Source organism: Vigna angularis, chromosome 9, assembly GCF_016808095.1.
Source record: "Vigna angularis cultivar LongXiaoDou No.4 chromosome 9, ASM1680809v1, whole genome shotgun sequence".
Classification (NCBI taxonomy): Eukaryota; Viridiplantae; Streptophyta; class Magnoliopsida; order Fabales; family Fabaceae; genus Vigna; species Vigna angularis.
In genome coordinates, this window is record NC_068978.1 from 10,022,573 (window position 1) to 10,158,904 (window position 136,332).

Sequence of the window (136,332 nt, forward strand, 5' to 3'; positions counted from 1 at the left end):
AACCACCTACCTAATAACTATCATAACAGATTTCACATCTCCAACAAACTCAATTACAACAGTATGTCTCATCCAAATCAATTAACAAACACCAATTCACAGTTTCACAGTTACACATTCTCATACATACAATTCAATCCACTCCAAAAATCCAAATTGTGCTTCAAACAGCAGAATAACATAGAATTAAACATATACACATGTCATACAAATAATTTAAAGAAAGTATCTAACTCCCCTTACCTTAGAGATAAACTGCCCAGCTCACAAGATTACTTCAACAGTACCTTGCACCACAAGGAAACTCGACAGAAACCTACAAATCACCAACAGGTGATAGAGAACAGCTCTTAGAGCTTGAATTTAGCTAGGAATTGAAGATGAAAACTAGAAGACACGTGCAACAACAAAATTTTGCATGATCACGACTCACGAACATGCGGAGAAAGGGAAAAAACAGCTTACCAGCTAGAATCAAGAAATTGATCGGTTAGTTGTGTAACCCTCTACGTCGTGAATGTCTGGGCACCTCTTGATCGTCAATCAGACAACTCAGTTGAGAGAAATCTTAGAAAGAAGGCAAAGAAAGGAAATGAAACTGCGTTTTAGAGATAGAGGTGATTTAGATAATGAACCGAGCTTTAGAAATTTCTATTTATATTATAAGATTATTTTAAAAATAAAAAGGCTCGTCTCATTATTTTAATACACTTATCTACTCTAATATTCTATTTTCTAAGTCCTTACAATAGATATTCACAAATATTTTATATATTTTTTAAAATTTTAAATTAAATTATTTAAAAATAAATATTTAAAATATAAATTTAATAAAAAAATTACTTTTTAAATATAATTCTAATCAAATTACTGAAAAAAATTTAATGTAACTATATTTGTTTTTAAAAAAAATTAAATGAATTGCACTATTTTTTTTAATATCAATCTTTTATAAAATAACTTCGATTTCATAAATTTAAATAAAAAATTAAAAATATGTGAAGTCAAATTATTTCCTTATTAATATATTTTTAATAATTTTATTTTGGTTATTTAAATTTAAAAAAAATACTTAAATAAAAATCAATAACAACTATTAACAGTTAACAAACATATAAGAATCGATATCATAATATTTATATTTATTTTATCAAATGAGTAATTAAATATTATTTTTATAATTAAATACTTATTCTTATTACTTTTTGCATGTATCTATTAAAAATATTTATTTAATATTCTGTCACATAAATAAGAGCGAGTGCAGAATATTGTTTCATTCCTTATATATATATATATATATATATATATATATATATATATATATATATATATATATATATATGAGTACTTTATTATATGAATAAATGCAGTAAGATGACGTAAGATGACGCAATTAATAAAACGTGATGATAAGGCGGTTTTCCATCGCTTCTCAAAGTCGTTTTCTTGAAATTTTTCATCCAATTAATTTTTTTTAATAACAAACTTTAAACGTTGGCACAATTGTAATGATAATTTTAAAATACATAATTAAACATTCGTACTTAAGAAATCAGGTTCAGTAAAATTTGTATAATTTTGAATTAACTTTGCATACACTTATTTTTTATTTAAATTATTTGGAATTTTCAAAAATATTTATAAAACATTTAAATGAAACGGAATACCTTTTCTAAATATATTATATAATAATATTTCTCAATATAATATTTATAAAATTATGATTCATTTTAGGTGTGTAGTCTGACCAAAACAAACGTGACTGAAGAGATTTATTCTAGTAGAAAAGCTCAAGGTAAATAAGACACTATGGTTTTGATTTTAACTTAGAATTTAAAAATAAGCAGTTGTTGGTGTCTTTTTATGTATTATTTAACTTTGTCATTTATACAGAAGAAAACATTCAAATTATATATACATTCATAACCTCCATTATATTTTTGTCTGTGTCTGATGCTGGAAAACAAAGTTCACACATGCAAACCTTCTTTGGTTGAACATTGGCTTTGTGTTTGAGCGTTGTAGAAGAAGCATTGATGTCAAACGCAGAGAAAGCTCGAACTTTATTTGGAATTTCTCTCTCTGACAGACCCAAATGGCAACAATTTTTCATTTGCTCTTCTGGTTTCTTCTTTGGGTACCTTGTTAACGGCATATGTGAGGTACAATATATATGCATACAAACACTTAGCTGCTGTTTTCTGCAAAACCACAATATAAGCAATGGTCTTTCATATATTTTCTTGTTGTCTGCATATATTTCCTTTGTTTTTTCATAACAGGGTAACTGGCTAGGAGATTAGTTATGGTTTTGCTCCAAAAAAAATTTGTCTTTTGTTTCAATTGCTTCTGGAAATTTCATTGGAAATTTGGGCATTTTCTGTTGGTTACACCAGTCAATCATCCAGATAAATATGCAGTTTTTTTCCTTTTCTGTGTGATGCCTCTGAATAATTGCAATTTTTGGTATGTGCAAGTTATCCTTGAAATGACTTAGTATTTGGTATTGATTATTCTCCCTCTTATGTCTGACATTCAGGAATATGTGTATAACAGGCTTCATTTTAGGTAAATTTCGTTATCTTTATAGTTTTATTCTATTGAGTAGTATCTTTTCTTTATGATGAAATGATTGACAGTTGACTTGGTTTGTTTCAGCTATGGTTGGTATTTCACATTTATTCAAGGATTTGTATACTTGATTCTGATTTATCTCTATGGCTTCACAAGCAAGCAAATGGTGAATTCATGGAAAACTTATGTGAAGCTTTCTGCTGTGCTTATGGGGTCCCATGGCCTAACAAAGGGATCTTTGGCTTTTCTGAACTACCCTGCACAAATCATGTTCAAATCCACAAAGGCAAGTGACAAAAAGGCACAAAGGGGGAAAAATATCCAGAGTTTTGCTTTATGGCTTAGTCCTTTAAGCTGTGTTAATTTAGAATATTAATGAGAATCAACTTTGTTGCTTTAGGTTCTTCCAGTGATGTTGATGGGTTCCTTCATACCAGGTCTAAGAAGGAAATATCCAGTTCATGAATATGTATCTGCTGTTCTTCTAGTGATTGGCTTGATCTTGTTCACTCTAGCAGATGCACAGACATCACCCAATTTTAGTGTCATTGGTGTTCTCATGATATCTGGTGCTTTGATCATGGACTCCTTCTTGGGAAATCTGCAAGAAGCAATCTTTACAGTGAACCCTCAGACCACACAGGTGATTTAATTTATGAGATATTCCACATATTTATGCCATCCATTTTGTAAAATTTGTGACCTTTTGTTTAGTTGCATAACATTAGCATAATAGATGATTTTCTTGTTCTTTGTTAAAACAAACTCAGATGGAGATGCTTTTCTGCTCTACTCTGGTGGGTTTACCTATGTTAATCCCTCCCATGCTTTTTACAGGAGAGTTATTCCAAGCATGGACTTCATGTTCACAGGTGCATTTCAAAATTGGAATGAATTACTCCTTTCATACTTGACTTTTGTTCCTTTCCTCACAAAATTGGAAGACAATTTCAAACACCTTATCCTTTTCTTATTGCAGCATCTGTATGTGTATGGAGTGTTGGTGTTTGAAGCAATGGCAACATTTATTGGCCAAGTTTCTGTGTTGTCACTCATTGCCCTTTTTGGAGCTGCCACTACAGCCATGGTATATTAGTCTCACAAGTTTTCCTATACTTCCATGATGTTTATTTGGACTTGGGACCATTAACATTAATTACTCTTTTATGTCACCATAACCCCATCAAACTGATAAGAAAATGGTCAATGCTTAAAACGTCTTGTAACTAGAAATTCTGAATTGGAACAGTGAAATTTGATTTGGTGCAAGATAAGAAAAACACCAAAGTTTTTTAACTAAATATTAAATCATTTATGTGGTCCTAACAGAGTTTTTTTTTTCCATGAAATTTGTCACAGATAACGACAGCTAGAAAGGCTGTGACATTGCTCCTGTCATACCTCATATTTACCAAACCAATGACTGAACAACATGCAACTGGACTTCTACTGATAGCTATGGGGATTTCATTGAAGATATTTCTTGATGAAAAATCTAACAAAAAGACCTCAAATTCTTCTCCCATTGTCAATATTCCAAAACCTTCTGAGCACAAAGAACTTACGGCACAGTTAGATTATGCAGGAGAAGATGGAGAAAGAAGACCATTTGTCTAGCACTTTCAGTGCAAAAAAATATGATGTGAAGTTAGAATGTTTTATATATATTTGAACACTCTTTACCATAATAAGCTACTAGAATTCAACAAGGTATGGAGTCATTATATGCCTCATTGCTAATTATTGGAATAAAAAGTTACATTTTTTAATAATCATGATAAGTCTATCTATATATAGTTTGTTCTAAAATCATTCAAGAAGAATATGATTTAGTGACTTCAATTTATTCTTATAAGTTGAAATATGGTTATCTCTTTTAATTCTTAAGACTATGTCATAGATTTTTTTATTTTTGTGATATTAAAATATGTCAAAGTGAGTATATGTTGGTAAAATGATAACTATTCGTTCTAAGATGTGTATATATAAAGTTATATATTATATGTTAAATTAGTAATAATAATATATTGAAATTATATTATGGATATTAAAAATAATAGTTTCACATTATTGGAAACACATCCATCTGTGCATGTGTATTTTCTTATAATAAAAATTGTAACATCCTAAAATCTTACACTTGATAATTCATAATTGATATATTGTAGCATTACATTTAAGGTAACATCCCTTAATCTTTACGCTTGATAATTCATAGTTGATATATATATATATATATATATATATGTTTTAAACTCAGATTTCAACTATAAACTCATAAATATAACTCGAATTCTTCTAATTTATTCTTCTATCTCTTTCTTCATTGGCACCGAATCAGACGAATTCCTTCATCTGCTCCCGTATAACGAATTATACGATCATCGCACATACACAAAACACAAACACAAACAAGTAGGGTGAGCTAACATGTAACCAATCATTTATAAAACATGCATAATTACTTTGATACACTCAACAAACCTCATATAATAATTATGTCAGACACCCTTATACCATCATACAACAATCACATCATAGATATTCATCCATTACTTTGATACACTCAGCAAACCTCATATAATAATTATGTCAAACACCCTCATACCATCATACAACAATCGCATCATAGATACTCATACCATCATATAACAATCGCATCATAAATACTCATACCATCATACAACAATCGCATCATAGATACTCATACCATCATACAATAATCGCATCATAGATACTCATACCATCATACAACAATCGCATCATAGATACTCATACCATCATACAACAATCGCATCATAGATACTCATACCACAATACCACAATTACTAATAGACACTCATCCCAATATACCCAATAGACACTCATTTCCACAATACCCAATAGACACTTATTCCAATGATATGTTGATGAGCGGTCACGGGAGGTTATGCACTTGTGATGACTTCTACTTCTTCTTACAAATACACTTCCAAAATACTCCATACCATCCACAAGGTTAGTCCTCAACACTATGTCCAAAACCGGCACATAGACCAAGACCTCCTACCCCTCTCACCACATAATTCATCCTTCTCTACTTGTGACTGGATGATTATTAGAGTATCAGGATAACCTCCAACATCAGGACCCTCAACATCAACATATACACAAATACCATGTCATTACAGAATCTCTCCACGAGACTCATACCATGCTCACATTCCTCAACTCATATTATACCATTACGAAATCTTCCCATAATACTCATATCATGTTCAGATGCATAAATTCAAATCCAATATAATAAATTACAATCATCACAGAAATCATACAAAGTGAATATATCACAAAATAAATTAACAATACTAAAATATCACCATAAATGGTCACCGGAGAAGAATCAAATGTTTGACAAATCAAACTCACCATAAACGCCAGTACATATGACTAGTCACAACTTACTGGATTTGACCAGGGCTGCTCTATGATCAGGGATGTACCAACTCTGGTTTTTAAGATTCCTCTATCCTACCATCACAATTATAATTCATAATTCCATATCTACCACAATAACATGAATTCATCAGAAATTTTCATTCCAACAAGATATATTGCACAATAATTTAACAGTACATAATCTGTTCAACAAGATTTAAGTTAAAAACTCATCGAGCAGACTTCTAGGAAAGAGAGGTGCGTCACAATGGACAACTTAAGTACCAAGTCTTTCCTTAGCCAAAGTATTCCTCAACTGGTTTTAAACAATTTCTTATTTACAGATTCAAAACAACAACATATAATATTAGCACAGAAATTCACTATAGATAAATATACAATAAGCACCTATGTTTTTCATTAACAGTATTCACACAGAATTTCAAGACATGAATAGTAATAAAACAATACTAAATCATAATATAAAAGCTTAGAAAGGTTAGCTCCCCTACCTCTATTGCAGACTTAATCTCTTGTTCAGAATTTGTTTTTCCGAAAACCCTCCAGAACCCCTACTCTTCTTGCAACTAAAAATTTCTGCCTAACTCTTTCTTCTCTATTTCTCAAGCTTTCTTACTTGATTCTTCCTCTCTTTGTGCAGAATAGTCTCCCCTCTCATGGCTATTTATAATCCAAAAATTTTACTATTCACTAATTTTTTAATATTATTTATTATATTAATATTTTAATCAGCACTTGACATATTGGATCCCTCAATAATGCCTTAAAATCTGAGTGCTTTATCCACTATCAATATTTTAATTTTTTTTTGAATTTTTTTTTAAATTTTTTTTAAAGAAAAAGGTAGAAAAGAGTTTGAACTCATGTTCTTGAAATCACCACAATTTTCTACTAATTAAGCTACCAAAATTTCTTATTTAGCTTTCCACATTTTATTTTTACATAAACTTATCATATTTTCTATTCACAAAGAAATTTATTACTACTAATAATAAAATTGTTACTATTAAGGTAAATATTTTTCATGGGTCTTACAAATATACATATTTTTCTTAGAATTATTAAAAAAAATAACATATAAAATAAATAGGCTATATGATTTTACTATAATTAACTAATTAAATTTTAAAAAATAATTATAAATTTTAATAGATAAAATAATAAAATAACTTATATTAATGATTCGTGTATACTAAAAACCTTGTGAGAGAGTTATAAAATTATTTTTTTATTAATAGATATAGATTATTATTATTATTATTATTATTATTATTTCATAATTTAATTTAACAAACTTAATATATAATTTTTATATATACACATTTTAGAATTGATATTATTATTTTATTAACCGATAGTATACTACAATTGCTTACTTTTTTTTAATAAGATCATTAATATTTTTAACCTAAAATATTCTATAGTAAAATCATTAAGAGATTTATTGAGGAATAACATTAATCATATCAATCTTGACTATACATAACATTATATAAGTATATTTGCAAACTTACTTAAGATAAACTTTTCAAAAAATAAAATAAAAAACATCTTATTAAAAGGACTTAACTAAACATACAAATATTCATAGCAAATAGCTAGATGGATTTCACTCATTCTTAGCTCATTTAACCGTTGTGCACTACCACATTTTAACCTAACTGTATTAAACTATATCCATATTATAAAAACTAAAATATTTTTATTAAAAACTAAATTATATTGTGATTCAATTTAAAAAAAACTGAACTTTTCTATTAATAATTAACTGCTTCAAATTGTAAAACATATAATAATGACCAAAGCAAACTGCAATTCCACCTGGCATAGCAAACATACAACAAAACTGTGTGTTTTTGTTTGTTTTATAACACTCAAAACTTCAATAAAATTTAATTGCATAGGTTACATTAAAAAAAATTGACCTTAGTCAAAATCTATGCATGTATAAATTTCAATAATATAATAATTTTTAGTAAAAATAAATACTTAAATTAAAAAAATAGTAAATTAGTATGATATATAATTATGAAAAGTAGAATATACAAATATAAATTAATACTAATCACTAAGTTACATGTTTTATGAGAAAAATATAATTCATACCAATTTGTAAATTTTCGTTTTTGTCTTAAAACTATTTTGGAATAAGTTTTAAAAATTAATTTAAATTCTTAAAGTATTTTTTGTTAAACTAACACTTAAAATTTTTCTTTTGGAAATTTAATTTAGGATATTTATTTATTCAAAATCGTTTTTCAATAAGTGTTATTTAATAAGAAAACAAATGGTTCATTTATTTGAATTATGATAATAGTGCGTTTTTGTTATGTTTGCATGGAGTTGCAGTTTGCTTTGGTCCCTGTTATATGTTCTTACAGTTTAAAGCAATTAACTAAATTGTTAATAGAAAAATTCAAGTTTTTAAATTCAACCACAAAATAATATAATTTAGTTTTTAATAAAAATAATTTAGTTTTTACAGTGTAATATAATATAAATAATCTATAATTTAATACATTTAGGCTAATCATGCCCTGCTCCAACCACAAATATTATTCTTTATCTTCATGTAACACACAATAATAATAATATATGGAAAAAAATCCTATTCATATTTATATCAACAACATACATCACAATTGTCAAGCATCTAAGTTTATCAACATGCTTGACTCATTTTCATAATAAATATTCATCAACAATTTAAATAAAATAGACATTTGATTTTATTTTCAAAAGACTCGTATATCGAATTAAACTTAGAGGTTTTGTATTTGTCATATGATCTCTCACATAGTAGAGTCACATCTTATGAATTAAATCTTTCTCGTATAATAAGATAAATTCATATACCATCCACGAGACGCAACATTTTTTCATGTCGTTCTTCTAGAACATAGGAATCTCCATCAACTTTCACCACATAATATCTTTCTTTATGTGGGTCTAATATTAGTAGAGAGAATATAACATCATTTTTATTCGAAGCACGTCCTAAAATCACTTAATGTAGTATTTTCTCCTTAGAAATAACTACATCCATATCAATCACATATACATATCAAATAATATTTCACAATAAAGTTTTGCATAACCTCAAATTTTACTAAACCAAACACACACTTAGTAAATTTTTGATAAAATCTCAAACTCTACTACACCTCACATTCTTAGTATATTTACCTAAGACTCTACTAAACCAAACATCTCATGCATTTTCATCTCATAAAACCAATTATATTTCATCACTACTAGGATGTTCCTTTCTCTTACTTAATAAGCATGTACACTCATCAAGCAAGTGTATTATATGGTGAGCATATTGTCCAATGAGTTTATTTTTTCCCTTTGTGCTCTATATTTTTTCATAAGTTTATTTTCTTTTAGTGAGCGAACTAACTTGTCCAATGATCAAGTCCAATAACAAAAGTTCAACAAAATTCGTTTAGTGAACTTAGACCTTGTTCAATGACCCAACCACCTTAAACTCTTTAAAATTTTAATAAAATATTTTCAGTCAACGATAAACAACACTCGTCTAGTGACCAAAACCCTAGGAAGCCAAATCTACTAGGCTTTCTCAATGGGTGTATCTTTTGTAGCTCTCTTTAAAAATTATATTTTTCACTCTTGCTCAACAGGTGTTGGCTCATCCAACGAGTGCATCATTTGTCAAGTATTGTCTACTCGAGTTAGAGACTAATAGATACATTACAAGAAAGTCGCGTATTATTCACAAACATAATTTTTCGGTAAACACCAAATGCAAGAAGAATACTATATTAGTCTCAATATTTATGAAATTTCGACATCATCCTTTCAACCATATCTCTTATAACTACATCTTCATCTTTTGCACTTTCCATTAAAAGACATTTTATTTTACAAACTTGTAAAAAGTACAAGTTGGATGTAGGATAACTTGAGGCAGAAATGAGATTTGTAATATCATAAAATGACAACAAGAAATCACTAATTTTTTTTCTCCTTTCCATTTCTCCTCAAATGGACGATACTTGTAATTCTCATCAACTAAGTGTAAACTTTCAAAAAACTAGTTGGTATTTAAGGTCACTTTAAAGTGTCAAATTGAGTTTCACCTTATAGAAACATTTATACACAAAGCATTTGATGCATCAATGTCTCCTATTTTTTTAAAGAATTTTTAAATTTAATCATTTTACTCTCAGAACCCCTGACATACTTGATGTTCTCCCTAATTTTATCTAAAACATCACTAACTCCTAAGTTTTTTATACTCAACAAATTTGAAAGGTAAACCATGTCAAATAATTAAATTAGCACATAATTCATGGGATTCTATTTGATTTTTTTTTAACTTTGCTCGTATGTCCATAATCATTTGACTTATATTTTCCTATTTGCTTTTATTACATCTTCCAATGTAACATTTTAAATGGGAAGTCCTATATTTTTACTACCAATTATATATTTTTTGTTACACCCATTACACCTTGCCCTATCTTTTTCATCATCACAAACACCAATTTTAGTAAAGAATTTCAACAATTAGATGTTTCTAACTTATCCCTTTTATTATTAACTTCAACACTTTCATTCTCAAAAACATATTCAACCTTATTTCGGTTACATGATTGTTATCATGGACATGAACATTACCACCAAGTTTACTAATTGACTCATCCATTGTTTATATTGTTCAATCATGTTACAAATTAAAAAGTAATCTATCATATAAAAAATGTATTGATTCTCCTTACAATATCAGTGGCAGCAAAAAAAGGGTCAAAGCTACTAAAAGTAAACAAAAACTACTAAACCTATAAGTTTTCTCGTCTCATTTCATCTTTAAGCTAATTTTAATTTTAAGAATCTGTTGTGGTGTCGTCTCCCTGTTCTATGCTACTTTGATTGACTCTGCCCTCTGATTTGGTCTAAAAAGATGGGGTGAGAATCATCATCGTTGACTTAAGAAGATGGGTAGGTGGGATTTTTCGCTCTTACTTATTGTGTGGTGTGGGCGCTTTCTCTCGTGAGTCATGTGTATTGTTGTGTAGGCAAACAAAACTACAACGTTTAATTAGTCACTAGTTGAAGGGTTAGTCCGTCTCTCCCCGCCTGTAATCTAATGGGCTGGTGGGTTAGACTATTTTACGATTAATGGTTCAAAAAAACTAGTTCGGTTCCTCACCCAATTTATCACCCTTAATTATAACATACTAAGTACATCATCACTAGTAAAAAAACGTCATTTTAACGCGCTATATACGCCTCGGTTTTATTAGAATCGAAGCGTATAAAAGCATGGTGGTATTTTCGTAGTTTTATGGAAATTATATGCCTCAGTTTAAAAAAAACCGAAACGCAAGATGTCTACTACCTCGGTTAAGCCAGAAATCGAGGCATAAAGGTTCAATATATTTTCAAAATTGCCATTATACTTTTTATTTTTTATTATTTTCTGATATAATAGGCACTGGTTAAATTGAATAATCGAAACAATATGGTTATATTATCTCGGATATATTTTGAATCGAGGCAGTATAGGCGGCCCAGATCCTTCTTAGTGGCCTTGAACCCGTGACCTAATAAAGGGTTCAACTTTATTTTCGTTTCGGAGCAGTCCAAATCCTCCTCTTCCCTTTTCTCTTCTTCCCTTGAACGCAGACCAGGAGGCAGTACAGGAGAGTGTTGTGATGGAGGTGAGTGGCCAGCGAAGACGTGGAGAGACGCGGCGAGGACGCGTCTGATAGCGGCGAGGCAAGGCGCGGCGCGGCGAGGTCGCGTCTGATAGCGGCAAGGCGTGGCGCGGCAAGGTCGCGTCTGATAGTGGCGAGGCGAGGCGTGGCGCGGCGAGGTCGCGTCTGATAGCGGTAAGGCGCGACGCGGCGAGGTCGCGTCTGATAGCGGCGAGGTCTTCGATGAAGACGACTGCGCGAGGACGCTGGCCGTTTGCGGCACAAGTTTCCTTCTCCTCCTTCCTCTATTTTCGTGTGTTGGGTGCGAATAGGGATGCGATGACGGACAAAGGTGGCGGTGGCGCGTTGCGGGGAAGCCGACAATGAAGTGAATCGTTTTTCAATTTGACATTTTAGGGTTTCTGAAATTGAGAATTGGAGAAATAGGTTTTTCATTTTCAGATTTGGGATTTTTGTTTTTGTTTCTGCGACTTAGGGTTTCAGCCATTCATCTAATTTTGGGGTTCCAGTTTTGTTATCTGAGTTTGTGAAACAATTTATTATCTGAGTTTGTGAAACAGCGTGGTTATGTCTTCGGATTGCAGAGGATATTTTCTCCAAGCGCAGGTCTTGTTCATCCTTAAGGTTTTTCAGTTTTGGGGTATTTGAAATTAGAATCTGGAATTGAAATCAAAATCTAAGCCCGCTAAAGAAAAAAAAAGATCCTACTGCCTCGATTCAGGTTCTACCCGAGGTAGTAGAGGCAGACAAAATAACTTGGTTCGTAACCGAGACAAAGAGTCTACAATTTTTTGTCTCACTTGAATGTACTTCGGTTCAGGAACCGGTGCGAATGAGTAAAATTAACCGGTGCCAATTCCCTTCATTGCACTAGTGAATGTATAATTTATCAAATGATGCATTATTTTTATGTCCCTCTGTGAAACCCTGAATAATTAGTAGTAATAATTCTCTGACACATCACCACTAATACACACACCACGTCACTGCTACGGGTAATTAAAAACCCACTTCCAACTCTGATTTTCACCTCTGCCGTGAATGGAAAGCTGAGCCACAATCATTTCTCTGCAACATTAAAAACGCACCACTCTTTGCATGCAAGCACGCCACGTGTTGCGGTAGAGGCTTCTAAATCAGAGATGGGTGTGCAGGTGTCAGCCTGGGACACGTTCGTTCAAACGAACGGGAGTTTAACAAAACCAGATTTTTCTGAAAACTCTCTCACCTGCATCACTCATCTTCTTCCTCACGAAACACACCCATTCATCTTCTCCAACTTCTCTCTTAAACCAGTAAACTTCTCTCTACTGTAACCTCTCATTTTTCTTCTCCAAATCCCATTTCAGAACCATAGGAACGTTTCCAGAGACGCGGACGTTAGTTTGGACCGAACAGAATTTGATTCTAAGCTGGTAAGTTCCTTCCTCTAGTAGTTTGTCCATTAGGGTTTCATTCCAAACCATGTCTTCAGTTCATGCATGGACTGTTTCTGAGAAAACTCTGATTTTGGTGTTTAGATAAAGGGTTAGATTTAGTAGAAGGGACTTAAGTGGCTGTTGTGTATAGAAGAGCTGTGGTTGAACGTGTGGAAGTCATATTTTAGGGCGTACACTGCTATCCAGGTAAGGGAAGCTTATATGTTTAATTTATACTGTATGTTATATGATCTGATGTGCATGTATGAATTGTATGATGTTTGAGCGGTATGGACGACTACTGTTATGGAAAATGATTTCTGATCTTTGCTTGATCTGCATGTTGGTTTGATACGTATGAAAAATGGATATTATGGTGTATGAAGTAAATCTGTACGTTGATGTTGAATATGAAGTTACTGGAATGAATGTTATAAAGTTTATAAATTGAAAATCATATGAATTATACAGTATAAGTTTAAATGTTGAAATTTGGAAATCTGTTAAGGTTGAAAAACCTGAAACTTAAATCAATTCCGATGATCAATGACGCTCGTCACTGTACGGTCTTAAACCGTTCGGTTTCCTTACAATAACTTAGAATGGAATTCTTTCATTTGGAAAGGACTCTGCCCGAGAACGAGCGTCCCATTTGGATGTCTGAGCGTTCGGTTTTTGCTCAACAGTTTTTAAATATTTAAAACTTTATGAATACGTAACGTTCGGTCTTAAACCGAACGTTCGTCCTTAAACAGCGTTCGGCCTTATGTCGAACGTTCGTTCTAAATAGCGCTCGGTCTCATACCGAAGCGGTCGTCCTAATTAGCGCTCGGTCTTACACCGAAGCGTACGTTCTAAATAGCGCTCGGTCTCACACCGAAGCGTTCGTCCTAATTAGCGCTCGGTCTTATACCGAAGCGTTCGTTCTAAAAATCGTTCGGTCTCATACCGAAGCGTTCGTCCTAAAGAACGTTCAGTTTTGTATCGAACGTTCGTCACAAATTATCTTCGGTCATCTATTTAGCGTTCGCTTTAATGAAGTGTTCGTTCTTAAACCGAACGCTCGTCCTTATTCTTAATTCCTTAAAGAACGTAAATAGCGTTCGTCCAAATATTTCAATATTCATTCTCTTACGTTCGTTCAAATACTGGCATCAGTTCAGTATATACAAAATTTTACAAAGAAAAGTTCTAAGTGTTATTGACCATCCTTGATACATTGAATCTGGTCCAAGATCTATATTAAGAAATTTTCTGAGTATCATTATACCTTCAATATAGTCAGTTCATTTCACTGGTCAAACAGGGAGTCACGTCCGTCCATCCAGTACTATATTTGAACGTTCGTCCTATTTCTTCAAGGGACTGAACGTTCGTTCTTTTGTACTCTTAAAGTTAAAGATGAGATTGATTATGAATTATGATAAATTACAGTGCGAACGTTATATCAAGTGATTTTATGATTATGGAATTTGAACGAGCGTTCCAAGGAGGGACGTCTCAGATGTATTAAATACTAAATTTGGTAAAGTATGAACATGGATAAGTTAGGCCAGGCTTGGTCCATCCTGATATTCCGTGATACTCATCTTCACGTAGAAGGGGGTAGTCATGCGTGGGAATGGCAGGAGGTTCTTCGTTCATCGCTTAGATATGGGCGAGGGATTAACCTCGAGTGGTAGCTGATTAGGTATATCCCGGCTAGTACACCACTCGGGTGCAAGGACGCTTGTAACTACATGGTTCATACAGTCCGGACGGTCTGTCTTATATACGTATTTCTATGATTATTATTTGATAAGTTACATGTTGTATGTGTGAATTGAAATGTAAATGTATGTGTTAATTGTATAAATTAAATATTATAAGCTTACCCTTGCATTTCCATTGTGTTGTCCACTGTCCATGTACGTTCGTCTTGTCTTGCAATGATCATCCGTGTGGATGTGAGCAGATGGTGGTGCATCTCTTGAAGAAATGCTGGAAGAAGAAAATTTGGAAGATGCAAATCTGGTCGACGTTGAAGTGAAGGCCGAGCCTTAGAGCGCTCGTAGATGTTAGGCTGTAAATGATAGCTCGTTTTGGACGTTCGGTTAGTCCTTTTGTAAAACCGTTCGTTCCGCTTTACTTCCCTGTTACTTTGATACGCTCGTTATTTGGTAATGACGCCGTTCGGCTTCGAACCTTTGAGCGCTGTTAATATTAAAGACTGTTTATTTTACTGTTAAGTGTAATTAATCCTGATTCATGGTAATTACTGTATTTGGGATGTTACACCCTCCAACCCATTTTGTCATTCCTTATTGCAAGATACCAAATGCATAATATATATTTATAAAATGTTGCATTACTTTTATCCAAACAAAGAACCAACATTATTCACAACGAATACATACATATGCGAAACCTTCATAAAAAAAATTAAATATGAAAATTTTCATCAAACACAAGTTTCTAAGTGTAAATATATAATTAATGTCTAAATATTATGCAACCCATTGTTTTAATGATAAAGTACTACAAGCTATCATTCTCGTGCGGTCACAAGGTATGATTCCTACGTCATTTTATAGACATTTCCCTAGGTCTATAAATTCATCTTATCTTTAGTCGACGTGCAACTTTCAACCAAAAATAAAAATAAAAACTGATTCAAAAACCATATTAATTTTTTTATATAAAAATAAAAAATAATAATAATAGGATTATACACTTCTATTCTCATTTGACATACAGTTAAAATAGTAACAAAAAAATATTTTTTTGTATTTTCACAAAAAAAAATTATTAAACTAATGTAAAAAATTTGTATGTCAAGTATTATTTTTCAAATAAAAACGACCTATAGAAAGGTAGTTTGGCTCCCAAGAGAGGTTAATGAATCACGTAACACTTTCCTTATTTTCCTCAACCTCGTTCTTTATTCTAAATAACCGTTAATAACCCTATCTCATTCCTTCAGCCCCATTTTTTAGTTCACAGTTTTCAAACTCTCATCTCTCACACCCCATTTTTCTTTTTCTTTCTCTCTAAGTGATGGCTTCAGAGCCCAGCAGAAAGAGCCTGTTAAGCTCAAAGGCCATAGCTGATGCAGCTTCATGGTACTGTGCCTTTCTTCTTGTGGCCCTTTTGCTCCAAACCATGTTCAGATACAGCTCCATGCTTCCAAGCCATGTAGACAACAACCAACTCATTTCACAGCCATGCGAGGAAATCTATGTTGTTGGAGAAGGTGAGACACTTCACACAATAAGTGACAAGTGTGGTGACCCTTTCATAGTTGAGAACAACCCTCACATCCATGACCCTGATGATGTCTTCCCTGGCCTCGTTATCCATATCATGCCTACAAGTTAAGGTGTTTTATATAAGGAAGAATCGATTCTGTTAGAGGAATATAATAACCTTTCTTGTCATCATCTTTTTCTTTCTTTTTCACTTTATTCCTTTCTTGTATATAACTTCTCAGAATCAACATGAAGTTGAAAAGCTTTCTATGTTAACGTTTTGTTTTATCATCTGTATCAATAAGGAAAACTTCATAGTTTATAGTCTTATCTAGAATAGCCTTTCTTGGAGGGTGCTTATGGTCTTTAATAAAACAAATTAGTGTGTAAATTCAGTTTTTCTCTTAGGTATTAACCTATAAGTAAATGGAATATACTTAATATTGTGTTAATTATACTATTTTTAAGTGAAAGAGTGTTATATATCATGAAGTTTTCAATACATCGATTCTTTAATTGATGTTACAATTTCGTTAATGGAATTGTCGGTGGTATGAAAATTGTGAAGAACAAAAATCCATAGCTTTCATTGTCGTGGTTGAGAAATTATTCCAAATTCACCTATTAGTTAATAGAAACCACGAAAAGAGTATTCTATAAGTCTTTACGCAATTTCTTTCCATAAAAAAAATACATCTCTTAGTTTTATTATTTTTGGTCGAGATTCATTTTCACATGCTTGATTTTGTCTTACACAAAGATGAATTTGGGTTTCCTATGAAACGTCGCATACCTATCTTGTCATGTTATGACCCTCGCTTTCGTAGCTGGTTATGATCTTCTTCATTCTTTACATGTTGATAAAGTGCCTTATTTTTTAAGGTTATTTACGTTAATGAGGGAGTGTGTTTTAAGAACCATATTAAGTATCTTCTCTTCCTCCTCGTTCTTTGACTTCTATCATAGTTGGAATATTAAAACAAAAAGGAAATTTTTCGAAATTGATTAGTTAAGATGGAAACCCAGTGTATGTGTGTGTAATCGAGTTATTTTATTTATAGGAATTGAAACATAGCTTGCTCCTTTTTTTCTAGTAAAGCACTCCACCAATCTTTAGATGAAGATAAATGGTTTATATCTTCACGTTGTTTTTGGCCAATTTTATCTGTCATATCCAACTCACATCAAAGTTGTACAGGTACAATCTTTTAGGAATGTGTTTTGATAACCATAACCATTAGACATTGATACCACATTATACTCAATTTTGTCTTAAAAAAATATTTTAGTATGATAAAAAAATAATGTTAAAAATATTTTAGTTTCAACTATTAAAAATAGTTTCCATTCTTCTTCATCCATTTTTGTTCCATTTTTTAGTTTTAAATGTGTAGGAGTAATTAATTGGAGTTAGATGTAATGTATCTAAACTATACATAGATTCTTCTAAATCACTAACACAAAAAATGTTTTTAACGTTTATTATTTTAGATTTTTTGTGTTTGTTGAAGGTCTGACATCGGTAGTCTCTGAACAAACATTAATTAACGTTTGTTGCATGTTAATTAATGTTTGTTGCAAAAACAACATAAGTCAAATTGTGGGTTTATTTTTAAAATAAAAGTGGTTAATATTTTCCTTCAATGAAACCTTGGAAAATTAATGGACAATACAAAAATACATAATAAAAAATTTTAAAAATTTTGAAGAAGTATGAATATCTAAAATAAAAGTGTAAAGTATAGAAAAATAGGTAAAAAATACTAAGAAAATAAAAAGCATACCTTAAACTATGAATTTTTTAAAATTTCAGAACATTTCAGAAAAAAAAAATATCTTAAATGATGGTGAGCATGATCATCACCCCATTTCGAACAACTTTGATTTTTGGATTGTCTTCATCTGAGATCCATACCAAAAGTTATGACAATTTAAAGTTTAGGTAGAAATTAAAATCATAAAATCACAACCTTTAGGGCACACAACAATGGCTAGTGAATGAAAACATCAACCTTAATGTACTATGTAATCAAAGAGGATGAAAACTTCATAAATGAGCACCACAATGGCAAGATGAATGGAAATGAGTTGAAAAACTTGCTCATACGAGTTTGGCGTCATCGTTGCATTTCAGTAGAAGGTTTAACATAAATGTGAAAGATAGAGATGAGGGTGGTTACATTATTTCTGAAATTTTTAAAAGAAAAATTGACATCAGACACCCTCACAACAAACATCAATTTATAATTTAACGTCAATCGTAAGGCCAACAGATGTTAAATGACATCGGACCTAGGGTAGTTTAACGTGTGTTGGCCTTAGGGTCAATGTTAAATTTCAAATTGACATTTGTTGTGAATGGATTTGACATTAATTTGGATTCAATATTTACAAAAATGTCATTACATATTTCTAACGTCAAATTTTACTACTTACGACATGGACATGACTCTTATGTTCTTTCATTGTTCTTCATGTGCATGATTCGTTATTTATGCTTTTTTGTAGTATCTAAATATTGGAAAGTGACTTAGAACCTAGTTAAGGATTGAACAATACAGAGGTTTGGTTCTAAACATAGAATATAATCTCTTAATCATTCTAAGCATCTTCTCTTAATGCAAACTCTATGTTAAAATGATCAAGGGACTAGTATTTTCACCTAGAGGTTTATAACTTGTCTATAAGGAATTAAGAGTTGTGAACTGAGGGTGAATACTTGAGTTATGTTAGAAATATATGTGTAGACTTCTACATTAAGTTTAGTTCATGAAATCCAACCTAGTGAGTCTTTTCCTTGATCACTTCATATAACTTCAATTTAGTAGCTTTATATGCTTTTAATTTAATTTCATCTCATGCTTAATTTGAATCAATTGATGTTTACATTCACAGCTTGAATCATAAAATATACATCATTGACTAAACCAACGTAAATCTCTTGAGAAATGATAATTGGACATTTCTCTTTACTACTTGTATGACTTTGTACATTTGTCAAATAGTTAACAAATACCATGACAATTTGAGAAAAACAAAAGCATTGAGATTTATTCATCATTATCACATATAATTATAATTGAAATATGAAATATAAAATTTTATTAAATAGTAAGATCAAAATGGACTAAACTTTACATGAAAGGTGTTTAAAATGAAGCTCAATAGGTTATTAAACAATCTTAAAGAAAATGAGAGTATTTGGAAAACTGGTTGCAAATATATAGATCTAGATTTTCATGTATACATTTCATTTTCTTTAACTATAAAAGTGTATTATTCAATTTTTTTTTTTCAAAATATGTATAAAATTGAATTCTAAAATAGTTTGGTCACACACTCACATTTTGTTATGATTAAGAAAATATTACAAGTTGAAAACAATTCCAAACAAAAATTACTCATTTTTGTAAAGTTGACTCATCCCTCCTTATATTTAGTTAAGTAAATTAGTTTCTAAATTTATATTTCATAAACCACATAGGCCTCCAAATCCAAAATTTCTTTGAGTTAAAAATGTCAATGTAGTAAGAATTTTACTAAAAGTTTTCAAGATGCCAGTTTCATTCTTGAAAAGGATTCTTGAGGTTTAGGGATGAAGAAAGGGGAATTTGACCCACTCCTTAAGAAGTAACTTTGGAACCATTAGCTAAAGTAATAACATAAAGAGTTGTTGGATAAGAAATAGAGGAAAAAGTGAAGCATTACCAAAGATATGATCAGAGGTGCCTCAATCATTACTCATGAACTTTGACACTCCAATTTGAGATATGAAATTTTTTGACAAAATAGAATGGATGAAAGAAGGTGCTTGACTGCGAGATTTTAACTTGAGATGTTCTTGATATTCTTCACTGGAAAACTTGGGCTACAATACTTTAGATATGGAAATATTAGCTACCTTATGAGGAAAACCATGTAGAGAGTAACAATTTTTTTGGATGTTACCAATTCTCTTACAATGTGTAAATTAAAGACGTACTTCTGCATTGCCACAATCTTCTTTTTTACAAGTAGGCATGTTAAGTATAGATATAGTCAAAAAAGGCAATAGTTAAACTTAAGGTTTCAAGACAGAACCTAGGGTTTGAGGGAGAGAAACTGTTGATTAACACATGAAGACACACTAAATGCTCTCAGAATGAAGAACTGAATATGTCAACTGGCTGAGGAAGCTTTGATGAGTCTGATTGTCTTGTCCTGGGAAGGCTACAACTATTGAAAGGCGGTGCGTAAGGCACACACGCTTTACAACATCAAGAAGAAATGGCAGACATGACGATGCGTTGGGCAGAGGACAACTCTGGGACCAACGAGGTTGGCCATCGCTTAAGCAACGCTCCAGATTTGGTAGTTTCTAGTGAAGAACAATTAGGTTTGCTAGCGGCAGACCACGACAAACAACAATAATCAATGATAAGATGTGATAAACAACATTGGACAATGGTAGACATTTGGACAACTACAAACAATGGCGACCACTGCCATACAACAAGATAATTCTTTTATTGAACAAATGTTACGAGGCATAAAAACAAAACAAGATCGACCCGCTCTGATACCAACTTCATATTAGTAACAAAGAAAATATAAAATTGGAGTACTTGCAAGATCCAGCTTATAATCTTATATTTATAATGATAGAAAATTGATATAGGCTTAATACCAATTTTGGTCCCAATTTTTGTCAGCTTTATTCGAAATGGTCCTAATTTTTTTTTCTGTTCAATGTTGTCCTAAAGAATGTAATTTATGTTCAATTTAGTCCTTTTTGCAGACGGCGTTTAAATTGTTAATGACACATTGTCCAGTTGTGCAATAAGTGAATGTCATGTCATTTAACTACTGACCTGCCTTGCCACGTGGTAGCCCCTTCCCTACCCAAAAAATTAGGATTTTTGAATGCAAGGAAGAAAGGCTCCTTACGCCTGCGTTGCTAGAGGAAAACTGAAGCTTGCGATGGTCCAATTGACCATAGTGGGTCTGTCAGAGTTTCGTAGAAACGAGAGCGAACTCCTTTCTCACGGCGAGGTGAGGTTTGCAACGGTGACGCCTCCGCGAAGGTTCAATCTCTGACGTAGTCGCGATGCAAGAAGCCCATCGCTCTCAGGCGGTTTCACGACAATAGGACTCGCGATTCAGGGTTTCGATTTGGGGGTTTTTGTTATGTTATCTGGTTTTTGTAAATTAGAATATATGATTTTCGTTTCAAAATTGATTTGGGGAATTCTTGGCTCTTCTCTGTTTTGCAAGTGGTTAGGGATTTTGTTCTTCCCTACAGGTCTGGGTTTTGGGTTTTGAGAAGTGGGGGATGAGGGTTCAGATTGGGAATGTTAGGGTTTCTGAACTTGGAATGAGGGTTCTTCTCTGTTTTTTCATGAATTTGTTTTTTCGTTTTGGCTTCATTTGATTCGCGATAATGGGTTCCGTGGTGGTTGTTGTTGGATGCACGGGTTGCGCCAATGAAGGTGCTGGTAGGTGGCCATGGGTGGTGTTTTTGGGTGGTTGTTGGATGAAGAAGATGATGGAGGTGCGAAGATGGTGGTTGGTCGTGACCGTGGCGACGACGGTTAGGGTTAGGTGGTGGCTAGGGTTTCTGTGTAGGGGAAATTAGGGCTTCTGGAGGTAGGATATGATGATGACATGTCAAGGATGATGTGTCATTTATTACACAGCTAGATAGTGCGCTGTTAACGATTTAAACGCCATCTGCAAAAAGGAATAAATTGAACATAAATTATATTATTTAGGACAACATTGAACAGGAAAAAAAATCAGGACCATTTCGAATAAAGCTGACAAAAATTGGGACCAAAATTGGTATTAAGCCATTGATATAATAGAAAAATCAAAAGATTATTCTAGACTCCTTGGTACAACTCATAGAGTGTACTAGGCTCCTAGGTTAGGTAAATGATTCCAAATTCACTATTTATTACTTATTTGAACAAATATACTATAATGCTAAAATAGAATATTATAATAAATCCAACTTTACCAAATACTTATTTAAGTATATTAACAACAAGCTTGATGTATTTGTTGTTAAAATATGTAATGATGAACGAAATGAATTGATTGACAAGAGTAAATAATTTTATAATTGTAGGTATTTGTTTAGGTTGTTTGGAGAACTTTTCAGGCTATAATATTATTTATTAAATAATATTATTTTAATACCTAATGATTTTTTACAATCATTTTAGATTTGGTATTTTACTTTTCAATTTCTTCCTTTCTTTAAAAATACAAAAGTTAACACTACTTAGTGCAGAAATTATCTTTAACGTCACGCGTATAACAACGTTTGATCACCAAAAATCCAACGTAAAAAATGATCAGTGGCATTTTTGTAAATAAAACGTCATTATAAAAGTCGGTCCCCAGAGTTAGACGTCAAATCCTCCTTTAGACGTTGGCCCCCTTAGATCAGACGTCAAAAAGGTCCGAAAATATATCATTTTAAGCGGTAATATTTATTTTTTTACGACATAGATGTCAGCCCCCCCCCCCCCCCCCCCCCTCCCCCAAATTAGACATCAAATCCTTCTTTAGACGTCGGCCCCCCAAATCAGACGTCAAATCCTTCTTTGGAAGTCTCCCCCCTAGATCAGACGTTAAAAAGGTCTGAAAATATCTCATTTTAAGCGCAATATTAATTTTTTGTACGACATAGACATCGGGCCCCCAAATCAAACGTCAAATCCTTCTTTAGACTTCAGTCCCCCAGATCAGACGTTAAAAAGGTATGAAAATATTTCATTTTAAGTGACAATATTAATTTTTTGTACGACATAGACGTTGGTGCCCCCTATATCAGACGTCAAATCCTCTGCCAAAAGCTGCAAAATCATAATTGAAAGGTCACTTTTGGAAACATTAGACGTCGGATCCCCTTCCCTAGACGTCAATAAGCTGCAAAGATATCCCAAAAGTATAGCAAAAATGGATTTTTTTAGCAATTAGACGTCGGATCTAGAGAGGGGCCGGCGTCAAATGCCCTTTTAAACCCCAAAAACTTAGAATGTGGGCCTCACTTTCTTTCCCGTTTTTGCTTCGTTCGCGTTCGCCAGTTACGCGTTGTCTCTCTCGCTGCGTTCATCTTCTTCCTCTACTTTCTCTCGTTTTCCATTAACGTTCAGGTAAGTTTTCTTCCACTTTGCACCGTTTAAAATCATTTTACACCAATTATATTACGTTTGGAACCATTATCTTTCATTTGCACCGATTAAAATTCGTTTTCATTGGCTTTTTGTGCAGTTTTTGGACGCATTCTAGCACAACTGCGGTGGCGATTTTCGAATCGTTATTGTGCATGTTTTTCTCCTCACCCTTACAATGACACTTGTCTACTCGCTCACCTTCACCTCGACAAAATGTTTTAAAACACATGAATTGACGTCTGTTCAAACACATGAATTGACGTCTGTTCAAACACAACAGACGTCAAATTTAACGTCTCCTACTATGACGTCAAATATTTAACTAACGTGAAAAGTTTAAAATAAAATAACAAAGGTTAAAAGCTATTTTTTTGTTAGTGTAACTTTTTTATTGACCAAAATACATCTCAAATGGTTTGTCAAGTGATGCATCTAATGTTAAAATAACATTTCCTAATTATTATTAATCTTTATATATTCCAAAGATTAACATTTTCCCCTTCAAAAACATAATTAGGGTGTATTCTTTTGTGAGAAAGAATTTGAGAGAGTAATTAAATAAATTTAAAGGTAAAGTTTTTGTTATTCTTTTAAAAGATCTAGGAGTGAAAGTGAAGAAATTTGAAGTTTTTGAAAGAACTAATGGATGTGAGAGAATAAAAGAAATATTTTAATAGAATAAAATATAATATTACTATTTTGCCACTATAATTAAAATTAGTATTATATATATATATATATAATTAGAGACATTTTTGTAAAACATATTTGACACACGTAAATATTTTTCCTTAAGCGAGTTTGCATATTTTCATGATCTTGCAAATCCATGTTTTTTCTCACTTCTAATTATTTGAATAAGAACAAAAAATTTACTCACATATCCATGATGATTGCTAATAACTGGAAATCGATATAAGGAACATCGTGTTAAGAAAAAACTTACTTATAACATGTTACAAAAACATAAAAAGATACAAGGTTCACAAGGTTAAAGGTTTGAATGTAAGTAAAAAAAATATTATCTAGAAGAATTAATTATTTTAAATTCCCAAACAAAAATTATTTTAGAAAAACAAAGTCATATGTGCAATTCAAAAAAATTGGGTTATATTATGAATATACTTCATTATGTTCTCAAAATTGTTTTACATAAAAATTTTATTAATGGTTAAAAAGAGATTTACTATACAAACTTTAATTTCATTAAATATATTTTATTAATGATTGAAATAATTAAATAGATATTGTAACATCCAAAAAATATAATAGTGTACTATATAAAAGAGTCATCACAAATTCAATATTAACAAAAACAGTTAACAAATATAGGAAAATAAGGTAAGATTTACAGCCATCACAAAATAACTATAAAAGTCAACTTTATTTACAAACTGGTGATAACAAAACTATACTCAAGATAAGCATCCAAGGATGCTACACGTCAGTTGCTCCTCCATCTAATGCTTGCTCAATAGAGACTTTATAACCCTCTACTCATACCCATCATATGATCATTGCCAAGAAGAGAAACAAAGAACATACAACAAGATCACAAACAAAAGGGTAAGCTAGATATTAAAACAATTCATACAATATTCTAATATATCAAACTCCATAAGTACATCACATATAATAAACAACTCAAAGAAACATCCTAAACATGCCAAGACTTAGACTGGACTGTCCGGACTTAGAATGATTGTCAAGATATGGTAGGTTGTGCACTTGTGGTGGCCTCTACTGTTTTGCAAAGTCATTGCCAATGGGTTTCACCCTACCATACTCACAAGGTTAGTATGTTCCACGCCTTGGATCATACTGGAAGCACCCAACACTAAGACCTCTTGCTACTCTTACCATATGTGTCAATCTGCTCTACTTGAGAATGAAAAACCATTAGAGTTTCAGGATAACACCCAAGACTGAGCTCCCTGCATTCATTCTAAAGTTACTTGAACCACACCAAGAAGTTCCACCTTGGAACTAACTTTCATAACTTTGAAACCATACTTATATCCATATACTTTCACATTGAATTCCAACCAATAATATTACTGACCCTATCATACCATAGAAACTTTTGCACTATTCCAAATATCAAAACATATCTCAAGGTTATCAGAAAACAAAGATAGAAAGAATAAAAACAGGTTCTAGACTAGTCGCTCAACGCACCAAGCTCGTTGAGCACCATAGAAACAGTGAAACGAGCTCCCTCGCCTCTTGCTCAGCGACTAGTCTTGTTGTGCGAACACGGAGACAATGAGCTAAGCTCCCTCACCTCTCGCTTAGCGACTAGTCTCGCTGTGCGAATATAGAGACAATGACCTAAGCTCCTTCATCACTCGCTCAACGACTAGTCTCGCTGTGCGAACACAGAGACAGTGAGCTAAGCTCCCTCATCTCTCGCTTAACGACTAGTCTCGTTGTGCGAACACAGAGACAGTGAGCTAAGCTCCCTCATCTCTCGCTCAACAACTTGTCTCGTTGTGCGAACACAGAGACAGTGAGCTAAGATCCCTCACCTCTCGCTTAGTGACTAGTCTCACTCAACGGAACTATATAATTCTATAACACTAAAAATGTAGAATTTACATCCATAACCACTCATAACCTATTTTGTATATCTTTTCCAACTTCTAACACTCCTAGATCGTACTCTAGACCCAAAAGTACCTAACCAAATGTATCTACACTACCTTAAACACATTTTAAACTCATTAACCACCATATTTTAATCCAAAATCTATCAAAACCTCACTTTAGAGACTCAAATTGAATTCCACCAGTTATGACTTATTTTCAAACAAGTTAAGGACTCCAACAAGTCCCAAATGACTTACTAACACTCCCTAAAATGACCATTTAAGCAGAAAACCCATAATTTAGATTCTCACTAGTCCAAACCCTCTTAAATTAGTTCTAAACCATGCTAAACTCTACCTACCCACCACCAAACACTCTTACTTTAGATTTCCTCCATTTTAATACTTAAACAAGTCATGAAACATCCCATAACAGGCCCTAACTGTCTCAAATAAGTTTACTATCCCTCTCTCACCATTTCATTACCTAAGACCTCCTTTTTCCTTCAAAACACTTCTAAACTTCAATTATAAACTTCACTTTCAATATAGCTCAGATTTTAAATCTCCAATATACCCAACAAGTCTCAATCTATCTCAAGATAGTACCTTAGCAATAGTTCACTCTCAAAAGCCTCTATTTCTCAAATTCACTCATGCAAGCCCCTCTTCGTAGACTTATAAACTCAAAGATGTAACCATTTCTCATCACAACCACATTGAATTTAGTTCCTAATAACAGCACAACTTCATCAACCACATTCATAATAGTATAACAAATCAAAATCACACAATTACAACTACACTCAACATCATACCATCCAAATTAACAATTAAACACACTTATAAAACACCCAATCATAGAAAATTCTTCAAAATCAACAACAATTCATAAAAATACCAGATTAGTAATATAACCATAACTAAAGCAAGAATCCTAGCTTTCCTTACCTTAGAAAACCCTTACAGCTCCAAAATCCCCAACCATTGTGTCCATCGCAAAGAACTTATAGAAAAACCTACATATCATCGATTGGTGATTGGAGACAGACCTTAGAACCTCAATTGAACCAAGAATCAAGGAAGAGAAGTTCTTGACACATACAAAAAAAATTCTCTTTGCATTATCATGAACCGACAAAATACCAAAGAAAATAGTACAAACTTACTTGCTTTAAACAACGAATTGATCGGGTAGATAGGTAGACCTTGATGCTGTGATCGTCTAGGCATCTCCTGATCGTCAAATAGATGATAGAGGAGTTATAACACTTAGATAAATGTGAGAGGAAGCAACGAGAATAAGTTCTAGAGAGATAGAGTGTGTTTTAAGTAATGAGACGAATTTAGAAAATTTTATTTATATTATGAAATTATTTTATAATAAAGTACTCGATCTCATTATTTTAATACACGTACCCACTCTTCTAGGTTCTTACATATATTTAGTAATGGATAAACATATATAATTATATATAAAGAGATACTTCATTTTGGTGTTTTATTTAGTTTTTTCAATTTAATCTTCTTAATAATTATTTTTTAAATTTATAATAAAAAACTATTTTTCAGTTTTATTATTTTAATAATTATTTTTTAATTCAAATAATTATACGTTATAAATAAAAAAAGGCTTAAATATGTTTTTAGTTCCTAAACTATCAAGCAAATTTGGTTTTAGTCTCTCTTTCAAAGTAAGGTACATTTTAGTCCTTCTATTTAAAAAAAAAACGTTAATTTTTTATCCTCTCGAGAGGACAAAAAATTAAGGTTTTTTTGAAGGAGGAAGACTAAAATGTACCTTACTTTAAAAAGGGACTAAAAACAAATTCGCTTGATAGTTTATGGACTAAAAACATATTTAACCCATAAAAGAATTATTTATTCTTTTATCATTTTATTAACTATTTTTTAAAATTTAAATAATTACTCATAATAAAGAAATTATTTACATAATATCATTTATAATATTTTTTATTTTAATACTGGAATTTATATTATCTATAATTTTATATCTATAAATATATATTTTTTTGATTTTTTTTTCAATTTTACCATTTTAATTATTATTTTTAAAATTTAGATAATTTATAAATATTTAAAATTTGTGTATCATAACATATGTGTCTACGCTAGTATTTATTAAAATAAATTGAACATTTATAATCAATATTAATAGAATTAAGAAAGTTAATCCAATTTAATAATAACGTTACATTATTTTACATAATTCATGTATGCGAATTATAAATATAAGTTGTTATGACATTTGTTTCATTTACTTCATAAAACATGAAAATTCTGAAAACAATTTCTAATATAACGTTTATCTCTGTAATAAATAAATAATTAGAATAGTATTTGACATAGTTGGTCATAAGTAGAATGTTGCATTTGTTTTTTAATTTATTTAGACATTGTTTGATTTGAGAAGATTTGAAGATAAATTTTTTTTGTTATTTATTTGAATAAATTTGAAAATAAATAAAAATGAATTTTGTAAGAATTAGTATAAAATTGTATTGATGTAACAAATTAAAAAATTTTATTTCCAAATTGACTCTCATCTACCTCCTAATTCACTCAAATAAACGACAACAAAATTTATATTTAAATCCTCTCAAATCCACTTAAAAAAACAATGTCTTAATGAATTAAAGAAAAAAAGTGATTTGAAAAAGAAATAAAAATAAAAACCCGTTTATGTGTGATTGATGAGATCAAGATTTGGATTCGTTTCGTACTCTGGAAAAATGAGTCAAAAAAAACTCTGAAACGAAATTCACATGTTGTTGAAATTGAAGGATAAAGAAACACAGGAAGAAGAAGAAGAAGAAAAAGAGTTGTTGTGTGAATAAAGGGGTGAATTAGGTTTGTGATCGATTGATTGATCGAAGAGAGAAGAGATAGGGAAATGGGGGATCAAGTTGAGGGAACGGTTCAGAACATTCTGGATCAGGATACTCTGAAGTGGGTCTTCGTCGGTGGCAAAGGCGGCGTTGGTAAAACGACATGCAGTTCGATTATCTCCATTCTCCTTGCAACCGTTCGCTCTTCCGTCCTCATCATCTCCACCGACCCTGCTCATAATCTCAGTGACGCATTTCAGCAGCGTTTCACCAAAATCCCCACTCTCGTCAATGGCTTCTCCAACCTTTATGCCATGGTGATTAATCCCCCTTTTACCTTGGGATGTCTTTTTTTTTTTTCTTGTTCAATTGCTTTATCTTATTCATATATGTATGTTGGGATTGTGGTGTAGGAGGTGGATCCTACCGTTGATCATGAGGATATGGGTGGCGCTGATGGGATGGACAGTTTGTTCTCCGAACTAGCCGGCGCTATTCCCGGAATTGATGAGGCCATGAGCTTTGCTGAGATGTTGAAGTAAGAATCTTGTGGCACTTCAATCTTGCTGAACTTGGTTTTGATACCTGTGTGTATTGTTTGTGACAGGATAAGTAGAGTGATTTAGGTTTTAGGCGTGTGTGCGTGTGTAATGTTTGGGAAAGGATTAGTGGTTGATATAGGTTTATTTGAGAGGAAGAGGAGTGATAGTTGATTTTGGATTGGTGGCTCCCTGGTTGTATTTAGTCTTTAAGAACTTGCTTGTTATGAAAATTTTCGGAAAGAAAAACTATCAACAGACACCACTACCCTAATTAATGTCGAGGAGTTGATAGAGAAGGAATTAGAGAGAAGTGTAGATGTGATAGAGGTATGATGTTATGATAGAAAGAGATGAATAGAGAAAAGTTTTAAGTGTTGATGGAGTGTATGATATGAAGGTCTACAAATATTATTACTCTTTCGGAAAACCTTAGGGAAACAGTTATTGAGATTTGAATCCGGAACATAGGTGCTCTTGTAAAAGGTAAATAGATCTCTAGGTTGGGTTATCTACTTTTACGTGATTGACACAATTCATGTGTGCTCATAATTTCTTACAAGAGTCTTGTTATAAGTTTGATACCTGTCATTGCAATGGCCTCTTTGGTTGTTGACACTGCCCGTGACATAATAAGTTTCCTGATTGAGATCGTAGTTCTTTATCTGTTTCCTGGAATCTTTAAAAGTGACACGCCAAAGGAAACATGTAAAAACTTTGGGATATTGATTTTTCACTTTTTTGATCATTTAAATTTGTGGTGATTAGTTCAGGGAGCAGAAGATTCTTTTTGTTACCCCACAGCCCATTACGAGGAGCCTTTAGACCATCATCGAGATTTTACTTGGTATTTTATAAGTAAAGTTCATTGGGTTTGTTGGAAGGACTGGGGACAAAACAGGTCATGGAGGATGGTAATGCTCTGGTTCCATATTGAGTAGAGAGAAACTGGAAAGGAGTATAGTGAATTTTGTGTCTTGTGTACGCATAGTATAATTAATTATAATGAAGAAGATATATAGGAATAAGGAACAAAATCGATATATCGTTTAACGGGAAATATTTGGTAAGATATGTCCCTATCAAATCATATCATATCTCCCTGTTAAATGTAATCAAATTAACAGTTTTGGTAAGTGTCAATTTTGTATATATTCACACCCAAGGAACTGGGTGGATGGAATAAGGGTGTTAGTGGCAATAATAGTATAGGTATGCAGTGAGGGGATGACAATAGTTTCTCGCATCCTAAAAAATGACTTGAATTGAATATTAGAAGGCTGGGAATCCTAATTTAAATCTTACATCACATTAAATAATGTAGCTACGAAAATCCTATTGTAGGTTCCTTAAAATCCTGTCTTGTTGTAGCAAGTGCTGAGTTCTTACTGACTCATGTAAAATATTAAAACTGCAGTATTCTGTAGGTATATGGTTAATGAGAGGGGAGTACTCCTATCGCAGGTATTCTGCCTTCATAATTCTAAGGTCAAAACGAACATAAACTTGTAAGTATGACTGTTGATTTTATACAAGAAAAGACTGAACCTTTTTGCTTTTAAAACAAGCCATATCTATGTCAATTTTAGTTACAAATGAATCAATATGCTGTCATATCAAAATCTAAAGTTGGATGCATAATTTTTATCCACAATAAGCTATGTGAGTTTTTATTTTTTTGTTGATTTGCAAATCATTATTAACGGTGCGTGATTTAATCAAGAAACCTGTTAAGCAAGCTTGTGTTGCTTATATTTCTTTATCTTTCTTTGAATTGTCACTTTTCAACTTAATATTTTCATGTTATTTATTGTGTGTTTTGCTCTATAATTATTTTGCAGATTGGTCCAGACCATGGATTATTCTGTTATTGTATTTGATACTGCTCCCACTGGTCATACGCTCAGACTGTTGCAATTCCCAACGGTTTTAGAAAAGGGTCTTGCAAAAGTAATGTCTTTGAAAAATAAATTCGGTGGTTTGTTTAATCAGGTATGAACTTAAGAATAAAGTCTTTTGCATCACGTCATATTTTCTTTCTACTTTAATGTTTTACTCGGCTTAGTTTCAGTATTTAGATAGACTAAATATTCAAATATAAATTTAACGTACCGTGTTTCCTCATAGTAGATCTGGGATCAGTGCAATATAACATCTTTATTTTTTTTTTAAAATTTACATAGAAGACTTATTTAATATAAGATCTTGATACCACTCCGTCCACACCAGTTCCCTCTTAATTAGACGGTTAGCATAAACAGATCCTCATTTAATTTGGAAATGTAAATCTTACTGTTTCATTTTCAACTTCAATCACCTCATTCCATTCCTTGATGTATTTCTTTCCTCCCAGATGCGTCATTCCATAGCAAAATGATGCTTTCTGGTCTTGTACAGCGATCCTACTCTAACTTTTTTGTCTTTCTTTGCACTACAATTCAGGATGGAAAATGTGGATGTCTGTTGTCCATTGTTATAGAACTGAATCACAGGAGACCTCTTTGATGTTCTAAAAAATTACTGATCAGTCTCCTTGCCATTGTTACTTTCACCATATTCAATTAAACAGTTATCATTTGACGCCTTCAGAACAGTGGTATCGATGGTGAAGGCCAAAGTTCCGCATACAAACACTCGCCACAGCCTATGGAATTGTCGATACTAATTTGCACATTTAATAGTTCAGATAGTTTATGAATACAAAACGAATTGTTTCTATTACTTGTGGACAGCATAATCTTTTTCTTTTTGATGATTTTTGGATAGCTTCTATCCCTAATTATAAATTATAGTGCATGACTTGCAGAGTGAGAGAGTGAAACATTCTCCCCATTCTCTCAATTAGACACTTTCAATGTTTTCTCTCTTCTCTCGTTTGGATGTATATTTCACACTTCTACAGATAGTAGGGTAATTTCAATATACCATAATAACCATCTTTTTTATCTTTTTTTGTACACTTTCTCTTAACCACCACTTTCAATTTAAATAGTTTACTTAAATCTAAATATAAAATATTTATCATAGAATTTGTATATAATATGATTTATCTCAAAATTAGAAGAAAATGATTTCTCTCTTATCCAGTCTCAGTATGTACATGTCATATATATACATACATTGATTGGATAATTTAGGAAACAAGCAGTCTGATCTAGGGAACAAAATTCCCTGATTTTGTGGGATTGATATGCTAGTAATAAAACCAAGATACAACTAATATACAGAATTAGAACCAATTGGAATGAAATTTGAAACTTTCTAAAATATCTTGACAGAAGAAAATCTAAAAGTTCCTAAAATATCTGAACAATTTATATATTAAAAAATGCATATTATGAATTTTAATTTTAGAAAATCAATATCTATTCTGGGAAACAGGCTATAGTACTACTTTATATTATTTGTGTAGCATAGATATGTCTGTATCCAACTTGGAAGAAGCTTCTATGATATACCCATGAGACTGTTGTGTTTAATAATCTTTTGTGTAATTGGAATCCCTTTTGAACTTTGACCACAGATGACTCGTATGTTTGGCATGGGTGAGGATTTTGGAGATGATGCAATTCTTGGGAGGCTTGAAGGCATGAAGGATGTAATTGAACAAGTTAATAAGCAATTCAAAGATCCGGTAAGAATTACATTAAATTTCTGTATGGTATTGTTTTAAAGATGTGAATTTCTTGTTTATTTGTCTTGTACTCTTGCTGCTGAATAAACTTTAATTTTTATTTATTTTTCATAACCTTAGTTAAAGGAGCTGGATCAGAAAATGAATGAAGACAGATTCTTTATTGCTTGCATATAAACTAAATTACCAGTTAATGAGCCCTGCACTCTCCACAACAATAACCAATGCCCCTTCCTTATCGGATTGGATTGGATGTCTCTCATCATCTAGAGAATCTCAATTAATAAGAATCCATAACACTACACAAGGAAACTTTGCCAATAGCTGTGCAAGGATATTGTCTAATATATGACTAATTTAAAGATATTTAACACTGTCAGATAATAAAATAAAGGATTAAACATGTTTTTAGTCTTTGAACTTACATGCAAACTTGGAATTTGTTTTTCTCGAAAAGTTCGTATAAAATTCATCCTTATACTTTAGTGATGCATGGAATACATCTTGAATGGTGTTAACTGGATTAAAAGGTTTGCACATGTGGCTATCACGTGTGATTTTATAAAAGTAAAACTTCTTATTTTTCTTTTGTCTTGTTATTCTTTTCTGTTACATTTTTTTCTATTTTTTGTTTCCCTCCTTCATCTTCTTCTATGCGGCCCTAAACCCCAACATTAGGGGTCTCATCGCTGCAGCTCCTCCATCCAACCAGACCCACCAGTGGTGACGCTAGCACATTTGGGGCCCTCGCCGCTGGCATTGGACATGTTAGCCATTGTCTAACCCTTTAATTAGTGTGTGCCATTGTCAAACCCTAGCTTCTCAATAGACGTGTTGCATGATCTCTTGATTCGGTGAACATAGTCATGATTTCACTGCAATCCACACCTCTATACTTGCGAATTTGCATGTTTACTCTGGATTTCTGTCACAATTATTCCTGTGTCCCTCCCTCATATTCCTCCTAATGTTGGCTCTCTTAATGTGTGGTCAATTTTCTATAGCATTAAGTGTTGTTTGTATATTCATGAGAGAATTTAACCTTGTAATTCTTAGAAACTATGGTTAGTTAGGACCTAATAATGGGTGAAAGTTGAAGTAGCACATTGCTGGTAGCGCAAATCATGTCTTGGCATGTTAATGTGAAAACAGAATGACATTAATATTTTACTTTTAATGGAATACTATATTTACTATTCACACTAAGACTGCTGATTTTCTTTTGCAGAAACTATATTTTCTTAAAGGAGATGCTCTGTTGTGGAGCTTATTAAACTTCTATTCATGAACCATATTCTTTATGCTTATTTATTGAAAGGAGAATGTTGAGTTTGATTTAAAAATTAGGATTATGCTAGTATTTGAATTTTGTATTAGACTTTAGCTCTATATATATGACTTTATTCGTGGACAATGTATATAGAGCTCAAGTCTATATAAATTCCAAATATGAACATTATCGTAATTTTAAAATCAAACTCATGGTGTTCTAAATAAAAAGTGATAAGGATAAGATCCTTATACTTGAGATTTGAAACTGTTAAAATATATTTCTGGAGGGGTTGATTGATCCCTCTCATAATCTTCTTATAAGAATAAATTAATACAACAGTACATGATATTTAGGGTAACCCTAAATATTCTAACAATGATAAACAAGGTAAATATTCTAACACTTCCCCTCAAGCTACAACATACAAATTGTATATACCAAGCTTGGAACAAATAAACTCAATCCAACAAAATCAACTTGTCTCGAATGAAACAATAGACATGGTAACTTTGGCTTAGAACAAGATGCACACATGCTTCAGATCAGACCATCGAGAGAGAATGTCTATAAACCAAATTGGACTCACAAACCAGCGTAGCCAAAGAGACTCCTCCTGAGATATATGATCCGTCTTCAAGAATGTGTGACAACCAGATGACAATGGTCAGTGGATAGCAAAAGTGCAAACACAAGTCAACGAACAACTCACAACAATTGGACAGTGGCAGACAAGAGCGAAACTTCAACTAGCACCATGAAACTTCAAGTAGAATGACTTTGACAAAGGAGATTTCCATCAAGAGTGGATGACGGCCAACAAACAAACTAAAGGGACTGGATTGCCATCAAGTAAGGATGGGGCCTATAGTGGCTAAAAGAGACAAAACTACAGGGATTGCCATCACTACTGATGGGCTTGCAGTGGCTGAAAGCGGCAAAACTATAGGGACCACCATCACTGACGGATGGGGTGATGGGGCCTGCAGTGGTTGGAAGCATACTCCCCTTCACGGCGAACAACGGAAATGACAACACACCGATGACAAATCGTGAAGGTGGAAGATCATAATTGTCTCCTTTATTCATCAAAGCATCCAAAAACAAATCTGACAAAGGGTTGGTGAAATTTTTGACTAAGTTTTTGAATCTTGCTAGAAATAGACTCCCCTCATGCCATGAGCAACCTTCAACCCATGACTTTGGTATTGAAATTCCTTGCTGTTAACCACTTACTGCCCTTGGAGACTTGTAAATAAATAACCATACAAAGCTAAACACGCATCATGGAAAAGGCTAAGGAACAGAGATACAATGCCGAACAAGGCACTTTTTTTTTTAATATTTCTTCCTTGGGAAGACTTTTCGCATCCCATCTTCACTTCCATTCATCAAGAAATCTATGACTCTTCAAAAATACCAACCAAATGACTACAATCAGAAACCACAACTAAATATTTGTTATTATTAGGAGAGCAGGACCATTGAAGTATTTCAGAAAAGATGAAAATTTTAAGGCCGCCAGTGGCAGCGGCCATCGACCACCAGCGACAGAGTAGGAAGAGACGCAGACAACATGCTCTAATATCAACTTGAAATTTGAAATTGTAATAATATATTTCTGGAGGGGTTGATTGATCCCTCTCATAATCTTCTATTTATAAGAATAAATTGATACAAGAGTATATGATATTTAGGGTAACCTTAGACACAATATAATGATGATAAATAGGATAAATATTCTAACAATGATAAATAGGGTAAATATTTTAACAATGATAAATAGGTAAATATTGTAACACTTATCTTTATCTAAACATCTAAAAAATTTTAAACACAACACAAATCCTATAAACTAACATGATCATGTTCTAATTATTGATAATTGTTGGAGATCACATGTCGATTATAAATAATACAAATTTATAAGATATAAATGAGTTTAAACCTTACCTTACAAACCGATTTTGTAAGGTAGAATTAGGTTTAAGGTCCACTTCTTAACACGATATTAGAGTCATCCAAAGTTTATCCTAACAAGATTTGTTATTTATTAAGTCTATCTTGTCACCAGCCATCGGACTACTGTTAGACCATCCATTAATGTCTAATCTCATACTCAAGATGTATATGACTCAGTGTAAGGGGTGTGTTGAAGATCATACATCAACTAGAGGTTAGATAGATGCATAGTATATAAGTGACTGCAAATCTCACTTTACAATACGGTTTATTAAGGTTGAATTCAGCTTAAAATTCACTTCTTAAAAATAATTTAGTCACATTTCCAACAATTTTTTTTTCAGTTCCTAGATGGTATTTAACCTTTGAAAAAATAATGTTATGTGACACAACAGCAAAAAATTAAGTTGAGTACAAGCATCTTTGACTAGTGTTGATTTGATAAATTTCAATGGCTAAGCCAGGTCCTTCCTTGCATAAAAACAGTCTTTTTGTATAATTTTGATAAAAAGAATGAGCTTACATGTTGTTCTGATAACAAGACTTCCATGTTCTTTGAATTTTTAACTTGGAATTGTTTGATAGGTCCTAGCCATTTGTTGTTATTTTTATGTTCCCTTTATTTCGAATGTAGTACGATCAATTAAGATGTATTGATTTTGTCTTTGAATAAAATATTATGTGCTTGCTCTTACTTTTTGTTGTACCCAACCCAGCTACCAATCCCTTTCCAATAACTAAATTGTTGTATTTCTTTATTTACAGGACATGACAACCTTCGTCTGTGTTTGTATTCCCGAATTCCTTTCTCTATATGAAACAGAAAGACTGGTTCAGGAACTTGCAAAGTTTGAAATTGACACCCACAATATCATCATTAATCAAGTAATCTTTGATGACGAAGGTAACATTCCTATCATGTCCTTTATAACTTACATTATTGTTTTTTAATTTCTTTTCCAAATCGTATTATTTTCTTCTAATCCTATCACCCTTGTATTGTAGATGTTGAATCCAAGTTACTTAAGGCAAGAATGAAAATGCAAAAGAAATATCAGGATCAGTTTTACATGTTGTATGATGACTTCAATATTACCAAGCTTCCATTGCTCCCAGAAGAGGTTAGTTGTTGCATTCTTGATACTCAGCAGATTCATACACGTGTAAAAAATCCTAGTATTTACTTTTTAAACCGCTGAAATTGTGAGTAGTTTGCTTTCATTTCCTGCTCGATTGTATCATTATACTTAAATCAACGATCACAAATTAATAGGTTACTGGGGTTGAAGCTCTGAAAGCGTTTTCTAGACATTTTACATCACCATATCAATCCTTAGCTAGTGGAGGAGACCATGTAGAACGGTTACAGCGCAAATTAGCAGCCCTACAACGACAGATACATGAGACTGAGGAAGAATTGGAGAGAAACAGAAGGGGCATCTAGGCTTTGACGGTCTCTATCCATGAATAATGTCATTATTGTACGCCTTTTTGTTTAACATTATTTTTTAGCTTATATTTGATAAAGCATCTTTTTCTTTGTTGGCCCGCCAACACAAGTCATTCTCTATATGCTTTCATTTTAAGGTCATAGTGAGCTTTCTTATGTAACTCCAAAAGGTTATTACTGAGGTTAGTCTAATTTGTTTCATGAATATTCTTTACTTGTCTTGTATTTTTATAATTCATATTCTGGGATGGATAATTTCTTATCAATATTCTTCTTTGTTTTGTTTAAACTTTCCTATTAATGATGTGCTTGTTAAAATGTTCAATAAACTGTCCATGATGAAAAACCTTTATGCTTTGGTTGGATAATAAGACGATGATACGATGAAAAGTGAGAGGTAAAAAATGGAAAGAAAAGAAGACTTTCAAGTTTTGATAATTTTAGATGTTTTAAATTAAGTTCATATGAAAAGTTTCATTTTATTCAGTATTTAAAATTTTATATTTTTTAATTGGGTTTTTGTTATCCAATGTTGTGTTAATTAACACGACTGAAGTAAATAGTTTGCGTTGTCCTTCTTTATATGATGAAAAACAAAATAAAACCTTAAATTTTAAATTTATTAAATATTTAAAATTCCCATATTCTTTTAGTTAAATCTCTATAGTTAATTGAAATTTAAAATTTAATACTCAATTGAAAATGTTCAAATTTATTAGTACTCAAAACTTAATTAAATCTTAAAAAAATTAAAAATAAGTTTAAATATTATAATACTACTTGTTTGTTTTTTATTTTTTATATATTAGTTTAAGAAAAATTATATTTGAAATAAAAATTTAAGACTAAACTTTATAATTGATTATGCGCTTTCTATAATTCATTGTAATTTTTATTTTTAATTATGTGATTATTTAAAATGTGAAAAGAGAAAACAGATAAAATATTATATAGTTATTTTTAGCATTCATTTTTACATAATTTTCTTATTTTCGTGGGCAAAGTATGAGGTTTTCTTTTTTCGTTTTGTATATTTATTTTTTCACATGTATAAATAAAACTACTTTTCTTTTCATAAGTCATATTTAAAGAAAAAGTTATTAATCATTTATTAGCGTAGCGTACTTGAGTTTAGAGACTATAATGGAGCGGAAGTAGGTTTCACTTTCTTCGTTTCTATTGTAAAACTTTTTGTTTTATCATTATCAAAGTTAAAGAATGGGTACAAATCTTTTACCATTTCAAATATTAATTAATTTTTTTTATCAAAAATAAAAATTACAATAAATAAAACACAACATTATTAAATATATAATATTAAAATAAAAGATATTTTTAATATTAAATATTAATAAAAATTAAAATTATATAAAACTTTAATGGTAGTCTTTATTTATGTTATGTTTTCTCAAATAGGTTTTTTTCTCATTTTTTTTAATTAGATTCCTAAAAGTAAAAAATTGAAGCAATTGATTCTCTATCGTTAAATTGGTTAATAGGTTAACATTCAAGTGACTTGTTGGTGTAAGGTGGAATAATTTAATAAGGTGGCATATGTATAGTCTCTTAGGTGAAAAATATTTAATTAAAAAATCAAGAAAATTGATTTTCTAAAATCTAAAATCAATATTTGATGAAATTAAGGTTAATAAAAGGGAACGGGAGTGTTGGACATTGGAGACACAACAAATCACAAAATGTAGAGTGTTCGTTACTAGAGAAATTTTTTGTGCAATTAGGACATTGGTGGTTGCAATCCAACATTGTTCATTAGAATTGCGAGGTTAGATGTGAAGCACGAAATCGTTCGACATGTATCGCAAAGTAACTGAGTGAGTATATGTAGTATTTGGAGTTTGAATTTATTATTCGGTGCCTTTTGTAGTGATCTGCCAATGCTTTTTTGAATGTGGGGTTGGGGTTGTCCGACTATGTTATGTATGCTTATTTCGGTGTGGTCTCCCTTGTCCTCCATAGTTAAAGTTGCTATGTTGTGTCATTTTCAATGTGTATTGGTTTTAATATATGGTGTTTTCTGTCCTTATATGGTCATTTATAGGTTTAGAATTTTGTTCATTATTTTGTCTGTGATGAAGATGATATAGAGGTGGTTATTCACCATGGGGTAAGTTTAAGAACGAAGGGTGCCTCAAGTATGAAGGAGAAATTGATACTTTAACTTTTGACCCAGACCTATGGAGTTACTTTGTTGTAGTTAGTGTAGTCAAAAGGGCTTGAATATGATGGATTCAAAGATTTGTAGTACTCTGTAGGATATGGTTTTGTGTTAGATGACATGCTATAACCTTTGTGTGATGACACTAGAGTCATGCATATGGTGAACTTAGTTAGGTTAAGTGGTGAGGTTCATTTATTTGTTGTGCACAATGTGTTTGAACCTCAGGTCATACACATGATTGAATATGATGTTGATGAAAGACGTAAGGAAGTTACACTAGTATTGCATGAGGATGGTGAGGGTCTAGTGTTGCATGAAGGTGGTGAGGGTATAATTGACAGTGAAAGACAGGGTCCAATGTTTCATGAGGGTGGTGACGGTATAGTTGACAGTGAAAGATAGGGAAATGGTGGTGTAAGTGAACAATTGGGTGAGAGAAGAGAAAAAGATGTTGGTGAAGGGGTATATGGTACTCAATCCAAGGAAGATGGTGGTGTAACTCAAGAGTTGGGTCAGAGGAGAGAAGTATAACATATGAGTTGGAAGACTTGGGTGACATAGAGGTAGAAGTTCGTGAATATCAACCTACAATATTGGTAGAGGAGGAAGGTATTGTTGGTGATTGGAGTACATCCGATGATGATGATAATGATGAGGTGAATAGTATGGAGCGATTAGTTAACATAAATATTGACTGTGACTTCAGAGAATGAGATTGCTCTAGTAATATTCATGTACAAGTTGAATATGTTTCACATGAAAATGAGAGGTCAAATTGGAGTGATATGTCTGACTTGGATTTGGATAACGATGATATAACTAATAACGATTTCTTCAATGATGAATGAGAATTTGAAGACTTAATTACTCCAAACAATAATGATGAAGAAAGTATTAGGGAAGGGGGTTATGACAAATTCGTTACGTGTGCCTAATACTATGGTTGATTTCAAATGGAAAGTTGGAACATATTTTGGTGACAAACAAGCATCTTGGATGCAATCAAAACGTATGCACTAAAGAATGGAAGAATAAGGCTGAAATGTGTGGGAGGAAAAAGACAATTTCCTTGGATGACATACTATGGTTATATGGAGGCAATGCATACATGACAATTGAGGACTATTGTGGATACCTACACATGCAGTAGAGAGCACAACCTTTGCTGACTCAATGCGAAATAGTTAAGTTAAAAATTGGAAAAAACTGTGAGAGAAAATTCTAATGTTAAGGGAGTTGATATTAGGGAGAAAATGAGTAGAAAATGGAACATAAGAATATCTAAGTGTATGGACTACCGGACGAAAGCCTTGCTTCAAACGAAGTGGATAGGTCATTCACTATGCAAGATAAGAGAATTTATGATTATGCACATGAGCTCTTAATAAGAAATTCAAGGTCAATTATCAAGGTCAAAGTTGAAGAGAATGATGGAAAACCAATTTTCAAGAGGTTCTACGCATGCCTGAAGGCATGCAAAGATAACTTTGTGTCATGCAGGCCAATAATTGGCCTTGATAGAGCTTTTTTGAAAGGCAAACATGGTGGAGAATTCTTAACTATTGTTGGTTGAGATGTGAATGATCAAATGTTGCCACTTGCATATGTCGTGGTATAGGTGGAGAACAGAACACTTGGACATGGTTTATGGATCTTCTCATTAAAGACCTTAGTAGACTTGAAATTTGTTCTTCAATTACATTTATATTATATCAGATCATGAAAAGGTAAATTCCATTCTATTTCAAAATGTTTTACTTCAAATGCATAGTATGAAAACCAAAATCATTTAACTTAATGTTGAATCTGACAGGGATTATTACAAGCTATACAAGATTTGCTTCCTAAAGTTGCACATAGATGTTGTGTAAGGCACTTGTATGCCAATTTCAGGAAGAAATTCCTTGAAAAAAATCTAAAACGTCTAATGTGGAGGGCAACTACAGCAACCCACCCACAAAATTAGGAGAAGGATATGAGAAGTATAAAAGAGGTCAACCAAGACGCGTTTAGACACTTGATAGTTATTCCTCCAAGGTTTACATGGCTGACTTAACTTTTCCTTTAGGTTGTCATTAATGTACATACTGATACTATTTCTTTCATTGTAGATATTGGTCAAGATCAAGGTTCACAAGAACACCTCAATGTGATACCTTGGTTAATAACATGTAGAAGCCTTTAATAGTGTATTGGTTCATACGAGGTCAAAACCCATCATTACGATGTTGAAGGACATCTAAGTTTACATGATGAAGAGATGAACCACTAACAGGTCAATGATAGGTTCATTTGAATCATCAATTTGTCCAAAAGTCATTAGTAGACTACAAAAGGAGGCACAATTAATAGAATATTGGATTCTCAGGTACTCATCAATTTTGATAAATGTTTTAGTTTGTTCCTAATTTGAATTACATTACTAATTTTTTGTTGTGTTGACAACTCATCTGCAAAAAAGCTATTTAAAGTTTGACATGTGTCATAAAGTAGAGACAAGTTAGTGGTCAACATAGATGAATATGCATGCTCGTGCACAAATGGAGCATCACTGGAATATTGTGTTGTCATGCACTGGAAACAATGAAGTTTCTAAACATAGATGGAGAGGACTACATACCTTTTTGCTTTCGAAAGTCAATCTATTGAGAAATTTACTCTTCCATTATCTATCCTATTAATCGGAACAACCTGTGGGAGATCACCCAATATCCATATGTCACGCCTCCATCAAAAAGAAAGTTGCCAGGTAGACCAAAGAAGAAGAGGAGGTTAGAGTAGTGGAAGATGAGAAATGATTCAACAAGAATGACAAAAGGTGGATTACTGAAAAGACGTAACCTATGTAGGGAAGTGCGCCACAACAGAACACGTCGTCCCAAAATAATTGAACAACTTGTAATGCAGCCAGACCAAGATCAACAATAGAACACGCTATCTTAAGGTGAACCACATGTGGAAGAAGGTCAACCATAGTAAGAGATGATTAATGAACAATGGATATTCTTCAACAAATCACAACATAATTCTGAAAAAAAAAAATACGAACAATACCACGTCTATTAGATTATGTATGAATCCTAATTTCGCGAGAACGTCATACAACAACAATACCAACAACCTCGCTAAAACCCATCAATCCTAATTTTGTCATGTTCTGATTTTAGATTTCAGAAAACTCTTTTTTTTAATGTTTTAATTAAACATTTTTCACCTAAGAGGTTGTGCATATGTCACATCATTAAATTATTATAACTCACACTAACAAGTCAGTTAAAAGTTAATCTCGTTAACCCAATTTAACGGCAGAGAGTCAATTGTTTCGATTTTTCACTTTTAGGTACCCAATTGAGAAAAAAATAAAAAAAATAACTTATTTAAAAAAACGTAACATAAATAGAGACTACGAGAATGATTAAATCTTATATAAAATATCAATTGTAAAAATTATAAATATCTGTTTCGGTTTATATTTTTATGAGATTGAGACACGTGACTTTGTCGCTTCTAGATGACTCTACCGCTCGCTCTCCTCTAATATAGACTGCACGCTCGTCCTTTGATGGGTCGCTTGCACTCCTTCGATTTGCATTGTTCGTTCTCCTTCACCAGTAGAGGAGGGGGGAGGTACCTGCAAAGACACTCTGACGCTCAAGTTAGGCGTCTGTTGAAGGAGTTGTTGCTCACAAATGAATATAATGGTAATCGAGTATTATGAACTCAGTAGAGTGTGAGTAAAATGTGAATGGTTTGTACCTAGCTTTTAGCCTTGGTCTTGTATTTATAGGTTATCATAAGCCAAACAGACTTATCTTAAAATCTGGGTAATTGAAAACAGACTTACCTTAAAATCCGGACGGTTGCTCATAACCAGCTTTATAAATATCTTTTAATCAGATATCTTTGATTATTTTATCCTCTGCTGGATTATTAGCCCAATAACTTAAATGTTGGTCCAATTGTGGTCCAACATCTTTTAACCTGGTTTGTCCGAGTGCTGTTGTTGACGAGCGTTGCTACAGTACCAAGACCGATTGGTATTGGATGTTAACCGTTCGACCTAGATATGATACTATACAATATCAAATAACTGAATAAATGTTAACAAGTTACAAAAACTAATAATTAAAGAAAAAATTAAATTACATAATAAATTAATTTAAAGTAAAAAAAAAAAAAAAAAGAGAGAGAGAGAGCGCTTGAGGATGATGCAAGTAGAAGGATGAGACATAGTGAATATATACTTAGGCTTTGTAATTCCTGGACCGCATATTTTTCTTCGTGCAGCCGCTAATTTACTGTCCTTGCTTAATAATAAAACCTCTAACACTAATTTCATTCCCTTTTATCCTTGCGCCGTACCTCCTTCCCGAAAAATTTGAAATCAAACTTATGATGGTTTCGTAGTTGCCAGCTTCTTTGTGCAGAAATAAAACTTATTTCATAACCATGCCTTCTATCTTTCAGATTTCTTCTCAATTCTATTCCTTCTATTTTAAAAACTTTCCAACAAAAGATGACATGTTGAAATGTTCAACTGTCCATCATCAAACAAAATTAAGAAAATTAAGAAAGAGGTTTGGTCTTGCACCAGCTTAAGTTTCTATATGTTTTTCGTAGTTGCTTATTTCTTTCTGCAGAAAATTTATCTTTTGGCACTAAGTTGCGTAAATGTTGACTCCAAAAGATACTGTCCTTTCTTGTAAACATAAACATTGAAATTCCCCAGACAACAAACATTTTATAGATTTCCTCGAGGGGAACCATATAAAGATCTTACTGCTACCAAACATTTCTTATTTTTCTATTTAAGAAACTTATCTGCAGCAATAATTTTAGTCATTATTAATATAAATAATAAATATCTAAAATAAAAACAAAAAGTTGAGATGGCCGAGTTGGTCTAAGGCGCCAGATTAAGGTTCTGGTCCGAAAGGGCGTGGGTTCAAATCCCACTCTCAACAATTATTTTTTTAATTATTATTGGTTTAATTTTTTAATCAGTCATCAATAATTAATCTTTTTATTTTGTATAATATTTTTACTAGTCTCCAGTGAAATTAACCTACCAACAAAATATTTATTTATAAATTTTTCAGTCATTTAATATATTTAATATAACCTTAAATTCCTTATTTTTGTTCAGTATTTTTATGTGGTCTTAATTTTTTTTTTCAATCAAATTTTAATTTTTTTAATTTGGTCCTTTTTTTTTTTGCTAATGATATGAATAATGTATATCATAAGCTACTTTGTGTTTTTTTTTTTAATTTATTTTATTTTATTATTTTAATTTTAAAAAACATTCATGTATGAAATCAGTATCATGGCACTTCAACATCATTTGTTAATGTAACGTTAATATTTTATATTCAAGTTCAATTTTTATTAATTCAATCTCTATTTTTTTTCAAATAAAACAATTTTGTTTATCTGTATTATATAAATATTATATTCATATTTTTATTAAGTATTTCTAAAATTATATTTAAATTAAATATAATTATATTATTATAATATAACTATCACATTTATATTTAAATTTTGCAACGTGTATAATATAGGGTTAGAGTTTATTTAAGAATAAGAAAGAATAATAAAATTTTTAAAAAATAATAATAAATTTAAAAAAAACAAAAGTAGTGCTAAATAATATATGACATATACAGTTAACATCAATGAACTGTTTAAATATCATTAACAAAAATAAAGAACAAATTAAATAAAATTAATAAAAATATAAAGTTGATTGAAAAAAAAAATTAAGACCATATCAAAAATTGAATGAAAATATAAAGTAAAATAATATTTAACCCTTTAATATATATTCAATCCTTATCAATCAGACCAACTTCTATTTTTATCCTTAAGAACATAATTTAATCATTAACATTAATATCAATTCAATTCATAAATGATCTTCACAACTTAATCTTTTTCTGTTTATATTATTTTGTTTACAAATTATTTTGCATAATAAGAATCTACACTCAATTCAATCAAATATTTATAAATATATCTATTTATAGACACAGTTTTTAAATATTGAAGACTGTTTAATTGATTATACTTTAGTCAATAATTAGAGCAAGTTGGGTGAAAGAAAAATTTAAGTAAAACACCTTAAGCTTCTAAACAATAATTCATTAAAAATGTCAAATCATGAACTGCTTGTTACATGATAATAACATTTGCAACTATTCATGCTCTCTTAGACCTAATAATTTGTGTGAAAGTCAAACATTCTTAACTCATTAGTGAAAGGTAAAACCATGGATGAAACCTAGTAGTATACAATGCCATATCCAAAGTTACACATAATCTCTCTAAAGAGACAAAAGACTTTACTCTGTGACAAGTAACATCATTCCCGCTAAAAACTGGAGTTTTGCACCAAACTAGGAAAATTTGTCTATTATTTTACGAAAATGAGCAATTTTTTACCAAATTGAAAGTCGTGGGGAGTCAGAACGACTTCAAATCAAGAAGTTGTGTCCCCCTGCACGACTTCAGTTCATTTGACCAGTGGTGAAATCGTGCACCTCAAAAACGACTTCAGAGTGTTGTAATCGATTACAAGATCCTGTAATCAATTAAAGCGTGTTGAAATCGTGTCCCCCCTGCACGACTTCACTTTTGTAGGCAAAAATGGTCCTAGTAATCGATTACAGAAGTGTAGTAATCGATTACCAAAGTGTTAAGTGTGCAAGAAGCACCCTGGTAAGTGATTACTGTTGTAATCGATTACCAGAGTGTTTTGGTTGGTTTATGAAAATTTGTATTGTCTTGTAAAGCATCATTAGAGGTTAATTATGTGTAATGATTTGAATATTTGTAAGCACACATTGTTGTTGATGACATTGTGATCTATTGTTATGTGTTGGAAGAGTAATTAATTTAATGTAAATAGAACAAAGAAAGTAAAACCATAAGACAAACTCATAAATGAAATTTGAAGTCTTTTATTGAATTCAAAACCCATTACAAAAGCAAGAAGCTTAAATAAAAAAAAAAAGTACAATAACATTGAAATGTATCTAGGAAGATGACCCACCATGTGGACCAAAATGGCGAAGCAGATAGTTAATGTCGTGCTCCACATGCTCAACTCGAGCATCAATAGTATCAAAGCGATCACCCATGTTAAGCTCCAGTTGTTCAAATCTTACATTCATGCTTTTATTCATTGTATTGAAGTTGTCCCCAACAAATGTTCGGAGATTGTTGATCCCCCTCATGATGTCATCAAATGAAGTAGTTTGTTGTTGAACAAGGGGTGGTGGTTGTAGTTGAGGAGGTGCTTGATTTTGGCGTTGACGTGGAGGAGGAGAATTTTTGTGAACCCATCTGTTGTCAGCGTTTTTGGTCAATCCAAATGACTGTATCACTCCTCCTGATATTGTGGTATGCCTACTAGGTGGGACAGATATTTCATCCTCCAATTCAATTTGAAAATGTTCTAGGATCCGAGTGACCAAAAATGGATATGGTAAAAGAGCAGCTGGCCTCAAAGCCTTCTTCATCCTATGTTGGATGAGATGGCTCCAATTTATCTATTTTACCATCATTATTATCCACATTAAGAGAATATCTTCCTCGGTTGCATGTGCAAAATTAGAAACACGTGGAAACAAAACACGACATATAACACAATGTAATATTCTAGCCTCAACTGTCATAGAGCCGGCTAGAATTCTACTCGTAAGATGTTTGTATGACAAACAAATCAATTCTCTTGCTACATCCATATTGTATTCATCGGCTCAATCCTCAAATAATTTACCTTCAAAGTTCAAGCCAACAGAGGGGAGGTTGGCTATGAAAGCTAATAGGTTGGGTTTGATAATCATTTTGACATTGTTCACCTCAGTTTTCATTGTTCCATTATCAGAAAATTTGAGGTTTCTATAAAAGACACGTAACAAATAAGGATAATAAGGTGCAACATCACAGACAAAATCATACAATCCCAAATTTTTCAGCATGCCAAAAAGTTCAAAACTGTGATCGTCGAAATATTGTTCATGTAGGTGTTTTGGGTCAATTATTTGACGGTCACTAAAAAGTGAGAAATACCTTTCAGATAGTGCAGGAGTGGAAAATTGAAGATTTTGGTGTGCTGGAGTCAGTGACAGTGGTGGTGAGGGTGAGCTTTCAGGGGGTGAAGGTTGACGACGGCGATGTTTCACAGTTGTAGAGGATGAGCCCCTAACCCTTTGCCTCTTTGAAGATTCCGCCATTTTAGATTTCAATCGGTGCAAATTGAAGAGAATTGAAAGAAGAATGGAAAAATGTTGTTTAGAAGTGAAAATAGTGGAAGAGGAAGTGATTTTTTAGGTTTGGGAGGTGTTGTAATGGTGGGGAGGCACTGCAACTCGAGTGGGAAGAGTGAGTGTTTGTGAGGAGAGAGAAAAAGTTGAATTTATAGGGTAGGGTTTCGCTCTGTTACATTACAACACCTCCCAAACCTCAAAAATCACTTCCTCTTCCAGTATTTTCATTTCTAAACAACATTTTTCCACTCTTCTTTTGAATTCTCTTCAATCTGCACCGATTGAAATCTCAAATAGCGGAATCTTCAAAGAGGCAAAGGGTTAGGGGCTCATCTTCTACAGCTACGGAACGTCGCCGCCGTCAACCTTCACCCCCTGAAAGCTCACCCTCACCCTCACCACCACCGTCACCGACTCCAGCACACCAAAATCTTCAATTTTTCACTCCTACACTATCTGAAAGGTATTTCTCACTTTTTAGTGACCGTCAAATAATTGACCCAAAACACCTAGATGAACAATATTTCGACGATCACAGTTTTGAATTTTTTGGCATGCTGAAAAATCTGGGATTGGATGATTTTGTCTGTGATGTTGCACCTTATTATCCTTATTTGGTACGTGTCTTTTATAGAAACCTCAAATTTTCTGATAATGGAACAATGAAAATTGAGGTGAACAATGTCAAAATGATTATCAAACTAAGCCTATTAGCTTCCATAGCCAACCTCCCCTCTGTTGGCTTGAACTTTGAAGGTAAATTATTTGAGGATTGGGCCGATGAATACAATATGGACGTAGCAAGAGAATTGATTTGTTTTCCATACAAACCTCTTACGAGTAGAATTCTAGTCGGCTCTATGACAGTTGAGGCTAGAATATTACATTATGTTATATGTCGTGTTTTGTTTCCACGTGTTTCTAACTTTGCACAGGCAACCGAGGAAGATATTCTCTTAATGTGGATAATAATGACGGCAAAGCAGATAAACTAGAGCCATCTCATCTGACATAGGATGAAGAAGGCTTTGAGGTCAACTGCTCATTTACCATATCCATTTTTGGTCACCCGGATCCTAGAACATTTTCAAATTGAATTGGAGGATGAAATATCTATCCCACCTAGTAGGCATACCACAATATCAGGAGGAGTGATACAGTCATTTGGATTGACCAAAAACGCTGACAATAGATGGGTTCACAAAAATTATCCTCCTCCACGTCAACGCCAAAATCAAGCACCTCCTCAACTACAACCACCACCATCCCTTGTTCAACAACAAACTACTTCATTTGATGACGCCATGAGGGGTATCAATAATCTCCGAACATTTTTTGGGGACAACTTCAATACAATGAATGAAAGCATGAATGCAAGATTTGAACAACTAGAGCTTAACATGGGTGACCGCTTTGATACTATTGATGCTCGAGTTGAGCATGTGGAGCATGACATTAACTATATGCGTCGCCATTTTGGTTCACATGGTGGATCATCTTCCTAGATATATTTCAATGTTATTGTACTCTCGTTTTTTTATTTAAACTTCTTGCTTTTGTAATGCATTTTGAATTCAATAAAAGACTTCAAATTTCATTTAAGTTTACCTTATGGTTTTACTTTCTTTGTTCTATTTACATTAAATTAATTACTCTTCCAACACATAACAATAGATCACAATGTCATCAACAACAATGTGTGCTTACAAATATTCAAATCATTACACATAATTAACCTCTAATGATGTTTTACAATACAATAGAAATTTTCATAAACCAACCAAAACACTCTGGTAATCGATTACAACAAGCTTGTAATCGCTTACCAAGGTGCTTCTTGCACACTTAACACTCTGGTAATCGATTACAGAAGTGTAGTAATCGATTACCAGAAACATTTTTGCCTACAAAGGTGAAGTCGTGCAGGGGGGACACGACTTCAACACGTTGTAATCGATTACTACACTTCTATAATCGACTACCAGAACCATGTTTGCCTATAAAGGTGAAGTCGTGTAGGGGAGACACGACTTCAACACGCTTTAATTGATTAAAGGATCTTGTAATCGATTACAACACCCTGAAGTCGTTTTTGGGGTGCACGACTTCACCACTGGTCAAATGAACCGTGTGAAGTCGTGCAGTGGGACACGACTTCTTGATTTAAAGTCGTTCTGGCCCCCCATGACTTCCCCATTTTGGTATTTTGAATAGAATTTACCCATTTTCGTAATATACGATCCATTTTTGCCTATTTTCGTAACAAAGCCTAAACACTGTAATGCAATACAAATTTGATTTCAGTGAAATTAAGGACTATAAATAACATTATGCATACTAGACTATGTAAGTTTGTTCATCCACAAACTTTTTAGTTATCAAGGTTCCAAATGACTTCAACAACTATGTTTAACAATAAGTGATAACCATTAGAAAATCTGTGTTCTAACCACCATGCAGGGTTGATATAAAAACCACCACATCTTTCTCTTCGAGTGATGTGTCCAGCTGACCACTTAGCTCCCAATCACAGTCATTCACCAGGACAAGAACTCCAGGTCTCCTACACAACAAACCACACAACCAAAACATTAACATTTTTTAGCACTATAATATTACACATATATGCATACGGCAAATATTCAGTTTAGTAATCTTAATTAGTTTAAGCATAAACTAATGAGAAAAACTCAGGCTTAATTATATTATAGTAAGCTATATCTGAAGTTTGCAATAGAGCATATACAGTAAATTGATGGTAAACATAAACAAGCTAACTTGTTCCTATTACCAATGCTTATATATAATGTATTTGGATCATAAAACTTACACAGTGTCTCCTTTCATGAACATCTCAGGCCTCTCCTTAATCAAGTTTGTCCGTACCCAAGAAAGCAAATCTTTCATGATTAACTGAGAAAGTAAGGAGAAAATGACAGAAGAATGAAAGAATGTTCCAATGTACATAGTTATAATATATTTATGGCTGTATACAGTACCTTGCCTTCTCCATTATGTTGCTCAATATTGACATTATGAATCTTCTTAGAGTCACAAAGAAGTTCCAATCCTCCACTGTATGTTTCAGTAATGTTATCAGATCACAAAAAGACTCCATGTTCTAATCTCATATATATATATATATATATATATATATATATATATATATATATATATATATATATATATATATATATATATATATATATATATATATATATATATATATATATATATATATATATATATATATATATATATATATATATTATTCTATATTACGATGGAGTCTAATAGGATACACATCCAAGCACCATGATTAATTGTAAGATTAATTTATATTGCACTCCACCAAGTTCCATACTTTGCAAATATCACATTCTCTGCCCTATCTCCAACCCCAATGTCACAATTGTCGCATAGAGTTTCTTTCAATAATGTCCTACCTATTATTTTCGAATGTGATGATTAGCATCATAGAGTGGGATCATGATGCTAATAAAACACTGTAGCTAAGAACATCATCCCATCACACAAGTTGAATAGATGATAACGGCCATCGACAATGTTAAAAACAACATCAAAATTTCATATGATGATGCTGAAAAAATCCATGTTACTGTTTACCAACCAAACAAACAAATAGAAAAAGATAAACCATACAATTTCTAAAATAACACTCTGTAACTTATAACTTAATTAATACAAACAGAATATCATCAACAATATTAGATTTAAAAATTTGAATACCTTCTCCAGTTCCTATAATTTTTTCATAAACATACCACCCAAAACCTTTGAAAGAAGAAATTGGTACCAATTAAACTTTACCCGAATTCAAGCGTCAGCTGCATGTTCAACAACGATCCTCAGAACCCCCAAAACCCTAGAGAGAGGAACAATCGAAAGAGGAAAGAGAAAGAGAGAACTCTTCAAATTAAACTTCAAAAGCCCTAAACTTTTATTCCTACGCATCATAAACACATCTAGCACAAACTCTTCACTGTACAATTAAAAGCTCATCACCAAATCTTAGCCGTCCATATTTTTTAAGAGTAAACAATCTAATCCAACGGTTCAAGAGATAGAAGACTGTACAAATCAACGGTTAAGATCAAATCGTTCCATTCCCCAGAACATGACACGTGATCATATCCCCATGTGCTCCTCCTTTTCTCGTATTGAAATTTTTGAAATCCATCTTCATTACAAGCAACTTGTGTCGAAAGATTAAATCTTGACCAACTGGGTCTCTTCCAATTCCTTCTGATTTTGCCAGCGAGGTTTGGATTTCTGCTTTTGTATATTTTCGTTGAGTCTTTGAAGCTATGGAGGCTTACAAGAAATGGGTGAGGCAGAACAAAGAGTTTGTGCACTCCTTGGAGTCTTTGGCCAATGTAAGTTTACCTTTTGGATTAACATTTTTACAATATTTTTTTTCGTTAAATTAAATGTAATCATTCCGTTGTTAAAATTTCATGAGCCAAAGTGAATTTTTAACTTAGGTCATACTTCTGTGTTGTTTGATACTTCTCATTAATTGTGGCTTGGCAATTGTAACTGCACACAAAATTTTGGGGAAAATGGTTATTCTGATATGAATTTCGTCGGTTTATTTATAATATGGCTATTGCTGTTGCATCTGGTGCTATTTTGTTTTGCTTTTTTCACCGATGATCATGATTTGGTTGTTTCGTTAGTAAAATTGAAAAAAATTGGGATTTTGTAATTACGACTGAAAATATATTTAGTCAGTGGTTTTAGAAAATAAATGAAGCAGCCTGTTTTGCTGTGATTGTTGTTTTGTGTTTGTTCAAGTCTATGAAGGCATTATGTTGAAGCATAGTTTGTTTATTGAGGAGTTGAAAATGTGGACAGGGACTGACATGGCTTCTTCCGGAACGGTTTTCTGAATCAGAGATTGGACCAGAAGCAGGTTTTGTGAATTTTCGTAACTTTTTGCTACTTCTTTTTAGTTTCATTAGAAGCTTAGACGTCCAGTTATCTGTTCATGTTGATCTCGAAGGTGATAACCGGCAAAAAAAATGAATTTACTTTACAAAGCCGTGTGCATCCCTAAACTTAGTTTACCTGTTACATATCCGTATTGCAAATTGCTGCTATTAACTAACTAAATTCTAGTTGCGATTTCAAAGTTCATGTTACTTTCTTCTAGTCTAGTTATATTTTCTTTAAATTTAACGTCTTCTAATTATCTTATCTATTTTTTAAATTTAACGTCTTCTAATTATCTTATCTATTTTTTAAATTTAACGTCTTCTAATTATCTTATCTATTTTTTAAATTTAACGTCTTCTACTTTATTTGGCTATGATATAGAGATTAGTACCTTATTGAGAAGATATATGATTTCTTGCAGTAACAACCGTTCTGGGTATCATCACAGCTCTCAATGAACACATAATTGATACTGCTCCTAAGCAAAATATTTCAGGCTCTGTTACGCCTTATTCATTTCCTTATCCATTATGGTTATCTGCATTAAAGGATTTGGAAACATTAGTTGAAGTTGTGGCACAACATTACTATGGTGATGATAGGAAATGGAATTTCCTTGCTGTTACTGAAGCAACCAAGTAAGCAGAATAATGTAATTTAGTGTATGGCCCTTCCTAATATCCTCTGTCTATTGTTATATTTCTTATATATGTTGCCCATGACCCATCTTTCTTATTATCTTGTGTCACTATAAATCAGGGTACTGTTTCGGTTATCTTTATTTCGTAAGAGTGGATATAAGATGCTGCTACAAGGAGGTGAAACACCTAACGATGAGGAGCATTCAGATAGTTTTACTTCACAACATATAGGCTTAAAACCCGATGTTCATCATAGACCTGGTTATATGAAAAATAATCTTGGTGCAAACCCAATGAATCTTGAAGGAAGAGCACTATCTGCTTTGGTTAGATTTGGAGAAAATGCCAAGGTATCAGATCCAGTGAGATTACACCGAGTTCAACACCAACAACAAACTATGGAGCTTACAAGTAATTTGTTTATAAAAACATTTCTAGCATTAGTGTAATTGATTGTAATGCATCAGATATTCAACTTACATTTGTTTCTTTCAGCTTCAAGAGTAGATAGGCCTACACTTTTCACCATACTGTCAGAAAGGGGTCTGCGTGGGACTCTGCTTTTTATTGGAGAGGTTCTATTTATAAGCAGACCACTGGTTTATGTTTTATTTATTCGAAAATATGGTATTCGGTCATGGACCCCTTGGTTCTTTTCGCTGGCTATTGATTGCATAGGAAACAGTTTTCTTTCACTTGTTACATCATCAGTGGTTGGTGGGAAGGAGCAAGTGTTTCATCTGTCTGCTCCAGAAAAGGATGAGGTTTGTGTTTCTCTAGACTGAAAATCTTTACCATATAAGATGCACTGAGCTTAAATAGTCTTCTGTATCGAATCTTGGCTGTTAATTCTGCGTTCTGAACCCTTGGATCCTTGTAATGTTCCACCCTCTAAAGGGTTAATGCTTAAATAGTTTTGCTTCAGGTTAAACGACGAAAGCTGCTGTTTGTTCTTTACCTAATGAGAGATCCATTTTTCAGCAAGTACACTAGGTAGCAATGATTTACATTTTATTCTCATTTTTTCCCATCCTTTCACATTTGTAATACCTTACGATTTGCAACTTGCTACTTGTAAGTTGGAGAAAAATTGATAATAAATATTTATAATGTTTTAGGCAAAGACTTGAAAGCACGGAGAAAACTTTGGAACCTATTCCTGTGATAGGTTTTCTTACAGGTTTGCTTCATACTTTTTTTTGTTTCCCTAGTTTTACCTTTTATTGTCTTACTTGCTTGTCATCTTCATCTCAGCTTGGTTGACTCTTTGAGTATTTGATCTGTTTTCCGAATGTATGTTACAGCAAAACTTGTTGAGCTTATGATTGGAGCTCAAACACGATACACTTACATGTCAGGATCGTGATATAAGTCCGGAACGAACACCTAATTGCCCTCCAAGATTTTGGAAAGATAGATATTCTTACTCTTCTTCCATGCCATATCCTGTTACAGATCTTTCAAATGATGAAGAGATATCAAACCAGCTACTGCTATGATTGAAAAATAACAAACCATGCAGGCTTGAACATTTCTCTTGCTAGACAATCCCACACATAGAATGTGTTAGGCTGCAACCCGTTTGTGGGACAAGTTGTTTGCAAGGATGGTTTCACTATCAATAACCCTGTATAAGCTGGAATGTTTCCTTGGGAGATTTTGTTCTACTCCTATACACAGCATAGGTTGGTGAGACAGATTACACTTGTAGTTCTGAGCATCAATTCTCTAGTTAATCTGATTCTTGAACTCGGAAAACTGTATTATATTAAAACTTGTTAAGTTTTAAGCTTATCTGCCATCAGCATCCATGTGTGGACAAATGTATGTTAAATTTCTCCTTTTTATCACTAAAGATAAATGAATAACCACCTGAAGCAGCAATGCTGGCCAAAATAACGTATCTTATCAGCTTCATCTTGTAACATTCTTTTTCTTATACATTTTAGTTTCTATCAATTCCTGTGCATCAACATTACGTATCTTATGGTTGGAAGTTACTGTAAACTATTCAATGTTTTTGTAATACTATAGTTGTTTGGTTCACAAAAAAATTCAGTTATAGTGTTTAATACTTTCATATTTGAATGAACAAAACGTCTATGGTGTTAAGTGTCATGAAATTGTTCACAATTGTATTGCATTCCCTCTCATAACATTGTGCAGTGATATTCTATATATATATATATATATATATATATATATATATATACACTTCAGTACGCTTTAGCTACTAAGCTTCGAAACAACCCATACCCATAGGCTTACTTCGAAGTAGTAGCTTGAACTCAAGTATTAGAATGAGTCTTCTTAGGTTTTTCCTTAGAATCGAATTCGAAACTGGCGGAAAGAGACCGGGAAGAACTCAAAATTTTGGATATGGTTGAGCAAGATCTAAGAGAGCTTCTCCAAGAGGAGGCATGTGTTGAGCCTTTTTTCGTTGAGCAACCAGTCTTGTTCAATATTTGCAATGCGATTCAAAAGCTGTAAGAATTACGATGAAAAAGCTTACGTAATAGAATTCGATTTGCTTCGCTCACATTTTCTTCCTTCGCTCGCTTAGTAATCAATTCCATCGCTTCTCCCCTTCATTTAGTGAAATTAGATTCCTATATATTACTCTTCTTAGTAGTGCCTTATTAGTTTAGTCTAGGGCCCAATACCAGGGGTCACGAATGATAATAAGACTGACTTTCTCTCTTTCCTCGCTATCTTGACTTAATAGCAAGCGGAGTGGGAAAGCAACTAAGAAGCAAGTTCGTCAGGCCCTCCGCCATGGGACCCATGTGGGAACTGCTAGGATCAAGCACGTCCGTCCTATCTCCAGGACTCCGCATCCCTCAGTTTGAGACTCAATCTTGACCCTCTCCTGCATCCCATTCGACGAGGCGGACAACCGAAGTTCTGAAAGAGGAGCGAATACTCACCCGTTTGCTAAGCGGGCTCATAGTCCAAGCCTCTTGGTCTGAGGAATTCGATTACCAATCCGGCCCATGTGCTGGCTTGGCATGGAAAAGGCTACCCAATCAGTCTTTTTCGCAGCTTGCTTCGCGTAAGCTCAATGCTTAGGACAGAGTTATGGCTTTCTTCCTTCTTAATCTAGCATTGCTACTCTTCTAACTATGTCTAAAATGGGACCAGACCGACAGCCCACCACTGGAATTTGCTGTGCTCTCGCTCGGCTCACTCCCGCCTATCTTCTTCCAACTGTAGTCAACTTTCAGAAAGATCTTTCAGTTCACTACGGTTGGAACCTCACTGACCTTCTCGGGCAGTTACTCTAAGCTGGGGTCTCCGCCAGCTTTACCTTTCCCTCCCTCCCCAAGTTCGTCGGCCCGACGGACTTTGGGGGAAAAGAACCCACCCGGATGTAGTCTTCGTTAATCTGATTTTAGGTAGAGGGCGAACCGGTAAAACAAAGTCACGATCAGAATGAAAGGTAGTTCGACTGGGTATGTGTGTCCTTTTCCCAGGGGTGCTGGTTCGAATCCAGCTCGTGAGAAGGCCTTTTTGGTAATATTCTTTGATATTGCTGTTAGGGTTGAGGGTGCTCTGACTAAGATAACTATGTTCCCCCTCCCTTTACTGGTTATCATACCAATTATCAGAGCCCAGAGAACAAAGTAGAAAGAAATCCGTTCCGATACAAAGCATGAGCGGTTGACAAACGAAATAGAATGAATAGTTAAAGATTACTTAACCGAAAGCTGATCGGGATAGAACCCGTTGATGTAAAGTCTTACTGCTACTACCTCTGATTCTGGGACCTCTTACTCTCTCTAAGCGCCTACGTAGTCGACTATCGCTAATGACTTCTATTGTGTATCGCAATCGCCTAAATTGGACATCTTGCCGAGAAGAAAAGGATTTTGAGACTCAACCACTGGTGTACAAATGCCCGCGGAAAGTGCGGAGTTCTTAAGACAACGAGTTAGAAAGGTTGGGTGATTTAGCAGAAGAGGCCGGATCGATAAGAGTGGTTAGGAGCAAGAAAACGTTAATAAAATACAAATAGAATGTTCAGTGAAATCCGCCTATATATATATATATATTACAGAAGTTTAGTATCTGGTTTTAGAGAAGCTAATATGAATTTCTTTTTTATAGACCCGTACAAACTAACCTATCTTATGAAGACATTTATTTCCTTTTACATATTTTCCTTATAAGGAAATTTTTGTTGAAATATGGCTTCAATGATAAAGATTATATTAATTATTGATTCTTCTGTTTCAATTACAGGATAACAATGAATAAGATTTAGGTTTTAGAATGTTTTCTCTTTCCCCTTTATACCTAGTATTGGTAATGAGAATTTCCAAAGCTTCAATTGTGACTTTATTTTGAGATATTAGTAATCGATTTCTATGAAAAATATCTCCACCTTGATTTCTTTTTCAATGCATTTCTTTCTCCATCCATGATCTTTTCAATGCACATCTATAAAGAGTATTGGAAAAGTCCACATTGTCATGTTTTAGATTTTAAGAATATGGAGTATAGAAGCATATTTCGGGTAGCACAATTCTTCAAATCTGAAAATATATTTTAAACTAAACAATTTAAAATGTATTCTTGGATCACGTATTAAACAATCTAAAATGCAATTTTGGATTGTGTAATATATGTATTGTACAATCTAAAATATCTTTCCAAATTGTTTGAGCTTAAATACATTATTTTTAATCTAAATATATTTTAGATTGTATAATTTATAAAAAAAAATGGACTATATAATTCAGAATATATTTTTAATTTCATTTTGTATAATCTAGGATAAATTTCTAAATTTTACAAATTTGAAATGCTTTCCACTATAGGCACTTTGGATTTTTGAACACCTATGGAGGTGCAAAAAGAAAGTATAGGCTGCCGAGAGAAATTTCAGTTTATTATTTGAGTTGGATTAGGACTTTTTCTTCCTCCATCCCCGATTACTATATACACCCTCATAATAAAGTAAAAAGACTATTATATCCTCTCCTGTTGCACCAGGCGACCCTTGTTGTATTTTCATAGCTGCTACACGAAAAAGAAGAAGACAGAAATTAAAACGGAGAGTCTGGTGGGAAGTTTATTATGGAAAGCTCATTCAATAGATAATATCACATGTTTCGGAAATCTTGTTCCAAAATGCATATCATGTTTTTAAGAGCTTCTCATATGTTATGGAAAGTTTACTCATGAAATCCCATTTTTAAAGACTCGTTTTTTGAAATACATTTTCTATATTTTATAAATATTGATCTAAATATTTTTGTATTGTATAGCCAGACAGTTACATAATTATAACCAAACAGAAAAGGTCATTAAGAATGAATGACTAGTGACTTATATCTAAACTTATGAAATTCAGACAAATAATATAAGTATCGAGCGACTAGAAGTGAGTAGAGATCACACCCTTAACATTAAACATTTTTAAAGAATTGTTACAAATCAAAATTAAAAGTAAGTGTTAATTAGTAGATAATGGGTCAGGATTTGGTCGTGATTAGGGTTTATTAGTTATAGGCACATCTCAAAACTATAAATAGAGTTCAAAGATAAGAGGTAAATGATCACATTTATTATGAATTTAAGACTTTACTAATTATTGTTCGAACTAATTATTTACTTAAGCATCAGATAACTTTTGACAAGTACTCCAAGCAATTTGGAGTGTTGGCAAGGAAGAATTTTGACTAAAAGACATATACATTTACTTAAACATATGTGGAGTAATGTGTGAAAGTGTGTTATGTGAAGATACTTGACCTACCCCCGAAAAAATCTTATTTCAAAAGTGAAAATTTTCAAAACACTAGTTTTTGGAATATTTTCAAAACAAGTAATATGGAAATATAAATGGTCATTTTAAAAATTATGGAGGTGCGGGATAGAAGCCTTTGATTAATGGGTTGGCCCAAGGAGGTCAAATTAGCCCAATATGAAACCTCGTTTAAAAATTGAATTCACTATATGTAATGAAAATAAAAAACACTGTTTACCAAAAAAATCAATAATAAAAAACTATTAATAGAAAGTTTTGATTGTTAATTAATTTTTTGTGGAAAGGTAATTTCATTCTAGAAAAAAAAAATTCTTTTAAAAATATTCAAAGTTGGTACATTCTTAAAACTAAAAAATGCAATAAATGTGTAATATCAAATTCACCCCGTACTCGTTCAATGGGTGAAATTCTTAGTTATCATCATCCATATTCAATCATTATACCAAACATAAAATGTCAAATATAGCATACATTTTTAATTATGCATTTAAGTTATCATTAAATATAAGATATTAATGTATCTGTATTACCATTTTCCTTAATTTCTAAAGTAGGGACCACACTTAAAGTATGAAAATACATACTCATACTTATTGATTGAAATTTAAAGAGATTTTAATAACTTCACACATGCCCCCACACACCTACAAGGCATAGATTGTTCCATTAACAAATATAAATTCTTTTTTTTTCACCATTATCAGTTTAATGAGTTAAATCTACAGTTAGATATGAAGGCATGGAATTTAATAATAATTGATATAGCTTTCATTGGTTTAAAACAGTGTATCAATGTTTAAAAAGATTAAATAAAAGCAGAAAAAACAGAATTTAGAAAAAAATAGTTTGATTAAGAGAAGGAGCGAAAATCTTTTTCCTACCTAATCTCAATATTAATGTGTTTTGAACCCTAAAAATAACTATACAAGCCATAATCAATTAAAATTTTAAGTTCATATTAAAATAAGTGTAATAAGATTTTTTTCCGGTATATCTCAAAATAATATGCTCTATATAAATAAAATATTTTTTTAATTTGAAAGATTGAGATAGTAATAATTCATTTTAAATATAAATATTATAAAGATAATTTATTTAAAACCGTTAAAATGTTTTTGTTACATTAAGTAAAAATTAAAATTAATTTATCTTCAAAATTTTAATCCAATTTAGTCTCTTAATTTTAGAAATATAAAGATTTAGTCTTTTTAATTCAATTTTATTAAGTTTATTTGAAGTTTCAAATATTTCTCAACTAACATCAAAGAAAAAATATATCAAATCGTATTAATAACTTAAATGTTATAATAAAACTAACATTAAAAAAATATGTTAAATAGTATTAATAACTCAAATGTTATCATAAAATGTTTTTAAAACATTAAATGAATTTAACAAAATTTAGTTAAAAAGATTAAATTCTCACGTTAATTTCAAAAAAAGATTAATTTTAATTTTTACTAAAAATGAAAAAAAAAACATCTTTAACCTTGGATTAAAATTAACAAAAACATATTTAACCCTCTTTAAAATTTAAATATGTATATAATTTTTAAATTTATAAGTAAAATTAAAGTTTATTTATAAATAAAAATTTTGACATATGGGTTCAACACTTTATTTTAACTTAACAACGTTATATTTTATATTGAGAAAAAAATATATTTAAATTACATTATTTAAGTTTTACAAGGCTGTTGAATTATCTTAAAAAGAGAAGTATTTGGAAAAGATGAATAAAAGAAAGAAAAAAGGAGATAGTATTGATGTTGGTGTGATGGGCATTGATGAGTGAGCAATGAGCATTGTCGAAGAAGCATGATGGATGAAGCTAAGAAGGGCCCCCAATCTTAAACAAATGAGAAAACCCCATTCTCATCCAATGGAATAGTTCCTCCCACCATTCACAATAAATAAACACAACCTAAATTAACACACTCTTACGTCATTTCCAGTACCCAAAACTTGCTACCATAATAAACCATCACCAAAATTATAAATATAAAAACACTTGTGAGAAATTACAAACTCAGAACTCAGAGACAGTGCCCTACACCATAGGACCCACCTCCTCATCCAGAACCCAATAGAAGAGTTTGCACTCAATTATAGGAACTAAAACTTTTTTTTTTATTTTCTCATTCTTATTTAATATTTTTAATCTTGAAATTTAAAAAATGTAAAATCTCTTCAATTGTAAAAAATTAATTGACTAATTTTATTAGAGAATAAGTCTAAATCTAATTCATTTTCATAAATTTGATGGGTAAAACAAAAATTATTCTTATTATTTTATGAATGATTCAATAACGATATAATGATATGAATGATTGATTAGATAATGATATGATAAGTAATATATTAAGATAAATTATAATATTATATTAAAAAATAAATTTAAATTCCATCCATTTTCGTAAAAATGATTTATAAAATAAGATTATGTAATATTAGAATAAAATTTAATATTATACTAAAAAGTAAATTTCAATTTATTTATTTTCTTAAAGCTGATTTATAAAATAAAATGTTGATTTGAATAAACTGTAATACTACAGTAAAAAATAAATTTAAATTCATTAAAGTGATGTATAGTAAAATTATAAAAGAAAAATTGATTGAGAGATATTTGTAGTTTGAGATATGTTTAAATGTTAATAAAGTTTTTTATATTAAAAAGGTAGAAAAGGAAGAAGCATGGGTGTTGGTGAATACCCAAATTGGCACTAGAGAGGGTCCCATGATAAGGGTGAGGGAGGTGTGAGAATGGTGGGTCCCACATAGGGGCCACCACTATTTTTTCTTCCATTGTGGTCCACTTTCAGAGTGAGAGGGGGGCAGGGGCAAACAAACCAGGAAGGGCCATGGGCCTATTTGCTTGGGGGTGGTGGGCCCCACGTGGGGGAAGGGGGACCGTTCGATTGGGGGATGGTGGGTCCCACTGGGGGCAGTGTAGGTGCAGAGGCAGTGGGCAACGCAGAGAAAGTGATTTCCAAGATAAAGTGTGTGGGCTGTGGGCCCATCTTCTGATGGTTCGCATCTCAGCGTGCGCACCGCTCACTGTTGCCGCCGCCACCACCACACACTCCTTCCGCCGGGCCCAAAAGCCTTCTGCCCGGGCCCCCCAAAACCTCCATGCCCAAATATAAATATGTTTATATTTTCTATTCGTAGGTTCACTACCGATACATCTCCTTGTCTCTACTTCTACTTCCATAATAGATCTCCTACCGTGTGCAAAATTTAATCAAATAAACACAATAATTAAAAGAAAATTAATTAATTAGACATTTACAAAAATTAAACATTTTGAACCTCTACCTAAGAAAGAAACCTAATTATTACCTTAATTCAAATAAGGAATTTATAAAAAAATTTACAAATATTTTAGGAATGTTCATTAAAAAGTAGATCGTAAAAAAGTGAAAGATAAATTGGATATTTAAATTGTCAACTCATATAGACTCGTCCCATCTAACTCACAATTCACGTAAGTCAAAGTTTGAGTTAATGTTTCTTACATTTATTTCAATATTTTATTGTATAACATGATTCGTGTGTTAAGTATGACTGAATATTTTTATTCAAATACCGTATTTTATAAGTTTTTATTTAAATTTTTCTCGTGTTCTATTTTGAATGTGTATGCTTTTCATAATATACTTCCTCATTTACTTGTAATGAATAAATTATTATTTTTTCAAGTTTTTTTAATTGTTATAGTTGAGTAAAATCTTATTTTTTTTATAAGATATTCAAATTTAGATTTGAAAAACAAATAAATAAATAAATAAAAGGACCTTTCACATCTTTTTAATTAATAGAGACAAATTTATAGATCTACAAACTCGTAATTATGCAGAATAATTTAAACGAAATTAGATTCTCTGTTAAAAAATGAAATGAGATTATCATTCCATTCAGATATAAATATAGAATATTTTATACTTTTAACAAGATTATATATATATATATATATATATATATATATATATATATATATATATTATTTCTATTCATTGAATTGATGAGATAGTTTTGTAACATTATACTTTGGTTTATTTTTGGCATTGAATTTAATTAGGATGGTACTCCTAGCTAGCAGCCATAATGTGACTTGTTTTAGGCTTCTTAATTACCAGCAACCGTGTCACATAATAGCTATGAGAATGAGAGCTGAACGCTGTATTTATATCACTCGTGTCATTTTCGGAAATTCTGAATTTTTTTTTGTTTGCTCCAAAATATAGTTTTTTTTTATTCATTCAAACAGGGCGTTGTTCATGCTGCTGGATTTTATTATCCAATTAATTATCAATGTTACTATATGATTGTAGAGTTGAAAATGGAGACAAATTTGTTTCCTATATGAATATATCTTAATATTGAAAATTATTTCGTCCAATAACATTAGAAAATGGAATAAAAATTGAATTAAGAAGGAAAAAATAAACAAGAAAAGAAAACCACATAAGTGTTGGAAAAAACGGTATCGTTTTTACTTCCAAAATCATCTTACTAACAAATAAATAAAGAAACATATAAACAATATAACGTAGAAATTTCAAATAAAGGAAAAAAAACCATAATTATCCAAAAATAATTAGAAAATAACATTATGTAAAAATTTGTACAACATATAAAAAATACTCTCAACCTTTTGACCATTGATCTTATGTACACTTATACTTTTCAGAACAAGAGTTTATCTGCACCTCACAACATTTTATTACAATGATATAAGAAAAATCAAAAACAGCTCAAAGTGTCTTAAACTTAGAACAAGAAACACCATGGACTTAGAATTCATTATATAGTCACCAACATTTACTTCTTTGCTTATCCTTAGATATGTGTGGGACTTTACAACATACATATTCTCATCATACTCAATAAACTTCACCATGATTAAAATATATGCATCTTCATTGCCTACACCAACAATCATAATCCTCACTTGGAATTAAACCATTCCAAGAACTTTCATACACCTTGCATTAATGCTAACCTATGTTCATGTATAAATTATAGCTAGAAAAGACTCATCTTAGCACTCACAATCTGGCAAAATAGGAGCCGTCACATGTCATAATCCTCCACTTTCAAAATTGACCAACCAAGAACTGTCACATCATCTCATTCTTCCTTCTCAAGCAGATTTGCAAAAAACAAAAAAGTCTTTGTCTTCATCTTCATCGCAAGCCACTAATCATGACCAAGCATACTAAAAAAGAATTTAAGTCATTTATGGAAGGTGGATCCAAACCGTTATCATCATGGGTCATTAATGAATTCTCAATAGATTAGGTTTATCTTAAACCTTGTATAATGGACCAAGTAATACAGGGTTTCTTTTGGACTTTGTATTTAGGTCTCAGGTTATAGTGTAGGATTTTGGACCTAGAGAAAATGGGCCCTAAGGAGACACATGGATCTAGGGTAAAATCCTTAACTTAGAGAGTAAACCTTCTAGAAGCTTATGACCCATTAGCTAGAGTGGTCTCCAAGTTGCTCTCTTTTTGTGAGACACATGCTCTTGTCATGTGCGACATGCTCCTAATGGAGAATATTTATCCTTAGTAGTGACCATGTGTCATGCTTCTAATGAAGAAAATTTCTCCTTAGTAGTGGCTATGTGTCATCCTCCTAATGGAAAGGATTTTATTAAGGTTTTGTTTCTACAGTTTGGAGATACCTTTAGGGTTACCTAAGGCTTTAAATAGAAGTGTCTCTCCATGTAAATTCACCTTTGAATTGAGTATTACTATGCTTCCAAATTTGTGTCATACTACTCAACTTAGGTCACCAAGACTAGAGCATCGCATCTAGGTTTCCTCTAGCTACCCTTTCTTAAAAGTTGGTCCAACCTCTCTTGATACCACTCAAACACCACCATAGCCTCTCCTCTTTCTTGAGTCATATAAATTGAAGGAGGACCAACCTCTCACCACATCAAACCCACTATATGTTCACAATATTCTCACACCATCAAGCTTTCACAATCACCAACCCATTTGGAAGTCTCCACCTTATTTGAGGCATATAGCTTAGAGGATATTATGCCATCAAAGGGTAAGGTCTTAGATTCAAATCTTACTCATGATTTTTTTATTTATATTTACTTCCTCAGTTATTGATAAAAACATGAAGAGTAAATGGACTATATGATTGAGAATTTAATTAGGGATCAACCAGAATTAAGGTGTATTTATGAAGTCTTGGAGGGATGAACCTAGACACACTAGAATTAGAGTTAGACATGTCTTCTTATTAAATTAGGTTAAGACAAGAACTTTGCACAATTGGAAAGGGAAGCAAAAACGTGAGTATGTGTGATAAGCATATTTTTTTCTTATTGAAAGATTTGTAAGACTTAATGGGTGTAGAGGAAGGGCGTTCTTTTGATCAAGGAAGGAAAGTAATGTGAATTAAGGTAAATGAAGCTAACTAGGTGTTTTGATTTTATCTGAATATGTGTTGTCTTGTGATTTTGATAAGGGTTTATGGAAAATTTATTTGAATTAAAATAGGTATTCAATATACCAAAATATATATGAAGTTTAAGTCCTTTGATATTGGTTGTTCTGTTTTTTTTTCATCCTAAATGTATTTTGATAATTATATTATTATATATAAGTATGGGGCAAAAGGATAAGGTGTTGAGTTGTCATGTTTGGTGTTCTGGAAGTGAATTAAGCATTTTAAGATTGATGATTTGTTTTGCTTCAAGATTGATGCATTTTTGTTTATGGATGAGTGTATGTAGAGGTTTCTTTTATGCTTTGGAAGAAAACTTGTTGATTATTAGGTCTTGATATTTTTCCTTAGGATAAATGTATCATTCCTCGGTTGAGAGGTATCGGACCTCGGCCGAGAGGTTTCAGACCTTGGTCGAGAGGTTTCAGAGCTTGGCCGAGATGTTTCAAACCTTAGCTAAGATGTTTCAGAATTTGGCTGAGATGTATCATACCTTGTCTGAGATGTTTTAGACCTTGGTCGAGATGTATCAGCCATTGGCCGGTCTGTATCAAACCTTCGTCGAGATGTTGCAAACCTTGGTCGAGTTGTATTAGACCTTAGCCAAAATGTTTCATACCTTGGCTGAGATGTTTCAAACCTTGGCCAAGCATTTGCCCTTGATCGAACTATATCAGACCTATTCTTATACCTAAATATATCAGGTGGCTTTATATGGTTAATGCCTTGAGTTGATACCATTATGCACTACTTCAAAAAAGGTTTTTGATGTTTGTTATTTTCGACATTCAACGTCCAATCCAGATCCGACGTCTAATTGAGATACGTCAATTTGACGTTAAAACCCCTTCCTTAGACGTAAATTTTGACGCCAGACCCCTCCTAAACTCTAACGTCCATTTTGTTTTTCTTTTACTAAAAAAATTAATTTATTTTTACAACATTACCACACCTGAAATACAAAAAATCATTCTAGCACATCACAAAATTGTATATACCATGAGTTTCAAGCAATGAAGATTAGGCACTTAATGTCACCGCCGAGATCTGTCAACTTGCACACAAAACAATCATAAGCTAAAATTAATCAGTCCAAACAAAATTTAATCGGTGAAAATTAAAGTTAATCGGTGCAAAATAAATTAATTGGAGGAAAATCAATCAAAACCTTGTAACAACAATGACGAACGTGAATGAAGGAAAAACCTAAACAAAAACATGAAAGAAAGTGAGGTTGGCGTTAGGAGTTTTAGGGGTTTAAAAGAGCATTTGATGTCAGCCCCCACTATCAGCGACGTCTAATTGCTAAAACAATCTATTTCTGTGCTATTTTTGGAGTATTTTCGCAGCTTATTGACGTCAGCCCCTTTTATGTCTGACGCCTAATGTCTGAAAAAGTTACCTTTCAATTTTGATTTTGCAACTTCTAGGACCAACGTTTATATCCATTAAGTGATCGGTGAAGCTAATAGCCGACATCTATAAGGCTATTTAATTTATAAAACAAGGGTGTGAAATAATGTGTGGTGAATTATTGGTTTGATGACATCTTTTTAGCTAAAATATGATCATGGATTGTATTAGAATGTTGGTTTGGGGATATGGTATGACTTTTATAATGCATGTAGTATTGATGTGAGTTTAAGTTATGTGGTTGTTTGATAATAAGAAATAGAATGTGTTATTGTGAACATGATACCTGTATATGTGATGTGATAGTGCGGATGAGAAATGTGTATCTCGCTTATAGGTTAGGGGGCTTTAAGAGCTGACATTGGGGACTCCAATTATGGTCTCAAGGAGAGCAACGAGGAGTGGTGAACTTTATGTGGCGGTACCGGACACGTACTTGCTTGGTGAAGCACTCTAAAAGAGTGGTGAAAAGTGGCACCGTGTACTTGCTCGGTAAAGCTCTTTGGAAGAATGATGGGAAATGACATTATGTACTTGCCCAGTGAAACTCTCTAGAAGAGTGGTAGGAAGTGACACTTGAGCTAATTTTGGATGATAAGTTATGTGTGAGGGCTATGTTGATACCTTTTGGGTCGAGACTACACATAAATTCATTATTGTTGGATGATACGAGATAAATTGTTATTTGATTACGTGCTTGTTATGAATTATCGAACGATTGAATGAGACGTGTTATGACGTATTATTATTATTTTTCTATAAGCCTAATTATTATGTTTTATTTTAAGTTAGCTCATCATTGTATGATTGTGGTTGTGATTTTCACATTTGATTGTTGTATGACTTGTGTTATACATTAGCATATAATGTTGTACATGATGGTTCAAATGCACAAAAATGAGGAGTGTGGGCTTGCATCGAGAACACGCTTTTTTGTATTTTGGATACATGATAATTATTGACTATTTTTAAATGTTTTCTTATTATTGGAATAAATTTTACTGGGTGGAACATTTATTTTATGAAATCAATAAACATTTAGTATATCACGAAAGTTTCTGATTTTTTTAGTAGTAATGGGTGTTACACACCACACCACAACCCACACATACTCTTACGACAAAAGCAGTAGATGTAGATCCATATTTGTAAACGAACCAGGTGTCGCAAATCGACCTCTAGCATAGTGCAACCTCTCCATGCAAATTCAGTAACGAGAAAAATCAGTTTCACAGTACGTGCTCATGCAACACCACTTTCACATTGTTTGACTCCTACTTAAGCACATGTACAAAACTATTGTCACTCTATGTTCAATAACGTCCACGTTGTACCTCAAAGTCACTATTGATCGCTTCTCACTTACTACCACATGGGACACCGTCGATTTCACAAATCCATATCTACAAACACCTTCAAAGATCATTGAACCTTGACATAGGTCTGTCGCATGCATGTTTCCAAAAAACATGAGCTACAGGTCAAGAGCCCATATTGCCTCCACAACCACTAGAAAAACCAGCAAAAATTCACCTGCATCTCTATCTACCACAAGCTCCACCATTCTACATTGTTGGAAAATGAATAATTACAAAACTTTATATCATGCAAGCTTTACATCTCACCACACAACAGTTCAACAACACAGATCTTGAGTCCAAGTGCACAAGTCGAATGAACAACAAGAACATATTTATAAAACAACAGAACAGATCCTCAACGCACCAACCGCAGATTGCAACTTACACAAATCAAATCTTCATTACGCAAAATAGATTTGAAACGTACCAAAATAATATGATCCATCATTGGTGAACACCAATTACGACCTCCTCTACATATCTAGTAGCTTACTTGCCAGAAAGTGTAAGCTCCACTGCAGATCCAACACAACTCACTGTCCTTGCACCTCCAAGAACCCAAATGTAAATTCATTCCACCAATACTATGTTGACAGCGATCCTTACTTCAAATTTCTCATTGCAACTTCGACAACACAAGGATGATTCTCCAACAACAAGGAATTAATGTTTTTTGAAGTGGACACTACAAAAATAATATATTTTAGTAGGGGTTTATTTCTAGCAGCTTTAAAAACCTTTGAAAATTTCCAACGGTTTTATTAAAACCTCTACAAATTTCTGGTGGTTTTATTAAAACCATAGATAAATTAAAAATATTATTTTTATTAGAGAAATTTCCTATTGTCAAAAAACAAAACCACCTGTAAGTGAAAATATTTCATTTTTTTCTCTCTTTTTCGCATTGCGTCATATTTTTTATTTAACCTATATCATTTCCTCCTCCTCTTAAAAGGGATCCCACGCTTTGTCTTCTTCCCCTTCACGACCCTCAACCATCACATCTCCTTCAATAAGAATCACTACCAGCGAGTAGGATGCCCGACCATGTCACTAGTGCGGCCAGCTCCATTCCCTTCTCCTTCTTCTTCGCTCATGAAACAGAGAGCCAAGGCCTTTCTTCACCTCCATCAAAAGGTTGAAGCCGCCACCGCCTAGATCTCGCTTCGAAAGCACATCATCAACTGTTGTCGTTACTTGTGACCTCACTAGCACCACTATGAGCTTCCTCCCTTTCTTCCTTTGACTTTTCCATCTAGTGAGCTTTCTCCCTTTCTTCCTTCGATTCTTCCCTCACCAGAAGGTCTTGAGGCTTCTAATAGCCAGGTGTGGCCTTGCTTCTAAAGGGATGAAGTTGCGACTTCTCATTAATCACTTTAGAGTGAATGTTGGAAACACTAACGATCACTTTTTCCAGTTTAGTGTATGTTCTTTTGTTTCTTCTGTATCATTAATTTTCTGTCTATTTAGATGGTGATTTCAGTGTCTGTGTTTGATCAAGTATCTCTTTGTATAAAGATGGACGCCTTGTAGAGGGTAACTGTGTAGGGAGAAAGGTCCTCAACAGGATTCAAGAGACATATAATTTTGAACTAAACGGGAAGGATTTTGCATATGATATGGCGAGAAAACTCTTTACTCTTGGCTCTCTTGCCCGTAATCGTCTTGAGTTTACTGTTGTTCTCGAGGATGTTGTCTCTGTTGGCGGGTTCACATGTTTTGTTTTTTCATTTTGAATAGTGGCTTATATGCGAATGTTTTTGTTGTGTAACTTTTTCTGTAAATTCCTTTGAACATGTATGGATACAAATAATGGAAATGCCAGCCTTGATGGACATGGAGAAATCAGTGAGAACGACAAGAAGAGAATGAGGCACCCAAATAGAGCGAAAACTTTTAAAGTTGAGATTAATTTTTAATCGTCGAAACATAGATCTTTGCTGCTCAAGTGATATACCATTTATTAATGTTGGAAAGCCGAAGCGGCCAACATATATTCCCCTTAAGGTATAATGTGTTGATTTGTTTTTGTTTAGTAGACAATATGAAATTGAAATCGGACATCACTAATTAATATTATTTTTACTTATTTTTTCTTAGCTTTGCCCTTTGGTATCTCTTCAACGCTATACTAAAGCTCTAACCACACTCCAAAGATCCTCATTGGTGGAGAAGTCTAGGCAGAAGCCACTAGAGAGGATGAGAGTGTTGACAAATGTTAGTCTCTTTGTGATTTATTTTGACCAATTGCTATGACGCAAACATTTACCGGCAAAGCTGATGTTGTTTTTATTATTTCAGGCTTTGAGTCAAAACTATGATGGTTTTGAACCTATGCTTCGTAATTGTGGTAATTCTATCAACTCTAGCTTTATTGAAGTTGAAGGTCATGTTTTACAAGCTCCAAGGGTAAATTTTTTAATGTTTTAATAATTATTTTAGTACTTTGAATTGTGTATTGTCAGTGTTATTTGTATATTTATATTTTATAAACGTCATTGAAATTGAAATTTGAAAGGTTACTTAAATTTTGTTAACAATAGGTTATTTAAATTATGTTATGTTATATTTTCTGAAAAAATGTTGTAAGTTGGTGTTTCCTTTTCTTTGGTTTATTCAGTTACTGTGAATGATGACTTTCTTTTGTAGGTATTGTTTTGTTTTAATTATAGATATTAGATAGTACAACTTTTGATGTTCGCATGATCAATTTTTATGTGTTGTCTAAGACAAATTGTAGAATTTGATTTATTAATTATTAATGTTTGTTGAATTTGAAACTGATAATTAAACATTATGTTCGGTTAAAGTTCGAAAATGGGGAGGATTTCAATCCAATAAAAATGGGAGGTGGAACTTCAATCAAAAGGTATTTAATTCAACTTCTCATCTATATTTTTTTGTTCTCAGTTAATTATTGTGAATTTTTTTTAACTGGATTTTTTTCTTCAGACATTAGTTAGGCTTGTAAAAATTGAAAAATGGGTTGTGGTTAACTTTTATGCCCGATGTGATGTACGGGGACTTGTTAGAGATCTCATCAAGTTCGGTCAAATGAAAGGAATTGTAAGTTCTCCATTTAAATGTTCACTTGGAAGCATAATAAACATGTTGACTACATTTTTTATTTGTTTTTTATAGTGGATTGGACAACCTTTTGACGTCTTTGAAGAAGGTTTTCGCAATAAACGATCCCTGCCCCTGGTTAGAGTGGAGAAAAAAAAGCTTGAGTTCGTGCAATCTAAACATCCAAGGCCTCCACAATTTCTTCTTTGTCTTCTTCCTCATAGGAAAATTTCTAAACTATATGGAAATGTATATGGTTCATCCTTAACTGTATTTTACTGGTTAACATACATAATTGTTCAAGTTTCATTATAGATTAAAATTAATTAAACCTCGAAGGTTCGTGGAAGAAGAGGAATCTTGCTAATTGTGTGGTTGTTACACAGTGTATAGCACCTCAAAGGGTCAATGATCAGTATTTGACCAATGTTTTACTGAAGATCAATGCCATGGTATGGTATTTTGCACTGGATTGTATTTATGCTCTACATCTTGTATTTCGTTTGTTATCACTGATTTTTATTCATTATGCAGCTTGGTGGCTTGAATTCTATTTTAGGAGCTGAACATGCTCCTTCTATCCTAGTTGTTTCTAGAGCTCCCACCATCGTAATTGGCATGGACCTGTCTCATGGCTCCCTAGGACAAACCGATATTCCTTCAATTGTATTATTACTCATAAATAAGAGCATTAAGTTAAGGTAATGCAGAAGAATACATATTGTCAATAATATATTGTAGTTTATTACTTTTAGCTATCTTTCTCATTTTCTTTTACCTTAGAACCTTTATAGTTTTGAAATTTTCTCATGCACATTTTATGGTTAATAGGTGGTGTTACATCCATGGATGACTTCCTTAAAGAGTACTTTCCTATAGTATACAAACACAAATTGTATGCACATGAAAATAACTACTGCAAGTACAACAATCATGGTCTTGCTACATTTACCTCTTCTTTGTATATTGTAGGTTTAATTGCATCCTTGATGGCATCTCTTGTGGCAAGAATCATAGGTGTTGGTATTAGCCTTTTTAGTACACATATTGTAAAAGATGAAACCTTTTTAGATTGCTAAAAGAGAAGATGATGGATAAGTTATTTACATTAGGAATATTATTGTAAGATCTAGGAAGTATGGTGCATAGAGGAGTTTTCAATTATACTTGGTTTGTGTTCTTTGGATAATATTTATATGTTATTATACTTGTTGGGCTCAAACCCTTCTTTAGTCCTAAGGGAATGTTTGAAGACACTTAAGGAAACAACATATCTGATGGCAAGAGTTGTGGTGAACAAGAAGAATATACACTTAAGAATATTTGTACATTATTAATTAAACTAGAATTTTCAAATACTAGTTGATTTTTTTAATTATTAGTGTATTCATTTAATTATGTTAATATTTTATAGCTATCCATCAACCTTAAGAATAGATTTTGTATCTAAATCCACTTTCTTTAATGCAACCGTCAAGATTGATGCCTTAATTAGTTTATTATTAAACATTTAGATTATTTTGATTTATTATTAAATATTTTATTTTTAATCAAATCATTTGAATTATAAAAACATTAAATTATTTGCATTACCGGCAGTTTTGAAAACCCCAACTACGTAAATCCATAACCTACCGGCGGTTTCATGCAACTCTCACAAATACCCGCAGTTTTTCACAACTCCAATAAATACCGACGATTTTTCATGAAACCCCTACAAATGACCGTAGTTTTAGGAACCCTGTAAGTAGTGGCGGTTTTTATAAAACCTCTGCAAGTAACATCGGTTATACACAAAACCACCGAAAATATTTCTCGATGGTGGTTTTCGCAACGGTTTTTCAAATCGCGGGAAAGGTGTTTACCAGGGTTAAAACCGTCGGTAATATAAATAAAAACTCGTGGTAAAATTTAATATTTTTGTAGTGGAAATATCAAACTAAGCTGCAATCATAGAACATACTAAGCAAAATCCTACCGAACCATAAGTTTTGAAACCACTTGTTGGGAAAAATCATATCGTCTTTACTTCGAGAATCATCCTACTAATAGATAAATAAATAAATACAAGGATACACAAACAATATAACGTGAAAACTCTAAGTAATGAAAAAAATAACGATGGTTGTCTAAAGATAATAAGAGAATAACACTATGTAAAAATTTGTATAACACATAAAAAAACACTCTTAACCTTTGACCATTAATTCCAAGTACACCCACACTTTCCAGAGTAAGAATTTAACTACATCCAACAACAGTTAACTACAAAAATATAAAAACAAATCAAATACATATTTAGTTATCATATTTAGACCTAAAACAAAAAATATTATGAACTTAGGATCATTGTATAGTTATCAATCCTTTGATTATTTTAGGAGTTGTGAAACTAAAAAAAATTACATATTTTCATCATTGAAGATGGTATTTCTATAAATGAACAAGAGAGTTAGAATTCGTGTGGCTTTTCCTCATAATATGGTGGCATGCTCATTGATTCGTAAGTGAGTGAGTAGTCCTTATCAATTTATTTCATCCAATAACTATCATTAAATACAATGGATTTTATTATTTTACTTTTCCAAATATGAGTAGCATTACGCTCATGGGTTTTTATACCAAAATATATAATTGAATAATAGTGTTGTAATTTATTAGTAGATGACTGTTTATATTGTCCTCCAAAGTTAAATAATTGTAAAAGTATTTGGAGTAAAAACATAAAACATTAAAAAAAAAAAAAGTCCTTGAAACATTGGGTGATAGACCCACACACACCCTGAACCATTCAGTATTTCACACGTCCTATGATGTATGTTTGTGTGTTTCTATCCTCTTCCACTGGTTTTCAAAACAAACATGCACGAAGCACACGCTCCATGCTATTGACTTTCCATTTCAAGTCTTCGTCATTGCACGCTGTCTTTTATTATTATTATTATTATTTTATTATTATTATTATTATTATTATTATTATTATTATTAATTTTCTTTGGGTGAATATAATTGTTTAACACAAACTTTGTGAGTGGAAAAGGGCAGCCATATCCACCCTAGGCCAAAGGTAGCATCGTTTTTCCCCGTCCTTTTGTATTTTGATAGACAATTTTGATGTTCATGTAATGTTTAGTGTGTTGGCCATGAAATGCAAGATTAATTAATGCATTGACGCCTTTAAACTAGTGGGTATGGGCAATGTGCCTTCTTTTAAGATGTTGGGTACGTGTAAGGTGTCTTATTCCAACTCATTTTTAAAATGGTATTGTGAGTGACCCTCCTACAAACAAAACCATCTTTGCATGCAAATATTCTTTATTCTAAACAATTCCAACTTGCCTTGGGATCATTTTTCTCTCATCCAACTTTACCATTTTAACTCCCTTTCCCTCACAGCATAAAAATATGAAGTCATGAAGATAATAAGTAAAACATTTTAGCCAAAAAATAAAGAATGATTTACCTTATCCTCAAATGGTTGAGGGCATCATGGATTCATGATGCCAGAATCTTATCAAGTTCACTTCCATTCTTCCATTCCAAATTTCTTTTGCCTTTCTTTCTTTTTCTCCTTTTCCATGGCCTCCATCTTTTAACGTTTTTTGCAGTTGCCAAATAAGTGAATCAATTGACCAAAACTCCCCTACCCCAATGCCCACCATGGGACCCATCACGTGCAATAGTTTTACTCTCCACGCCTTCATCAACCATCACCGTTCATTTATTTCCATCTACAAACTCATCCACGGTAAACACAACCAGGGCCCAGGGCCCCCACACAACACATCCACCTTCTCATTCTCCTTTCTCAACTCCTTCTTTCACGTACCTTCACTATATATACTTTTATTCTCACTACCACTCTCATTCTAACGCAACTCAAACACCACCTTCTACCTCATTCTTACATCCTTAAACACTTGTTTTTTCTGTTACGTACGTTCTTCCTTCTTCTTCTTCTTATTCTTCAGACATGGCTGGTGATTCTTCTGGAGACGTTGATCTAAGGTTGGGAGAACCTAAGGGGCCGAAACTGGAGCCCGAGACGGAGCAGGGTTCCGCGATACGTGTGATGCCGGTGGCTGTGCACGTGCCGTCAGGGATGTCCATGACTGTGTCCAAGGCCCTGGCCCAAGCCCAGGCCCAACCTCAGAAACGGGCCTCCACTAAAGACCGTCACACCAAAGTCGAGGGGCGAGGCAGGAGGATCCGAATGCCCGCCACGTGTGCGGCGCGGATCTTCCAGCTCACCCGAGAGCTAGGTCACAAATCAGACGGTGAAACCATCCGTTGGCTCCTCGAACACGCCGAGCCCGCTATCATAGCCGCCACCGGCACCGGCACCGTCCCCGCCATCGCCATGTCTGTCAACGGCACGCTCAAGATTCCGACCACCTCTCCCTCCGACCCGGAACTCGGAGACCCACCGGAGAAAAAGAAGCGCAAGCGACCTGCAAACAGCGCCTACGTGGACGTAAACGACGGTGCCGTTTCAGTCCCCGCCGGCCTCGCGAGCTCGAACAAGCAAAGCTCAAGGACGATCACGACGACCGCCTCAACGACGACCCCAATTCCGCAGCACACCGCGATTCCGCTGCCGCAGGGCGTGGTCCCCGTGTGGGCCGTGCCTTCAAACGCTGTCGTTCCGACTGCAGGCGCGTTCTTCGTCGTCCCCCAAGCCGCGTCGTTTCAGCACCATCCGCAGTTTTTCACCATAGCACGACCAATCTCCGCGTTTGTCTCCTCCATGGTCACCCCTGTTCAACTCCAACCAACCTCCACATCCTCTTCTGCAAACGCTAACCCTTCCTCCACTGCGCCGTCGTCGAAGTCCCCGGCGAGAGCCACCGTCATGGCTCCCACCACCACCACTACAACACACATGCTGAGAGATTTTTCGTTGGAGATTTACGACAAGCAAGAGTTGCAGTTCATGTCGCGCGCGTCTTCCAAGCATTGAGAGGAGAACGAGGACGAGAAAGAGAAGGAGAAGGTGAAGGGCGTTGAATCTGGTTTCCGCCCGACGACGTCGTTGGGAGCAAGAGGAAGAGCACGTGCACACGTGATGCGAGGATTAAAAATGGTGGGACCACGTGCATTGATGTGGGACACCACCAAAAGTGGAGGGTATGGTGGGGGACCCAGTGGGGTAATGCAAAACTAGTACCACAAGTTCAGAACTACTAGTACTCAATTTTTTCGTATTTTCCAAAATAATGTTAATAACAATAATAATTAGAATAAAGTTTACATTTTAATTTCTGTAATCTTACTGCAAAATTTTACATTCGTATTTTAGAAAGAGATAATGAATATTTCTTAAAAAAAATAGAGAGAATTACGTGAAAATTTTGATTTGTTTGTTGGTAAGGGGGATGGGTCCACCTAATGGGTGGTCATGTGAGGGTAGAGGTAGGACCCAAAAGGTAGGATTGTGAGGGTAATGGGTGGACCCTACGGGACCGTTTACGCACCGTTCTCGAGCCGGCCTTTTCAAAGTGGTCCCTCTGTTGCGAGAAAGTTCAGAAGGCTACGTGTCGCACTCTGCTTAGTCGACAGGTGGGGCACCACTTTTACCCTTCGACACGTGGGGTTCTCTCTGTCCCACTTCGCTGGACACCAACCACTTTATTGCTATTGCTATGCTCGTTTGAAGAAAACGTGAAACAAAGATTAACACAAACAAGGAAAAATAATAATATATTATTTTTTATTTTTCAGAATTTCTAATGGTTGACAATAATATATATGTAAGAGAGAATTTAATTAAACTACATTTTAATCATTTGTGAAAATGTTTTGTCGTATTAGAGTTGAATAGCGAAACAGAACGCGATGTGTTGCTCTAGTTATGGTTTTCCCGATGTTACCATTGTTGTTGTGTTGTACTCAGAATCTTCAACTTTCAATGTCTTCTTCTTCCTCTTTAATTCAATTTCACATACAATGTCTTCTCTTAGAATGGAAACTCGCTAAAAAATTTCATGAGTGTTACTCTTTTTTTCTTAAGAAAATAAACCTAATTTGAGCTTTTGGTGCCAATTTATGTTACATTCTTACCCTAAAATTAATTAAACTCTATTTAAGGATCAATTATTTCTTAATCTACGCTTTTTCTTTTCATAGACCAGCAGAAAGGGAGTGTCTTTTACAGTGCTTTAAGAAGAAAGTTCAAAAAGTAGATTTCTTTACTATCAAGTTTTTTTTTTTTTTTTAAATCAGTAACGGTGACAGGAAATAGCATAATAATCAGGTAATGATAAGCATGAATATGCACCACTCATTGTGGATCTTGATGCAGTAAATTCAAATGTTGATTTTTTTTAGTGCACTAAATTATTTAATTTAATCCCACGTTCCATTCATACTATCTAATTATCTATAATTTCTCAGATGAAATTTGGTAAGATCAATTTACTTCTTTTATAATACAAAGTTAAGAGTATATGGGATTTGGAAAAGATATTAGTTAAACTTAATACATATTGGCCTAGTTATTTTCTTTACGTTTTAACCTTTTGTTTTTATTAATAACATAATATTAAAATATTATTTTTTTATTCTTAAGGAGACCATATTTTCCTTTCTTCTCTTAGCCAAACTAAATATCCAATATTTGCTATCTCCTTTCTCATCAGTCTTTCTTGTCCCTATTGTTCTTTCAAATATTCTATAGGAAACATTACAAAATGAATTTCCATTTATTAACGATTGACTTCTACTAACTAATATAGCTTTATCTAACACAATAAATTATTATTATAACTATTATGAATTCATATTAATCATATGATACACTAACACACTATTCCGTCAATATAAAATATTAATTTAAAAAGCACATCACTTATATATTAGTCCAAGGATTATATTTACTTACATATTTATATGTTCTTTTAAAACACTTTCTTGAACTAAATTTATTGGGTTGAGCTTTCAATTGTTTCACTAAAAAATTTAAATTAATCAAGTTTATTCTATTTTACTTGACATAATGAATAGGAGACTTCTAGGTTAAGAAAGTGTGAAAAAATTACCGTTTTTGAAAGAAAAAATTACCGTTTTTGAAAGATTTTTTTTTTAAAATTGTTAATACATTATCTAAGGAGCTTAAGTAAAATTACAATTTCTATTTCATTCATTATTAAATCAGACTCAAATTTTGATAGAAGATTCATGACTTATGATCCTTCACAGACTCAAAGTTTGTGCTTTTGATTTAAATTTGTATTCATATTTAATTTTAGTTGAACTTATTAACTTGTAAACTATTTTTTTATTTCTCACATTATTTCTCTATTAAAAATATTGATAATTTTTTTTTTGTAATTATAGTTTTTCATAGATTTTTGCAAATTTAAAAAAAAATATTTTCACGGTAAAGTTTTTAATATTTGAAAAAATATATATAATGAGAAACGAAAAAGAGTTTGAAAATATATAGAAATAGAAGGAACGGAAAGAAATTAACAAGTGGTGGAGGGGGTCCCATTGACCTAACACCTAATGGTACTACCTTCGTGGTCCATCCAATGCCTCTCTCTCTGTTTCAAAATACAGCATTAGCACACAAGTTTCAGTAAATCATTCATGTCTCATTCAGGACACATTCTCAATTATATAGTGGATATATGGGGATCACTTACAAATATTATAATTTTCTTAAAATCTACATTAAATTCAACTTGCTTCACTTAACCTATGTGTCTTACCCATACTTGAGTTTCAAGGTGAATTGTCTTCCAATTTTTCATTATATTTATTTATCATTATTAATTATTTGGGTCGGTTTTTTAATAACTTTTTCAAAAGTAAAATATTGTTTTTAATATTTAAATCATGTAAATCTTCAATTTGATTATTCAATTTTACATGGTAATATTCTCTAACATGACATATAATTTTTATGCGCGTTATTTTAAGGATAATATATATGACAAATTTGAAAAACGCAATGATAATCTATTAAGATACACAACACATTCTATTAAGATATGCAACACATACTAATTTGACTTACAAAAACACTAATATAATTAAAATCACTGCCACAAAACACTTATATTCTCCTCGAAAAATCTATAAGCAAGAAAGAAAAAATTATTGAATTTTAAAAAAATAAGTATACTTTCAATGTGAACATTTACATTGTATTTTGTAAGGTTAGACGTAAACGAGACTTTTGCTATCAGATCAACATAAAAAGATTACTCTTATTTATAAAAATGCCACTTACATTTTTAATATCTGATTTTTAATAATAAGACGTAAATCATGTTACATAAAAAAATCTATTCTTAATAGTAATTTTAGTTTTGTCTTATTATTTTTATGATATAATTTTTTAATTATGATTACTTATTGGTAAAATAAGTTAATACTTTATCTTATAAATAAATAAATTGAGTAAATATATTTTTAATATAATGCGCAAGATAGAGATAATAAAATACTTAAAAGAATCAATCTATCTAACTTACTAATATATGGTATTGTAGTAGATAAGACTGAACTAAAATATTTATAACATATCAAAATACGAATTATTATCAAATTACTTTAATTTTAAGTTTTAATGATACTTAGAGTCTTTATTTATTATGTAAGTTATGTTAGAAAATGGTACTTTGATATATATTCAAACAAAATACCCTCATTTAACAACTAATAATGTACTCATTTAACTAATAACGTACTCATTTGACAATTAAATTTAATTATTATTTTACATAAATTATAAAGGTTCTTGAATATAACTAATAATTTTACTATTTACAATTTATAAATTTAAATTTTATTTATTATTAAATAATCATCTATAAAATAGTGTAACTATCCAAATTTAAACAAATAATTTAGTTCTCAACTAAATAATGGATCAAAAAACATTTTATCTTTTTTTAACCTTAGTAAAATGAAAAAATTTACAATTTATGCATTCACTAGTTTGAAAAAGGTTTAATAGCCTATTTTGTCCCCAGTTTTGCTCCATTGTGTTAATTAGGTTCCTGATTTAAAAAAAGTGTCTAATTAGTCCTTACTTTGTAATTTTTATGTCAACATCGTCCCTTCCGTAAAAAAAACAAACGAAGTTAATAGTATGATAATATGACAGTACATAGTGGTAGCGTGTCATTTTAATGTTATATGTGATGACATGGTAAGCAATTAAAGGTTGAGGTGGATACTACACATGACAGCCCCTTCTCCCACCCAAAATTAGGGTTTTGATGGAGAGGGGAAACTGCTTACTCCTGCGTCGCGAAGGAAGGTTGCTCGCGATTCTTGGCCATGGATGGAGGCGCGAGTTGCTCGTTGCTACTGGATTGCAATTAAGGTCTTGAACTGCTTTAGGGTTTCTGATTTCTTCTACAGGTTGCAATCTGGCGCGATGAAGGATTCATGGTGTTGGTTCAAGAGAACTGCCATGGCTGCGCGAGAAAAGCTTCTAGATACGAAGGGGATAAACATGGTTTCGTGATTCTGTTTTTGATGCAAATTGGGTTTGCATTCTTTGTATTTCCCTTTGCAGGTTGAAGGCGCGACGAAGGCGGTTACGGCGGCGTCGTGATCGTGGTGGATGGCGGTTTGAATGGAGATCGCGACTAGGGTTCACTTGTGTCGCACCGCAATGGTGGTTCAGACGAGTATGGAAAAAGCTCGCGATGTTGATGGAGGCATGTTGCGAGGTCATGGTGGCACTAGGAAAAGCTTCTGGGTCTCGCAATGGTGGCGGTGCGAATTGGGATGATGCGAGGGTTGTCTAATCTGCACGAATTGGGAGTTCGAAAATTAGGAAATTTTCTAGGTTTTTCTGGGTCTTAATCACAAGGAAGAAGATGATGTTGTTGGTGGTGATTTGGGTTGCGTGAGATTGATGATGGAGGGTAGGTTCGAACCTGGTTGTGCGATTTTCGACATGGTGGTAACGACGCAACATGGTTCATTGTGGTGGATGGGTTTCACGGTGTGGGTGGTTGCAACATTTATGGTAAAAGACAATGTGGTAGTTGTAGGTTCTCATTGAGTGGCGCGATTCTTACGACGACGATGGCCTGAAGTGAGCTTTGCAGCGTGGCAACGGTGGTGATGCTTCATAGTGGCGATGGCACGAGGCAGTGGCGGTGGTGAGGTCGCACTTGGGTTTGCGAGCCTGCTGGGAGAGGCGCTTTGGTGCGATGCGAGTTCCATGGTTGATGCGTCAATGAAGGAGATAACGACCATGGTGAGGACGCGATTCTGGGTTCTCTATGCCTTTGATTTATGCATTAATCTATGGTGATGTTGATGATGGAAGCTTGTATTGTGGTGGCTGACGGTTTGTTGCAGCTTTGCGGCATTGACGGTGTTGGTGGTGGCGACACAGTTGGATAGGGTTTGGACTTCACTATTGTGACGCAACAAGGTGGTTGTGGTGGATAGGGTTTGGCTGACGGTGGAGGAATTAGGGTTTCTACTATTTAGGGAAGGCAAAACTGACGTGGCAGGAGGGATTAGGTGGCCCAAAAATTAAAAAAGGATTTGAAAAGGAACTGTCATATCATCAATCTATTAACTCCTTTTGTTTTTTTTAATGGAAGTGATGAAGTTGATGCAAAATTTACTAAGTAAGAATCGAGCAAAACTGGAAACAAAATAGGCTATTAAACCTTTGAAAAATTCATTTACTTTGGGTATGTCTCAAGTTTTAAAAATGGAAATCTACCAAAATACAGTGATATTTTTGAAATTATTGAAAATATTAAAGATTCAGTTTTACACGTTTCGACTTTATTTTTTTGAGAATAGGTAACTAAAAGTTTCCATTAATTTCAAAAATATTATTGGTATTTTTATATTTAATTTTTGGATAGAGGTTTGATTTTCAATTTTACAAATAACCGAAGTTTAAACATATAGTTTTGTGAAATTTCACGTACCAAACATTTCGTCCCTAAAATTATTTTCCCTTCCTCCAACACTCATTCTTTTTTTCCTTCTTCTTTCTTTGTTCTGAGCACCTCCACCCATCCGTTGAACTCGAGTTGTCGTTGATGCTCAACTTAGATGAACGTTGAATGAGTTTTCTTTCTTTCATATTCAATTTGTTTTCTTACATTTTTCGTTGAGTTCGTATTTTTAGTTGAGATTTTATAGCTACAAAAGTGAATCACGTGGGTCTTGATTGAAATTTTATGTTGTACTAGTAAATTGAGATTTATGATTGCCCTTGATTTTTGCATATTGAGATTTTTTAAAATATGGATTTTTGTAATATGTGTTGGGTTTTCAATGCAAAGATGAGATGATAAATCTTGCGTCTTTATTTCTTATAGAAGCGAGAATATAATGGAGAAAACAAATATTAATGATAATGAGAATTAGAGCTGTCAAAACGGCCACCCGGCCCAACCCGACCCGGCCCACCACGGGTTGGTCACTTAGTGAGCCAACCCAACTCAGCTCATTTATTAACGAGCCAGAAAAATTCGAACCCGGCTCGACCCACCTCGGGTTGTGGGTAAACGGGTTGGCTCACTGGCTCACTTAATTACAATTTTTTTTAAATAAAAAAAAATTACAAACTTTCTATAATACAAATCTAAACAAATTTCACTTCCAAATTTCACTTTCAACATGGGTGTTTAATTAATTTTGAAAATAAGAAACTTAAATAATTTTTTCAAGCAAAAACAAAATAATAAATATTTTTTTTATAAAATTAAAATTAAATTTTAATAAAATAAAATTAGGTAGGTGGATTGGTGGGCCAACCCGACCCATCACGGGTTCAACCCGCATAAGCCGGGTTTAAACGAGTCGGGTTAAAATCTGACCCGCATAAAAAAAATACAATTTTTTCTAACCCAACCCGACTTAAACCCGTGGTGGGTCGGGTTGGCTCGCGTGTTGTGATCCATTTTGACAGCTCTAATGAGAATAACAAAATAGTTAATGAATGGATGAATAGTAACAAAAATGATTTTGTAAAATATGAAATTCAATTAAACTTGATTGAAATAGTATATTAATGGAAGTAATGAAAAAAAATTATGATTAAGTTCTTCCAAATCCAATATCTAATATAGAAATTTATACTTCAATTTATAATAAAAAAGAAACTATTTTTTAAAACTTTTCCAAGTTTTTTTCCAAATGAACAAAAGTAAAATATAAAAAATAAATGGTACTAAAATTTTTTCATGCACTTCTATGTAACAAACTAAACAATTTTGTGTGTCAAAATATGACTACAGTTTAATTTTCCTGTACCAATCCATTTTCCTAGACCTTCAATACTATATTTTGCAGTCATTGCGGCAGAACCAGCAGAATTCAATCTCTTTGTAAATTGCACCAGTTAGTTCGGTTGGATGGGTGAACCGATGAAATAACCGACCTAACAAAAATTCAAAAAATTACCTTAAAATGATACTAAAAGTTCCATAGAAATGGATTCAATTCAATGTGAATTTATTATAGTAGTAAATATTGAAATTTTAATTTGAGCAAGATGACATATTTTATTTTAATATTATTTAAATATTAAAAGTGTGTTTTTTTAATTTTAAAATCATATGATAATTACATGTTTAAATATTGTAATAATGCTATTAATATTTATTTGACTCTTATCATATCACTCTTAACTTTGAATTAGTATCTTAATCAATTCAATAATTGATTTCAATTTTTAAACATTATATTCTTTTATATATATATATATATATATATATATATATATATATATATATATATATATATATATATATATATATATATATATATATATATATATATATATATATATATATATATATATATATATATATATATATATTCCCACACGGATGGAACTAATATAAATAAACGGCAAGATTAATTAATTAAGAAGAAAACATACGGGAACACTCTTTAAAATATAAATAATTTTTATTATTTTAAAATTTATTTTATTAAATAAAAAATAAAATAATATATTATAAGTCACGCATATTTTTTATTGTTTAGATTATCAACTAAATAGCTCGTTTATAACATTATGTATCTTTATTTAACACCTATTTTTGAATGAGTATTTATTAAATCAGTTTTAGTCATTGAATAAGAATCACAATTTTCGATCATAAATTTATATTATTCAATTTTTTTATTAAATAATGGTACCTCAAGATCTATTTTATCTTACAATTATAAATGTTTTTAACTTACCCATTCTAGATATACTTACATACATATAACAAAATAATATAAAATATAAACAAATTAGATTGGTGCATATAGCTCGAATATATATTAAATTGATTAAACAAGAAATATTTAGTAGTCAAATATATCTTTTAGATATTTTAACTAAGTTTAATAATTTATAAACTCATTGATTATATGTTACTTAATTTTATTTTATTTTGAGTTGATAAATTCTATAATTTTTGTATTTTTTATTGACTTTATTGAAGAATTTCCTGTATTACTAGTCTTTATCAAGAACTAAATGATCAATTTTTTTACAAACTTAATTATCCAATAACCTTTTTTACTTTAAAAAATCACACTCATATTTAGTAAAAATATTTGATGTTTATTAAAGGCTTAAGTAAAACTACTTTTAGACCATAAGTCTTATAGATAGACCCATCACTTGTTAGATTTCTCAAAGCAAAGATGAAGTCTGTTGTTCATAAAAATAAGGAGAATCTCCACAATATATTAACTAACATATAGGAAAAATTCATTAAGAATATAGAATTATTGTAAAACCAATGTCAGATGTATAGAGTTAAATTGCAAGCTCTTCACGAGCAACTTGTCATACTCAACCAAAACTAAACCACACACTCATTGAGTATAGACGGTAAGTTTGAATTCAAACAACAAATAAGTCGTTGAGTCTTAATTAATTATCAAAACAATAATTGCAATTATAATATTTCTTATTATAAATGTTTCGAGTGTGGAGTCTAGAATCACAATCAAAACACTTCACGTCACACTCTTCTCCAAGCCGTCTAAGGTCGTTTTCACAGTCTTAGTTGTAAAGTTCTTCTAAGTCTTTAATACTCTTTCTTCAAGTTCTGCGAAGGTATCTGCTGAATGTATTCCGATGCTCAAGTCAGTAATATGACCATTCAGGTAGCACAGTAAAATCTTAAATTCATAATGAATGTAACCACCTATCTCCTTACCTCATACTTATATTTATAAGTTTTGAAATGAGTTCTTAACTAGTATATGCTTAATTATGGTCCAATATCGGTAAACACATTTTGCTTGTAAAGTTGATTATTTGGTGATACTTAAGGTGTTTAAATATTTATAACTATTTGACCATCCTAGAGTATGATCAAGCGATTAGCTAATTTAGACTCTAATGTACTTCTATCGTAGATCATTCGATCAATAGTTGATCAGACAATCATACAATACAATAAACAAAATGAAAAGTATGTGAAATTCATTATTTAATATATTTCCCATAAAAGAAATAAAAATCCTTTATCTATTTTATATCAACATGATTATTATTTTATATTAACAAAATTTTACATTTTTTAACATAATAAATAAATGAAATTATACTATAGAAAAATAGTAATATCACTCAACCAATAAAAAATATTAAATAAAAAAGTCAACTGAAAAAATAAAAGTTTTGAAATACATTTTATATATAAAAAGTTATATGAATGAAAGTCACCCTTTATATTAAATTATTAATCACTTGTAATTGATATAACTTATAAAAACGAAATTCAATGCATTTGTCTCTCTATCCACGTATTAGTTTAGAACCACACATAATATGAGAGGATATTATACTGAAAATTGGACTAATCTGAATTGAAGTAAAAGGCATCGAGGGAGAGAGAGAGATGTCTTTGATCCTCGTAATGTTGTGTTATGATTGTTATCTTTTTAAAAGAAACATGGATCAGTTTGGAATAGCAGAATTTTGTTTTACGGAACCACTTTAGTACGGCTCTGATCTGCAACTGCTACCAAAAGAATTTTACAGAACACATGAATTTGGAGCCTAACTGTATGATTGGCTATAACAGCTCCACAAAATACAAACTTTTTGGATCTAAAATTGAAAATGTATTTTAAACATATTCAATTTCTTTTATTCCACATCAAATCAAACATACATGTACGAGTAGAAAATTTTGGAACACTACGCTACAAATTTTCATAGCAAGAAAGCGACTGGGGATTTGGTTATAGTTATCATTGTGTCTTAGTTATATTTTTATTGAATAAGAATTGTATTTTTCATCCATTGACTCACTCTTTCTTATTACTCTCAATATTGATTAAATAGTTTTCTACAGAAAAATAAAAATTACAACAAACAAAATATACCATTAAATAATTATTGTACATTATTAAACTTTTATAAAAATTATAATATTTATTATTTTTTCAAATATTAAAAAAAATATTTCAAAGATTTTAGTAGTAACATCAAGAAATTTAACAAAACTAAACTTAACAATTGACTTTATATAAATAAGATAATGGTGAAAATTACGTTTTAGCTCTATTGTTCACTAGCATTTGCTCACCTTTAACATTCTTAAGCTCACATCATTAAGGTGTTCATTGCAAAAGAAAAGACATATTATGTAGTAAGATATTTATTACATAAAATATCTTAGATATTATATTTATTACATAAAATATCTTAAACGGTTAAGATATTTATAAGTAACTAACCACATTTTTAGGTAAGGTGGTTATTTTTATTTTGCTTATAAATACAATGACAGGGCAAAAGTTCAGGTACGTTCTCTTTATGTCTAGAGACCCTAAATAATATTTCAGAGCAGTATCATAATCACTCTCTTGAGAGTTGAGGCTCCATAACTCACATCTGACTTGAGCGTCGGAGTATCTTTGCAGGTACCTCCCCCTCCTTTGGCGAGTATGAAAAACAACAATTGGAAAAGAGCAAGCGTCCCAGACAGCCAGGAGCAACAAAGACACACTGGAAAAACATCTACACCGAAACATTTTGGCGCCCACCATGGGGCCGAGTGCCATCCCACAGAAGCCACGAGAGGAGCCTCGGCCTCGACGAATCATTTCTCCGGATAAAGCTACTCCATCAAGACGAAGCAACCGCATCACCGCCAGAAGTCTCCTCCGCGAGCCAATGACGCCGCCACGAGCATCTCTGCGAAATCGCGCCAGTGAGCACATCAACGAAATCACACCCCTTTGCGGGTCAGATCCAGCGCAAAAACATGCTTAAACTCATCAATCACCTCCCTCAACAATGGTGGACAAATGAGAAAAACTCTGTAAAACCTGACCAGGATCGTTTCTCAGAAGGCGTAGGAAAAATGAAACCCTAAATCCCCAAATTGAGCTCAGCTTCTCACTCTTCGTCTTCAATGGCAACATCTTTTCTAAAAACTACACCCAACGTGTTCCAAAGACAACCCCCAAATCGGGTCCGCCCATCAGCCTCCGTCGCGCCACCAGGCACTGCTGTCACAAGAGCACCATTAGGTCATCCCCATCGTCTCCACGATCGCACAATCCGCAAACCAAAAACCCTAAATTCCCAAATCACAACCCAAAGGTCGCGCACACCACTTACAAGGCCGGAGCTGCCCAGACGACAACCTCCGCCTCTTTGTCACCAAAACCTTAGGGGGCATCTGCCACCGCGCCAGTGCCGTCGTAGGGTCACAGCCGAGTCGGACTGGCGATTCTGCCAGGAGCTCGGTTCCAGTCACATGAGCAGGCTCGCCGGCAGCAAACTCGCCGTTTGCGCGGAAGACTCCCACACGAAAGATCGCCAAACAGATCGCAGACTCAAGCCCCCGTGCCATCCACCTCGCCGTTCGGTTCCGCCTCTACGCCATCCGCAGCGCCTTCAAGCCAGGGCTAGGTTCGCGTTTCCGCCAGTCCATCCCAAGCATGGGGACTCCATGGTCTTCGATCACCTTGGATCGCGACTTCCGTCGACGACAACCTCATGATCGGTCGTTCCGCAGTGTGGCTGATTCTAGGGTTTTTTGGGGTAAAGAGGGATTTGACAGAGAGGCGAGAAGAAGACGGTTGTCACCCAGAGACAAAACCTTTCGACGTCTTGTCAGACCCATTCTCCACGTCTTCCGCAACACTCGCGCCATCCACGCGTCGTTCGGTTCTGCCTCTACGTCATCTAACCCAATTTCTATTCCCCAAACTTCAAAATCCGAACGACCTTCGAAAATTTCCTGTTCGACCACCAAGAACGAGCCGCACTCCATTGTCGGTTCTTCATCCTCAAATACTCCAGCATGAGAACCCTCGGCTCCACCACCGTTCGGTCATTTGGACTCAATGACGTTCGGACGCTTGGCCTCCATCGTTTTGCCTCAATCGTTCGGCCATTTGCGTCTCACACGTTCGAGCATCCGTTCTCGCGGCCGTTCGACCTAGAGCGTTCGGCACTTCGCTCATCATTGACGTTCGGCCTCTACCATTCGACCATACGTCGACCAGAGCTCTCCAGCATTCGGCCATACTCTTGTTCAACTTCCTGACGTTCGGCACCTCAGCCTCACTAACGTTCGGCAGCGTCCAGCAGTCGTCCTCAATAACGTTCGGCCGCTTGGCCTCCAACCTTTTGCCTCGATCGTTCGGCCATTTGCGTCTCAAGCGTTCCAGCATTCGTTCTGACGGCCGTTCGGCCTAAAGCGTTCGACATTTCGCTTACCATTGACGTTCGATCTCTACCGCTCGACCATACACCAATACGAGTGCTCCAACATTCGGCCATACTCATGATCAGCCTCCTGACGTTCAGCACCTGGGCCTTAACCATTCGACACTTCGGCCTCCCTGGCAATTAGCCATTCGGCCTCCCTGGCGATCAACCATCCGGCCTCCCTGGCAATCAACCACTCGGCCTCCCTGGCGATCAACCATTCGGCCTCCCTGGCGATCAACCATTCGGCCTCCCTGCCGATCAACCATTCGGCCGCTCTACAACCAACCTATGTGTCGAGCGTTCAAACAGTCCTCACGTTCGGCCTCACTCGTTACTCGGCCTCTACCGCTCGACCATACATCGACACGAGCGCTCAACCTTTCGGTCAGTCGGTCTCATATGTTCAAACATTCAACCTCGAACGTTCCTGCTTTCGGCCACTCAGCCTCATTGACTCTCGGTCTTTCGGCCTCTACCGCTCGACCATACATCTACACGAGCACTCAAGCATTGGGCCATTCGACCCCACTGATGATTAGCAAGTCGGACTCAATAACGTTCGTCCGCTTGCCTCAGTCGTTCAGCTGTAGGTCTCAATGACGTTCGGCCGCTTGGCCTCCACCCTTTCACCTCAGACGTTCGGCGATTTGCGTCTCAAGCGTTCTAGCATTCGTTCTGACGGCCGTTCGGCCTAGAGCATTCGGCACTTCGCTCATCATTGACGTTCGGCAGCTTGGCCTCAAGCGTCCAGCACTCAGTCTCCTTGATTTCTAACGTTCCAGCATTCGGCCATACTCATGATCGGCCTCCTGACGTTCGGCACCTGGGCCTTAACCATTCGACTAAACTGATGCTCGCCCATTGGTCCTGACATTCGGCATCTTGGTTTCAACCTTTCGGCCAATCGCTTCATTAACGTTCGGCAATTCCCGCAGGAAGCGTTCGGTCATTCGGACTCACTGTCGTTCAGCCATTCGATCTCTTTGACGCTCAACCTCGAGCATCCAGCATTAGGCCTAACTGACGTTCGGCCGCCAGGTTTACAACTCGACCGAACGGTATCACCTATATATTCTATATCTTATGCAGGTCAGTAGACGGTCAACCGAAAACCAAGCGATCTACTATCTTAACCGACCGGCCTTACAACATAATTTGTTTTTTATTTTCCAAAACCTTGTAAATGCATTGGTTTGTCTCGATACTCTTGTTTCTCTAATTCTACAGCGTAGATAAGCACATCTTACATGCATAGGCGGACATCAGAGATTCGTCCATGCTGAAGCACTCAAAATCGGGAAAACACTCCTAGACCTGGTAGATGTTCGCCCTAGAACACCCAAGAACATTGAAAAAAGGGGATACACTCCCTCTGGTAGTTGTTCGCCCAAGAACACCCAGAACATCTGGTAGTTGTTCGCCCTAGAACACCCAGAACATCAACCGCTCGACAATCCATGTCCACGAGCGTTCTAACGGATACACTCCCTCTGGTAGTTGTTCGCCCAAGAACACCCAGAACATCAACCGCTCGACAATCCATGTCCCCGAGCGTTCAAACATTCGATCGTTCGGCCTCAAAGGCCTCCCTTTGGTTTCAACCGCTCGACAACCCATGTGTACGAGCGTTCAAACAGTCGGCCGTTCGGCCTCCCTTTGGTTTCAACCGCTCGACAATCCCTGTGTACGAGCGTTCAAGCAGTCGGCCGTTCGGCCTTAAAGGTGTTCGACCTTTGGTTTCAAACCGCTCGACAATCCATGTGTACGAGCGTTCAAGCAGTCGGCCGTTCAGCCTCAAAAGTGTTCGCCCTTTGGTTTCAACCGGTCGACAATCCATTTGTACGAGCGTTCAAGCAGTCGGCCGTTCGGCCTTAAAGGTGTTCGACCTTTGGTTTCAACCGCTCGTCAATCCATGCGTACGAGCGTTCAAACATACGGCGGTTCGGCCTCAAAGGTATTCGCATTTTGATTTGAACCGCTCGACCATACATAGCCACGAGTGTTCAAACATTCGGCCGTTCGACCTCAAAGGTAGTCGTCCCCTTGGCTTCAACCGCTCGTCAATCCATGGCCACGAGCGCTCAAGTATTCGGCCGTTCGACGCCATTAATGTTGTCCATTCGGCCTCAATGACGTTCGGCCTCACTCGTTCCATGAAGTCTGTGGCCTCAAGCATTCGGCCTCACTCGTTCCATTCAGCCTCACATGCCACTCGACCTCTACCGTCCGTGGCCTCAAGCATTCAGCTTCTGTGACCTTCGGCTATACAGCCTCTACCGCTTGGCCATCCAGGTCCTCACGTTCGGCCTCACTCGTTCCAGCTTTTTTGCCGTTTGGCTTCACATCTTTTTTGGTCCTTCAAACTCAACCGCTCGGTCATCCTTGGTTTGAAACGTTTAGACCACAGATGAGCAACAACCAGAAACACGCTCTCTAATACAGCGAATACAGCCTCCCTCAAACTCATAAGTCCTATAGTTACCACGTCCGTAAAAACGGAACCGTTAACTCGGACTTGGGGGGCATGTTATGTAGTAAGATATTTATTACATAAAATATCTTAGATATTATATTTATTACATAAAATATCTTAAACGGTTAAGATATTTATAAGTAACTAACCACATTTTTAGGTAAGGTGGTTATTTTTATTTTGCTTATAAATACAATGACAGGGCAAAAGTTCAGGTACGTTCTCTTTATGTCTAAATATTTCAGAGCAGTATCATAATCACTCTCTTGAGAGCTGAGGCTCCATAACTCACATCTGACTTGAGCGTCGGAGTATCTTTGCAGGTACCTCCCCCTCCTTTGGCGAGTATGAACAACAACAATTGGAAAAGAGCAAGCGTCCCAGACAGCCAGGAGCAACAAAGACACACTGGAAAAACATCTACACCGAAACAAGACAAAACACACAAACAGACAAAAAACAAAGGTACGCTAATATCAAAAGAAATAAATACAAAAATTATCAGAATTCATACATATAGTTCATATCAAATTAAAGAAACATCTTAGGCATGTCATGAACCTAGACCTGACCATTCGAATAAGGTATGAATGTCGAGTTATGACGGGTCATGCACTTGTGGTGACATCTATTGCTTTGCAAAGACATTGTCAATGGGTTTCACCCTACCACACTCACAAGGTTAGTCCGTTAAACAATACCTTAGGGTTAAGGTAAAGCCCTTAGACTAGGACCTCCTACTACTCTCACCACATGTCTCACCTTTCTCTACTTGAGAATGAATGACCATTAGACTGTCAGGATAACCTCCAATCACCAGTGCAAAAACAACGTATAACATCATGCGTTCAACGTCCAATCACTAAATAACCAACGTTAAAAATGATCGGTGACATTTTGTAAATAAATGCAATTATTAGATGTCGTTTAGATTGTAAAACGTCAAAGCTCTATACAATTCGACGTTCTATGATGATAATTATTTAACCAACGTGCCATTCTTTTTCTTCTTTCTTTTAAACCATCAATAGTACGTCGAATTTTTTAGGGGCTTTGACGTAATATTTGTCAGCCAGAAGCCAAAGAGTCACCCTTTTTAATTCTTTTTTCTTTTAAATCACCAATAGTACGTGAATTTTGAATGGGCTTCGACATATTATTTTTCAGCCAGAAGCCAAAAAGTTACCCCTTTTTAATTCTTTTTTTCTTTTTTCTTTTAAACAACAAATAATACGTCGAATTCTGTAGGGGCTTCGACGTATTATTTGTCAGCCAGAAGCCAAAAAGTAACCCCATTTTTAATTCTTTTTTCTTTTAAACCACATATAATACGTCAAATTCTTTAGGGGCTTCCACGTATTTCGTAGTGAATTCAATAAAAATTTGAGCGGAAGATTGAAAATTCATTCACTTTCTCTTAGCGCGCGTGACCCTCTTCTCTTCTCAAACTTTTCTCAAACGAAGTTTGATGACCATCACATGTAATCTTTCTTTCATTTGATACAAATGCATGTTAATAAACTACTTTATGTATGATTTTAGTTTGTTTTGACCGATTATTTTCGTGTTCTTGTCCTTCATAGGCACGTTATGTTTTCTCTTTCACTAGTGACGACACTTTATTCTGAAGAACCCACCTTTTGAAGGTTAGTTTTTGTTTTCGTTTTGAAGAACTTATTTGTTGAACTTGTTTGTTGTTTTTTTTGTTGAACTTGTTTGTTGTTGTTGTTTGGTTGAACTTGTTTGTTGTTGTTGTTGTTTGATTGAACTTGTTTGTTATTGTTGTTTGTTGTTGTTGTTGTTTGATTGAACTTGTTTGTTATTGTTGTTTGTTGTTGATACTATACTACACATTCATAGTTCATACTTTATAAAATACCAAAAATTGAAATTTGTTATTTTTCTTCTTTCAGGTCTCGTAGAGTTGTAAAAAAAGATCACAATTAATTAAAAAAAACAAAAAAAATTGATTAACGTCAAATATTGACAAAATTCAACGTTAATTTGATAACGTCAATTTTTTTAAATTCGACATCAATTTAACGTCTCCCAATATGACGTCGACCTCGAATTCGACGTAAAAAGCCAAAAAAATGACGTTATACGATATTTTTGTACTAGTGAAGACTAAGCTCCCTACATTCATACCAACAATACTTGAAGCAACCACAAAGAGTTTCTCTTTTAGAAACTCTTATTTATCCACACCTTGATAAATACTTAACATCATGCATAAACATTCATAACATTCCATATAATATACCAAACAAACATTTTAGCATCAATGTATCACTCATTCATGAGAAAACAAAAAAAAAAGAATCAAAAGAACCTAACCCATCATCATGGCGCTCAGCGCAACTATCCTAACACTCAACCCCAACACTACTGGAAAAGTAGCGGTCAGAGCAACAAATCTGGCGCTTAGCATTGACTTGCTCACCCAACGAGCTACTCTTTGTTGCCCAACGAGAGCACAAACAAATAGTTTTTCAAGCCCAGCGAGAGAGTTCTCCCAACCTCTGAAACCCAATACCAAAACTCATATTTACTCGCTTAAGGACTCTGCATAATTTTGCAGATCACCAATTTTGTAGAATTTGCACCTCTCAACCTTACATCTTCAAACTCACTTATCTCCACATGTATCTATTACTTCCAATTAACATTCTACAACCCAATTAAACTTATTCATGTGTTTTTTACTTAACTCAAACCCCATTAGACTTATCTTTCTATGAATTTCTAACTTACTTCAACTAAAATACCGTTTTATAGCCCATAACTCAATTCCATCATTTCTAACACAAAACTTGACCACTTAGGTGTCTAAACAGGTCATAAATGACTTAACCACATACCCCAAACTCTCCATTTTAGCGCAAACCCTATACTTTATAATCTCACTAATTAAAGTCCCTAAAATAAACCTCACAATACACTTCAAAAATTTTATTGGTGTATGATATTATTAACACTGGAGCACTAGTTATCTTTCTCTTTAACTGTTGAAAGCTTTGTTCTTCCTAGGTAATTGTGTAAAAGGAATAACTATTTTAGAAAATCCCTCTATGAATCTCCTATAGTAGCCATTTAGTCCTAAGAAACTTCTCACTTTAGTTACAATTTGAGGTCTTTTTCACTTGACCATCGTCTTCACATTGGAGGGATCCACAGAAATTCCCTCTACTAAAATTAAATGACCTAAAAACTACACCTTTGTTAACCAGAATTCGCATTTTGATAACTTCACATACAATTTGTTTTCCCTAAGAATCTCCAATACTATTCTCAGATGCTCTCCATGTTCTTCACATTTTAAAAATAGACAAGAATGTCATCAATAAATACTACCACAAACTTATCCAAGTAGGGGCAACATCCTATTCATATAGTCTATGAATGTCACCGGAGCATTGGTCACCAAGAATGTCATCACTATGTATTCATAAAGTCCATATCTATATTTGAAAGCAGTCATCTGCACAATATCTTATGATATCTTGACCTGAAATGTATCTTGAAAACCACTACAGCTCCATGTAGTTGATCCATTAAATCGTTTATTCTAGACAAATGACACTTATTCTTGATTGTGTGCTAGTTTAGTAGTCTATGCATAATTTAAAACTTTCATCATTTTTTCTTCACCAAAGATACAAGTGTCCCCGATGTTGAATAATTTTTTTTTCTAATAGCTCCTCAATCTATCCTTTTAACTCTACCAATTTTGTATGGAGCTATCAACACTGGTTCAACTCTTAGCATTAGGTCAATAAAGAACTCTATCTATTTAAGGTGGAAAACTGAGTATCCTTAACAACTCCAAATAAAAAACAAGTGAAATAGAATTTGCTTGATCAGTGGAAAAGTAAACCATAAAGGCACAAATCTATCTTTTACATTGATATACTTATTTATTAAAGTGTAGATAATCATTTTATATTTTCTTTTAGCAAACGGTATATTAATATATTAATTTGTGTAGAGGGCTTTTAGAAAATTTTGATTATAGTTATTTTATTTTCAAAATACAAAATTAAAATTCACATTCATATTTATTTTCATTATTGAGTATAAAAGTTGTATTTGATCTCAATCTTGTTGAGTAGTAGGTGTATCTACCATATCGATGCTTATGCTTACATTGTTCTTACTATTAATTAAATTATTTTTTAAAATAATAAAATCACAATAAAAACATATTATTAAATAATAATTACACTTAATAAAAATTTTATAACAATTACATTATTTATTATTTTTAACAGAAAAAATACATAATAGATTTGAGTAGATTTTGTAAATATGGAATGACTTGAACCGTTAAAAGAGAAAATATGAGAGTTCTTGAAATAAATAGAAATAGAAAAAATTGAAGAAAAAGAAAAGATAAGTGTTTTTTTGTTACATATAAAAACTAATTATTGATTTATACAGTTTAATAATTTGATTCGATAAAACTAAGATTTACATTCTTTACAATGTTTGAGAAAAAATACATATAAAAAAATGTATAATTAGAGTTACAATAAAAGAGAAAATATTTTAGAGACTTAAGTGAGCTTGAAGAATATGGAATAAGTTGAATAATTGAGACAGGATGAAAAATTGTATAATAAAAAAAGGATTCTTCAAATAAAACTAAAAAAAATCAAATAGAATAGGAAAAATGCATTATAATTTACCTAATCAACTAAAAGAGTTTTAGTAATTTATAGCGTGGACAAAATAAGGCAATACATATGCATCCTAATTAAAAATACAACATCAAAGATAATTCTTGTGTCCTATCATCATAAAAACTCTATAATTTTCAATAATATTCATTAAAGCATATTTATTTACCATTTCTAATATATCACATGAAAAACCGTAAAATATAAACGATAAAAAACATATTCTCAAGAACTCCAAGATGGAAAAAGGTTGAATAGAAATTTGTTTCATGAGTAGCAAAGTAAAGACTTAATGAACATGTTAAACAATTTTGTATTTATATATATACATGATGTTGGCAAGTGTTGAAACATGTAGAGTACACTGAAAGTACTGAATGTATTTAGGTATAAGAAGCATTATGAGAATACCATGTAAGGCTAATGGCTAACACATCACATGCAGACATCATGGTATAGTTTGATTCATAGGGAGTATGTTTATGTTTATCTCCACTTTAGCACTGAGCATATAAGCTCAACTGGGATGTCTTTCAATAGCAAACATTGTCAGGGTGCAATGAAAGTGGTGATAAGAGACCACATGAAGGATCCTTTATTAGTGGAACACCTAGGGAAATTCTAGCTAACAAAAATTTTGTGGCATAAGATGCTCTCATCTTCTGACACAGACAGTCCTTGAAAATTTAGGAACTTATTTTGAAGAACTCTTGCCTTTGAAGATTGGTTTGCAATTTGTTGAACACAAATTTGACAGGATGGCCCATGTGTGATAGCAGAGAATATGCTGGAAAATTGCTGCCACCAGATTGCTTCAGTTATCTTCATCATAAAGTTACACAATTAGCTTTGAGTTGGAGCTTAATTGGTGTGTTGTGTCTTTCCTATTTTGGTTTTCTGGCCTTTGTGCCACTCTTTCTACTCACCATAAAACTTGGTGGATGAACTTTGGGTGCCCCAGATACATGCTACTAATTTTCTTTTTGCACTCCCATAATTACTATATGCACCCCCTACCCTTCTTGCTGTATCACGTCATCTCTGCCACCGCCATTTCCACCGTTGTCACCACGGCTCCAACTACACCTTGGACATTGTTTTGAAACTCATTCTAAAAACTATCATATATGTATGAGAAGGTTGTTCTAGATTTTTTTTTTCGAAAATCATCGTTTTTGAATGCATCTCTTATGTTTAAATTGGGATTCAAAAAATATCCATACAGAACTTTTTACTGGATTTCATTGTTCAGAAGATTATTTATAATCCGTACATATAACCGATAAATTTTATTAGATTTAAAAAGAGATTCATAAAATAAAAAAATATAATACAATAATTGATAAATAATCATAATAGTGTAAGATTAATTTGTATATTTCTCATTAAAGATTTTCAAATATTTTTTTTTTGTAAACTACTTTTGTAATTATAGTGGTTACATTTCTATTTTCATCCTGATTTAGTATTTTTAATCTTTTTTCTATTTCACTCAAAACTACTATTATGTATAGTTGTTTATGAGTGAATACGAAACGAAAAAGATAAAGTTCAACTTTAGAAAGAATTTGTCATTGTCTTTTATTTATTGTCATGGTAAAACATACATATATAAGAAATTGTTTCTTTTGAAACTTGAAAAACATGCTATAATCAGAAGGAGTCAAGTTTATTATTGGTATGAATATTTTATGACCAACATTTTTCTTGGTATTACTCTAAGATAACATTCTTTTCCAAATCATTATAATCTTGTACCATTAAAAAGATTATTTGCTTGATCAATATTTCTTAAAAGCATGATAAGTACATCAACTTTCTTTCAATTTATCATATGATTAGGAATTCCTGAATATTTAATATCATTGTGAAACTTTGTAATAAATTACTCACCTTGAATTTCTTGATATTCATCACATTGGCAATGAGTGTCTGAACTTAAATAAGTTTGTTCTTCACCAGGTAACAATAAAATGAAGTCATTTACCTAATCAACAGAGTCAATTGTAGGACAAAATATAACTCCACAATCAAAGAAATAAATGTGTTTCTTTGATAATATTCACTAAAGAAAGTAAAGGTGTTTAAGAGTCTTAAATTAAAAGATCTGGTGGTATAAAAATGTTGCCTTCACCATTTTCATTCAAATTAGTATGTCCTTTATTTTGTAGAATTCAATAAGAAAATTCTTTTATAGCTTTTGCATTTTGATTTGAAATTGCAATCTTAATTTTGTGAAAGCTTTACAACTATGAAATGTTGCCACAAATCAGAGTAATTTATTGATGTCTTCACAATATCAAATCTTGATCGCTTTTTGACAATAAGAAAATTTTGTCTGAAATCTCCTCTCAACACCATAACTTTTCCAGCAAATGATCTTTCAACATTATTTTCACTTTTAGCTCTCATAATATCTCTCGAGGTTTAATTAAAAGCTTCAAAACATAACCTATTCATCATAGATGTTTCATCCCATATAGTCATTTTTTTTTCATTTTAAGTTGATTCATCATTGATTGTCAATGGTATGCAAAAAGTACAATGAACAATTTTACCTCTAAAAAAGAATAAATATGCAATATTGCTTGAAGTTACATTTAGGACAATCATTCCATTTGATCTAATAGTAGATGAAAATAAAATTCCAAAAAAAAAAAGTCTTTCATGTATCACCATAACCATATAAGAAAAAGAAGTGACCTACTTTTGAATGCACTATTGTTGTGATCTATTTGTACAAATGTAGTTGCTCATAAGTTAGTAATTGGAATAGATATTGATGAAGATTCTCCATTTCTTGTTTCTCATAATTCAATTAATCAATAATAATCCTGTTTTGTAATTTCAATGAATATGAAAAATCAGGTTAAGGAAGACAATTGTAGTCTTTTAAGGATCTATCATTCAAATTTAAGAGTTCATTTACTTCTAGAAGACAAAAATTATGTAAATCTTGTTGTTTAATTTCAAGATCTACATAAGAAAGACATGATACATTTAAAGTAATAATTAATTGTAAATGATTTAAAGTTGGTACGTAGGTTCAATTCTTTTGCTAACTTGCGTACGCTCTTTTTTTAATTGGTACATTTTAGCAATGTGTACCGGGTTTTAATAGACAAAAATACCCTCATATATTATGGATTCTAAGTTTTAAGGTCAAGGGTATTTGAATAATTTTCATTCTCAAAACTAAAAAAAACAAGAAACTCCCAAACCCTTACTCACCTCCCTCATTCCTCTCAACCTTTTCTCTTTCATCTCCCTCACTCCAATCTTTTCTCTGTCATCCCTACTGTAGCCCCCAACGAAAAAAATCAAAAACACTCATCTAACCCTAATCCACCTTCCTCATTTATCCTATTTGTTTCTCTCTCAACTCCATACTCTCTCCCATCCACATATAGCAACCCATGACATCACAATTTGTTGCTCTTTCTCTGTTCGTTCATTTGTTTTCCACTTTAATAACAAAATAATTGATGATTTTGATGTTGATTTTTGATTGGAGGGTTGTGTTATATCTTTTCCCTTCTGATTGTTATTAAATTTCGTTTTTAAATTTTAGAATTAGTAGTTTATCTTCACGAAGATTTGATATTTTCACAATTAAGTTGTTCGAAAGTATTTTCCAAAAGAGAAAAACTGTTATGTGAAAAGGAGATTTCAGAAGGGGTAAATCATTGTCCAGAAAATGAAATATACTTTTCACCTTCCTGCATATAACCAACATCAACACACAACAAAAAATGAAGCATCGTACTAAATGATTTAACCGGAACAAATTATTGAAGAGAGTTATGAACAGAGAAAATTGTTGTTGTTGACTCTGTCTCCTTATTTAGAAAAGAGATCACTGCTCGTTCCTTCTCGAATGTTTCATATTCATAAACATATTTTCATTTCATTTTTGTAAAAAGAATAAAAATGTTGTAACAAATTACACATCTTCTAGATTTGAGCAGATTATAGATAGAATAATGAGTAATTTTCAAGAAGAACTGCATTGATATACCAACTAATTAAAAATCAATCAAAAATTAGTAAACTAGTCATAATGAATTTGTTAGCTCTCAGTTGGACCAAAAAATTACATTTCAAAGTAAATCACATATTGTAAGTTTATTTTAAACAATTCACATCTTGAACTTGTTTGGTCAATATAAACATGATGTTGTCATTCTAATTTATCATTTGCCCTAGAAGTGAAATTAAGAAAAACAAAACACACTGAATTTCAAATTGGAATTTAAACTTAATAAATTTTTTACCCATCACGCTCATAGTTTAACTTATACTCCTTTCATTTCTATGATTTTATCAAGATTGGTATTAAGAAATTAAATGTTTTGCAACTATTATGGGTTGATGTTAACGTCTTCTCGTGGGGGTTCTTGTTTTTTTTTTAGTTTTGAAATTATTGTAGACTTTAGTTTTTTACAAATTTAATTACAATCAGAAGGGAAAAGGTATAACACAACCCTTCAATCAAAAATCAACATCAAATCATCATGAATTATTTTGTTATTAAATTGAAAAACAAATGAACGAACAGAGCAAGAGTAACAAATTGCGGTGTCACGGGGTTGCTGTGTGTGGATGTGAGAGAGGATGAAGATGAGAAAGAAACAAATTGGATAAGTAAGAAAGGTGGATTAGGGTTAGGTGAGTGTTTCTGATTTTTTCCATTGGGACTATATGATAGAGAAAAAGTTGGAGTAAAAAAGATAAAAAAGAAAAGGTTGGGAAAAATGATGGAAGTGAGTAAAGGTTTGAGGGTTTCTTATTTTTTAGCTTTAAGAAATAAAATTATTCAAATACCCTTGACCTTAAAACTTAGAATCCATAATATATGAGGATATTTTTGTCTACTAAATTTCGATACACATTGTTAAAATGTACCAACTAAAAAGAGAATGTATGCAAGTTAACAAACCCATATATATATATATATATATATACATATATATATATATATATATATATACACATATATATATATGTATATATATATATATAGATCTATACATATATATATATATATATGTATACATATAGATCTATAAATATATATATGTATACATATAGATCTATACATATATATATATATATATAGATCTATATATATATACATATATATATATATATATATATATACATATGTATATATACATATATGTATATATATATGTATACATATACATATATGTATACATATATATATACATATATGTATACATATATGTATATGTATATATGTATATGTATACATATACATATATATACATATATATGTATACATATATATATAAATATATACATATATATGTATACATATACATATATGTATACATATATAGATCTATATATGTATACATATATGTGTATATATATGTATATATATATATGTATATATATATATACATATATATATATATATATATACATATATATATACATATATATATATATATATATATGTATATATATATATATATATATATGGGGTGTGTTAACGTACGTAGACTTGTTTTTCAGTTGGTATATTTTAGCAAGAGTTTGAGGTTTCTATTTTTTTTAATTTTAAGAATGAAAATTATTAAAATACCTTTAACCTTAAAACTTAGAATCCATGATATATAAGGGTATTTTTGTCTACTAAAATCTGGTACCAACTAAAAAACAGACGTACACGCGTTAACAAACCCATATATATATATATATATATATATATATATATATATATATATATATATATATATATATTTATATGTAAAATCTCATTTGCCACTATCTTATTAACAAAGTAACGAACAATTTTTCGAGTTGATTTTCGAAGGCAAGTTGGATGACTTCTTCGATAGCATCAATGAATTCCTGATTGTTTGTCAATAATCCTAAACCATAGCAAATCTATTCCTTTGTAGCAAAGTGTTTTCCACTAATTCTCTTTATGCAATCATAATCAATGCAAACTTTTTGCTTTGTCAATAAAATTCTCATGTAGTATCATTCATCTAATCCTAAAAGAACATATATAAATTTACCAAAATTACAACTCTGCTTTCTCGATTTCCATTGTTTTTAATTATGTCATCCAAACAAACTTTGTTGGAAATTCAACGTAGGTGAAGTTAATATCTTTATGATATTTTTGGTTAACATCAAACTAAGCTAATAATAATATTATAAATAACAATAATTTAATAATAATAATAATATAAAAAAATAATAGTAATATTATTATTATTATTTTATAACAATAATAATATAAAATAATAATAATAATTACCGTAATAATAATAATAAAAATAGGAAAAATAACATTTATAATAACAATATTAAATAATAATAATAAAAGTAATAAAAATAATAATAATATTATATATATATATATATATATTAGTTTTAATAATATTATTAATAACGTATAATAATGTGAATATGTAATATTAGTAATAATATTAATATTGATAATATATTATTATTATTCTATAATAGTACATAATAATAATATACATTAATAATGATAAATAATAATAATAATAGTAATTATAAATGTAATAATAACAGTAATAATAATATATACATTAAAAATAATATTAGTAATATTATATAATAAAAATAATAAATATAATAATAGTAATAATTGTAATGATAGAAATAAAAATAGTAAATATAATAATAGTAATAATTGTGATGATAGAAATAAAAATAATAATAATTATCATAATAATAAAATATAATAACAATATACACTAATATTATTAAAAATAAGAATAATACTTTTATTAAGTCTAATAATAATATATAATAATAATAGTAGGAATAGCAATAATAATAATGGTAATAATAATAATAATATTGTTATTATTATTATATAACAATAATAATCTATAATAATAATATTACATGTAATAATAATATGTAATAATGTAACATCCAAAAAGTATAGTAATAACCATATAATAGAATTAATTACATTTCATAATCAATCAGTGCAGTCTTACACTAATAACAACGCTCAAAAGTCGAACGGCGTTAAGTACATAGTTAATTTACAATATTACAGAAATAAGAAAGAGTTAGGATCGAACGGTTTTACAAAACCAATTACCGAACGATCGCTTACAAAACAACCAACATCTAATACTACCGAACGACCTAAGGTTCGGCCTTAACTTCAACGTCCACCAGATTCTCCTCTTCAATCACGTCCTCCAACAATGCTTCTCCTTCTGCTCACATCCACACGGATGATCATTGCAATGACAAGACGGACGTACAAGTACGAGACAACACAAGAAAACACAGGGTAAGCTTATATAATTTAATTCATACATCAACATAAAAATTAAACATTCCAACAACACAAGAGTAGTTCAACACATATAACTATACGAAAGCTATCACTAGACGGACCATCCGGACTGTATGAATCTGTGTAGCTACAGGCGTTCTTGCACCCGGGTGATGTAGTAACTGGGATACACTCAACAGCTGCCACCCGAGGTTAGCCCTATCCAAAGTACTCCTAAGAACTAGGACCTCCTGCCATTCCCACACATGACCTACCCTCCTCTACGTGAGGACGAGTACTCACGGAACATCAGGATGAACTGCCAGCATTAGCATGCCCACAGTCATACTTTACAAATTTCAAATATTCAATACATGAGTCGTTCCTCCCCAGAACGCTCGTTCAACTTCACATAATTTTATTCATACTCAATCTCGTTTTCATCTTTCACTATCACTTTTCTCAATTTTCTCTTTCATTTCCAATACGTTTAAATTCATCATTTGCTCTAAGAGTATAAAATACCGAACGTTCAGACCCCTTTAGAACGAGGACGAATGATGAGAATGACAATTTTCCCATTCAGAACAGATTAAGACTAAGAGAATTACTTTTGGATTTAAGAAATGAACTGAGTAAACTAGTGCAATATGTGACGAACGGTATTTACCACGTGAGTCAGTTGAATGAACTAACTCTCTTGAGTTCAAACCAATACTTCGGGAATAAGTCAAATATGGAGGCCTTAGGCCGGATCCAATAAAAGAAGACTAATCAAGATGTTAAGAAATTATATTTAGAATAGTTCACATACGGAAATCCAATGCCAGTAAATGACCGAACATGGTAAAGGAAAATATTACTGAAGTTGGACGAACGCTATTTCAACAAGCTTGATAATTAAAGACAAGTATGAGCGTCCGGTATAAGACTGAGCACTACTCATTACGAGCGCTAGGTATAAGACCGAGCACTACTAGTCTTAAAGTATGAGGGTATATATATGTATTACTTTATTTCGGATATCCGGGTACAACTATGCTTGAACGAACGCTCAAACATAGTGTTCCACATGAGGACGCTCGTCCTCGATTAGAATTCTCTCCAAATGAAAGAATTCCAATTTTAAACAGTTTACTAGAAAAACCGAACGGTAGAGGACCGTTCGATAACGAACGTAAATTGTCATAGTGAACATTTCATATTCAGATTTTCATTTATCTCAAATTTCAAATTTCAACACATCGGTTCATAACCTTATAACTTCACTCCAAATATCAATTTACATACTTTATAGAATCCATAGTTATAATTCATACTCCAAAACGATTACTCATATTCACATTCATACATATCAACCATCACCATACATATCAACCAGCATGCACCATATTCACTCAGTCAAACAACGGATGTTCATACAAAACAACTACATACAAATTAAATTAAATAAGTTTCCCTTACCTGGATCAGTGAGTGAAACGTCCTAAACGTAAGATTTTGGGTTCGTCCGCCTACAGCTTTCTACCCTCAAAGATCACTTAACTCTTCCAACTAAATCTAACCAAAAATCAAGAATAACTTAGACTATACCTCCTTCATGCAGCCAGAATTTGGCTTTGTATGTAACAAAAGAACGCACGACGAAGAAGAGAAACTTACCAGCTCAAACTTGAAATTTGTTCGGTTTAAGAGGAAGCTTGGGACGCTGGGAATACTCCTACGGTCTCTGAATGATGAACGGAGAAGAGAAAGATGAGTTATAGTAGAGAGAAGGGAAACTTCTAGAGAGAAGGAGGAGGAAATGAAAAATCAGAATTTGTAAAGGAGAAGGTGCATGCAGAGGAGAGTGGGCAGGGTTTTCAGAAAAAAATCATTTTTGTCTGCCCCACGTCCAAACGGACGTGCGCTCTCCTGTGGACACCTGTCCTCCACTACTGATTTTCGAATCTTCCATTCTTGACACCTGACATCAGTTTACAGAGTTTTGGGTGTGTTTTAAATGAATCTGAACAGGATTTTGGGCGCATTAAATGAGATTAAACAGGTGAGGTTTGGGTTAAATTTCCGAAGTCTGACAAATAATAATAGTAATATTATATAGTAATAATAACAATAATAAAAATATTATTCTTAGTAATTGTATTTTTCTTATTATTGATAATATGGTTATTATTATTATACGTTATTATTATTAATTAATAATATTATAAATAATAATGGTTTAATAACAATAATAATATATATTATTATTATTATTATGATTATTGTTGTATAACAATAATAATATAGTAATGATAATAATAATAATATTGATAATTGTAATAATAATAATAATAATAATATTAATAATAATAATAGTAGTAGTAGTAATTGTATCAATAATAATATTAATAGTACTAATAATATATAATAACAATAATAATAATGGTGATATTATTAATAATTAGAATAATACTATTACTATTGTTATTAATAATAATAATAATATAATATTAATTTAATAATATTATTAAGTAATAATAATAATGTAATAATATATATATATATATATTTATATTAATAATAATTATATATACAGTAATAATAATAATAGTAATTGTAATAATGGTAATAATAATAAAAATTGTAAGAATTATATATATAATAATAGTATTATATAATGATAGCATTATATAATATTAATATAATAATAGTAATAATAATAATAGTAATAATAATATTCTGAGTGACATTTTTGGAAATTAAAAACGATAGTGGGAATATTTATAAGTGATATTTTGTATGTCAAAGTAATAGGAATATTTTAAGAAATGGAATAGTTATTGGATATGAAAAGACAACAAAACCAAAGAAACGAATAAGTGTCAAAATTTTATAAGTGGTGGTAAATTGATAATTTTCTCATATATTTATTTTGATTGTATCACATGTCAGTTTTAGACTTCGCCAAATGTCAGCATAAAATACAGTCACTTATCAATATTTTAAGTGTGTTGAAATTTCTTCTTTAGTTAATTTTGTTACTTTTGATTTTTTTTGTTTGTTTTAGGTTTAAAAAGTTGCTTTTTCTGATGGTGTGAAGTGTATTATTGATAGATTGTACGATGCTTTAGTTTTCGTTGTGTTTGTTTTACCACCTTTCAATTCAATTCATGCAAAGCTCTCAACCCAATTGCATTTAACCAAAATGGAAGGAATGACACTTAGATAATCCATGCCAATATCATAATTAAAAAAAATAATCACATTTAAAAGTGGTTGGAATGAAAACTTGAATTTTATGTGTTGCATCATGACAGATCACTTTTGTTTGATTTTATATAATTCAAGCAACTATTTTTCTCCATTTATGTAACGTTATTGTCTCTTGCCCTTTTTGGTGGCATGCCTAATATCAACTCCTACCTTGACAATAAAGTTTCAACATATAAAAACCACTGAAACTCAAGAAATTGCAACTCTCTTATTCTTCAATGTAAGAAACGGTTCCTTAAGAATGATACTTTACGATAAAATGTGATTGTTTACTGATATAAGGTGTTTATGCAACCAGTGAAACAATACAATTTCTCTTTTTTCTTGATAGTAAGATATATCCCTTTGTGAAAGGCATTAAGTTAATATCTCTGAAAATGCAGAAATTAGTAAAGTGAGTTCTGTCTGTTTCAACAAAGTCTTTTCCATGCACAACCAGAGAATAGCAACTATGTATTATTTGTTTTGTGTTAGCAATGACATTTCAATTTTGCGAATAATATCATTTGCAGTTGGGTTTTCAATTTATGAATCAAAATTCAATGACAGTTGTTAATTGGTGTCTGTTGCTTGTGACTAGTATGATTGTAACTGCATATTGTGATGGAAATCTTAAATTCCGAAGAAAGCTTAAGAAAATCACAATTTCTTCCCCATATAAAATCACTACAGATAGACAATGCGAGTTGTAAGAAAATCATAATTTCAAAGCCAACAATGTAAACCATTCAGAAAAATTGTGCAGAGATTCAGATGTTATTGATGACTTGCAAAGAAGTATGCCAAGATTATCATTGATTCAGTGTTCCTCATAGCTTTAGTTTTCTTAGTCACAATTAGCAAAACATGTTTATAGCAGTAAGCTAGATTGATAGAAAAGGAGGGAGTGATGATATTTAGCAAGTAGTTTGTAAGTATACAAGGAAAAAGGAAAATGAGAGAAAAGGATTTTATCACTATATACAGTGGACATGTGTTTCTTCAACTACATTGCATTTCAAAATTGTCTCTAATTTACATTCATCATACATCCTAATGACCAACAATGTGAACATAAAATATGATCAAATGGTTAGATTTTCCTGAATGGCAATAAATGATCCTATAATCTTTCCACCCACATCTGGAAACTCATCCTGACCAGGAAGGGATCTTACCTTACCCTTTCTATCAACTTCTACAGGGTACTTGAGTAGATGCCCTTTCATCTCTGTTTCATCATTTGATGCATATTGTTTCCAGTTCTGTTCACCCATTGTTCTAATCCTCCTAACACATTCAATGCTCTCTGGTTCTGAAAAACAGTCTTCAATAGTACCCGTATGTTCTGCCCAAAGTGACATTCTATATCCATGGATCTTCATGGTATAGTTTAACAAAGAATAACAGTCAGTTCAGGAAATTTGTTAATTCACTTAAATATAAAAATAACATACTGTCATAACACTATTATACTATTCTAGCTATTCACAACCCATATTCTTTCACTTCATGCATAACAAAACATATATTAGTACATCAGAAGTTAAATAGAGTTCCTTCAAAAGTTATATTCATAAATGCATATTTGTAGAGAATTAGAGAAACCAAAGATGCTGGTTTTTTGGCTGGTTGCTTGAATTTAACTTCCCAAGAGTGAGATGTGGATTTTAGAAGCTAGTGTGTGGAATTACAACTTGTTATACCAGTACATGTAATGTATCAGAACTTCAACTACTGATTTTCCAATCATTTGCCATAAAGGCTTAAGAAAATATGAGAAGTAACAATGTAGTGACTTCAAAAAAGCTTACCTGCCCAAGTGGATAAAACTGTCTTCTTGCCCAGGTATGATAAGGTTGGTATGCACCCATTGCAATCTCAGTGTCCCTTGTTCCTTCCATAGAGCGCTGGTTGATGTTGGCAGACCCCAATATGACATATTCATCATCAACTATCATGCCTTTTGAATGAACATAAATCATGAATCGTCGATTGTTTCTACTAATTGCCTGGACAAAGAGAACCACCCCACAAGTTTACAGTTACATTCATTAAAAAGTGATTGCATGCCACAAAAACAGACCCTTTAAGATGCTTATAATGATAGTCAGAATATCTGTCCTAATTGTAAGACAACTTTTTACATGCTAACAAAACAATGCGTTATCTGGAATAAATATAAACTTTTCTTTTATTCATTGGTACCAGATTACTATAACTTTACACAAACTCAAAGTTTCATGACACCGTGCAAGTAGAAAAATGTAATTGAGAAGGGAAAGCATAGCATTCATACTTGTGGACTATTTGCTGCTGGAGGATTTCCAGACACAGTGACATTCTCATACACATCTACTGCCTCCCGATTGCCAAGACAGAAGAAGTTCAAATAGTCTTGTGGAGAGAATGCTCCTTCAAGCCCAACTTCAACCAAAGCCTTGTAAATTGTTTCATACATCATTTGCATTGTTTTGTGCTGAAATTATTGATGAAAGAAAAGAGTGTAAGAAATGCAAGAACCAAGTCCTTTAAGTTCCTATAATTAGCATTGCTTTTGGTCAATGTCAATTGGGGAATATTTTAGTAGACAAAAAAGTTCGGCAAAAAAAGAAATACCCCAACCATTAATGTTCCAAAAATAACCTTGATTGATGTCAGCTTAAATAATTATAGTCAATGTTAATTAAAAACAATCTTTTGTCAATAATATCAATTAAAAAATTCCAGACAAACTATGACAGAAAATAGCATAAATCAAGATCAACCAAAGAAGATCATCAATACTAATATTTTTGAATTACTAACAATGGGTAGATATTTAAAGAACTTTTTGCATTTGATTGTAATTGAAATACTTTATCCACACGAAAACATTTAAAATTTAATAACTTTGAATTGTCTTATCCAAACAAAACATGTATTAAATAAATCAATTTGAAACTAGATCAATTCAAATTCAATGTACTTTAATATCTTAGTGAATTTCCCCATCTAACCACTAGGCAAGTGATTTTGATCAAAGTTTGTTTTTTTATGATGCCGAATGGCATGGTTGATCCATGCAGCTGCTTCAATGTAACAAGAAAAGGCTCAGTAGTCTGAAAAAGCAGCTACCTGCTGTAAAGCAGAAAGAATAGAAGAATAAAATGTAATACTGGTCTATGATTAAAATAGAGCTTATATGCAACTAAATGCCAGGGTGAACAATTACAAACCTAAATGAGATTTCAAACACTTCATAAAAGGAAAGCCAGAATAGAAGGCAGTTGAAAAGAGTATTTCTCATAGGCCCTTTCATTTCTACTAAACTAAAAATAATTAATACCATATTTTTTTAAAGCATTCTTACACTTTTTATTAAAAGTTAAAACAGTCAGACTAGTGACCAAGCCAGGATTCTTTTAGAGTATATTCAGGGGCTAGAAGTTGCATAACTACTATCAACTTAAAGGTTTTTCCAGCTTCATAATGTTTTAGTCATTTCTTCTTTTTTCTAATGACTAGAGAAATCAACAGGTCATCTGGGTGTTAAAAATCACGATACATAGAGCAGGATTCCAGGTAGACAATATGAAAGTTCAATCAAACCCTTTTCAGATAAAAATTACTGGACTTTATCTTGTGAATTGAAGTATACCTGCCAAAATAGAATCCTTTGAGTGGCAGCACCTGTTGGAACACCCTCCGGCCACATTGGAATAACAATGTACACTGCAAATCTCTCATTTGCCCTTATCTTTGCAGCAATCTTCAGTGCAATTTCCATTGGAATTAAATTATTAGCACCTGCAGAAACACGGAAGTTTTAATGTCAAAAGGACATATTTGAAACAATCTTATCAACTTTGTTATTCCTCTTCACCCAGTCTGTGATAGAGAAAATCCACCAGGAGTGTAGTGGTGAGAAGTTCAAGTAATTTGCTAGAGGTTGTAGGTTCAAACCTCCTTTGCTATGTAGCCCAAGAAAAAGAGCAACTAAAAGATACAGTTGACATGTCATGAATGTATAAAAGGAACTAAACATTTGATAACACCTTGAAAATACAGTTAGAAGAAGTTAAATATTCAATTATTAGCCTTCAAAGGAAACCACAGGGCTTGCCGTATATTTTAGTAAGCTTTGGCTACAAACAATTTAATGATATAGAAAAAATGTACCAGACTGTCTGCTATTATATACTCGTGTAATTTCCAGAGCCTTTGATCTATATAAAATGCTGCAAAATAACATATCATGGATTTGAAAGAAAGTGGTCTTTTTTCTTTTAGATAATTTGTAGATCCTTTAGTTTAATTAGTAAAATATAAATTATGCATAATGAATTTTCCCTTAGGATGCTTGATCCTTATACAAACTAATATAACATAACAGTTTATGCTCTTCAAAATCTTCAGCCAGTAAAAGAAGGAATTCTGGAAATAAAAAACATGAGAAAGAAGAGTTTCATACCAAGGTCTTTATATTGACTCCAATTATATGAAGACCCAATGAAATATTGATTCTCAATATAAATGTAATGTTGTGCAGCACGAATGGCCTTTATATATGCTGTATGTATACTCATGTCAATCAGTACATTCTTCCCACATACCAGATTCTGCATGAACACAATAATATTTAACTATCCTTTCATCGCACATAAGGTGACTCAAGTTTGATAATTTGAAATCTAGCATAAGAAAGAAAACTTAGAAACATTAAAACATTTCACTTACAACGCTTGATGCATCTTTTGGATCCTTCGGAAATCCCTTGACCGAATTTGAATCAATTGAACGGAATATCTGTATTCCAAAAGTAAGTATATTCAATGGTTTCCTTTAACTAGTGAAAATAAAAAATAAAAAAAATAAACTGCTTCTAGAAATTCTAAATCAGATGCCATGATGCAGGATTATTATCCATTCAGTGCTAATCAACTGAGCACCTGAACATGCCATGATGCAGGATTATTATCCTCATCAAGATCAAGATCATCAGATGTACTGATAACATCTTTTATTCTGTCTAGCTTAAGTAATGCATCATCATATGAACTTGTAAGCTTTTTTATCCCTTTAGGTTTCGCAGCTCTTAACCAGCGCTCCTCAAAGTTGGTCAAAACATCATAAGCTGCTGGACCATCAATTTTAGAATGTAAGTCATGCCATGGCTCCCGTGGACAACCTCCAGTATTACCCTATCATTGTATAATCAACATCATCAGAACAATATGGTCTTCCAGCCACAAACTATGTTATAAAATTGGAACGTTTTTAGTTCTTAGCTACATACTTCCATTATTTTTTATTGCAAGGCTACAATAAGAGAATATCTGTCATGAATTTGAGGAAAATTTTAGATGTGTCAGAAATATGGAATAGATTTACATGTTCAAAGACCATCTATATAGCAACAACACATTATATTATAGAGTTGTCAAAGTCTATGTGTCAACCTGGCACATTATGGGTTTGAACTGGATTGAATTAAAAAAAAACTATAAATTTTGGCACGAGCCAAGATTACACTTGGCCTAGTAAGAACCAGCTTATCCAGGTTGAACCTTTGGTGAGCTGGTGGCTCACCAACCATTAATAATTGTTTGGATGTTATCTAGAATTTTCATCTAGTGTTTGTTGGTATGCATATTATATGATATTTAGAATTATTATTTACATGTATTATTTTGTTTTTAACATATGTCATGGTCAATATATGCATATTAATATGATGATATTTTTATGAAGGTTATTCCGGTAATTTGGAATTTGCTTCCAACTTTCATATTAGAAAAAAATAGATTGAAGTAAAAATCACCAAAATTAAAAATTTGCAACTTTTAAATTGAGTGAATCTATTTAACCTACAAACACTAGTGGGCCAAACTCATTTCTAAAGCTCACTAATGAGTGAGCTAGGTTGGTCCACCAAGTTGCAAACTCTTGGTGGATCAGGCCGGATAACCCATTTTGACAACACTTATTTACATGTGATGTTCTACATATGAGTGGCAATAATTTGGTTTCTTTGTTGTAATTTGGTTTCTTCAAGAACTACAAAAAAATGGAGTTATAAAACTTTGTGGCATTAATTTAAGCATTTACTTTTGTTGCTTACGAAATGATTGATGGAAAAATCTAGTAATAATACAACCAAACAAAAATATACTACCGTGAAAGTAGGGTTGTGATAGTCATCCTTATGCAGTGTCTGCAGTGTCCTAAAGAGAGGATGGTAAGGATTATCATATCGCCCATCACACAAATCCAGTCCACCAATAAATGCCACAATTTTTCTTTTGTCATTTCCAGCATCAGCATCCACAATTACAGTTTTCTGATGATGTGTATATATTGTTCCAACTTCCTGATAATTAGAAAGAAAAAATTTATTTTGGAACTCTAAAACTGAAATTGTAGAAGTATGTGAACGTATATATACAGAGAACCAATGCAAAGATGCAGATATAGAAACAGCTACTGAAACTAAACCTTGTCATAAATTCTGACATTCATGACAAGAAGTTAGGCAAACTACCAAATGGAACCACCCCATCAGTAGTAGTATGTCCATCATAAAGTATACCGAACTGGAACAGGAGGAGATTGTTTAAAATCTTTTAAGACAATGAATCAACTGTTCCAGTAAATAAAAATATTTTAACGGTAGAATCATTGTAAAATCACCTTTTGTTTGGCCCAGCTATGTCGTTTTCCAGCAAAGCGAGGACAAAGCAGCACTTGCACAGAAGAGTGCTTGAAAAATCGTCTAGTTTCCTCATCATGAGTTGCCATTACACCATCCTGAATGTAAAACAGAATAAGTTTGCATAATTAAAATAAAATCATATCATAAAACTAAGATTTCAATGAAAAAACCAGAATTTGTTTAAGAGTCTTAAAATTAAAATAAATTATACTTCATAAATCAAGCTAGAAATGTTATTAAACAAGGAAAAAGTAATGACTTTGCAAGATCACATACCATATGGAAACAATCATTTAGATTAGGTCAATAGCAAGTTACCTATTGTTAGTATTACTTGAAGACAGATTAATTGTATATGGAAAAGAAAAGCCACAAGCCAATATATATAAAGTCCCATATCCAAATGCAAACAGAGATTGATTTGAAGATAGCTCTGACATATTTAGGCCCATGTCAGTCCATTGGAAAGACAAAAACAGAGCTTTTACTAAGTGGTACTGAACTATGACCAGAGTATGAAGAAAGCCGTTTCATCTCTGTATTATTTCATACGAGAAATGATACATGTTATAGAAAGAAGGAAGACCACAGAAAAGGAAATTATAAGTAGCATATTCTCAGAATTAACTAAGGACTACAAAATTACAAACAACAGATGAAAATAAAGTGTAGAATGAATGACAGTAATCCTTCAAAAATAATGAGATGCTGCGATTCTCCTAAAATTTAGAGTGCGGCTTCGAAGATGAATAGTGAACTCACTTGCCCTTGTTAAATATACAATCAACTCTTGAACAATTTTTACGTTCTTAAGTTTCTATTCACAATAACCAACATCAATCCATTTTTTTCCATCATTAGTTTCAAAGGTGTCACTTGTCACAATGAAAAAAATTCCAAAAGAAATATAATGACTTAATTATGATAACAATATGCAGCAAAAACTTCCACATGTAGACATTTGCAAACCATGTTCTACATTGGATATCAATTTCAAATTAATCCATTTGTAACACATACTTTCTTGTTCAACTGACTTGGAATGACTGCACACAATAAACCAAACACACCTAATCCTCCCCAAAACAGAAATACAGTAATAGGCAACATAAAAGAAACATTACAAACCATTTTGTAACCAAGAATGCTTCTTGATGTAGGGTCATCCCATACAAGTAGAAGCACTCTGACTCCCTCCGATGACTTAGTCCTAAGAAGTTCACCCAGGGTGGAATCTGTTGCATTGTCAGCATCCCTTACCAACCTAACTTTGTGCCACACAGACCAGCCCGTAATGTAAACCAATCTCTGAGCTGCCCGTATGGCTTCAAAGATGTCATTCCAACACTTTCCATGATTGTAATACAAGCCATGGTTAAGCTTAACATTAGGTAGAGAACCACTTGGGACATGAGCATCTTGATAAAGATTTACCATTCCACCTTTCCTCAATGGAAAATACGTGCCAGGAACCCCATGATATTCAGGACCAGCTCCAACTCCTTGATGATAAGTGATAAGTTTCTCTATTGGAATGTATTGAATGGATAATATCAAGATAGCACCTGGCTTACATGGCTTCCCACTGCTATTCAGAATAGGGTAGCTCCCATGTATCTTTTCCCCTGAGTATATCTTTTCAGCTGGAATTGTCACAACACCAATGAGCTGCGAACCCACCACATCACTGTCCTTCACAACAAAATGAACTTCAGCTACATGATGTGCAACAGGAACATAGAAATGTTGCTCCCACACAGGGTTTTCACTATTGCTAATCACAAAAGTCCTCCCAATAACAGCATTAGACACAGAAACTGTTACATAAGGATCACTGGTAATCTTCCGGCTCACCGTTCCATCCACCTTGTTGACATTTACAGGCAATTTCCCAAACACATCTCCCAAAGTCTTGTGGAACATGTCCATGTTTGGAAGGTGTTTGGCTCGATGAACCCAAATATCTAAATTCCCATGCAGGAGCAGAACTGGCAGAGACGCTTTGTTCTGAATTGGGACAATCTGCAAGCTGTGATCACTCATTGAGTCATCAGATTGAACAGAAGGTCTAGTAGGGTCCTCTTTATCCAAATCTGAGGGGGAGTAGACAGAGAGTCCATAAAACTCATCTCTAAAGTAATTTGAAATTGAAGGGGATCGAGTCAACAATGGAAGTGTATTTGTGGTTTCAGACATCCTGACTATGCTCATGCGATCATCCAAAGGAGGGTAAATAGAAACGGCAGGAGGCTTATAACTATCACTACTTTGAGGTACTTCACCTCCTGTGTTACTCCATTCTGGAGGATCTTGGTGAGGGTAAGGATAAATATTGGGTGATTGAGGCATAGAAAAGGCAAAGGAATCATGAGGTGGTGGTGGAGGATGAAGAGGAGGAGGGTATGTGTGGCTAGAATAGGGTGCTGAGGGTGGTGGAGAAGGTGGGGGGTATGAGTAGTTGAAGGTATCTGGAGCATTTGGTGGATATGGATACGGATATGGTGGTGGTGCATATGGATCAGGAGGAGGGTATGGAGGGGTGTTGCCAGGGTACAAATAAGGGTTTGGATACCCATATGGAGGTTGTGAAGACCCAGAATTGTCCATTGATGTTGAATTATCGGTTTAACTTCAAGATTTGATCTTTCATTCAAAAGGGTCACACCCCAGATGAATTTAGCCCAAGGGGAATTGATTGCACACAGACGACACAAGAAAACATTGAAAATAAATGCTGAATTGAAACTGATCGCGTGAAGAATTATTGGGAAATTTTTGGATAATGTTGTTAATACAAATAGAAGGTGCACCAGAGAATTAAGGAAGTTCGGTGAAAAACAATAATTGTTTGAGGAAAGAGAGGGAAAGGTTTATGATTTCGAAGATTCGACGAGGAAGAAGAAGATGCATTACATTACATTGCATTGCAGGGTATTGGAATGGATCTCTCAGCTTGGTCCCACTGATAACTTCTACCAAGTTAAGTTAAGGAACGCTTTTCTCTCTCTCCTTTTTTTTTTCATACTTATTAATTGAGAATAATAAATTTAATATCTCCAAAATCAAAATATATTTAATTCTTTCTTTGTTTAATTGATATAAATGATTAAAAGAATTTAAAAATCTAAAATTAAATCTCATTTCTTAATTTCGGTATAAAACATAAAAGTCAAAGAGAGTATACAATTATTTTTCGTTTCCAATCAATTATTTAAACTTGATAAATGTTTAATTAAATTTTAATACGTAATTTGGATTGACTTCAAGTATAAATTAAAATTTAAACTGAACGAATATTAGTCCAACAACATATATTTCATAAAATAAAGAAAAATTAACTTAAGTTTAAAATCAATTTTGTATTAATATATTTAAAATGTGAGAACTGGACATAAAAACATTTAGCGTATATGTGTAACAATAAAGACAGTAAAAGGCTTAGTTATACTTAAAATTAAATGTCTTTAATAAATCTTAGCTACATCTAAAATACCATCAGTTTTTAAATTTAAAATTTATCCTACTATTTATTTTATTTAATTTTTCTCTTAATATAATTTTTTCAAATAATAATTCAAGTTGTTTTAATAAAAAATAATAAACTATAAAATAAATGACGTTAACTTTGATGCTTTTAAAAAAGTGAATTAAAATATGACATGAGCAGTCCTTTACCCGAGGACAAGAAGGAAAATAATGATTGGGTTTTGGAATGTTTGAAAGTAGCAAACAAAAAATATCTGATTCTGTGTAATATTTGTTAGACATGTAAAAATTCAAAAGTTCAGAAGTATTAGCAACGGAAATAACGTCCGTTACAGAAAACATAAACTATTTGTGCCTCAAACCGTCATAAATACTACTCCCATGTGTTACCATTGCCAATAACCAAGCTATTGGATTAGATTATCTTTGATGGTATCTATGGTGATGAAAGGTTTCTTATGAGATTTTATTTAGTTCATTTGAAATTGAAATTGAACAATGTGTTTGTATATATGGTTTAGTTTTTATATATAATACTTTTTTAGAGAAAAATATTTTTTAGCTAAGTTTTTTATTCAGCTATATCTATAAAAAAAAGTGAGAATTTAATATTTCTAAAGTAAAGTAAAAAAATTCACTACATTAAAATATCCTTTTTATTTGATTATTTATTGCGATAAAAAAAAATTGTTCTTCTTAATAACACTTTTAGCAATAAAATAAGATATAACTATTCCCTTGTATCAAATGTTTCACTAGAATATTCTCCTTGATGTATTTCTTACTTAAAATCAATTTTTAAACTAAAATTAAAACTAAAAGTAAAAATTATTTGTTAGTTTTTAAAATTTAAAAACTTTTAAAATAAAAGATGTTACTATAGGCTCATAGCCGACCGAACGGTAAAAATGCAGAAGAGTTATCCGACCGATGATACCCCTCAGGTTAATGAACCTATCGGTAAAATCAGTCCGACCGATGATACCTCTCAGGTCAATGAACCGATCGGTAAAATCAGCCCGACCGATGATACCTCTCAGGTCAGTGAACCGATCGGTTAAATCAGCCGTTAAGGTAATTAATAGCAATAACTGTCGGGGAGTTAATGAAAATAATTGTCATTTATTGACAATTAATATTGTCATTCATTGGTGGTTAATGAGTCAGACCTAACGGTAAGCTCATTATAATTTATAAATATTTGTTTGGCAAAGGAGACAAGTAACTTGAACTTGCACTTGAACTAAACTTAGAGCTCTGATAACTAATCTTGATTACAAGATTACTACGCGAGGTCACTGACTTGAGCGTCGGAGTGTCTTTTGTAGGCACCCTTCTCGCGGCTTGGACAAGGAGAAGAGAGAAGACAGCACAACTGGACATCGGAGCAGACAACTTGATGGAGGACCATCCAAGCTCAACATAGGACCTTTAACAAGAGCCATGTCTAAGAGAATCCAAGAGGAAGAGGGAGCACTCACTACTTTGCTCTTATGGAGTATTAATTACTAAAATCTTCCTCCTCTTTAAATAACTTTACATTGTTTTGTAGGTCATTAAAATAAAGCTTGGCAAACACTTGGAGGAGTAACCAAGCAAGGAAAAGCAAAGGGTACAACTCAGCGGCACCGCAGACAGCAACTCCATCTTCCTCTGCAGTTCTGCTTAGTTGGCAAACTTAGCTTGCTTCCCAAGCTTCCTTTCATTGCATCACGTGCCTTTAGAATAGCTTGCATAACACGTCTTAGAAGTTCTCCTTCATCTATAAATAGGGGGCTTCATCCTTTGTAAATTCAACTTTGAATTGATAATGAAATGCTGTTGAGATTTCTCCAGACATTCTTTCAGAGTTCAAACACTTTGTGCCTATTCTGCACATTCTCCTCTAGCTTCCTTCCCTCTTGGAAGGCTTTCGGAGCTTGAGATTCCTTGATCCACTCATACACCTTCATTGAAACACTCATCAAACACTTACCGTGCCTCATCGTCATCCAACTAACCGCTGCCTTCTCTGGTTTTGGAAGTACTCGTGATTGAATTGCAAGGATGCTTCCATCATTTGGCATCAAGAGCCAGTCGTTTCAGTCACGCTTCAAGAGCTAAGTGTCTCGTATCCATTCCTCTGTTTTTTTTTTCCGTCTTGTGCTGTTCATATATGTCACTGTTCCATTTTGTTTTTCTGGTTTGATTCTGTGTTTGAGTGAATGTTTGATTCTATTCACTGTTCGTTAGTGTTTGTTCTTCATTTTAATCGGTGCAATTCTTTTAATTGAATCCAATTCATCTAAATTCATCATTTCCGTTTTGTATCATGGTCATGTGCAGAAAATCACTGTAGTTTTAATTCCGTCAAGTAATTGCTACTGTTTCAGCTTCGTTTTTTTTTTTCGTTTTCTTTGAGTCGTGTGCATCTACTAAGCTCTATGTTGATCCTATAAAGCAATGACATCAAATCAGCTTGATCATTTGAGTTAACAGCAGTGCACACTGTTTTTGGTTCCAAATTCTGCAGAAAAAAGTCAAGTTCTGGGTTTATATTTTGTAATCTGTTTTGATTCAGATTTAGTGATTCTTAAGCTTTGTACGAGTTTTTGTGATGTTCTTAAGCATTGCTAGAAGTATAACAACTCACAATACTCACAGAATTGCAAAATGTGTGGTTGAGTTCCTCCAACTTTAATTTCAGATTTTGCAATACGAGGCATGTCTGATTTCATCATGTGCATCTCCTTTTTGTTCAGATTTATTGATTGTAAAACTTGAGACAAGTTTATTTGATGCATTTATACATGTTTCAAGTGTTAACAGTTACAAATCAACAATGAATCACAAAAAGAGTAGTTGAGTTGTTTAAAACTCTGTTTCGGTAATGTCACAATAATTTCAAGTTTTGCACCGTACTTGATATCATTGCTTGTGTCTTAGGCCATTTTAATCTTCTAGCTCATCTTTTCTAAGCTCGATCTAGTGCATAGGACCATTCTTTTATCTTGTTTGATCCAGCCAGCCTTGATTCTATGCAATTTTTTTCAATTCTAATGCAGATTTCTAGTTTTTTTTGCTGCATAATTAGCAACTCTGACTATGATTTCGAGCATGTGTATGTTTCTGTGCATTGCAACTGTTTGAACACATTCATTTGACCATTTAAAACCTGTTTGCACTGTCCAATTGCTCTTTTCATAGCCAAGGTATCATTTCACATCTTGAACCATCATTTTACTTGAAATATGCAAGTGCACACCTCATATTGAGATCTTGTCTGTTTTAGATCAGTTTCATTGAGTTTGGAGTCATTTTTGGTGAATTGAAATTGGTTGGTTACTGTTCATATGGTAAATTTTGAGCCAAATTGGTATTGACTTGCTGCATCACCAAATTTTCCTCATTTTTAAGTAGTGCACTTGTCATCTTTTACAGCAGTCAATTTCTTTGCTGATTGAGTGCTTGGACACACCTATTATGATGATATAAAGCTGCTTGAAGTGTCATTGAGCAGTTGACTTCACTGCCATTCAAATTCCATACTGTTGTTTCTTATTTTTCAGCCACTTTTACTGCTGTTGTCATATTTTTAGCCACCATCTTATATTCAAATTGTAAACTGGTTTGGCAAAAGCTGGGGATCTTGTCCCAAACACAATTAAATCCATACACCGGTGTAAACCAATCTGAAAAAAGGCAATTAAATCCCTGCAATCCAGTTTACACATCAAAAACCAGAAAACACAAGTTCTACAGTTCTTTGTGGCATTTTGACAAACAGTTTGGAAATTACATCAAACAGTTTTACAACACAGATTTTCCTCACTGTTTTGAGTCTTTTCTTGCTTTTATAATCTGTTCTAGACCCTATCCTAGGTTCCTTTTGAGTGCTACCTTTTGTTCTAGCCATATATCACTTGCATTCATCATTTTTGGCTTCCAAACTATGTTTAAAAACTGGTTTTTGGTTAACTAATTTCTAGTGCAGCAGATTTTCCATCACCTCACGGTTTCAGTGTTTGACAGTGGAGTGTGACTTCATTTTGAGGTGATCCAAGTTCCAACAAGCTTCCTCCAAGCGGGTAGCATACTAGGAAGTGGAGAGTTTGTAGAATTGGCTACAAAGGTTGTTCTCCAAGCTGCATTCTTGTGCAGTTTTCAGCAGCATTTCCCCACCTTCACACCAAAAATTTCACATACTTTTGGAGCTAAACTACATTCAGCTTTGGTAGCCTCCCTTGTATACATAGAATAGCTCATTTTTTTCTCCCTTTTTCAGCTTTGTATCACGGAACCTTTGAAGTTTAATTGCTTTACATTTCTCAAACTTAAAGTAACTTGGAAAAATGCTATCCAAGCAATTCCAAGTCTACTAAGCAACATTGTAATAGTTAGTTTCCACTTATTAGAGTGAAAGTGTGTCAAGGGGCTCCAAGTGTCACTTGCACTTTCACATAGGGCCGGTTATCATTGCCTTCCATTTCCATTCATTTATTTTCTTGCTTGATTGTCTTTTATGTTTTAAGTCTCCGTGATACTTAGGAGCGCGTTTCACATAGTTAAACCTTCGTTTGGTTTCTAGGAGCATAACATCTTTGCATTCCAAAAGGTTTTGAAAGACTTCTATCTAGAAACTTGGGTGAGAAGCATCAGGAGACACTCTGGCTAAGGAAGGACAAGGTTTCTAAGCTTGTCAATTGTGACTCACCTCTCCTTCCTGGGAGCTATTCGGTTTCATCACCTTTAGAATCTCTATAGAAGTCATTTACCAAAAACACCTCAAATTCTCTTTTCAAAAGTTTTGATTCATACTTGTGCAAGGTTTTCAAATCATTGTGAAAACACTTTCTCTACTTCACAAGCATGAGTCACTCTAGTGTTCAAGGTAATGTCACTCAAGATCAAGAGAACATAGAGTTGCGAGAAGAGCTCAATAGAACCAAGACTGAGTTGAATGAGCTAAGGCAAATAGTCGCCACTCTTACTATCAATCAAAGCAGGCACACACAGGGAACTCACTCTCATAGGCAAAATTATGATCAAGATGATCATTCCCACCATAGTGATCACCATACTTACCAACCTTATGATCACTATCAACACCCTCCTAGGCGACATCACAACCATAGAGAACATCATGTAGAACCTAAGCTTGACCTTCCTCCTTTCTATGGTAGAGATAATGTTGAAGAATACTTTGAGTGGGAGATGAAGGTTGAACAAATTTTTGAATGCTACAACATAGATGATAGGAGGAGAGTGACCTTAGCCACCTTAACCTTTCAAGGTGCAGCCCTTTATTGGTGGACATCCATCATAAGGGACCAAAGGATGAATGGCGACTACAAAATCCAATATTGGAATGAGTTGAAAGCAGCCTTACACAGGCGACATGTCCCAGCCTATTATGCTAGAGAAGTCATGGACAAGCTCCATAGACTTCAACAAAGAAACATGAGTGTTGAAGAATATAGGCAAAAATTAGAGTTACTCATGTTGAGAGCGGGAATCAAAGAGGAGGAGAGATTCACCATAGCTAGATTCCAGAGTGGATTAAACTATGAGATTAGAGATAAGGTAGAACTCTTACCTTACTTAGATCTAAATGATTTTGTCCAGCTATGTGTGAGAGTGGAAGAACAAAACAGGAGAAAAGCTTCCACAAAAAGAACCTACCCTACCACATCATCATATAGGAGAGATCTTAAGAGGGAGGGTAGCTTTCCAAGATATGAGGAAACAAAGGAGAGAGAGCAAGAAAGGACACAAGATAAGTTCAAAAGCAAAGATAGAGAGCTAAAAAGGGAAAAAGAAAGCTCTAAAGGAAAAGAACAAAGAATTCCAAGAGAGCCACCCAGAGATACTAGGGGTAGGGAGACTAGATGTTTCAAATGTGGGGCCAGAGGACACTATTCAACTGAGTGTCACTTTAAAAAGTCAACCTATATCCTTGAACATAAAAGTAATAGTGAGGAGTCGTCCTCTAGTGTGTCTGAGTTGTCCTCATCTGAAGAGGAACATGAAGCTCCACCTTGCGATGGAGATCTTCTCATGGTTAGGAGACTCCTTGAGGCAAAGCATGTTGAGTTAGAACAAACTCAACGAGAAAACCTATTCCACACTCGCTGCAAAGTTCTTGATAAAACATGTTCTATGATTGTGGATAGTGGTTCTTGTTGTAATTGTTGTAGCACTAGAATGGTTGAAAAGCTAGGCTTAACTCCTACTCCTCATCCTAACCCTTACAAACTTCAATGGATAAAAGAGGATGAAGGAATAGTTGTTAAGGAACAAGTAAGTGTTCCCATTTCCATAGGCAAGTATGAAGACCAAATCATTTGTGATATTGTTCCAATGGAAGCGGGTCACATTTTACTTGGACGGCCTTGGCAATTTGACAAACAGGCTTTGCATGATGGAGTCACCAACAAGATCACCATTCAACATAAAGGCAAAAAGATTATCTTGAGTCCTCTTACACCATCACAAGTGCGAGAGGATCAAATAATACTTAAGAAGAAGTTGGATGGTGAGAAGAAACTTTACTCTAATAAAGTTTCCAAAGAGAAGAAGTTGAGTTTGGTTGAAAGTGCCTCAACCAATGAAGTTGTCCCACTACACACTTCCAAAAATCTTTTCCTTGGACAACCTCACTTTCTTCTCTATTGTAAGGAGGCACTTCTTTCCATAAATCATCCACTTGATTCCCATCCAAAGGGGTTACAAAAGCTTTTGAAAGAGTTTGATGATTTATTTCCTAAAGAGGTTCCAAGTGGTTTACCACCTCTTCGGGGAATTGAACATCAAATTGATTTAATTCCAGGAGCCAGTCTTCCTAATAGGCCAGCCTATAGGACTAACCCCACAGAAACCAAAGAGATAGAGAAGCAGGTTAATGATTTATTGGGAAAAGGGTGGATACAGAAAAGCCTTAGCCCTTGTGCGGTGCCAGTGTTGTTAGTACCTAAGAAAGATGGATCTTGGAGAATGTGTACAGATTGCAGGGCTATTAACAACATTACAGTCAAGTATAGGCACCCTATTCCTAGATTGGACGACATGCTAGATGAATTACATGGAGCAAACATGTTCACCAAGATTGATCTTAAAAGTGGGTATCATCAAATCCGAATTAAAGAAGGAGATGAATGGAAAACCGCTTTTAAGACCAAATTTGGCCTTTATGAATGGTTAGTCATGCCTTTTGGCTTAACCAATGCTCCTAGTACCTTCATGCGATTAATGAATCATGTCCTTCAGGAATACATAGGCAGCTTTGTTGTAGTCTACTTTGATGATATTTTAATTTATAGCAAAGGTCTTAAAGAACATCTTCATCATGTGAGGAAAGTATTGATTTTGCTTAGACAACACCATTTATTTGCCAACTTTGACAAATGTACCTTTTGTCAAGAGAGTGTTATTTTTCTAGGCTTCAAAGTTGGGAAAGAAGGAGTACATGTTGATCCTAGCAAAATCAAAGCTATCCAAGAATGGCCTATCCTCAAAACAGTGGGAGAAGTAAGAAGTTTTCTAGGTCTAGCAGGTTTCTATAGACTCTTTGTAGAAAATTTTTCTACTATTGCTGCTTCCCTTAATGAACTTTTGAAGAAGGATGTGCCATTCAAATGGGATGAGAAACAAAGTCTAGCTTTTGAGACCTTAAAGCATAAGTTAACACATGCACCCATTCTACATTTACCTAATTTTTCCAAAGCTTTTCAAGTAGAATGTGATGCTTCTGGGGTAGGAATAGGCGCTGTTCTTATACAAGAAGGTCATCCAATAGCTTATTTTAGTGAAAAACTTAAGAGACCTACTTTGAACTATCCTACCTATGACAAAGAACTTTATGCCCTCATTCGAGCATTGAAAACTTGGGAGCATTACTTAGTGTCTCAAGAGTTTATAATAAACACTGACCATGAATCTCAAGTATCTTAAAGGGCAAGGAAAATTGAACAAGCGACATGCAAAGTGGATTGAGTACCTTGAACAGTTTCAATACGTCATCAAACATAAAAAGGGGAGTACTAATGTTGTTGCGGATGCTTTATCTAGACGACATGCATTGCTAGTTACTCTAGGATCCCAAATACTAGGTTTTGATGACATTAAACAACTTTATGAATCTGATCCTACCTTTGCATCCACTTATGCATCTTGTCTTAAGAAGCCATTCGATGGATTTTATATTTCCGAGGGGTATCTTTTTAATAAAGGAAAACTATGCATACCCCAAGGATCTATTCGAAAGCTTCTTATCAAAGAAAGTCATGGTGGAGGACTCATGGGCCATCATGGAGTTGATAAAACTCTTCATACTTTGAAAAGAAAATTTTATTGGCCACACATGAGAATAGATGTCCAAAAGCATTGTTCTAGTTGCATAGTTTGTTTACAAGCTAAGTCTAAAGTAATGCCTCATGGACTCTATCTTCCTCTTCCCATAGCTAGTACCCCTTGGGAAGACATTAGTATGGATTTTGTCTTAGGTCTACCAAGAACTCAAAAGGGCTTTGATTCTATCTTTGTGGTGGTTGATCGATTTAGTAAAATGGCTCATTTTATACCTTGCCACAAAGTAGATGATGCTAGCTATATAGCAAAACTCTTCTTTAAAGAAGTTGTTAAATTGCATGGTTTACCCAAAACTATAGTTTCTGATAGAGATGTTAAGTTTCTTAGCTACTTTTGGAAAACACTTTGGGCTAAGCTAGGAACTAAACTACTATTTTCTACTACATGTCACCCACAAACTGATGGGCAAACAGAAGTAGTAAATAGGTCTCTATCTACTCTATTACGGGTAATGTTGAAGGGCAATATTAAAAATTGGGATGATCATCTACCTCATATAGAGTTTGCTTATAATAGAGTAGTTCACAAAACTACTAAACTTTCTCCTTTTGAGGTTGTTTATGGTTTTAACCCTCTCACACCTCTTTATCTACTTCCCCTTCCAGAAACATCTTCTTTTCTTCATAAAGAAGGTCTTTCTAAAGCGGAGTTCATCAAAAAGTTGCATGAAAAGGTTAAAACACATATTGAAAAACAAACTCAAAAGTATTCTGAATACAACAACAAAAGGAGAAAACAAGTACTCTTAAAAGAAGGAGACTTAGTTTGGCTTCACTTGAGAAAGGATAGATTTCCTTCTCAACGCAAATCCAAATTAAGCCCTAGAGGTGATGGTCCTTTCAAAGTGATCAAGAAGATAAATGATAATGCATATCAGTTAGACCTTCCTGAAAGTTATGGCGTCAGTCCTACTTTTAACATTTGTGATCTAATTCCTTTCATAGGAGATGCCCAACAGGGTTCCCAAGATCTGGGGACAGATCTTTTTCAAGAGGGAGGGACTGATGGAGGACCATCCAAGCTCAACATAGGACCTTTAACAAGAGCCATGTCTAAGAGAATCCAAGAGGAAGAGGGAGCACTCACTACTTTGCTCTTATGGAGTATTAATTACTAAAATCTTCCTCCTCTTTAAATAACTTTACATTGTTTTGTAGGTCATTAAAATAAAGCTTGGCAAACACTTGGAGGAGTAACCAAGCAAGGAAAAGCAAAGGGTACAACTCAACGGCACTGCAGACAGCAACTCCATCTTCCTCTGCAGTTCTGCTTAGTTGGCAAACTTAGCTTGCTTCCCAAGCTTCCTTTCATTGCATCACGTGCCTTTAGAATAGCTTGCATAACACGTCTTAGAAGTTCTCCTTCATCTATAAATAGGGGGCTTCATCCTTTGTAAATTCAACTTTGAATTGATAATGAAATGCTGTTGAGATTTCTCCAGACATTCTTTCAGAGTTCAAACACTTTGTGCCTATTCTGCACATTCTCCTCTAGCTTCCTTCCCTCTTGGAAGGCTTTCGGAGCTTGAGATTCCTTGATCCACTCATACACCTTCATTGAAACACTCATCAAACACTTACCGTGCCTCATCGTCATCCAACTAACTGCTGCCTTCTCTGGTTTTGGAAGTACTCGTGATTGAATTGCAAGGATGCTTCCATCACAACTTTGAATGTTTTGGATTAGGGTTCTAAATCCTGCCGAAACATTTTGGCGCCCACCGTGGGGCCGAGTGGCATCCCCTTTTGGCCACTAGGAGCCACACAAGCACTCGGTCTCAAAATCACTATTTCGTTCGGGTCCATCTATCAGCCCTATCGGATTCATTCGGGGACAAACAGAGTCCAATGGCACACCCATCATTTTCTCGGATTTGATCGACATCAACGTTCTCTGCCGTTCAGATCCAACGCAGTTAAAATCCAGCTTCTCCATACAGCTTCTCCATAGTTTCCCTATTGAATGTGGGAACCGCAACCGAGAAAAGGATGTGGAGAAATCCTTTCAGAATCTCCAAAAACTACAATCAAAATATCACATCTTTCTTTTAGAAGTAAATTCAATATAATTAACTTTTTCTTCCATTTTATGAACATGTGCCTACCGTCATCATTGTGGTGTAATTACTTCTTTATGGGAGTCGTGCAAATCACTATTTTTGAGAACAAAGAATAAAGATGTTACGGTGAGAAGGGTTCCAGAGAGGGAAGAATGTTTACGCCGCCCGGATCTTCCAACTCACCCGGGAGCGGGGCCATAAACCCAACGGCGAAATCGTCCGAGTACCTTCCAACGCGTTACGATGGCGAAGGTGAAAGTGCTCAACTCCTGAACACCCCAAGCGTTCACCAGGGACCGAGCGGCTACGACGCAATCCGCGCTCGGTGAACCAATTTTATCAAAGCGGCTAATCCGTTCACGTGAGGGTCTGAGACATGAAGAAAGTCAACCCTCTGGCACATCATGATGCCCAACAATGATGTGGCAAGAAAAAGAAAACAAATAAATAAAAAACAAAACATTTGATTCCAAAGAGAAAGAAAACCCAAAAATTTGGGCCATTGGATTATTGAAAGGTTCTCGCACTTTCCCTATCACGCCGTTCGGTTGAGCCTCCGCGTCATCCGTCATGCCGAGCGGCTCGACCTCTTCGGCGATGATCGCGCATCACTGCCTTCCATATTCGCTAACATTTCCCCCTTTTTATTATCACTAATTTTTATTTTTGATTTATTTCACTGGGTATTAATAATTGTGAAATTGGAGAACACGCCCCTCAGCTCATCTGGTTTGGGGGAAATTTTCAAGACCATTACAAAAATTGCTTTCGGCGTCACCCTCGTCCACCTCGAGGACCACATCTGATCCCAAACCAGCGATCCTCACACAAATCGCCGATTATTTCAACATCATCACCGGAGCTGGCATTGGCGTCATCCTCGCCACCACGCAGGATGAGTTTCATCTTCCCTCCGTAACGGTTGCCAGGGTCAGGGTCGAGCGCGACGGGAAAGTGTGCGAGATCCGCGAGAAATCGCTGAAGGTGGTTGCAGAGGTGCCCGCTGTTGCCGTAGTGAGCGCCGAGCTGCATCGGATGCGGGCGGACGTGCAAGAGCTCGCGGCGGTGGAGAAGGGCTCGCGGTGGTGAAGGGGCTTGCGGCGCAGCTGCTGGCAGTGGGTAGTGACCTCAAGGGGCCGCGCGCTCAAACATTGGTCTTGTCGACCGGCGAGTGCAGCGCCACCGCGAGCTTGGATATCATTGCTGCAGGCAGCGTCTAGAGGCAACTTGAGCCAATATTCTTATTTACTCAGATTCATTTCAGAAAAAATGAGTACTTATTGCTTATTTTCTAAAAACATGTTATGTTCTTCTACGCTTGCCTCAGGAATTATTGTGACATTCAACAACTCAAATCAAAGTGGAGAAGCATGCATAGACAGAGACGGGCCAGCGCTCTTCAGCTCCAAACAAGGCTTATAGATAACTGTGGCGTGCTATCCACTTGGACCAATAATACAGATTGCTGCAAAGGGAAAGGCATACGAAATAGCGCCCAGGCACACTTTTATTGTTGTGCCTCATTACTGAAAAAGATGGCTGAAATAAGCACAAACTATCAAAGAATTGAAACCGAACAGGTCTCAAGACAATAGGGCACCTATAGCTATGACACATCCTCATGAATACTTCAAATGTCCAATCAAAGATCAAACGGTCTAACAAAGACCGAACGGTCTAGCATATATTCTGATATTATCTTATAGGTCACAAGGCACCAAGGCAGTGGCACAAACATTCAATCGAAGACCGAACGGTCTCACTTGCTCGGTCGATTGGCCTCAACTCAGTAGCTTAATTTTATCAGCTATATTTTTCTCACTGTTCAAAATTTGTGTGTTGTTTTTTCTTTGATGCAGATGACATCTTTGAGCAACCGATCGGCAGCGAACATTTTTCAACTCGGTGAGGCAGTCTCTTCGTGAGCTCTCACCTTGGTCTTAGGGCACGCTTCTAGAGAGCTCCTAAGACCTAAACTGAGCGGGTGAGGCAGATTTCTTTCATGAACTCTCACCTTGGTCTTAGGGCACGCTTCTAGAGAGCCCCTAAGACCTAAACCGAGCGGGTGAGGCAGATTTCTTTTGTGAACTCTCACCTTGGTCTTAGGGCACGCTTCTAGAGAGCTCCTAAGACCTAAACCGAGCAGGTGAGGCAGTTTTCTTTTGTGAACTCTCACCTTGGTCTTAGGGCACGCTTCTAGAGAGCTCCTAAGACCTAAACCGAGCAGGTGAGGCAGATTTCTTTCGTGAACTCTCACCTTGGTCTTAGGGCACGCTTCTAGAGAGCTCCTAAGACCTAAACCGAGCGGGTGAGGCAGATTTCTTTCGTGAACTCTCACCTTGGTCTTAGGGCACGCTTCTAGAGAGCTCCTAAGACCTAAACCGAGCGGGTGAGGCAGATTTCTTTCGTGAACTCTCACCTTGGTCTTAGGGCACGCTTCTAGAGAGCTCCTAAGACCTAAACCGAGCGGGTGAGGCAGATTTCTTTCGTGAACTCTCACCTTGGTTTTAGGGCACGCTTCTAGAGAGCTCTTTAGACCTAAATCAAGCGGCAAAGCAAGCTCTTTCGTGAACTCTCGCCTTGGTCTAGGAACATTTCAAGGGAACTCTTAGCAGAAAACCCGCTCGGACGATAAAGAACGCATGCTAGTATGAATTGAAACTCAGGTAAAAATCCTCTACTGATTGATATAACTTTATAAACCCAACGCAACATCAAAATTTTTGCTAGGGCTTGGGAGGCTTATGTTACTATAGGCTCATAGCCGACCGAACGGTAAAAGTGCAGAAGAGTCGTCCGACCGATGATACCCCTCAGGTTAATGAACCTATCGGTAAAATCAGTCCGACCAATGATACCTCTCAGGTCAATGAACCGATTGATAAAATCAGCCCGACTGATGATACCTCTCAGGTCAGTGAACCGATCGGTTAAATCAACCGTTAAGGTAATTAATAGCAATAACTGTCGGGGAGTTAATGAAAATAATTGTCATTTATTGACAATTAATATTGTCATTCATTGGTGGTTAATAAGTTAGACCTAACGGTAAGCTCATTATAATTTATAAATATTTGTCTGGCAAAGGAGACAGGTAACTTGAACTTGCACTTAAACTAAACTTAGAGCTCTGATAACTAATCTTGATTACAAGATTACTACGCGAGGTCACTGACTTGAGCGTCGGAGTGTCTTTTGCAGGCACCCTCCCTGCGGCTTGGACAAGGAGAAGAGAAAAGACAACACAACTGGACATCGGAGCAGACAACTTTGAATGTTTTGGATTAGGGTTCTAAATCCTGCCGAAACAAAAGGTTTTTCAAAGAGCTTGTTTAGATGTTTAATATAAATGGTATTTAAAAATGATGAAGATTAACATTTTAAGTTATATTTTAAATATAAATTAAAGTTTCGTTTATTTTATTTCATTTTATAAATTCGTTATCTCTTTGAAATATTTGTCATCACATTTCCTTCATTTTTTTAGCGTTTAACTTTTAGTTTTTATTTATTTATTTAGAATATAGTAGAAGACAATAGAATAGGAATATCTCGTTTTGTTATATATTTGTTTAAAGCATATTTTCCTTTCTTTAAAATTTTCAAAATTTTTTATTTTTAGATTTGTAAGACATGTGAAATATGAATTAGTTAATAAATTCTTCCTAGTATCCCTAATTTAATTTAATTTAATTTTTTATAAAAGAAAGTATTAAACTAATAGAATAATCGATTTGACCAGCATAAAATTTTTGGTCTGAGCTACATGAAGTAGAGCTAAAAAAGATTAAAATGTTCTAACTGAAACAAAAAATCACAAACACTAAAATATCTAGTGAACTTTTTTTCAAACATGAAAAAAATATTAAGTTTTTAAATATATTATTGAACATATAAACAATAATTAATAAAAACATGAAAACTTCACTTGAAATCAATTTTAGTTTTAAATTTTCTTGTCTCAACCTTCGATTTAAATCGGTCTATTTCAACTTTCAACTTATGTTCACCAGACTCGACCTTCAACTTATAACAATCCGGTCCAACCTTAGATCCATGACAACCCATTTTTACCCATGAACCAACTTCGACTCGACAACCTTCAAGCTTTCATGATCACAAAAGGGTTTATTTCAAATTCCATGTGCAATCTTTGTGCCATAAGTCCTAAATTTGGTGTAGTCATATGTATGAATGTATTCTGAAAATGGGTGATTAGTATGTTATTGTTGTCTTTCTCACTTGGTTTACTTAAAAACTTATAATAATGGAGTAGTGTTTTGGAAGATTGAATTAGAAAAGAGGAGGAAAAATGATGGACTTAAGGGGCTTGAAAGTGTCAACTGTTGGTCCAATTCACTTTCTTCTCCCTCTATCTTCTTTGTGGCAATAAATATGAACATGTTAGGTTTTGCTCTTCTTTACTTTTGATTGTGGAGTGATGTTTATACATTCATTAACCTATTATGATTTGTGACATTAATATTGGAATTAAATTTATAAATGTCTAAGTTATAAATAAGCATATCAATAATATTGTATATATTATGATTCGTGACACTAATATTAGAATTGAATTTATAAATGTCTAAGTTATAAATAAGGATATAAATGTTGTAATTGAATTTATAAATGTCTAAATTATAAAACAAACATAATAAGAATAATGTAGCAGGATAGACTCAATTCAAGATTATGTGATATTAAAATAATAATAATAATATAACTATTATTCAATTATCTTAATTTTGTTTACCAACAGTATATTTTAAATTTTTTAAACATTAAATAATAATCTTGTTTAAAAAGTTTAAAAATAATGGTTTGAAATATAAATTTAAAGAAAGAAAATATTGAAAAATTATATGATCAAAACTCAATATTAAATCATCTATGTGAGAAAATAATATCTTAGGAAAAATCTCGAAATGCCACATCTAAAATAATGACACATGTACATTTATTAGGTTTAATTGTCATCTCCATGGTTTGCTTTCATGCCTTTTTTTGAGATTTTTTTTCAATAGAGGAAGAGATATATCAAAATTAGGTTATTTCTTGATTTGGCGGGAGTAATGTATATGAAGGACAATGATTTGAAGTCCTTTTTATTTTCTAAATGTTTCATTTAATGTATTCACTTTCTTATAATTTAAGGATTGTTTTAGTTTTGCTTTTGCTTCCTTCACTTCATCTTTCATAAGGCTAGTATTATTCTTTTTTTTTCTTGTATTTTTTCGTTTTAATATGTTGTTATTTTTGTTATTATGTTTTTTTTTTATTTCTTTTCCTTTTTCCTTCTTACATTTTGGTGGAACCTAAGAAAAGTTCACTGGAGTATGAGAAGAGCTTGGTGAACCATGAAGAGGGCTTGGTAGAGCATGAGGAGAGGTAAGTGGAGCATGCTGAGAGCTTAGTGGAGCATGAGGAGAGCTCAATGGAGTTATCTATATGCTCTACCGAGCTACCTAGGCTCCTCTTTTAGTTTTTTAAAACGTTCACTTGCTCCACTGAATAATCTAGACACTCTACTTGTTTCACCGACTTAATCCAGTTATGTAGACATTATTGATTACAAGAAAATGCAGTAGCATAATATCTAAAGTTCAAAAGTGTCAAAGATATAGGTTAACCATAAAACCTTATTCACACTATTGATTGATTTCTTTTGGAATACGACTTTTATTCACTTGATTTTGGAAATATTATAATTATTGTGCTATTTATCATTTTTTTCCTAATGAATATTATATTGTACTAGATAGAAAAGTTTTATGCAATTTGTATACCTTGCTCCAATCCTCTTTGGAAAAGGAAAATCTTAATAATAGGGATAAGTTTTCTATGACAAGAATGAAAAGAAAAAAAATTGTGTATTAAACGGAGGACAAGAATTAAAGGACACTGCAACTACAGTAAACAATATCAATATCTTCACAAGAAGACATCTAGCACACCACTTTTGACATAACATTTGTGGTCCTTAACCAAGTTTCTCAACAAAGACTTTATCTAGAGACAAATCTTACTCAACAAACATCTAGTCATCTTAGTATTCTCAGAAGTAAAAATGTTTCACACAATATTTCATATAGGCAAAACTATTTAATAGGTTTGATTATGTCACACAATATTTAGAACCTCAACAGAGCAAGTGTGCTTAAAAATTTAGTGATGAAGCAAAAGATACTTAATGATTTCTCTTTAACGTATTCGACTTTAGATATTGCGTATTCCTCACTATTTTATCCTTAGTAATAGATATCATTGATAATTTTATGCTTATACTTGACCACATATATCAAATGATTTACACACAACTTCTGAAGATGAATTCAGTGCAAACCCTATCATGGCTATTCCATCATATTCAAACATAACATCCTACAAAGTTCATATTTCTAATAGCTTAATATTTAAACATTTTTACCATTGTACACTAAAAATCACTTTTTTTTATCCAAGGGATACAATTACATAAGTGATCCTATATATGAATTTCAACATTGAAAAGTTCACATGTGGTATCAAGAAAGAATTAAGAAAGATAAACATCCTTCAATTCCAAACTTTCAACTATGTTGCAGAAATGGAAAAGTCAGCTCCCACTTTTAAAAGAGCCTCCATCTACATTTCACAAGATGCTTAGTGATACACAATCTATGCAGAGTAAAAATTACCAACAAAACATTAGAACTTACAACCATGATGTTTGCATTCACATCTCCTATAGCAAAGATAGATAGATCCATAAATAATGATAGAGGACCACCTAATTTGAGAATTCCTGGACAATCATGCCATAGAATATGAAGTTTTCTTCCTCCAATTGCTATGATGCCATAGTTTTCCAACTATATATCAATGATACTGACAATGAGTTACATAACATAATCTAGTCTCTAAGTGACATTTTAATTTTAGTAATAATTGTATTCTACACAAGATTATTGAATGAACATATTGAACTTGTAACTTAATTTATTGCATTCATGTTTGCAAATATCCAAGCCATGTAGATGTGTAGATGTGTAGATTGTAAAACAACTAATAGATATGTTGGACAAGTACAATGTACATGCAAAATCTTTTAGAATGGTAAGAGATAGAAATAAGCGCCAACCTTTTTGATGATCTGAAATTGAGACTCATTGCAAACAAAAGTAAAGATAATCGAATTTATAATATTTCCAATGTTTTTAGGGTTGTCGTATTAATAGTAGGTGATGTTGATAGTGGATCACCTACGAATATTATAACGGAGAATAGAAGTGGAAAACTCCAAAGAATAAATGATTATCTAGGATTTCAATATCCATTGTTATTTCCTTATGGTGAAGATGGATATAGGCATGATATAAGCCATCGTGATACATGATGTGCAAGAACCACAAAGAGGACACGCTTGACAATAAAAGAGTGGTTTTATTTTTATATGCAGACAAGGAAGGGAGAAACATGTACTTTACTCAGATCAAGAATGTTTTTTCAAAAAAATTTTGTAGATGGATATACAATGGTAGAATTTGAAAGACTAAGTTTTATAAAAAATAATCAATCAAAGTGTGCAGCAGCTAAAAGATCATCACCATGTACGAAAAATGGAACATGTTATAGATATTTTCCTATGAAGTTCTAGGATGAAACTACAATTAATAAAGAAGGTTATTGATAACACTCTAGATTTGCATATTTTTCTAGGTTAAAAATCTTCTTTTTAATTGTTTAGAATTAGGCTAGTTTTAGGTTTTTCCTTGAATTCTTTAGTTTTGTATAAATTTAGTTAAAATTAGGTTTTTAGATATAATTTTTACTTTTTATTAATAATTAGAAAATTAATATTTTTTTAAAAAAAAAATTTAATAAAAAAAATTCTTTCTTTTAATTGTTAAATATTCTTCTCTTTAAGTTTGAATTGATCTATTTTTGCTACAGATTTGGGCCCTGGTTTCTTTGGGTTGCAATTTAATTGGGATAATGAAAAGCACATACTGGGCCGCTACTGTTGGAAGCTAACGTTAAAGCAATTGGTTTCTGCTAGGATTGAACCTGTCGCTGGAATTGGACTGCACTAATTGAGCTTGCAGATTGAGTTGAACGACACCGTTTTGGTGTGCTGCTATTGCCCTGGGAATAGTTTGATCATTTTCCAAATGCACAGGTGCTGATTTGAATAGCATTGGGCTGCACCCGCTGGAATTGGGCCGTAAGAGCTGATTGTTGCACCTTTGCTGGTTTGGGCCGCTGCAATAGAGTAGAAGCTGCCACTGCATTAGGCTGAAATATTGGGCCATTTTGGCTGGAAATTTGGGCTTTAAGTGCAACGACGCCGTTTTGGTGCGTCTTGGCAGCAGTTGCTTTTGGGGGTCTCAGTTTTGTAATCCATTTGGTAGAGAGAGAGCATTCTTGAGCAATTCACTTGAGTGGA

The 136,332-nt window shown here is 33.3% G+C and overlaps 7 protein-coding genes, 1 non-coding gene and 1 pseudogene across 13 annotated transcripts; 7 read left to right on the forward strand and 2 right to left on the reverse strand.

Annotated features, from left to right (window-relative positions):
• Positions 1-1,932: 1,932 nt before the first annotated feature.
• On the forward strand, positions 1,933-4,349 carry LOC108346972 (UDP-galactose/UDP-glucose transporter 4). The gene is made up of 7 exons (XM_017586049.2): positions 1,933-2,165; positions 2,543-2,571; positions 2,662-2,863; positions 2,978-3,220; positions 3,348-3,449; positions 3,557-3,664; positions 3,937-4,349. Exons 1-7 carry the CDS (start codon positions 2,040-2,042, stop codon positions 4,192-4,194), a joined length of 1,068 nt encoding a protein of 355 aa, XP_017441538.1. The 5' UTR covers positions 1,933-2,039; the 3' UTR covers positions 4,195-4,349.
• A 24,455-nt stretch (positions 4,350-28,804) lies between these two features.
• Positions 28,805-38,065, forward strand: LOC108347712 (ATPase GET3A). 6 transcript variants are annotated; one of them, XM_052868491.1, is made up of 8 exons: positions 28,805-29,261; positions 29,358-29,482; positions 30,911-30,991; positions 31,325-31,475; positions 33,007-33,117; positions 37,115-37,253; positions 37,355-37,470; positions 37,623-38,065. In XM_052868491.1, exons 1-8 carry the CDS (start codon positions 29,010-29,012, stop codon positions 37,791-37,793), a joined length of 1,146 nt encoding a protein of 381 aa, XP_052724451.1. In that variant the 5' UTR covers positions 28,805-29,009; the 3' UTR covers positions 37,794-38,065. The 6 variants fall into 6 exon arrangements, with proteins under 6 accessions (XP_052724451.1, XP_052724452.1, XP_052724454.1 ...); XM_052868492.1 differs by lacking the exon at positions 30,911-30,991 and having other exon boundaries at positions 28,808-29,261; XM_052868494.1 differs by lacking the exon at positions 28,805-29,261 and having other exon boundaries at positions 30,901-30,991.
• A 6,796-nt stretch (positions 38,066-44,861) lies between these two features.
• TRNAL-AAG (transfer RNA leucine (anticodon AAG)) lies at positions 44,862-44,942 on the forward strand. Its single transcript has one exon. It is a non-coding gene; the product is annotated as a tRNA-Leu (tRNA).
• A 1,978-nt stretch (positions 44,943-46,920) lies between these two features.
• LOC108347065 (ubiquitin-related modifier 1 homolog 2) lies at positions 46,921-52,241 on the reverse strand. The gene is made up of 4 exons (XM_017586181.2): positions 52,083-52,241; positions 51,251-51,326; positions 51,082-51,164; positions 46,921-50,814 (listed from the first exon to the last, which is right to left on the reverse strand). The coding sequence occupies exons 1-4, from the start codon at positions 52,103-52,105 to the stop codon at positions 50,697-50,699; spliced, it is 300 nt and encodes a 99-aa protein (XP_017441670.1). The 5' UTR covers positions 52,106-52,241; the 3' UTR covers positions 46,921-50,696.
• A 189-nt stretch (positions 52,242-52,430) lies between these two features.
• LOC108346931 (peroxisome biogenesis protein 16) lies at positions 52,431-55,603 on the forward strand. Its single transcript, XM_017586001.2, has 8 exons — positions 52,431-52,648; positions 53,130-53,187; positions 53,632-53,848; positions 53,970-54,262; positions 54,347-54,615; positions 54,777-54,844; positions 54,970-55,031; positions 55,156-55,603. The coding sequence occupies exons 1-8, from the start codon at positions 52,580-52,582 to the stop codon at positions 55,215-55,217; spliced, it is 1,098 nt and encodes a 365-aa protein (XP_017441490.1). The 5' UTR covers positions 52,431-52,579; the 3' UTR covers positions 55,218-55,603.
• Positions 55,604-69,912: 14,309 nt separating this feature from the next.
• Positions 69,913-72,971, forward strand: LOC108346473 (protein argonaute 4-like; annotated as a pseudogene).
• A 2,687-nt stretch (positions 72,972-75,658) lies between these two features.
• LOC108346950 (transcription factor TCP9) lies at positions 75,659-77,649 on the forward strand. The gene has a single exon (XM_017586025.2). It carries the CDS (start codon positions 75,915-75,917, stop codon positions 76,899-76,901), a length of 987 nt encoding a protein of 328 aa, XP_017441514.1. The 5' UTR covers positions 75,659-75,914; the 3' UTR covers positions 76,902-77,649.
• Positions 77,650-108,275: 30,626 nt separating this feature from the next.
• On the reverse strand, positions 108,276-116,996 carry LOC108347502 (phospholipase D gamma 1). Its single transcript, XM_017586782.2, has 10 exons — positions 115,142-116,996; positions 113,992-114,108; positions 113,477-113,671; positions 112,251-112,502; positions 112,039-112,107; positions 111,773-111,920; positions 110,960-111,108; positions 109,619-109,798; positions 109,134-109,331; positions 108,276-108,698 (listed from the first exon to the last, which is right to left on the reverse strand). Exons 1-10 carry the CDS (start codon positions 116,618-116,620, stop codon positions 108,405-108,407), a joined length of 3,081 nt encoding a protein of 1,026 aa, XP_017442271.1. The 5' UTR covers positions 116,621-116,996; the 3' UTR covers positions 108,276-108,404.
• Positions 116,997-122,347: 5,351 nt separating this feature from the next.
• On the forward strand, positions 122,348-125,428 carry LOC108344179 (uncharacterized). Its single transcript, XM_052868060.1, has one exon. The coding sequence runs from the start codon at positions 122,348-122,350 to the stop codon at positions 125,426-125,428; it is 3,081 nt and encodes a 1,026-aa protein (XP_052724020.1).
• Positions 125,429-136,332: the final 10,904 nt, after the last annotated feature.

Coding starts and splice junctions, on each gene's coding strand:
- LOC108346972 (XM_017586049.2), top strand. CDS start 2,040: ATGTCAAACGCAGAGAAAGCTCGAACTTTATTTGGAATTTCTCTCTCT. Junction 2,166..2,542: donor TTGTTAACGGCATATGTGAG/GTACAATATATA, acceptor TCTGACATTCAG/GAATATGTGTATAACAGGCT. Junction 3,665..3,936: donor GAGCTGCCACTACAGCCATG/GTATATTAGTCT, acceptor AATTTGTCACAG/ATAACGACAGCTAGAAAGGC.
- LOC108346950 (XM_017586025.2), top strand. CDS start 75,915: ATGGCTGGTGATTCTTCTGGAGACGTTGATCTAAGGTTGGGAGAACCT.
- LOC108344179 (XM_052868060.1), top strand. CDS start 122,348: ATGAGTCACTCTAGTGTTCAAGGTAATGTCACTCAAGATCAAGAGAAC.
- LOC108347712 (XM_052868491.1), top strand. CDS start 29,010: ATGGGGGATCAAGTTGAGGGAACGGTTCAGAACATTCTGGATCAGGAT. Junction 31,476..33,006: donor TCGGTGGTTTGTTTAATCAG/GTATGAACTTAA, acceptor CTTTGACCACAG/ATGACTCGTATGTTTGGCAT. Junction 37,254..37,354: donor AGTAATCTTTGATGACGAAG/GTAACATTCCTA, acceptor CTTGTATTGTAG/ATGTTGAATCCAAGTTACTT.
- LOC108347502 (XM_017586782.2), bottom strand. CDS start 116,620: ATGGACAATTCTGGGTCTTCACAACCTCCATATGGGTATCCAAACCCT. Junction 112,503..113,476: donor ATCACAACCCTACTTTCACG/GTAGTATATTTT, acceptor ATACAATGATAG/GGTAATACTGGAGGTTGTCC. Junction 111,921..112,038: donor CAAAAGATGCATCAAGCGTT/GTAAGTGAAATG, acceptor GTGTTCATGCAG/AATCTGGTATGTGGGAAGAA.
- LOC108346931 (XM_017586001.2), top strand. CDS start 52,580: ATGGAGGCTTACAAGAAATGGGTGAGGCAGAACAAAGAGTTTGTGCAC. Junction 53,849..53,969: donor GCTGTTACTGAAGCAACCAA/GTAAGCAGAATA, acceptor ACTATAAATCAG/GGTACTGTTTCGGTTATCTT. Junction 54,616..54,776: donor CTGCTCCAGAAAAGGATGAG/GTTTGTGTTTCT, acceptor GTTTTGCTTCAG/GTTAAACGACGAAAGCTGCT.
- LOC108347065 (XM_017586181.2), bottom strand. CDS start 52,105: ATGCAGCTGACGCTTGAATTCGG. Junction 51,327..52,082: donor CAGCTGACGCTTGAATTCGG/GTAAAGTTTAAT, acceptor TGAAACATACAG/TGGAGGATTGGAACTTCTTT. Junction 50,815..51,081: donor TTCATGAAAGGAGACACTGT/GTAAGTTTTATG, acceptor TTTGTTGTGTAG/GAGACCTGGAGTTCTTGTCC.